Raw genomic sequence first — 126,892 nt, forward strand, 5'->3', positions numbered from 1 at the left:
ACTGCGTCTGTTTGCCTGGATACATACCCTCCCAGCAGCCTCACCAATGTGTGCCACATAAACCACAGCGCCTGGCCGCGGAGAACTAAGGCACCGACAAATGAACTTAGACGGTGTCAAAGCACTTGAGGCGCGAGGGGCTCCGTGCCTAGCGGGAAAGACTTTCATGTCCTACATGGAGAACTGACGCTTTGAATCCCACCAGCTGAATGTCCGATAATTTTTAGAGGTTTGTTGCAGCAATAACACTGCCACCACTGTGTCGGATTTTATGGCCCACCTCTTCAGCTAAGAAGCGCCCAGAGGAGATTAGAGGTCCCCACACTCAGTCTTCCTGCATACCGACTCTACAGGTCACACCACCGCCTGTCCGGGGCTATACATTGTCATGTAGTGGACATAGACCCTTCCTATGTAACAAGGTGAACAAAGGTCTTATTTCTCCACTCCATGCCCCACGCCCTACGCCCCACACCGCTATGAGGTGTCAATCTCGTCGTTCACTTGTGCCTTCTACATCACCTCCAAATGTGGTGCACGAAAAGGCTCTCTGGCTATATTTCCTATCAACACACACATCTATACAGTAGATCCACTTTAAAGCTTCTCATTCTGCAAGCGAGTGTAGCTCATCAATAATACACCATCAAGTGCAGCTGTAATCAGAACTCCCAAGGTCCCTCTGCGTCAGTGTGGCTGCTTGCTACCTTGAGTCTGTTTTAGCAACAATCATGACCTAGCCCACATCTCAACTAACAGACACCAGAAGTCATGCTCTGCTTAATAGTGAATCCAGAACTGCATGAACAAACCCCCTGAGACGGACCTGTAGACAACTAACCTTAGTTTCCCATCAGTAACAACTCTGAGCCTCATTCTAGCTTCACTGAGCCCAGCCTGCAGCACTGAACACAGAGACCTTAGAGTTATTCACAGCTCAATGATTCACTAATAAACCACGCTTCTTTAACACAAACAGATCTCACTAACAACAACTTGAGCCACACTCTGGTAATCCTGAGCCCAGCTCTGCAGGAACGAATACCTCTAGGTATACTTCAATAACTCTGAGGCCAGACATTCCATAAGATATGTGAGCCATGCTCAAGTAACACTGAGGCCAGTTCTGCACCAAACCCACCCTTGTAACCATGAGCCCAGGTCTGCTGTAACAAACCTCCTGAGTCAGGTTCTGGTAGTACTCAGCCCTGCTCTGTAGTAACAGAGACACTAAGAGACCCTTGCATAGCACTGATCCCAACTCTTCAGCAGCAAATAATGCACGCCAGGCTAGATTACCATACTGCCCAGTCATTCAGTATCGTCACCCTGAGCCATGTCTCACTGTCCAGTTACAAAGACCCAGAGCATCACTGTTCAGCAACAATGCCAGAGCCACACTCTCCACCACCACTGTCAGGCTTCTGTTTAACAGTCCACCTGAAGCGGCCTTTCAATCTGATGCCCGGGCTCTGATCTCCACAATAGCTTTATAAAATACATGTAACGTGTCTTTAGATGTAAGGTTGCTTGGATAATTTGGTTAATTCTGTTAAATAAAGAAATTATATTTTATGCCCTGTGGGTCATGCAGTGTTCATTTTTTAGGTCTCGCCTGTGCGGGCTGTGCACATGCGCAGTCTTGCTGATGAGATTTTATGATTTTAGGTAGCTTTCAGTAACAGGCTTTAAGCCCTGCCCCTCTTTCCCATTGGCAGGCGTCACTGTTTATGCTAAACGGTGGGCAGCCATTGGGAAAGAGCGTGACGTATAGTTTCTCTTTTTCTGCCGTCCCACTTGGACGGCCACGTCTGACTTCCTTCTGCTGTGAAAGGCTTCTTATCTTTATGGGGCCAAACACATGGCCCCATAAAGATAAGAAACCTTTTACTTCAGAAGGAAGTCAGACAAGCTGTCCAAGTGGGACTGCAGAAAAAGAGAAAAGTATGCAGGAGCCTCTGTTACACCTCTGTAATCTTCTGTACAAGTCACACTAGCTCCAGGAGGAGTTTGCTGACTCTAATACAAGTGTGTGGCCATTTGTTATATTTCAAGAAGTTTGGTTAGAGCGAAAAATCATAACCCTGAGATGTCAATGGACTGAAGTAAACCGCTCGATGTATTCTAACAAGCAGTGTAAGCTAACACGGAGGTAAAATAAATACTCCTGAAAGGTTAAACAGTGGGTGCAGAATGCGCCTATGATGGCGGTTGCGTGTCTCCATCACTGATAATGGAGGTGGCCCATGTGTACTTTACTTTGCCTCGTCCCGACTGCTCGGATCAGACTGCAGCAGACATGCCGATCCGATGGCTGTTGTGTACTTCCAGTGCCCCAGGACGCCCACCCCATGGGTGTTTCAGAAGGCAGCCCAGACAACAACAGCAGACGCGACCTATTATATTTGAAGAGTTTTATTTGAAGAGTTTTATATAGCGCTGGCTAGACCCGGTGGTATCAGAGCGCTTTACATGAGGACAAGTGAGTTACAAGCTACATGAGGACAATTGCGACACAAGTTACATCAGTTGCATGGTAACACAGTACAGCGACATATAAAAGACATTGTTACGCGTTCAGAGGGATGGGGAGGAAGGGAGACACAGCAGAGAGACATGGAGAACAGTGCCCAATGTCCGGCTGGGTAGGTGACTGCTGACGGGTGAACCTAAGCCGACCTCCTCTATAGCTGTCTATGCAGCTCCACCGGGCATCAGCCATATTGCTCGGGTGAAGGTAGGGGTAGACAAGGGGTGCAACAGAGCGCTTTACTTTAGGACAAGTGAGTTACAAGTTACATGAGGACAAGTGCTATACAAGTTACATCTGTTACAGGGTAACACAGTACAGCGACACATAAAAGACATTGTTATGCGGTCAGAGGGATGGGGAGGAAGGGAGACACAGCAGAGAGACGTGGAGAACAGTGCCCAATGTCCGGCTGGGTAGGTGACAGCTGAGGGGTGAACCTAAGCTGATCTCCTCTATAGCTGTCTATGCAGCTCCACCGGGCATCAGCCAAATTGCTCGGTCTCGGGTGAAGGTAGGGGTAGACAAGGGGTGCATCACCAAGTCCAATAAGAAGAGAGAGGATCGTTGGCTCCAATGGAAGTGGTGAAGGGCACTGGTCACTCTGGTGGCAACAGGCATCATGGGGACAGTCGCAACCGCAACATGGAGGAAAAAGGGAAACTGACTCAATGTGCCCAAAGGCATAGCTATAATGGGGAGGCAGCAGATAGGTCTGGGCATGGGGACAGTCACAACAGCAAAATGGAGGAACCAGGGAAATGGACAACATGGGCCTTAGGCAAAGCTATATGGGTTAGGCAGCAGATAGGTCTGGGAGTAGGTAAGGTTGAAGGTCGCCGATCTGTCCCAGGAAATCCAAGATGGGGGAGGTCAGGGGCCGCATTTAAGTTTGGTCAGTTAGCAACTGAGGCACACGGGTCCGCCAGCACCCAGCAGATTGTTGCACTTTTGTACTTAACGTACATTAGCTCTATACACAAAAGGGCGGAGTTGGACGGGTGCGGGTCGCTCGGTTCTCTCATCCGTAGCCCCACTTTGTTACCCGGTGCTCTCTGCGTTGGTGATTCACATGTGTATAAGCAGGAGCGATGTTGAAACACCAAAAGAATGCATATATTTACTACTTTTATGGAACCCGAGTTTTAGCATATAACTGAAGAAGGACTTTTCAGGGGCAGGTGGTCAGTCTTGGACATGTTCTGTAAACTCAATTGCTTTGGACAGAGAGAAAGTGTGATCTTAACAGCAATACAATATAACGAAGGCTTCATGGTTCAATCGTATAGGTAAGGACTGAAATCGGTATGGCCGTCACATCTATAAACTAGGGTATCCAACCGAACAAATTAGAGCATGTGTCGGGGACAAAATAGGCAAAAAAGCAGAATGAGAAAGCGGTTATTCATAAACGTGGGAGTTCCCCCCACTCCACTTTCATATTCATTTCGAACAAACAGTCAACCGATTCCACGGGCCTGCTTCACACACGTCGGCGTACCTTTCATGACGGGTGTCAATAAAAACATTGATGTACAAACCTCTCAATGGTGCCGCGGTTTCTGAAACTCGAGCGCTCTCCGGTCAACGGCACACAGTCCGCCGAACCGGTCATCTTCGACTAACGAGGCACTGGATGGCAGACAGGCCCGCAGTGGACAGAACGAAGGACCTTTGGTTGCCATATAGTGAATAATAACACTACCCTTATCCTGCTCTGGGGTGGCCAGCCATGGCACGCGGCCCAGTTTAGGAGAACAATGTCAGTGTCCAGAATACAGCCTTGCAGGTGGCACACCCAGCTCTCAATTTGTTTCACATTTCATGGAGAGTTGGGCAGGGGTTTCAAGATTTAGAGCCATGAAATCTATTTCAGAGACTTTCCATATATCTATACCATATAATTGCTCATAAAACCTGCATCACAGCCGAGATATAGTTGGTTTCTCGGTTGGCAGCGACTACAGAGATACCAAAGACTGCGGCCGACCGACACGTCCCCGCAGGGGACACTCATAAGAGGGCGGCCCCTTAGTGCCACAAGATGGCCTCTTTGTCCCCTCACCCTGACGCCGTTTCCCTCACTACCGCTTACCCGGCGTCTCCAGGGTGGGGGGGATATATGTTCTAATCCTTTTTATTTGTCTTGCAGGCGGAGTTACAGGGCAATCCAGAGGCGGAAAGGTGCTCAGGGGTACCCTCTTCAGGAGCACAAAGGGTGCTGAGGCCTAATATCCCCAGGAAGTCTGTGCGGTGGACCCTGGGGTGCGACGGCGCCCCGTCTGTCCTTTGGGCGGTTGGAAACCTGTACAACCGGGGGTCGCTTGAACGCTCCGCCCCTCGTAGGGGGGGCGTGAGCAAGAGGGTGGACCGATGGTTCACCGGAAGTGGGAGTGGCTATCCACTCACCACAACCGCTAAGCACCGATTGGCTAAGGCCACGATGCAAGTTGGCCCATCAGGTGGTAGGCCGCGAGGGGGCCTTTGGATCGTCTGTAAGATAACCCACCTTGTTGGCATATGTGTATGCTAATAAACCTGCAGCGATTTTATCCCAACAAAAAGTTGTCTTGTCTGCTTATTTATGGTACATGCATGTTGCTGCAGGAGGGCTGGTGAGTGGGCAGATATTGGCACTATGAATGGGCATGGAGTTTGAACTTAACTGTTAGGCAAGAGTAATGAGTGGACATAGGCGAGTTAATGGCCCTAGTGGGGAGTGTAAGCACAAGACCTCCCCTCCAAATTCTCCCAGCGCCTAGAAGCGCATCCACTCACAGTCTGCACTTTACCCAAAGTGTTCATTGCTCTATTGCACCGGTTTGTGTGATATAAAGTGGGTGCATTTTTTTTTTCTTTAATAGTTTGCTATACCGTGAACGTATAGTTTGCTATACCGTGAACGTAGTTCCACGGTTTTCGATCGCTTTACATGAGCACCTGAATGTTGTTATTATTTTTTAATGACTCGAGAATATTGAACAGTTTGCCGAGAATCACAGGATGTCGTGGAGATGCTGGATTCGATCCAGATTTCCTAAATTTAAAGTCTACAGCTTTTGATTCAAGGCTATATCTCTTCATCGGCTAAAAACGACGGTTGCTTAAAAATGAACCACGCTGTTGCGGCAAAGCGCCCCAACAGAACTGTTTTGGGATTTCTTTAGAAATGTATGCTGGTGTGAAGCTGGCAGTCCAGCAGCCGAGCCTTTTCAGCGGACACAGCGCGCGCCGAGCTCTTCTCGCATGTGTTTCCTCTTCGGAGCAACGGCTGCCAGGGATCGCCTGCCTCTGCTAATAATTGAATTACCAGCCTGTAAGCTGATATTGCAGCTCTTTGGTGACACAACATTGGTTGCCAGTGGAGAGGGAGAGAGTGTTTGTGTACTTACCATAGACGAAAAGGCCCATGGCGACCGGGGGTTGTTGCCTGGGTTATCTACCAGGCTAGTTCCTTGATACCTCGCTAGTGGTGAGTACGCGCTATATAACTACAAACCCTTTGTTCAACTCAATTTATGCCCCATGCTGGAATGGTCAGGTGAGGATGGGGGGTGCTTGAGATGGTTGTTTCCTGGACAGCCAGCCTCACCGTAATGCCCGCACCTCGTGGGGAGGGCAGGCGGGAAAGGCAGACTCCCGCAGCCCCTGCGGCTCAGCACCCCAATCCTTGGGGGGGAGGGGCACTCCTTCGGGGGGCCCCAATTCAGCTGATGACAATTCATATCTGTGAGATGTGAGGCACTCAGGGGCCGGGGCCCTCATCACATTTTCACATTTTGAATTACTCCACTGGGGGAGGGTATGTTTAAAACCTGTTGACCTAGGAAGCAGTGAGACCTGTTATTTTCAGATATTGCAGAGGGTAGCTATTGGACCAGTGCCCTAGTGCTCGACCCTGGACACGGGGCATCTACACTAGAGTTGGAACAGAAAGGGAAACGCGGCGAGGCCTCTCTTCTGGGGTCAGAGCTCTGATTGAGAAGTGATGCAGGGCCCCTCAGCCATAAGTTAGAGCTGGAATGGGAGGTGGTGCAGGGCCTGTAAGAAATTTAGAGCTGGAACGGAAGAGAGTGCACAGCCTCTTAGCTGGGAATTAGAGCTGGAATGGAAGGGCGCGCAAGGCCTCTCAGCTGTGAGGTGGTGCAGGGCCTCTCAGCTGGGAGTTAGAGATGGAATGGGAGGTTTGCCTGGCCTCTCAGCTGGGTGTTAGAGCTGGACTGGAAGACGGGACAGGGACTGTCAGCTGGGCGACTATCGCCAGTGGGGATGACGTCTCAGTGCCCTGTGCTCTCTTCGCCTGCCCTCTGCAGCGGACGGGCTCTTAGGGCAGAGCCCACTTCTTTCGGGCGACAGCCCCGGCTGCTCACAGCCTTCTCCCGGGCTCAGAGGCAGCCACGGCCCGTGGAGGGAGTTTCGGTGGGGCGGAGAGGCGGGGCGGGGGAGGGGCAGGGTGGGGTGTGCTAAAAACTGGAGTATGGATGATTGAAGATAAGTAAACAATTTAATAAATAAAACGAATTTCGTAGCGTGCCCTGCATCGCAAAATGTGATGCAGGGTGCGCTACGAAATTTGTTTTATTTATTAAATTGTTTACTTACCTTCAATTATCCATACTCCGGTTTTTAGCACCCCCCCCCCCCCACCTTGCCCCTCCCCTGCCTCTCCGCCCTGCCGAAACTCCCTCCACGGGCTGTGGCTGCTCAGAGGGTGCCGCTGCCAGCTGTGGTGGCACTCGGGGCTTGGCGAGGCTCCCAGGCAATGCTACTGCTGCCAAGCAGAGAGTCAAGCCCCTCGGCAGCATGTTGTTGTGGCAAGTTATGAAACAAACTCCCTGCTCTTCTGTTGGGACGGTCCTCTCTCCCGGATCCGGACAGGGATGCGGAGAAAATAAAGTGCGAATAAAGAGCAAACGTTCTTCAACCCTCTGCCCTCTTTCCATCTGATCTTCTCTCCGTTCTGCCTTCCTGTTCAGACTTTATGACTTCATATGTTGTGTTCTTCTATTTTCGGTTCAGACCGTGTCCTGGTCTAAAAGGTCTGTGTGTGGGCAGGATTTTGGGCTGTTTGTGGCCCTGTTATATGATCTGCAAGACCGTTTTTTTTTTTACTGTTGATGTTCCTGGTATTAAAACAAACATTGCCTGCAGCAAGCTCAAATCCATGCAATCTTCCATCCCTTTACACATCGTGTCTTTACAAGTTAAAAACTGCTCCAATTTGCAAAAAAGGGGAACTTTTTTAGGTATGTGATTCAGTAATAGGGCCACTTTTATTGTGGTGCCTGGGCCGCCTCCCTCCCTCACTCTCCTGCTTGCATTTATCATCCGACCTTCCCTCCCTTCATTTCATTTGGTTTTTATTCACATGCGAATGCCTTCTATCCAATATTTTTCATACCTTTGTGTTTCTGTTTCTTCTCTTCTTCCACGATCGAAATACATGGCCCTTTCCAACCTCCTTTCCTTTGCCCATTCTCCCCTTTCCCACCTTTTCTTTCTTACCTTCTTCTCTACACACACTTCCGTTTGTCATTCCCCTGCCTTTGTTCTTCCCTTTCACACTCGTTTTTATTTTACATGATAAAAGGGTAAATATGCCTGAATGCAGCCTTTTCAGTTGCAGTCTCTTCACCTTATTTCTAAATATAGCCGCAGCGGATAAGCTGATGGGGAATACACGTTAAGCTTTATAAACAAACACACACGGTGCGGCCTCCTCTCTCTCCCTCAAAGTGCTCTGCTTTAATGGAGTTGGAGTTCAGAAGGCTCCTGAGGCGAAAAGCCGGGAGAAGTCATTTTGGTGTTTCTTTTTAAAACGTGTGGTGTAATACTGTGTTTTTTAACTATTACCTGCCATTCTCCCATGCTGCTTTCTTCGTGAAGCGGATCTAAGCGCTCACGAGCAATCTATCTTCACTTGCTGCCACTGCGAGGGGTTGATTGCGGCCACGCCCACCACCCTTAGGCCACGCCCCCCAACACCGGCTCTTAAACGCGCTGAATCGCGAACGCGTGCAGAGTTCAGAAGGCTCCTGAGGCGAAAAGCCGGGAGAAGTCATTTTGGTGTTTCTTTTTAAAACGTGTGGTGTAATACTGTGTTTTTTAACTATTACCTGCCATTCTCCCATGCTGCTTTCTTCGTGAAGCGGATCTAAGCGCTCACGAGCAATCTATCTTCACTTGCTGCCACTGCGAGGGGTTGATTGCAGCCACGCCCACCACCCTTAGGCCACGCCCCCCAACACCGGCTCTTAAACGCGCTGAATCGCGAACGCGTGCAGAGTTCAGAAGGCTCCTGAGGCGAAAAGCCGGGAGAAGTCATTTTGGTGTTTCTTTTTAAAACGTGTGGTGTAATACTGTGTTTTTTAACTATTACCTGCCATTCTCCCATGCTGCTTTCTTCGTGAAGCGGATCTAAGCGCTCACGAGCAATCTATCTTCACTTGCTGCCACTGCGAGTGGTTGATTGTGGCCACGCCCACCACCCTTAGGCCACGCCCCCCATCTCTCACAATATAAACATGTGCGTACCCCGAAAGCGCAGCGGGCGCGCCGTTTGCGCGCCGAAGGCGTGCCTAAGGCAAGCCCGTCTGCGCCCGTCCGTGACTGGATTGCGACCGCGGCCGGTCATGCTGCCCGGAAGGTAGGGGGGTGCCGGATTACTTGGCTACCCTCAGACCTGTGGGCGCTTAACACGGTTGTAGGCTGCAAGGATCACATGATGATGCTGGGGTCTAGGTCTTCACCGAAGACTTGTGAGCGATGCGGGTTCTCACTAGGGGCCTATGGCATGGTGGCCGATGAGATACCTGGAAAAACAGCAGTGCTTAGGACAGTGTGTTTTAAAGCAGCCCTTCTAAACTGCAGATCACTGCCTAGGCACGCGGACGACATCTGGTCGCTCCTAGAGGATCATGAGTGGGACGCTCTGTTCCTAACAGAGACCTGGCTTCGGGAGGATAACATGACAGCTATTGCATTAGCTGTCCCTAAGGGGTACAAAATGTGTTTTGCTAATCGAGGGGAGGGCAAGATAGGGGGAGGTGTAGCGGTGATAGTTAAGGCAGCTTTCACGCTTACCTCATCAACCCCTTTCCAGATAGCAGGAGCGGAAGGAATACATTTTGGTATCCAGCTGGGTCCTCAGGTCACACTGGCTGGGCTACTAGTTTATCGCCCTCCGGGAGGCTCCACTGCCAGCTTGGAATCATTACTGGATACGGTTGTGCAGAGCTCACTCTTACACCCCCACTTCCTTCTACTAGGGGACTTTAATGTTCACGTGGATAAGGATAGTTGCCCTCTAGCAGAAACATTACTGTCCACACTGCTGACTGCTAGTCTGACGCTGTGTAATGAGGGCCCCACCCATAGAGCAGGCCACACGCTAGATCTAATCATCAGCAATGGGGACATTGTAAAAGCAAAACCGGCTATGCCACTGACTTGGTCAGATCATTTTCTTGTGCCTTTCTCGGTGGAAATAGATACGCCCAGGCCAGCTAGGTCCAAATGCACTTATATTAAAAGGCATTGGAGTAAGCTAACTCCTTCAGCCATGGGCCCGGTTCTGGACCTGAATAAACCTGTGTTAACTACGGATAGTAATACTAACGCGCAACTATTTAACAACTGGATTAAGAGCATGATGGACTCAGTAGCTCCTGCTAAACGCGTAATTTCACATAGGGAGTCTCCATCGGCCCCCTGGTTCTCGAATGATCTCAGAGCTGAAAAGAAGGCATGCAAAAAACTAGAGAGGTCATGGAGAGTAAGATATGGAGACGTAGAAAGGGATCTGTATAAGGCTGCACTAAAAAATCTGCAGAAGGCAGTGAGAAAGGCCAAGAAAGCCTTCTTCGCGACCAGTATCCGAGAAGCAGAGCACTCAAGCAAGGAAGTCTTTAAAGTGGTGCAGTCTTTTTTTAAACCCACTTGTATAGAAAGAGAGGTTCCCCCATCCATCTCACTGTGTTCCAGCATCTCAGAGTTCTTTGAGTGCAAGATACAAAAAGTTTACGACTCCTTCGGCCTGGAGGTTAGGACGGAGAGATCGGACATTGTAGTAAAAATAGGGCCAGCAGTAGTATTTGAGCAGTTCCATCTGATAGACCTGGATTCAGTCATTAAGGAGCTCCAAAAATGTAAATCGGGGTCTCCTGATGATCCCTGCCCGCCAAAACTCTGGAAATCTATCACTGATTTCGTGGCTCCCACTCTTCAGTCTATTTGGAATGGGTCCATTACCTCGGGATCATTCCCGGACGTATGGAAGCATGCCACTCTCCTTCCACTGAAAAAAAAGCAAATGGAGATCCGCTGGATTTGAGCAACCTGCGGCCAATCTCTCTCCTAGCAGCCCCCGGGAAAATGTTGGAGAAGTTAATACAGCGTCAGCTGAATAAGTTCATAGAAGACAATGATGTCCTACATGAGACTCAATCGGGCTTTAGACCGGGCTTCAGCACGGAGACTGCACTGATTGAAGTAGCAGAATCAGTGAGGTGGTCTATGGATGCCGGGGAATCAGCCATGTTGGTTCTCCTGGATCTATCGGCCGCCTTCGATACGGTGGATCATGTTAGGCTCATACAACGGCTGGCTGAGATAGGGCTAAAAGATCAAGCATTGAGCTGGATTCAGTCGTACCTATCACTGAGAACACAGAAGGTGGCATTAGATCAGATTGTCTCAAAACCCTCCAAGTTGAAATGTGGTGTTCCCCAGGGGTCGGCATTAAGCCTGCTACTATTTAATGTTTATTTGGCTCCTCTGTTCACGCTTATTTCAAACTGGGGGGTCAAAGCAATCTTGTATGCTGATGACACCCAGCTGGTGTTCCCATACTCGGAGGTGTCGGAAGAGGCTTTTGCAACTTTTAAGGGATGCCTCCGAGATGTGGCCAGATGGATGAACGCCAATAAACTTAAATTGAATACTGAGAAGACTGGGGTTATCTTCTTTGGCAAGGGGTTGCCCCCCCCTGCAGAACTATGGTGGCCGGTGGAAATGGGAACACCTCTGTCACCGAACCAGAGCGCAAAAAATTTGGGAGTCCGCTGGGATAGCAGTCTCTCCTTCGCTTCTCATATTCAGCAGGTTGCTGGTTGTTGTCTAACCAAGCTGAGAAACCTACGCAAGATCTTGAGACTTCTGCCAGTAGAGTGCCGCAAAATGGTGGTCCATGCTACAATAACATCGAGGCTGGACTACGCTAACGGACTCTATCTGGGCCTCCCCCGTTATCTAATCCAGCGCCTTCAGACGGTGCAGAATGCGGCTGCGAGACTGCTGAGGTGTATTCCTTTCAAACACTCTGTCTCTCCGCACCTGCGGGCGATGCACTGGCTCCCAGTGGCCAGCCGGGTTAAGTTCAAAACCCTGACGCTGGCCTTTAGGTCCCTGTTTGGCACCTGCCCTAACTATCTGAAAGTCAGACTCCCCAGATATCACCAATCTCGGTCCCTTCGCTCCAACGGGCAGGTGAAGATTGTGGTCCCTCGAGTGCGAAGGGCACGGCTGGGCGGAAGAACGTTCTCGGCCAATGTGGCGGGGCTATGGAACTCTCTCCCTCCCGCTCTCCAACAGGCCCCTTCTGAAGCCTGTTTTAAACGACTGCTAAAAACCTGGCTTTTCACTTCACAACGCTAAGTTCTGCCACACAACTTTTTTGGCTTTTCTGTTCTTACAGCGCCGGGATACCTCCTTGTGAGGCAGCTGTTTCGCGCTCTATAAAACTCTTTATTATTATTATTATTATTAATGAGGCGCCTCCTGCACCAGAGCACACCAGGCGCGCGCAGTCACGAGGGTCTGTGTCACGGGAGATCTTGAGGCTGATCTGGGCCAGGACTGCAAGAGTTCACTGCACAAAGCTTGAGGTAAAGTCTGCCAACATACCTGGCGCGCTGCGCCTCCAGCAAAACGTACACTCTTCAAATTTCAAGATTGCAAACTCCACGCAAAGTGCTCTGCAAACTGGAGAGCGTGGGTTTATTATCCAGAGGCCTGGATACGCTTTCTAAGGGTTAGGTGTCAGAATATCATTAGCAAAAATATTGCCTCATCCAAGTATCCTCTCGTAAATATCCTTTTAAAAAATCTTGTCACATTGGGTGCATGTTTTCTATTATTAACCACAGTCGGGGGTATTTTTGTATGATATTTATGGCACCATGTTTCTGTTAGCTGTTATATGGGTTACAATATCCTGTTGCCATAGTGTCACTAAAAACACGAAAAACTGAATTTTGTGCAAGTTGGTAGACTGCTTGAACATGTAACCTGGCCCTCTGAACCACCCAGTGCTTGAAATGGAAAAACAGAAGTGCTGGGACCCTGTACCAAAATATCTGCTTGCTTCTGAGAAGTGCCAGTACTCTCCAATTAAACGTATTATGTCACTCTTGAGAAGTGCAGGTACTCTCCCTCTCAAAATAAAAAAGTGTACGAAACTCAGTCCATTTAAAGCACTGGAACCACCCCATCACTCCTGGAGAGACACCCAACATACCCTCATTGCTTTGGCGCAGGTGGAATGCCTTACGACACCTAAAATGTCAACCAATCTGCCTCGGAGGTAGGGGTGCATGCAAGTTTCTTTATCACCTTAGCGCAGGCTTATGAAGTTTCTGACTGTTGGTCTACCTGTGGTTTGCAGTTCCTCAGCCTACACCAGGGCCTAATTTGAGCTGGTGGTTGCCAGTGGAGGCACTTATTCTTGGGGAACCCAGACTTATTTTTCCACATCATTTATGTACCTATTACACAGATCAGAAGGATGGCAGAAGACGGCAAAATAGTCACAAAATGAAAATGCAGGAACCTCAAGGAGTGAGATAAAGGGGAGGGAGTGTCTGGTAGTGGATTAAAGAGGTATGAGGTGGCTTTAAAACTACTAGCCTTGGTATTCCTCGCGCCCATGTTTCATTGCACCGGCCGCGGGCTTCTGAGCAGAGTTTCAGGCCCTGACACTCCCGTTCACAAATGAAGCACTGGCCTACACACTCATATATTGCTTGCTCTTATACTTCTTAGAGGATGCTGGTAACCCACAGGTGTTTTGTTTGCAAGTGCATGCCTTGCTTAGCGTTTTATCGTGAGTACTGTGAGACTGTTGCATCAGTAACTTGTGAGTAGATTGAACTTTTGCAGTACCATTCTTAGATCTTTCTAATGAGAACCCTAACAGCGCCAGCAATATACCTGTATTTCATACTCTTGTGTACATCCCTTGCTTAGCTTTTCCTCATGAGTGGCTCAAGACCAATTACACTACCATACAATATGCTTGCAAAAGTCCTGGTTTTCTTGCACCTTTGCTCATTTCATACAAATGCTCAACTTTCCTCTTTACATATTTTGGTAATTTATGCAAAAAATACCACAAGTTAGTGAGAAAGAACTTTGTAACTTATCACACTTCTACTCAGAGGTAACCACGCAAATGGAATACTGTAAGTCTACAGTAGTAAACGCGTTTCCAGCTACTTCCAAGTTTTACCTTTACCTAGAGTAAATCAACTCTTCAAGTGGGGCGGGTCCTGGCAGGTCTCAGGAGCAGCAATAATAAACAAGCATTTGCAATGCAATAGGTCTCGCATTTGCAAGAAATTAGGCTATTGGCATTGTAAATGACAATGCCTTTTATTTATGTTTTAAAAACCAACAGGTAAATAAAAGTCATTGCCATTTACAATGCCAATAGCTCAAACTCTCACAACTGCGAGACCTATTGCATTGCAAATGCTTGTTATCATTGTAGTTTTGCTTTGAACAATGTCCATCTGTGATGTCTGTGTAAACACAGGGATATCTTTGTTTATTTGATTTTTTAAGACTGTACAGAGGGACAGCTATGTTATATGTGGGATGTGCCTGTAGGGACCAAGAAGATAATACACTGCCCTTTTACAGGATGCTTCTTTCAAAATGCTCATGAACCACTCACAACCATCCATTTAAGAATAATAGATAGTCCAGAGCCCACACAATAGTTCCCACTCCTTGCCTTGACTCTTTTCTGTACCTTCCCAGTAAAAAAAGGTGCTGTATAACCTGGTTGCTCATTTTCTTGTTCTGCCTTACTTCGCTGCTGTAAAATTGCCTGTACCGTAGAGCTATAAGGCCCGCGTCCTGATGATACGCACTGGAGCCCAAACTCAGAATGTGTGAGAAAGGTGTTAGGATTGAGCGTAAGATACTTAGTAGAATATGGCAGATTCTGGGTTAATAATGAGCTCCTTCCACAGACAAATATGATTAAGAGCTTTTAGCTTAGATAGATATGAAAATGGAGGATGTCAATGGAATTCTCCATTGTACGAATTCTGAGCGTTTGCATCAGCAACCTACATTTGAAGATTCATTATACCACTAAAACGTATATCAGTAATGCTGTTGGTATAATGGATTTATTGCATGTATTTTCTTCAGTCTATATCCGTATTATTGCTCGCCTCATTCTGTCTGTATTCATTAGCTTTTACTATTTTCCAAGAATTAATAAGTTGTAATTAATATTTTTCCACATTTATTTCAATGAAAAAGGAACAGTTGTACTTTGACACCTTTTTGACCAATATTAAAGTAGTCGCATGCAACGCGACAACGATTTTTATCTCTTTTCTAAAAGAACATTATGATTTTGTTATTGGATTTTTGTAGCATTTAAACAAAAGTGTCCAAGCTATGCGCTTAATAGTGGAAATGTGAAAAGAACTACATTAAGAGCTCTGAAAACTGAAGTCCTTCACAGCAGTGCACGCTCACTCACACTCTTGCCACAATGCAGGGTAACCTTTTTCGCGATTCAGAAGGTGATTATGTTGTTTCTCTGCAAATCTTTTGATCTATCTTAATGCTTCTCAAACCTTTTAGAACCACGACCTAATCTTTAGAACTCATTTTTGCAAACTTCCTAGCTTTGACAAACATGACTCAGGGTAATTTTTTCAATGTAATACTAGAAATTAATTTAAAATGCTATGAATTAGTCTGTCAGTCAGTCAGTCAGAAATCTTTATTCGATAAATCAATATCAAAAAAGGCAGGGTACATGAAATACACACATTATACAATGTTAAAAATAAACATCTTTAAATTTAAAAACCACATATCATAGTTTAATAAAAGACAAAGCAAAAGAATAAAAAAATTTAAGATCATCACTAAATTCATAAAAAGATATGTCATAAAATATTTAAAAATCATCATCATACCGCCATCAACCTAGTTACTGATATATGGTAGTATTTAATTAATAAAGTGCTAGGTGCAAAACTTCACAACAATATTGCCAATCTCTCATTCTCCATAAGTCTTTTCTTGGTGCGCACCGCACACACCAAATAATTGGCTACGCGAAAGACAATGCTGGGATGATTTACCAGCTGCAAATAAAGAAGTGCTGGTCTTACTTGCAGAAACCCTGCCTTTTTTAAGATTGGCACAAGATACTTCCTCCTTTCCACTGTAAAGTGACCACAGAACATGGTGAAATGTATAGTATCTTGGATAGAGAAGCTATCACAAGAACAAGGTGGAAATTCATCAGGTTTACACCAAGTTGTATACTGACCTAATATCAGGTGAATCATATTGAAGCGGAAACGAGTTAATAAAAACCTATGAAAAGGGCGGTTAACCAGGGTAAGATAAAATTCAGGGCCTGGAAAGGTTGCAACCAAAATGTGTGCTCTAATCAAAGGTTTTATCAGCTCCTTTTCCTCTCTTAATAAGGACAGCCTCTTGAGCATATCACTTTTGGTTCTGACAATATCAGTCCGGGATATAGACTCCGGTGAGGAAAAGAGGTTAGGTCGACCCAGAGCGCTAAAGCCATTTTTAACGTAGGTTAACCACTTGATTTTATGGACGTTGTCAAGTAAAAGACGGTCTTTCAAAATGGCCTGATTTAAAGATAGTTCACTATTAAGCCAAATTTTAAGCCACATGATTAAAGGGGCCAGTCGAATTTTGTCTGCTATAAAATCGCCCCCCAATTCAGAATGAACCGAGTAAGATGGTGTGGACTGAGGTAGAGACAAGACTGATCTAAGAAATTTATTTTCAGAAACCTGAAGAAAGTCTATCGATCCATATCCCCATAGTGAACAGCCATAGGTTGCAACAGACACGCACTTGGCGTTATAGATGGTCATAAGGGCTGGGACTGGCCTAGCCCCCAGCCTTCTGCTGAAACTCAGGATGGCAGAAGATGTTCTTACTAGGGCACTATTTCTGTTTCTTATTTGGGGGCACCAACTCCCCTTATCTTCAAACGTGACTCCTAAATACGGGAATGTCGAAACTCTTTGCATTTCTGCTTTGCTACAATAGAAGGTTTTAACTTTCTTGCAGCGTGAGCCTTTACCCACTATCATAATTTGTGTTTTTTTAGCATTTATTTTGAGATCTAATGAGGTCATAAAAAGCCCAAATGCGTCTAGTAACTGCTGAAGTCCCAGTCCTGTGCGGGACAAAAGCACCGCGTCATCCGCGTACAGGAGGACAGGAACACGGGTCTCCCCTATACGCGGTATGTCCGGTGTTGCTGTCTTTAACTCGGATTCAAGGGCATTGATATAAACTGTGAAGAGCAGGGGTGCCAAAATGCACCCCTGTCTCACCCCTCTTTTGGACTTGAAATGACTAGTGCGTCGCCCCCCCGGATCAACCCTAACGGAAGCCTGGAGGTCTGAGTGGAGATCGGCGAGAAGGTTTACAAGTGCTCGATCAAGACCCAGATCTGCAAGAATGTGCCACAATTTATTACGGTTCACGAGATCAAAGGCCGAAGATAAATCCATGAACCCTAAATATAACGACCCATCTTTAGCCCTGGTATATTTATCCACTAACATCTGCAGATTAAAGCACTGGTCCATAGTACCCCGTTTAGTTCTAAAACCGTACTGCAGGTTGGATAAGACCCCACTATCGTCAAGGCATGTCTGGAGTCTAAGTAGGATGACTCCGCCCAACATTTTTACTGATGAATCGATAAGAGATATCGGGCGATAACATGCCGGATCTACCCTACTTCCCTTCTTAAATACGGGAATAATTACAGACAGGATGCCGGGATACTGTATCTAGTTATGGCATTAAAAACACCACACAACACCCTCGACCAAAGCTTTGGGTCCATTTTAAAGAAGTCAGCAGGGACTCCATCCGGCCTGGGGGCTTTGTTTTTTAGGGTCTGATCGATGGCCTTCTCCACCTCAGAGACCTCAAAAACAACGCCCTGCACCTCATGAGAAAGAGGAAGACCGTCTGACAGATCTTCAACTAAATTGCTCAAATATATTGCCTCAAAGTGATCAATCCAGTCACAATCCGGGATATTTAGCTCAAGGGAAGCTTGATCCTTATCTGAAAAGAAGGGCTGATTGACTACCCTCCAGAAGTCAGCACTATTGTTAGCAATCTCAGGATCAGACAGTTGTGACCAGGCAGTTTCCCTAATCTCCTTCTTCCTGTTTTCTAAGGCTTTTTTATATAAAGATCTTAATGTAGTTATTAGTGGACGGTCTTTAGGGACAGCTTTAAGGGCCTTAAGCAGAACAGTATGAGCTCTTGAACAAGCATGATCAAACCATTTTTTCTCCCTAGGCTTAGACTGTTTTTTCTTATTTGTCAGGCTAATGTCAATGGTTTTACAGATGTTACCAAAGGCAGACATAACTTGAGGATTTGATGCCCTTGTATCTAAACATGTCAGCACATCATTTTCAGTGCTATCAAGGACAGCATGAAGAACATCCTCAGGGACAACAGAAGACCACTTCAATCTGCGACCCTGGTCCTTTAACACCACATCTTGACTTCTATTCCCCCCTAACCCACTCTGGTTCAAAAAGGCACTAGACAACATCTCCGCTACTACAGGGTTATGGTCGCTAAATACTGAAACCATAGTACCATAGTGAACCACCCTCTCTAAAATCTGACAAGACATAAATATATAGTCAATTACAGTACCGTTGCCATTACCTTTAAAGGTAGGAGTTCTGCTATCAAATTCCCCACAACTAGATTCATACAGATTCCAAGCATTCAAGTAAGATTCAAGGGTCTCCCCCCTAGTAGAATGCTCAAAGTGTGGTAGTAAAGAGTGCAAAGGCCCCTCTTCTGAGGGATCTGTACATGACTGATTGCAGGGATGAATGTTAAAATCACCTAAAAGAATAACTTCAAACTCTTTTACCTTGGTTCTATAGACTGACAAAAAAGATTCAATGATATCTAAATTCTGCCTAGTGTCATCGTTAGGACAAGAGTTATAGAAATTAATAAACAAAATATTGGAAAAAGAGGGAGAATTAAATTCGACAATCAAACAATTTTGGGAGCCAGAATTGTGTTGTGTTAACACCCCTTTTAAAGACGATTTAAACAGAATTAACAAGCCCCCCCTTGGTCTGCCTGCCCCTCCTCTAGTAGCAGGTACAGAAAAATGTGAATAACCATCCAAAGAGAAACTGTTCGTTAAGTCCCAAGTTTCCTGGAATGCAAGAATATCAAAGGTCTTCAGTAGTTTAGTCCATTCATCAATCCCTACCTTGGCCCTAATACCGGCAATGTTCCAGGTCATTATCCGACAATATTCATTTGAGGGACCCTCATTGGTAGATGATAGAGGGGCAAACCGGTTAAACAAGGCTATGAATTATAAACATAACATATTCTTTAATATTTTTTGAGTTCCTTTCTAATAGCAATTGTATGTGAATGTCACAACCTTGACCATCCCCTTTGGCATGTCTTCATCGGGCTATGGCCAAGATATTGATTTGCCCATGTAAGTGGCAGATGGTGAACAGCACCTGAACTGGAACACTTTTCAGTGTGATCTGCTGGACTGTGGAATCTTTTCACTAAAATCACAAGGTTTCTGAAAAATCATGGTGCCGATACCAGTGATTTTAGCCCAAAAAAATTCTACGGAAGAGAATAGGATATGGATTTATCTCCATTTCTGAGTTACAACGAGGCCCAGTGGAGCAGTTTACTTGAGCACCATAAGGTCAAATTAATGTTATTTTAAACACAGGAGATTACGTGATTTGCCCACAGCCAACACTGGGACTCAAACCTGGTTACCAGAGCCAAAGTAGGCGGCTTTAACTGTTAGGCCACATCCATGTTTTTTAGTTTGTATATGAAAGTTGTACATAGATGGGGTAATTGTGCATGATCATGTATAGTGAGCAGTCGCGGCAGGCAGGCTTTAATCATGGGTGGGGGGTGTGGTGTCACGCAGGGAGGGGGAATATAAAAAAATTCAAAAACGTACCTGTCCACCAGCCAGGTCCCGCATTTTATCTGTGCCAGCCCTGCTCGTCGCCTGCTCCTGGTCTCCTGCCTCCGGCAGGAACAGGAAGCATGCAGCCTCCCTCCCTTCCCTTAAGCCAATCACAACGCTGCAATGGCAGCGTTCTGATTGGTGGGGACACCGCCAAGCCAGGGGCTTACAGGGAGGCAATTTTCTCGATGTAGGCGGCATTGCAGCCTGCTTGGAGAAAGGGCAGAGTGCGCATGACTAGTTTGGGCGGCACCAGAGGGCCGACCAAACAGTCATTGCCCCCTCAGGATTGGGCACACCACTCCTCCCCTGCTCACAGAGCAGACCCGCCCACCTGCAACCAAACTTTTCTGTTCTGCTTTTCCGCAGTGCGAGAAGCCGAAACATAAAATGGTAGTTATAACCATTTTATGTGTCAACGAGAAAGCAGTGGGGAAATGCTCCTCCGCCCTAGTAGAGAAGCTGCCCCTGATAGTGAGCACATTCTTTATTGGAATTGTTTGCAGAAGAAAGAAAAAAACACAGCCATACATACTGGAAGATTCACCCAGAATCTTGCTTGGGAATGCTTGCAATGGTTTGTTTTAGCACCTTTGCACCAGTGGTGTTGGAATAGTTTTAACATAGGGGGTGATTACGTCACAGAAGTCATAAAGATTGTGAAAAATCCTACCTTCACACAGTGTCACAAATGTATTCAGTAGGAGAGTGATAGAGGTGTAGTATGCAGCTGGTGTGGCATTTTTAGATCATACTTTCACAAATATATTACTAATGCATTGTGCGGTAGCATACGGTCATGTTCAGACTGCACATTTTCCATTGAAATGCCACAAAATGTGTACAAATATACAGTTTTACTGCATAGAACATCCATATAATGTGAGGAAATCGGGTTTCAGTGAATATTTATCTCTTGCAGATCACCAGCTAAAAGGGTCTTGATTCGTTTTGATCCTAATAAAATCTGTTTCCTTCACATTTCAGAATTACAAAAAGAAATTGCTTCATTTTTACTTTCCTATCTATTGATATATTCTGAAATCTATGTTCAGTTCAATTACAGGCATTTAAATTTTGGTGTGTTACAAAAAATGACATGCTACAGCTTTCCTTTCACACTTCCTGTACCCCAGCAACAGTGTCACATAATCCTCTTTAAAAATTCCTTTCACTTTGCAGTCAGAGAAAGAAAAGTAAACATCAATCCCCATGTTGAAAGAATAAGCAGCAATTTGTCAGGAGACATAGTCTGTCATTTGACGCCTGTCTTTGAAGCACAGCAAATGTGACAAGATAAATGCAAAATGTAACTGTAACTTCATGTATTGTTCTTTTGCAGCCCACAGTTTGTAAAACACTAATCTATACAGTCCCTGACAGGATCACAAGCAAGAGCAACCTGAAAGAGCATTTATTGTAGTTAAACTAATAGTTTGGGCTCCATCGTCAAGCATCCTGTTTATTGAAATCGAAGGGCGTTATAAATCTGGTTGAGAGGCTAAACGTACAAGGGGTGGGAATAACAGCACGGCAAGTTTACATGCAGAGGCTTCCCATTTTTAGGTTTACCTTTACTGCACACATTTCTACATAACCTATTGTTGCAAATTCTCTAAAATATAATAAGAGTGGTCTGACAGGGCCAAATGGTCATGGTCAAAAGTTCAAGGGCATGGTTCAGCTCTGCCTTGGGTCCATCCTGCCTGGGATGTGATATTAGGGCTCCTACTTAGCTGTCACTTCTGCGGGATGATGTTGATGCTCTTCTTACCATGCCTTCTGACGCGAATCCGAGCTTGTCCACTTGATTCTGTCAGTGCCTGCAAAAGTCTTCTCAAAAATAATTCCAGTTTGGAAGGTACATGTCTCCTCAGAAAATGACATGTTTCAAACCATGTATGGACTGCCATAAGCAGATGTTGGTGAAGGCCCCTCATGAGGTCGGACTCTAGTGGCTGGGCTCCTAGCACAATTCATCGTTTTGCAACAGGAGTGAGAAGATGAACTCAAATCTCATCTAAGACTACGAAACCAAGTTGTACGTTGCAGAACACTATCAGAAATCAGAGACGTCTCGGTCAAAGTCGAGGGTCGTGGACGTGCTCTCACTTTTGCTCCCAAGGCCAATCTCGCGACCAATCATCTTCAAGGTCAAAATCTTCAGATAGGTTCAAGAAAAAGAAACACAAGAAGTTGAAGCCTAGCTCCCCTTCGGCCCCACCACAAGGAGTCACGTGGCATCACAGGTACTTCCAGATCGAGAACTCAGGCTCCATCTTCGGAGCTCAGGGAGTTCAAAGAGGCCATGGATGGGATCTACGGCACTAAGGATCCGAGGACGCCTCCAGTAGGTTTAATGTGGATTGATATGTCCCGAACACAGACTGTGCCACTCTACCTCACCCAGAGGTCTGCCTCACCTCTAGGCATGGCGCAGATTCCCTTTAGCCACCATGAGTGATGCCGTAACTCCAAGTGTCAATGCTGCTGAGGCTGGACGGAAAGTCAATTGTCATTTTGAACTCTGAGATACATTTAGTGGGACTTCTATTGATGTTGCACCCCACTGACCCTCTGACTCTGATACAGTTCTACAACAATATGATTTTCCTGACCCTGATGGTGATAATGAAAGCCAACTATCTGATGATGAAAACTTTTTTTTCCCCTGCAGGACACCAGTGGACTCAACACATTCCCTAACACTCAAGTCAAGTCAAGTCACAATTTATATAGCGCACTACATACCCAGAGGGTCTCAAGGCGCTTGAGGAGGGGGGGGGGGGGGTTACTAATCGAATATCCAGGTTTTAAGCTGTTTTCTGAAGGCTAGGTGGTTTTGAGTGAGGCCGAGGTGGCTGGGGAGGGAATTCCAGGTTTTGGCTGCTAAGTAGGAGAAGGATCTTCCCCCCATGGTGGCTTTGTGGATGCGCGGGACGGCGGCGAGGGCTTGGTTGGACGAACGCAGCTGGCGGGTGGGGGTGTAGAAGGAAAGGCGCGTGTTGAGGCAATCCGGTCCGAGTTCGTAGAGGGCTTTGTGTGCGTGGGTGAGGAGACGGAAAGTTATCCTTTTGTTGACGGGGAGCCAGTGCAGGTCTTTCAGGTGACCGGAGATGTGGTCTTTGCGGGGGATGTCTAGTATGAGTCTGGCTGAAGCATTTTGGATGCGTTGGAGTTTTTTCTGCAGTTTTGCGGTGGTACCGGCGTAAAGGGTGTTTCCGTAGTCTAGACGGCTAGTAATCAGAGCGTGGGTGACCGTTTTTCTTGTTTCGGTGGGGATCCATCGAAATGTTTTTTTGAGCATGCGTAGGATATTGAAGCATGATGATGAGACGGCGTTGACTTGTCTGGTCATCGAGAGTGAGGAGTCCAGGATGAAGCCCAGGTTCCGTGCGTGGTCCGTCGGTATGGGGGCTGTTCCTAGGGCCGTTGGCCACCAAGAGTCGTCCCATGCGGAAGGGGAAGTACCTAGGATGAGGACTTCCGTTTTGTCCGAGTTCAGTTTCAGACTGCTGTGCTTCATCCACTCGGCTACTTCTTTCATCCCTTCATGTAGGTTGGTTTTGGCGGTGGTTGGGTCTTTGGTGAGTGAGAGGATCAGCTGAGTGTCATCAGCGTAGGAGATGATGTTGAGGTTGTGTTTCCGTGCGATGGTTGCGAGGGGGCTCATGTAGACGTTGAAGAGGGTGGGGCTGAGTGATGATCCTTGCGGGACGCCGCAGATGACTTCGGAGGCCTTTGACTTGAAAGGGGGGAGGCGGACTCTCTGAGTTCTTCCAGCGAGGAACGAGATGATCCAGTCCAATGCTTTTCCTTGAATTCCGATGTTTCTAAGGCGTTGTATCAGGGTGCTATGGCAGACTGTGTCGAAGGCTGCAGAGAGGTCAAGGAGGATGAGGGCGACTGTGTCTCCGTTGTCCAGAAGTGTTCGAATGTCATCTGTTGCTGCGATGAGGGCGGTTTCGGTGCTGTGTTTGGCTCGGAAGCCAGACTGTGAGGAGTCGAGTGATGTGTTGGTTTCGAGGAAGGCGGCGAGTTGATTGTTGACGGCTTTCTCAATGACTTTGGCAGGAAATGGGAGGAGCGAGATGGGGCGGTAGTTTTTGAGTTCGGAGGGGTCAGCTTTAGGTTTCTTCAGAAGGGCGCTGAGTTCGGCGTGTTTCTAGCTTTCTGGGAATGTGGCGGAGTTGAAGGAGCAGTTGATGACGTCTCGGAGATGGGGTGCGATAACGGAGTTTGCTTTGTTGAAGATGTGATGGGGGCATGGGTCTGTCGGGGATCCTGAGTGGATGGAGTTCATCAGGTGAATGGTGTCTTCTGTGGTGATTAGGTTCCAGTCGAGAAGGTAGTTCGGAGGAGGTAAAAGTTCGGAGGTGAGTGAGGTGAACTGGTTTACAGGTTGGTTGTCAAAGCTGTTGTGAATGTCGGCGATTTTGTCATGGAAGAATGAGGCGAGGGAGTCGCAGAGGACTTGAGATGGGGTGATGTCGTTTGAGCTGGCGGTGGGGTTGGAGAATTCTTTGATGATGTTGAAAAGTTCCTTGCTGTTGCGAGTGTTGTTGTCTAGTCGGTCTTTGAGTGCTGATTTCTTGGCTGTTCGGATTAGTTGGTGGTGCTTGCGGGTGGCGTTTTTGAAGGCGGTTTGGGTGATATTGTTTGGGTCTTTTTTCCAAGTTTTTTCAAGGGAGCGACATAGCTTCTTAGATTTCTTGAGGTCATCGTTGAACCAGGGGGCGTTCTTGCTTCCTTGCTTGATTTGATGTTTTTTCAGGGGTGCTAGTTTATCGGCGGTTTGGGTTAGCCATTGTGTGAGGTTGATAGCGGCTTGGTTAGGGTTCGTTGAATAGGCAGGTGGTTTTTGAAGAAGCGATGAGGAGATCTGGTCGATGGTGATTTTGTTCCAATTTCTTCGCAAAGTTGGTTGAGGGTGGTTGTGGATCGTGGTCTTGTTGTAGGTGAAGTGGACGCAACTGTGGTCCGTCCAGTGGAGGGGTGTGGTGTGAGTGAAGGAGATGTGCTTGCTGGAAGTGAAGATAGGGTCGAGTGTGTGTCCTGCGCGATGAGTGGGGATGTTGACAAGTTGTTTGAGTCCGAGATTGGCGAGATTGTCCAGAAGGGTGGCAGTGTTGCTGTCGTTGCTCTTTTCCAGATGGAAATTGAGGTCTCCCAGTAGAATGTATTCTTCCGAGGGGAGGGCGTGTGGGGTGATGAAGTCAGTGATGATGTCGCTGAATTTTGTACGGGGTCCTGGTGGCCTGTAGAGGAGGGTGCCTCTGAGTGTGGTCTTGGGGTCGGTGTGGATTTGGAAGTGAAGGTGTTCGGCGATCGCGAGGTTGTCTTCTGAGCTAATTGAGACGCGTATGGTGTTCTTGTGGACGATGGCGATGCCTCCTCCTGTTTGGATGGGGCGGTCCTTACGGATGATCTTGTAGCCGTCCGGGATGGCTATGGTGATGTCTGGAGCAGAAGAGGCATTCATCCAGGTTTCTGTTAGGAAGGCGATGTCCGGAGAAGAGGTGTCTAGTAGATTCCAAAGGTCGATGGCGTGTTTGTGAACCGACCGTGTGTTGAGAAGGATGCATTTAAGGTGGTTGGTGTCGGGTCTCTGTTTGGTGTTCGTGGGTTTGGTGTAGGACTTGATGCAGGTGAATTTACAGGGGTGGCAGGTGAAGGGTCCATGGGTGTGTCCAGGTGCTGCTTGGGCGCAGTTAGGGAGTCGGCCGGGGTTAAGTGCTAAGAGGGTGGAGGCGTCATATGTAAAGCGGGAGGGGTGGGTGATGCGGGGACCAGGGGGTTTGGCACTGGGCGCAGTCCAGGCGCGGACGGGCGTAGATGGGCTTACCTTAGGCGCACCTTCAGCGTGGCCGTAGCGCGTGGACGCTGCGCGTTGGTACATCTGTCATAAATGGAGAGTGGAGGGGGGCGGAGCGTGGGAGGGTCGGCAGGGAGGCGGGAGCGGGGAGGAGACACGGGCCACAAGTAAACACCACAACCAAATGGCCGAAATCGAAACCGGGGCACAGCCGGAGTGCGAGCAGAGGTAAAGTTGCACAGAATACACAGAAACACTTTTAGGCTGTTTTAAAAATCACCGCTATGCAAGGCCAATGATTAATAATTAATATGAGATCCTAACGATACCAGGCGCTATGTGCAGTTCAGGCGCTGTATCAGGGCAGGCAGCGCTGTGTCTGGGCAGGCAGCGCTGTATCAGGGCAGGCAGCGCTGTATCAGGGCAGGCAGGCGATGAGGTCAGCAAGGCTCAAGGCGTAGGTAGGTTAGGCAGAGAGCGAGGGAGCGACCTCTATGGAGCAGGTCCAGACGGTCACCCTGACCTCCACTGATCCACACCGGCTACAGCTACTGAGCAATCTGCCTCCTTTGTACATTAATAAAGAGGGCATTAGAGATTCTGGTTCTTGTATTACCAACCACTGAGGTCAAGACCTGCTTCCTCATGGAAGTCCTGCATCCAGGACAGACGTCTCAAGAGGCTCTTGTTCCTTTAAATGAGACTGTCAATGACACACTGCTGGGCACCTGGGGCAAGTCAGGATTTTGTCACCCAGTTAATAGGGAGATTGCAAAGTGGCATAGGCCCGTAACTGGGGGACTCTGCCTTCCTACTACAACATACTACACCAGAGAGCCTGGTAGTACAGGCCTTCACAGGCAGACTTAATCAAAATGCAATCCCAATCACCCTGCTAGAAAGAGTCTAAATGCATGGAGGCGTTCACAAAACGTATGTTCTCCTCAACCAGCTTTGCCCTCTCATCAGTGAACGCCAACTGCCTCCTGGGGAGATGCTGGCAAGCACTATGGGACAGGGTGGCAGACAATTTGTCAACAGCCCCCGAAGATATTCGGCCACCCTCACATGCCTCAATCAGGATGGCCAGAACTCTGTAAAAACTCCACCTGCTTGGGTCTGAACACAGCAGACTGTCTGGGCAGTTGCAACTGCTGTGGTGCATTGGTACCATGCTTGGATTCACTCAGCAGGCTTTTTGAGTGATGTCGAATAGTCCCTTATGGACATGTCATTTGATGGCACACATGTCTTTGGAGACAAGGTAGACTCAGTTACAGCTGCTGTGGTGCATTGGTACCATGCTTGGATTCGCTTAGAAGGCTTTTTGAGTGATGTTCAATAGTCCCTTATGGAAATGCCATTTGATGACACACATCTCTTTGGAGACAAGGTGGACTCAGCCCTGGAATGCTTTAAGTAAAGCAAGACAACAACACAATCCCTTGGATTGGCACTGCCTGTACAGCAACATCCCCAACTATTATGCCACTTTAGAGGCTTCGGATGGGAATTCTTGCAACAGCAGTATCAGATCTTGCCTCCACAGCAGCAGGCCTCTCAAGCCTTTCGAGGCAGAGGTCAGGGTTCTGGCAGTCAGCATCCAGGCCTCCAGGGGTAACATGCTACCCAATCCCCACCTACCCACCCCCACTTCTGCAGCCACCATAAAACTGCTTTAAGATACCCTCGGTGGTGCATGATCGCCCAGTGGACAGTCATCACATTTTACCTCCCCATGTTGAGGAGCATTACTTTGGACCAGTGGGTACTCCAAATTGTTGAGGATGTTACTCACTCGCTTTTTTGTCCAACCTTCCCAACATGCCTCCTACACCACAACCCCTCCTGGCTGAACCACTTGTCAATAATTCAATGACATTTTCAGAATCTCTTGGCCAAGGGAGCCATAGAGATAGTGCAAGCATCAGAAGTCGGGACTGGTTGCTATTCCTATCACATTTTGGTTCCAAAGAAGGATGGAGGCCTCCTGCCTATCCTTGATATTCCCCTCTAAACGTTTTCCTCCAGAAGGACAGGTTCAAGACGCTCACCCTGGCCCAAGTATTGTCTGCCCTGGATTGAGGAGAATGAATGATGGCATTGGATCTGCAGGATGCCTATTACCACATTCCTGCCCTGCAGTCACACAGGTGCGACACCTCCAGTTTAAGATAGGCCACGAGCACTTTCAGTTCCCAGTGTTCCCATTCGGCCTAAACAGTGCATCTCGGGTGCTCACAAAAGTGATGGTGGTGGCCCCTGCCCACCTTTGGTGAATGGGAATACCAGTCTTCCCATCCTTCAGCGACTGGCTGCTGAAGGTGGGCTCACCTCAAACAGTTGTAAACCATCTCCAGATAACGGGCAACCTGTTGACATAGTTGGGTTTTCCTTCAATGCACCAAAGTCACACTTGACTCCAGGAGCCATCCTGGACACTTTTGCTCTTCCAGGCATTCCCTCTGCCTCAACAAATCCAGGACATTTGAGCTATGATCCAGATGTTTCTACTTTTGAACTACATTTCAGTGAGAGAGGCTTAGGGATTCTTGGCCTCTTGCATCCTGCTTGTTTACAACACCAGGTGAAACATGCAGGCTCTGCAGTGGGATCTGAAGTCTTAGTGAGCTCAGCGCCAATTGAACCTTTCGAATACTATCCAGGTGTCAGAGGAGACTGTGAAAGATCTGTAGTGGCTGCTAGACCGCAAATGGACTGGTGGCAGACCTCATCCCCTCCCCTACCTAGAGTTAATGGTCATGACTGATACATCATTGGCAAGGTCATCTGGGAGAGGTAAAAATCAGAGGACTTTGGTATCTATCAGAAGTTTGTTTCTACAGCTACTTGTTAAATTTGCAAGCAGTTCTCGTGGCACTAAAAGCGTTCCTCTCATCCATCAAGGGGGAACAGGTGTAGGTGATCACAGATAATACTACCACCATGTAGTACTGCAACAAACACTACAGAGTGGAGTCGTATGTCCTATGCCAAGAGGCTCTACTCCTCTGGAAGTAGTTGAATCATCAAGGCATCACCCTAATTGTGCAGTACCTGGCAGGATCTTTAAATGACTGGGCAGACAAACTCGGTGGACTTTTCCCAGCAGATCATGAATGGTGGCTGCACACACAGGTGCTACAGGGCATATTCCAGCAATGAGGAGAAACCTGGCTCAATCTTGATGCCATTTCAGCATACGCAGTGTGCAAGCTTTTGCACATTGGAGTTCCCATGGCAGCTCTTGCTTGAAGACACCTTCCCTTTGGATTGGACTCTTGTATGCCTTCCAGCCTCTGCCTCACCTGCCCAAAGTTCTGAAGATCAGGAGCAACATGGCCCAAGTCATCCTAGCGCTGGCAATGAGCCTGAGGTACCCGGAGCTTCTGGCCATGAGCGTCTGTCCTTCGATCTGGCTTCCCCATCAGGATGATCTTCTGCTGTGGCAGCATGGATAACAAAGGCAGACGAGGGGAGCATCTGCAGGATTTTCAGATCTGAGCCATTTCACAGCCCCACCGCATGAGGAAGAACTGCTTTGTTATCAATTCACAAGGTGTGGAATCTGAGATAGAAGTATCCATCACAAGAAGAAGTTACTTACCTTTGGTAATGCTCTTTCTGGTGGATACTCTATCTAATTTCAGATTCCTCACTGACCTACCTTCCTCCGCGGCCTGTGGAATGGGCTCTTGTAGTCCATACTAACAAGATGCTAATCGAGAGTTCTGCACACGGAGGAGGTTGCAATGTAGGACCCCCCACGTCACATCCATTGCGGTACAAACCTGATGCGGAGCAGCTCGCACCACCTACCACAGCTGAGGAATTGCTGAGAAAATTCTCCGAATCCAGTCTGGTGCCTGGGCGTATTCACAAGATGAAAAATCTGCTGGTAGAGCATCCGTCAGAAAGAACGTTACCATGTTTTTTCTGTGTGTATTTTACATGGAAATAAAAAAAGTCCGCCTTGATTGAAAACTGGAGATAGTAATCATAAGCACAGCCACCCATTTGTTTATTAATACAATGGATCCTATGGCTCTCCCTTAAACAAAAAATGGACAACACCTTTCGAAGAAGGGTAGGAAAATAACAAAACACACTGTCAACTCGGAAAAACAGGTGCGAGGTCCACCTCAATATCCTTTGACTCCATCCTGAACCTTGCACCTGTTTTACAGCACGTTACTCAGGGTTTATGGCTGTTGTAAAGCGCATTTATCATTGTTGTAATGTGCACCTTACTTATTTGTATCGTGTTGCAACATTTATATAGCGCTTACTATCCCTATGTGCGGTAATGAAGCGCTTTTGGTCTATGTCTCTTGTGTAAATGCTCCAATATCTGTGAGTAATTGGCATGGGCACTAGGTGGCGCCCTTGTGCTGCTGGCTTACCTTCGCCCTATAGAATAACTAGAAAAAGTTATCTAAATGTCATCCAGTCCGAGATGAAACACCAACTCCATGTCATGATGTTGTAGAATCCGTCTTGTAGCCCGTTGCTGTCAACAGAGACGACAGCGTAGGAACCATTACACTACGAAGATGTCAACAGCAATGCAAGAAGCAGTGCCCGCTAGTCTAGTGAGACCTTGTATACAGTCAGGGGCGCAACTAGTCTAGACCCGAACTTCGGAGGGGTGGGTGGCAGCCAGCCGTTACGATAGTCTTTTTTTGGCGCTCTCCTTCCCCATAACCTCCTTCTCCGCCATTATGTTTCTCACTCCCACTCTCAAACAGTGCACCTCGTCTCTCCGTAGCCTCTAGCTGAGGTAAATTTCAATTTTTATAGGGCTACTCATAGTTCACTCACATTCAGATCTGCATGGTACACGTTCTTTGCAGTAGAGGTGCGCGTTCTTTGCAGTAGGCACATTAACCCTTCGTGCTACTTTATGAGGAGTCAAAACTGCCACTAGACAAAATTCTGAACGCTCACCAGTAGCGACGTTAATCACCAGGGTTAGCTTGACATATTATTTATATATATATATATATATATATATATATATATATATATAGCAAAATCACCTAAAGCCGGTATTTTTAGCACTTATCTGTACATACCTCAAACTGCAAAGATAAAAAAAAAATGCTCTTTTAAATGTGTTCCTGGGCGCTGCATTAATGACCCATGATTAATAATTAAAGGAAACAAAGACAGAAAAGTCATGTTGCATATGAATACATACCATTTTAGCAACCCTATTTAGTGTCAAAGCGAGGCTTTTGCAGACTCTTTAAACAACAAATGGTGGTATTTTTTTTGGGGGGGGGGGGGATTCCCTACTCCCCGAGATGCCTTTTCACTAAATGCATTCCCACTGTGGCAGTAATACATATGTAAGGAATAGGCAGAGTGGGGACCCAGGGGGTACTGGACCCAATGAAAAAACACAAAGCCAGTTCACAAAAGGCATGTAAATGGTCTGTTAAAGACCTGTGAAACACTTGGGTGTGGCTGAGATAAGAATGCAGACTGCGTCGATGCCACAGCAGCGCACGCTGCAGCAGCCTGGGCTGAGAGGCACGGCGGAGGGGGGGGAGGTGCTATGAGTTCAGAATGGGTGGGGGAGGGGGCGGGCCTGTATCCAAGTACTTGGTCTGTTCATCCTCCATACCAACTAATTCCATCACAAACACCGTGCCCCTCAAATGTGTACCTAAGAGAAGTGTGCCCACTGTCCTCATAGCGCTACTCTCTGTGCTCTACCCTTTTTAGGTTTTGCCTAGCGAAAGCTGCGCTCTGCGCAGCTTTTCGCGCAGGCGAAATCCTGTTGAGAACTGTAGTGTGGCTTTGGTTCGGCCCTCGTCATTGATTGGCTGGCTCCGTAAACGGAGCCTTGCCATTGGACGAGGGGCCTGTCCGTCAATGCCGGACCAGACACGGGGGCGTTCCCAACATTCTTTTCCTTTTGCCGACGTCACGCGACGCCGGGAACGCCCCCGAGTCTGGTCCGGCATTGCCGGCACTACTGCGTGTCTTCTCCCCCGTTTCCCGCCCCGTGACTGGCCGGCCGGCCAATCCTAGCGCGGCCGGCCGGAAGTGCCCGCCCCCCGCAGCCCGGGGGAAGAAGGAAGACGGCAAGCAGTATGGCGGCGCCCGCGGGGCTCCCGTGGCCTGGAGGGAACCGCCGCCGTCGACGTTGCCGGTCTCCCATGCCGAAGAGGGAGACCGGAGAAGTGCCGCCGTCGCAAGGTGCTTTCCCGCCCCCTGTGTCCTCTCCCGCCGTCCGTTCCTCTCCCGCCCCCCACTGTCCTCGTAGGTGCTTGTTACGTGGAGTGCAGGCCGCCCGACACGGAGCCGCAGGTGACCCTCATTCAATAGCTGAACCCTGGTGCGCGTCTGTTTCCTCCTTCATTGTTCCTATTGCGGGGCGGGTTGTGGGGGGCATTAGGTTGAGGGATTCTTGTGCGCGTCTGTACAATTATTGTGCCTATTGCGGGGCGGGTTGGGGGGAGCTTTCGGTTGCTGTATCATTGTGCGCGTCTGTATAATTAATTGTGCCTATTGCGGGGCAGGTTGGGGGGAGCTTTCCGTTGCTTAATACTTGTGCGAGTCTGTATAATTATTTGTGCCTATTGCGGGGCGGGTTTGTGGGGAACATTAAACGGTGGAACCCTTGCCGCGAGGTCCGGAGGGCCAGGGTACTTCCAGAGCGCTTGGCCCTTCCCGGGCTTGGAATTCCCCCGGAATTTGGGAGCGGGGGGTGTGGGGGCGGCGGGCAGTATGCCTGACCTGACTCTCGGGGTCAGGGAATGTGCCGCTTTTGATGTACCCTCTCTGCGGGTCTTTGGCTGTTGCATGTTGTGTGGGACCCGGTGGCGCGAGTGTTGGCGCGCGGGTTGGTGTCAGAGGCACGGTCGGGTAGGGAGGATACATGCGGTGAGGTTGGTCACTACCACCTCCCGCCCCGCCGTTGTAAATAAGACTGCTCCCTCGATCAGGACATGCGGCCCACCTGAGCGGGGGGCGCCACACTGCTCATTCGGCTTCCCGGTCGCGGGCTATGGGGAGCATCGTTATAGCTCAGTGGGTTGGGACGCTGCCTCCGCTTACGGAGGTACTAGAGGTGATGGTACACGCCGTTAGGCCTGGGGTACTAGATGTGATGGTACACGCCGTTAGGCCTGGCAACTGGCGCCAGGTCCCCACGCGTCGGGCTGTGGCCTTCCTGTGGGGCCGCCATTGTTGATCTGGGGGGTCATTGACCCCTGCGGCCATTTTGGGTGTGGTCTCGGCCTGGGGGAAGGGGGGGGGCGGCCATATTGGTAGCCTTCGCTGCGCCTCCTTGTTTGTGCAGTGGCCAGCCGTTTTCAATGCGATTGGCTTGGCAAAACCCAGCACTCCCCCCCGCCCCCCCCCCCTTGCGGAGCAATAGTGTCCGCATTTGGTGTGCAGTTTTGGTTACACTTGGGCGAAGTGGGATTCGCGTTTCAGTTCTGCGGGCACGCCGGGCATGGGGCCCAGCAGATCCCGCCACTGCGCCACATGCTATGTGCGCGCGGATTGCTGCAGCGCAGTTTTTTCCCTCGCCTTTCCTCACTCGTCAAGACTCCGGTGCCTTTTGGCCTGCCGGGGGGCTGGCCCCTGCAGGCGGGTTTCTCCTATGTCCTGCCCGGTTTTCCCCTGCCTCCTTGAAGCACGAACTAGTGCTAAGGGCCCGGGGGGCGCTAGGGGCATGGGGCAGCTGCTTTGGCCATACGGCGGCTGGACCAGCGGGCCTTTTCATGCTCTGGTCCCTCCGGCCTAAATAATCCGCCCCGCCCCGCCCCATCAGTTGTGAGCATACCAGTGGCTCGGGGAGAACCTCGCGTGTTCCGGAACTCAGGGACGGGACGTGAAAGAATGGCATTTTACGGGAATGGGGTCAGTTGTATACATGCGCGGGTCGCGAGTACTTGCTGGGCATGTAATTCGTTTTGTTTTACTGTGATAGGGGCTGCCGGTCAGGCATGTGCACAGCGGTCAGCAGTCGATGGGGGGGACAGAGTGGGGGCTTCTCTCGTCAGCCTCGGCCTTGGAATCTTTCACTCGGTGCACAGGCTTCCCCCGAATCTCTCAACAATTTAGTACCTATTGGGGGTATGTAGCGTGGCATGGATACAAAGGAAGTTAATGAGAAGGTGAAAAGTGGTAATTAAGGTGGCACTAATATCCATATTTTGCAGGATTGAACGTATGCGGCCAGTGAAGCCTGGAGGCACAGGAACATGAATGCAGCCGCAAGGCGCCTGCAGGTGGAAGGATCACGGCAGACAAAAGGGACATTAAAAGGAATGTGGAGGAACGTTGTAACTGTGTTCTTTGTTTTACAGATTGCTAAAGAAATAACAGCGGCGGACGACCAGTGAGGCGTGCCAGGTTGCCTTTAGGTGTACAGAGACAGGTATACTGGGTGAAGAAACAGCTTGGGGTTGCCCTCGTAGTAGTGCCGGCCTTTTATCACTAGGACGGCTGTTTCTGCGCCGCTTTCTGCTACTTCGCGTCGCTGGCCTCGGGGCTTGGGAATTATGTTGTACATTAGTCAGCGCACGTGATTAATGGCATCGGCCATTTTCATGGTCTGTATGCGTTACTATTTTCGGCACACGTTGGTTATGGCGGCCAGTTGCATGGGAAACGTTTTGCGAGATGTCCGGCGCATGTGGGGATTGGCGCCGGTTTCAGCCATCTGCTTCAGTTCCTAGTTATTTGGGGGGAATACGCCTGTCGGCATTCTAATTGGTATTTGGGTGCTCCTTTTCAGGCTGCTGACTTGCGGTTTCGCTCCTTGCCACATTTTAGGTATGATATAGGCCAGTTACTTAGCGGGCGGCCCCCCTCGAGGACAATGCACACTGAGCTAGGAGGGCACGGACCCGCTTTGTGTGGGCGTCTGGCTCTGTGTGGGCGTCTGGCTCTGTGTGGGCGTCTGGCTCTGTGTGGGCGTCTGGCTCTGTGTGGGCGTCTGGCTCTGTGTGGGCGTCTGGCTGTGTGTGTGTGTCTGGCTCTGTGTGTGTGTGTCTGGCTCTGTGTGTGTGTGTCTGGCTCTGTGTGTGTGTGCCTGGCTCTGTGTGTGTGTGCCTGGCTCTGTGTGTGTGTGCCTGGCTCTGTGTGTGTGTGTCTGGCTGTGTGTGTGTGTGTCTGGCTGTGTGTGTGTGTGTCTGGCTGTGTGTGTGTGTGTCTGGCTCTGTGTGTGTGTGTCTGGCTCTGTGTGTGTGTGTCTGGCTCTGTGTGTGTGTGTCCGACTGCGTGTGTGTGTGTATTTGTGTGTGGGGCTCTGTGTGTGGGCAATGCCAATAGCTCTAACTTTTCCAAAGGCGAAACCATTGCATTGTAAATGCTTGTTGTAACATTCAGTTACGCTGCATAATCCTTCCGGTGCTTTAACTACCACCGGACAGTGCTCTCAAGTACTGCTAGGTTCCCTCCCAGACGTGAAAGGGTCAGAGGTCGGCTCCAAGCTTTCCAGATACAAGGCACGTGCTGGTTTTCTTTTGGAAATTTAGATATTTAAAAAAATACTACTGGTATTGGAAGTATCAAGAGGCCCCCTGATGCGGAGGTATGCTGGGAATAAAGATTATAGGCAAAATACAAACAAAAAGAAAGTAATCGCATTTATGTGATGCACACAATGCTAAGAACACCTTTTTTCTGCATTGTTCCTTAAACATCACAGGCATGTGACATGTATTTTGGACAAAGTCATCCTCGCTCCTAAATATTATTTTTCTTGCGGCTTTTTAATTTTGGAACATAGCCATTGTTTTCCACGTAAACCATGTGTTTATGGTATGTAATGCAGTTATTGTACTAGACTTACATATGTAGTACTGGCCTTTCCTGGTGTTGAAGGCAGACGGGGTTTTGTGTAGCCGGAACACTTAACCTTATTTTGCTAACGGGTGACTGACTGTTTTGGTGGACCTACTTTACTGAGTGTGAATACATTTATATATCCAGATTTATATAGCCTGAGGCAGGACTCAGTTAATTTGTTTTTTTTTGTTCTGTGTCTTGTAGCCAAAGGGAAAAGTAAGATTACAAGTACCAGACAACGACTCCATGAGCGCAGGGGTTGTAATGTTCATACCTGACCTGGAACAGCTGGTGAGCTCTGTAAAGTAATCTTGGGCAGTTATTCACAAACCTGTCCACATCCCCTTCCCTCTTGCTCAGCTAGCAGATATTTCTCAGAAGTGGATTGGAAGAAACCATCATCAAAACGTAGTGCAGTTTAGAGGAAATGTTGACTCCAAAAGTAACCAGTTTTTTTATGACGAGCTAGTGAATTTCTACAATTTGTATATCTACACGCTTTTCACCCTCGCATGGGTTCAGGTCTACAAATAGTTTGTGAATCGAGCCCATTCTGTTTAAAAAGAAGTTCAGTGGTAACTGAGAATTCCGATTAGGATGACACTGCTATTGCGGTATGCCACTGAATGTATTCTCACCCTGTTAACTTGTGGCGCTGCCCACCCTTCTAGGATAGGAGTTCCGACAGTATATGTACAACGACATCGCCGACCGTGACCTTGGGGAGGAGGGTGGGGGTGGGGGTGGCGGTGGGGGGGATATATTCAGAGAGATAGTTTTATCTCATTTTGGTTTTTGTTCTTTAATTGAGATTAAATTTCCTTTTCCTTTCATTATAGTAATATTGCAGATACACTATGCATGGTGCGGACCTGCACAATTTCCCTGCCCGATATTGACGTTCATGTCGGTTTGTAACAGATGTAACTATTATTGTGCCTACAGGGACGTCTAGACACTATACTTCTGTACCATGTTTTACCCACTGCATTGTTAATGATTATGGGGATGTATCAGGATTTCATTCTACTGTAATGTTTTGTATTCGATATGAAACTAATAAAACATGTTTCAAAAAAAAAAAAAAGGATGACACTGCTATTAGCATGGTGTGCCACACTACACAGTTTCTTAGCTTCTGCGGGCTCATGGGGGGTGGGTGGGGGGGGGGGGGGGGGAGTGTTTGTATGGGGTTTGTTATGTTAACTTACATATGTGCCATTTAAACGAGCGTTGTGTACTCGTAGCATTCCAACTTTTTCTTGAATTTTGAAAACCAAATAAAGAGATTTGAACCATAAAATACCGAAATAAATCAAAGTGATTTGTGCAACAGGCACCAGGTGAATATAACTCATCACATTTATTGTAAACACAAATCATAGCTTACACAGGTTCTGTTGTAAGTACTTCACAAAAAAACTATATATGCTGATTAAAATACAGAAATAAAGGAAGGCCTCCTGTCCTTTGATCAACCCCACGCGCACTATGCGATACTCAAAACAAAGATGTTGCACTTCCTCCAAATCTGACACTGGCTGGCACAACCAACAGTCCGCCCTGGGGGGCAACGCTCTCTCACCGCTTTTGAAAAGTGGTTGGTAACAAGGATGTTGGATAGATGCCTGGGAACTGAACTGTATGGCCTCGTACGCCGGTCTCCCGCGCAGGTTCAATCGGCAGATCAAAAGCACTGGGAACTAGAACTTGGGCCACAGCAGGATTGGGCCTGGGAGTACTGCCTCACAAGATAAACTGCCAGCAGTACGGCCAGCATTGAAACTGCCACCAAAATCCTCACCCATTGGTATCTTACGCTGGGTATGCCTGCATAAAGGTAATCCCACGCACAGCGCTGACCTCAGGTAGAGCTGCAGATCACCTGGGACCCTACTACACTGTGGGACTACTGGAAACTTATCGCTTATTGGACAACAAGTCTTGAGGACATTGACACAAATTTACGCACACAGTAGCCTCCCGTTCTGGGACTAGAAACCTCAAAACCTGGCTTTTTGACAGACCCCCCCTCCCCCGTGGACTGGATTCTGCTAACCCCCGCAGCTCCTGGAGACCCTTACGGGTGAGTAGTTGCGCTTAACAAATGCCTGATTGATTGACTACCCAACATGCTCACCTTCCCACTCAAATCCCATCAGGGACGACAGATTGGACTAGCCTAGGGTGCAGCTCTACAGAATATCTCGACACATTGGGGCACAGATCTTGTTCCCACACATCAGGGATGGCTGCACCGCCTCTGGTACATACTGGGGATGGAGAAGCTTACCCTGACCCTCATTGCACAAGGAGATTCATACCGGGAGCTCTGGCATTCATATATCGCCTTACTATCCACAGAGTTCCGGGAACTCAACTGCCCCAAATACCTTGGTTTACTTAGTCTCACAGATGCTCCCACCCACACCCACTCTGAGAATTCCAATTAGGACGACACTGCTCTTAGCATGGTGTGCCACACTACACAGTTTCTCAGCTTCTAAGGGCTCAGGGGGAGGGAAGTTTTTGTATGGGGTTTGTTATGTTAACTTACATATGTGCCATTGAAAAAGAGTGTTCTGCTCTTGTAGCATTCATGATTTTTCTTGTATTTTGAAAACCAAATAAGAGATTTGAACCATAAAATACAGAAATAAATCAAAGTGAGGATGCTCTAGATTACGGAAGTCTCGGAGTCAAGGTGATGGGCACTTAAGTTTATGAAATGCAGCTGCTGTTTTGTGAAGTCGTGCTGCATAAGCAGACCTTAATGAGAACATTACAAAACAGAGGAGTAGTAATTTTTCATTTAAAAGAAGGCGTAGTGAATTTCAGTAGTCTAAGGGATGTAAATTGTTTATTCGTGACGTGAACTTGCTCACAGAATTAATAAGACAATATGAAAAAGACCATGACTTGGGAGAGTTCAGTACACATTGGACTTCCAGTGCACTCCATACTACAATGAAGCTAAAGGTCTGAATTGGAACTTAGAATGGCATAGTGTATTGTTCACTAAGGGAACATTTTGAGGCATAATCTTCCCTGTGAGGAAGTGGGGTTTTAATATATGGTGTGGCTGTGTGACCTCACTGTATAATACACTACCAACCTCTTTAGGACAAGTTTAGTTTAATTTGTTAAACCAGCGTCACGACCGACACCAACTCCTCTGCCATTGAATTCCACCGCTGGATCTGCCTCGCCGATAAGCTCGCACCCCTCCGCAACCCTGCCAAACAACTCCCTCTGAAGGCCTCCTGGTTCACCACAGAACTTCAAGTAGCCAGTCCCTCCTGCAGACGCCAAGAGAAGACCTGGCGAAATCAGAAAACCTCGGAAGCGTGGAACAACCACAGGAGCGCCCTGAAGGAATACCACCAGCGCTTAAAAGACACCCGACAGACCTTCATAGGAGACAAAGTCCAGACCAACGCAACCAACGCCAAGGAGCTGTCCAACGTCATATAGCAGTTCGCAAAACCCACCAGTGAAGCCACGGATGTCACACCATCCCAGGAACTCTGCGATAAGCTCAGCTCCTACTTCCATCTGAAGATCAAGGTCCTTTACGATAACTTCAGTGAACCAGCGCCGGACACCACCCCCTCCCCACCACCACCAAGCCGACCATCACGACCTGGGATCCCACTACCATCGAACTCATCACCACGACCATGAAGAATTCCCACACAGGAGCCCCAACGGACCCCTGCCCTCCGCACATACTCCACAGGGCCACCGCCGCCATCGCACCGGAGCTAGGTCAGACCATCAACGCCTCTCTCAGATCCGGCATCTGCCCAGACGACTGGAAACAGGTAGAGGTGAAACCCCTCCTCAAGAAACCAACGGCTGACCCATTGGACCTGAAAAACTACCGGCACATCTCTCTCTTCCTCTTTGTGGCCAAAGTCACTGAGAGACTCGTAAATACCCAGCTGACCGCCTTCATCTAAGAGAACTCCATCCTAGATGCCTCCCAGTCTGGATTCCGCAGCAAACACAGCACAGAGACCGCCCTCCTCGCCACCACTTCCGACATCTGCATACCTCTCGACCAGGAACATACTACGGCCCTCATCCCTCTGGACCTCTCCGCAGCCTTTGACATGTCTCACATCGCACGCTCGCAGCCAGACTTCACGACGCAGGGATACAAGAAGCCACCCTTGACTGGATTCAATCCATCCTCTCCGGCAGAACCCAGAGAATTTGACTCACTCTCAAACTTGTTACCATTTACGCCCTTAGAGCTCTCTAACAGGTTTGAGGCCTTTAGCGGCCTGGAGGATTGTGACTGATGTTTAAGGAGTGCAGAAGCCATGGGGGGTGGGGAAAGAGCTTCATGCCCCACAAGGTCACCTGTGAAGCTGGGGTGTCGTTGCAGTGAAAAAGATATATACACTGCTTCAACAATTGTTGTCAAAAATAGTAGTTCCCCTAAAGTACCCCCCACAGTGTTCTTTGGGGAAATTGAGGTGCCTCCAACACTACTGCATGATGCAAGGCCAGCAAACGGTGACACTGAAAGTGGCGCCAACAAGACAGAAAGTACAGCAGGTAACCACGAAAACCACCCCAGCACACTATTGCTAATAAGGGATTCTCCATCCAAAACCGAGAACTCTCATATCCAGTATGGGGCATTTGTCCCTATATCTGAGCATAGGGAGTCAATTGCAATGAGCACCACGGGTTTGGCGATAGCTGGCGTAGTGTTGCCTACCCCAACATCTACCCCATTTACTAGAGAGCCTGTCATTTGCCCTGCACCCGAAGACTGCGTAAATTTAATTTCATGGAATATTGCAGGCTTGGCAAATAAGTTACGAGACCCAGTATGGCTAACATTCATTAGAAAATTTAGCATTGTGTGCCTTCAAGAAACTTGGATAGAGAATAAAAACGTCCACATCGAGGGTTTTCTAAGCTTTATCAACCCAGCGGTTGCCTCGACTAGGGGCAGAGCCAAGGGTGGCTTGGCCATTTTCATTAACCAAGGTCTGCGCTGCAATATAAGCAACTGCCACAATGTTAATTTGAATATACAGAAGATTGATATAAAAAATGGTAAGAATGTGCTGACACTGGTTAACTTTTATAATGCAAATAGTAGTAATGAAGTTTGTAACATTGCCTCCCTATTTGATATATTGAGCAAAAATGTTTACACTGTTTCACGGTACTTGTTGATAGCAGGCGATTTTAATGTCCAACCATGTGGTAACCCAGCTAGTACGCCAATGGGGTCCTTAGGGTGTAATATTGAGGAAGGTTTTCACTTCTCTCATAGTAGGGGCGGTAAGAATTTAAACGACTTAGTGAATGAACACAATCTGACTGTAGCCATGTCGTTGGTCCCCGATACAAAAATCTTTGACACCCCAACCGTTAAAGGACACGGGCAGGGAACCTTTATTGATCATATACTAATGTCTCCAGATGTTGCTTATTGGGTCTCGTATTTTACTATCCTCACTAGTGTTTACAGTGATCATAATCCCCTTCTTTTAAACTTGGGTGGACCATTATTAGCAAAACGACAGCCACGCACCGACTATGGCACGCTAAGGTGCGCAAATGGCAGGCGTCGCATTAGATGGTCAATGATAAACCAAGATACCCTGTACACTAAAATAACCAGCGCATGTGAAGAGGAGCTGTCTGTTTGCTTATCGTCTGAATCAAGTCCCGCGAACATTTTGTCCAGGTTCGAGGGGCTGGTCACTAAAATCGGCTCCATGCTCACAGCGCCTACAAAGGGACATAGTGAGAATAATTCCAAATGGTTTGATTATAACTGCTCAAAGGCAAGTAGGGATTTGAAACACGCACTAAAAACCAAACCCAGAGATTGTGATTTGATAAAAAATCTTCGTATGGCCTATAGGAAAGCCATAGCTATCAGAAAAAAGGAAATCAAGGCTAACGTTATTGAATCCCTTTTAGACCCTTCAGTGTTGGGGAACAGCAGCAAGTTTTGGCAAATAATTAACAAACCTTTGTTTGTCAACCCAAACGACACAGCCCTTGGAACAAACATCCCAGAGGGGGAGTGGGTGTCCCATTTCAGCACAATTTTTAAGAGCAACGAGCATCGGGTAGACTATGATGTTTTATCTTCAACTGTGACTCCATTGTGTTTCACAGTACAAGAGACTGTTAGGGGAATACAGGGTCTAACCATCAACAAGGCCCCAGGTCCGGATGGATTGCCGCCGGACCTGTTTAAGTCCAGCATCCCTTTCTGGGCTCCGGTTCTTACGGCTGTAATAAATGCAGCAGCGACAACTGGATGCCCTAGAATTTGGGGTCTCTCGACTATAGTCCCCATTTTTAAGAAGGGCGATCGCAGCAGCCCGTTATGTTACAGGCCAATCTCTTTAATAAATTCAGTAGTTAAAGTGGTGGGGGGTGTAATTCTCAACAGGTTATCTACTTGGGCTAAAGATAATAACATCCTTTCACCCATACAATATGGGTTCAGACCAGGTCACTCGACCATCACGCAGTGCCTGAACCTATACCTTATCCTAAGCAAGTATACACTGGCGAGACAAGGCACTGTCTACATGGCATTTATGGACTTGTCGTCCGCATTTGACTGTGTAGACAGAAGCCTACTATGGGCTGCTTTGTTGAGAATGGGTGTAGAGAGTAACCTTGTCTACTTCCTCGCTGATCTGCATACAGATACCAGAGCGAACGTCCGTTACTCCCAAGACCTCAATGTAACGGACGAATTTAAAATAAATCGAGGTGTCCGACAAGGCTGCATCTTGGCCCCATTTTTATTTAACCTGTACATTAATGAACTGGAGGAATTTCTTCTTAACGTAGAAGCAGATTACCCCTTAGTCGAGCGCAAAGGGGTACCTGTACTACTCTACGCAGACGATGCTGTTCTTATTTCTAGGACAGCAATCGGTCTCCAGAAACTATTAAACTCCTTCCATAAATTCATGGAGTCACGTGGTTTAAGCATAAATAATACCAAGTCCTACGTCATGAAAGTAGGTAAGGGTGTCTTGAAAACTGACCACTTCAGTATAAATGGTGAGAAAATTCCATCAACCAACTCCTTTTCTTACCTCGGGGTCCTGCTAGATCACAAATTATCATGGGGCCCAGCAGTCTCCAAGAAGAAGGGAGAAACAATAAGGGTCAATGCGGCCATTCTTGGCTTCGCAAAAAAAAAAAAAAAATCGGCAATTGCCCGATGGTCGCATCGCTTAAACTGTACCAGGCAAAAAGCGTGGCTGTTGCCTGCTATGGGAGTGAGCTCTGGGGCTATCGTAAGATTAAAGACCTAGAGGTCACAGAAAATAACTTCCTAAAAAAGATTCTGAGACTCCCCAGGGGCATTGGGAACTACTCGGTTCACGAGGAGCTGGGGATCCCCCACTTAGGTGACAGAATAGCAGTAAGCCCTGTTATATGTTGGTTGAATTGCTGGCTGAACAACGACATCCCATTAACACATGCTATACTGAAAGAAGCCTTACAGCTAGATGGGAGGTTTAAAGTACCGTGGGTGAAGTACATAAAGGACAGCCTAACGGCAATCGATCGACAGGATTTGTTCTATGCCCCAAATTTAATTACAAAATCTGATGTGAGCTTGGTTAAGAATGCTATACTACTGTTAAGAGGTACTGACAGAGAAGAGGTTGAGATACAGAAGGTCAGTGTTAGGAAACACCTATTATTAAAAACTTGCTTGCAAATGGAACCTTACCTGACATGGCCTATGTCTAGCTATGAACGATTTTTGTTAACAAGGTTCCGCTTTGACCTCTACCATCTTCTACTGGCAGTCCCAAGTGGGGTTCAACGGGGCGAAGTGTTGCCAGCTTGTGGCTGCGACGGAAAGTCTCCTCAAGACCTGGCACACTTCCTTTTTATCTGCCCCTATTACTCTACCCCACGGAAATTATACCTCAAACCGTGCCTTAAAAAGTTGAGTTTTACACAAATTAAACCTGCACTTTATCACTTACAACTACTGAATAGCGATTGCACTTTATTTGTATGTAACTTTCTTAAAAAAGCCATCTGCTTTAGGAAAAGCATGGATGGCTAACCACGCTGCAAAAATTTTAGGTGATTTTTAAGATTACAGCTATTTATATTTTTAATTATACATTGCCCATGCTCATACTGTCTGATATATTGTACTGTATACTGTGTCTTTATCTGCCATTTGAATTGAATTGTTTGTAACGTTATTTTTTTTTTTTTATTGTGTGTTTATAAATTGTACTTTTATGATTGTAAAACCTACAATCGAATAAAGATTCTGAATACTGACTCACTCTCTTCCTCTCCAAACCCTCGGATATCAACTGCGGAGTACTCCAGGGGTCTTCACTCAGCCTCACGCTCTTCAACATCTACATGGCTCCCCTCGCCACCATCGTCAGACAGCATGGGCTCAGCATTGTATCCTACGCTGACGACACTTGGCTCATACCCTCACTCACAAAGAATCCAGATGACACCAGACTCTGCTTCCAGGAAGGAATGCAGAATGTGGCAGCATGGTTGAAAGACAGCTGCTTGAAGCTCAACTCAGAGAAGACAGAGGTCCTCATCCTCGGACCCTGCACCTTCGCCTGGGACACCTGGTGGCCTCCCGCCCACAGGAACCCTCCCACCCCCACAGATCACGCTTGGAACCTCGGCATCATCCTGGACTCCTCGCTCTCCATGAACCACCAGGTCAACGCCGTCACTTCGACTAGTTTCAATTGCCTTCGCATCCTCCGTAAGACCTTCAAATCGATTCCCCCCCCCCCCCCCGGACTGCAGAAGGTCCGTCACCCACGCTCTCATAACCAGCAGACTGGACTACGGAAACGCCCTTTACTCTGGAATCAACAGAACTGTCCTACACAAACTACAAACCATCCAGAACGCCACAGCCAGACTCGTCCTTGGGACACCGCGTCACAAACAGATGACCTAACACCTTCGAGACCTCCACTGGCTCCCCATCAAGAAGAAGGTCACCTTCAAACTACTCACCCACACCTACAAATCTCTCAACATCAGACCCAAATACCTCAACAAGAGAGTATCCTTCCACGTACCCAAGAGGAACCTCCGCTCCGCCGACCTCGCCCTGGCAGAGGTCCCTGGCATCCACAGAAACAGAACTGGCAGGAGAGCCTTCTCCTAAATAGCAGCCAAGACCTGGAACGAGCTCCCCGTGAACATCGGATGCTCCCTGACCCTGCACACGTTCAGGAGGGACCTAAAGACTTGGCTCTTCGACTGATCCAGAGCCCCCCACCGCCTTGAGACCCTCACAGGTGAGTAGCATGCTATATAAACCCCCTGATTAAACCTTGGCTCTGGGTTGCCGTGGCTCTGTGCAGTCAGGCTTACACAAAGGTACAAGTGTAAAGCATGTAAACAGCACCACTACAACAGAAGAATGAAAATGGACCCTCAAGAAGTCCAACACCAATTTATACAAAAAAGAGTTTATTTTCATGAATTTATGGACATCAAAACTAAAAAGATCTACCAGAGGTTTCAGGAGAAATACATTTTGCAAGAAACTATAAATCAAGACTTTTTACTCGATTGCGAACAAGCACTGGCAAAGTCAACCAATCTGACACTTGAAAAGTTTTTCAAGTAAAACTTTGTCAGAGTGTAACACCTCTTCCAATGGAGGGCTTCTTTTGTTTAGAGGGAAACGGAAGACTGTACCCTTGCGATTTGTCAACATTAGTACAAAATGAATATCAAACGTTCCTTGATGGTGTTTCATATGTGGTCTTTATTGTTCCATACACGAAAAGGACAGCCGGCATGCGTTTCGCCCTAGTAGTCTATTGGCCGTGGGCTTTTTGCAAGGCAGAATTCGGTTATGTAGACAGGTAAAGTTTGTGATTCTCGAAAAGGAAGGTATTCAGTCTCTGCAGTCCAGGACCGCAGAGACTGAGTACCTTCCTTTTGAGAATCACAAACTTTACCTGTATACATAAACGAATTCTGCCTTGAAAAAGCCCATGGCTAATACACCACTAGGGCGAAACACGTGTCGCCTGTCCTTTTCGTGTATGGAACAATAAAGACCACGTATGAAACACCATCAAGGATTATTTGATATTCATTTTCTACTAACGTTGACAAATCGAGAGGGCACAGTCTTCCATTTCCCTCTATACTTACCCCAATAATGGCTCTTGGGTGAAGCCCTTTGCAAGGAATGTGCCACAACATAATTGGGCCCTGACAATTGTAGCACCAAAGCCCAGAAACTTCCACCCAAACAGTTACCTATACCTTCTATTGTTAACTGTCCTTTGAGCCATTACACATCTCCCCAGGTGGGCAGAAGTCTGTCTCATTGCCAGATTCAGTAAATGACCACTGGATAGGTTGGACAACCGAGACGCAAGTTTCTAAAAGTTGCATGTAGCAATAAGTTACATTCATTTCGACTTCGGCATCAAGCCGGGCTTAATGTAACGAGCTGTTTGATACCTTGAAGTACAAGCTTTGGTAGACCCATTCATAAGTTGGCACGCTGAGATGTCGGTGTGTAACTGTACTTGCCAGCAGGGCTGCCAATTTTTCTCTGCAGCAAAAAGACAATTTTGTGTTTTTGCGACTAGAACATCCTAAACATATGTTTTACTCTTTTATTATGTTGCGCCCTGCCTTAGGACTCAATAGGCATGCTGTGGGGCTCACTTACACACAATAAAAAGGGAGTTTGGGCTTTGCCAATGCTTAAAATCACAAAGTTGTGTTAGTAATTATAAACTGCCCTTCTAGGCTGCAGTGGTAGACCGGGAGCCATGTTTTACCTGGCTCTCGTAACTTCTGGTACCATATACCAGGGACTCAGAAGTAAGATAGTGTATGCCAATTGGGTGTCAGGCAATCAAACATACACATTCGAGAGTTTGGCACAGAGTTCTGGTTAGCAGGCCTGTAGTAAAGTCCTACTTTTGACATGGTTACCCCCATTTGTTGCCTAGTATCTAATGCAGCGTTGACTGAAAGTGCACTGGGTTCCTGCTAATAAGGTCCTCGGTACCAGTGTTCATTCCCTAAGCTGCACCATTGTTACACAATTAGCACCTCTTTAGGCTCTATGTAAGTCTTTAGTAAGTGGTACACCTGGCACCTAGGGTCTTGGAACTAAAGAGGGTCCCCATGGGCTGCAGCACAAATTGTGCCACCCTAAGTAACCCCTCACTAAGGTCATGCAAACTGCCATTGCAGCCTGTGTGTCTTGGTGCAGAGAAAAACAAAGAGTCAACATGGCATCCATCACTGAGTGCCATGCCTGCAAGGCACTTCATGAGGTATAGGTATGTTTCTACAGCCGGCCTTACCTCCCTACGCAGGGTACACTATACCCCATGTGTGGGCATATCTGCGGGAGTAGTTTTGTCCGTGTGATATCCAAGGCCATTCTTAAATACGACAAGTGCACATGGAAGCCATGACCAGTACATGGGCTGGACACTCGTGATTACGAGTTCCCCCAACTCCATGATGGCTTCACTGTACCCACAGATGTTTGGTACCAAACGTCTTGTCTTAATAAACCCACACTGATGCCAGTGTTGTATTTATTAGTAAACCCACCCAAAGGGCACCTTAGAGGTGCCCCCTGAAAATATATGGACTGCTAGTGTGTTGACTGATGGTCTCGACCAGAAAGTCACCATAGACAAGTTTCTGACCTCCTGAGGTGATAGCCTTCGATCTCAGAAGCCAGGAACAAAGCCTGCTCTGGGCAAAGGTATTCAACACCTCCTCCACGCAGGTTATGCCTTCCAGGGCGGGAAGCTTCAAAGGCCCTGACACCTTTGTTATGCGACCCAGGCTTCTCCAGATAGTAGAGATGCCCACCCCCCTGTCCTGCTCTCCCTCTTGGCAGCAAGACAGGCAGAAAAATGTGTAAGATTTATTGGTGTGCCCTCATCAAGTCAGCACCACCCCTAAGGTAGACTAGATGATGTAGACCCCACTTTCCAGATTCCTCCATGGGGTTTTGGACGGACTAGCATTCTAGGGTCAGGGTTATATCCACTTCCAACAGGAAATGGTCACATAGAGGGTGTAGACACCCCAAAGTTAGTCACCTCAGTGGCTAATACCTGCCACTCCCCTTAACACCCCTAAATTGAGTATTTGGGTGTCACCCCTGAACCCAAGAACTCATATTACACAGTTCAAGAGAAGAAGGACAAAGAAGAGTTACTGCCTGGCGAGAACAGCAGACGAATTGTGGACTTTTTGGTGTAAAACCCTGCCTGACCGCAACTTTCTCGACAATCGTGACAGAGTGACTCGTCCTGCAAGCTGGAGGCCTACCAATTGGCTACAGTCTCCATTGGAGTAGAGGAGCGACTCCCCTGCTGTCCGCAGGCACCGAAAAGCAAAGTCAGATCCACCTCCTTGCAGCTTCTCGGCCCGACCGATGCTGTAGATGACCAAGAGAAGGTACTCGTGCTCTGGAAAGCTAGATCGGTCTCCCCACAGAGCGTGAAGACACCAGGACCAACTGGAGCCGTGCAGCACCCATCCACGTAGTACCAGATGCCGTGCACCAAACAGCGGGAGTCCCATCCAGATTCCCACTGGACCACAGCCGGGAAGCCATCGATGGATGTCAGCATCACGGAGACCCACTTCGTGAGTGGCCCAGCTGTCCTTTTCTGCCCCTGCCAGCTGTATGTCTCTAGCCGTGAGAAGTACTTTTGCACACACAGCCCAGTCAACCTAATCACTCTGCACCCGAGCCACCCGGCCTGTGTACCGACAAACTGGCTGTGCTCTTGCTCCAAAGGCCCTTACAAACTAAGCCCCCATGTGGGAGCTTTCAGACTGGTCCACAATTCCCCTTGTGCAGCCTGTTTTTAGGTGACCCCCCTTCTTCATAGCGCACCAGCTATCAACCTCATCAGCACCCTGCTCCAGTCAGAAACCGGGCAGTTCCAGAAGAATTGCAGGTAGTACTTTGGACCTCGGACCACTACTGACTGAAACCCAGAAGGTGTACCCCTGAATCAGATTATAACTACCTTGTATGCATGTATGACTTTTCCTTCCATAGGATTGCATTGTGCATAAAGACGCACAACTTTGAAATATTTATTTACCTTTAAAAATTTATATAAAAAACAGTACTTAGTTTTGAACAAAGCTCTTGGTTTTATATATATATATATATATATATATATATATATATATATATATATATGAAAAATCAGCTCCTTGCCATAACGCTTTTGCACAGCCACATCAGCACGCCAGCAACGAAGGAGACGGACCAGCCAGGTACAGCAAGATGGTAAATTTATTTTTCACAGAGAGACAGCTACGCGTTTCGGGCCAACTTGCCCTTGTTCACAATATATATATATATATATATATATATATATATATATATATATATATATATATATATATATATATTCGGCATACAAACGTCTCCAGCAGTCATGCAGGTTACATAGACGAGACGAACCAAGGTACTGGTGCTGATTATTTTATTTTGCTCTCCACCACACCACCATTACGCGTTTCGGGCCAAACAAGCCCTTGATCACATGACAACGTGCAGGGGCATATGTGCTTTTTTTAAAGTGCTAGTGCATCAAGCCTATTATTGCTTTCATAGAAATAGAAGACATATTGCCAAGATCAATTACTGCATGAATGCAGATATGCACATAATTAACATTGTATAATATACATCGTGTTATTGTGACTCCTCATAAAATATACACAAAAAGATGGAAGTATATCTGTCTGAAATATAAATACATAAATGTATAAATATATAAAAAAAATGTTATAAATACAGATATAAATATAGCAGCAAAATACTCAATCTCTCTATATATATATATATATATATATATATATATATATATATATATATATATATATATATATATATATATATATATATATCCAGCAAAGGCGGTTCCTTTACCTCGGCATCAGGCGCTGCAATGACAGGTGCGTTGCCCTCGCGGTCGAACCTCACCGCAATTCAATGTACCCATAACCTCCACAGCGGAAGTAACAGGGCCGCACACCAGCAGAGTTTGTATCACGATGATTTTATTTTCCAAATTTCATTTTCATAGTTGAACACAGCATAAACCAAATCCCACGCGTTCCGGTATATCTTAATACCTTGTTCACGGCCGTGACAATTTGTACATTTTGCTCTAGACAGGCAAGCTGTCATGGGTGTCCATATCATGGGTACACCAAGTGTTCAGACCTGGGGTCAGAAAGAACAATCCAGCAAACATTTAGCAACTGATAGCATTGCCTTTGTTGCTCGTTTGAAAGAGTGGAGGACAGAACAACTCCTTTCACTACACCGTCTTGGGCATTTGGTAACAGTAGGTCAGGGAGAGTTTAGCTCCTCTCTTCCTCCCCTCCAAATGCCCTTGGAGGTTTGCCCTGTCATGGGGCAGGTTGACCCTGTTCACATGGATGACCATATGAGGGATCCTCGGGGTTTCCAGGTCCATCAGCTAGGTGACTTCCCTTTTCTTCTCCAAGATAGATTGCCCAGTCCAATTTCCCTCAAATGCTCTGGGTGATGCAGTCTCCAAGACTCACATCAACTGTCCTGGCTAGCACTCCAACATTGAGGACTTTTGGTCATACAAGTGCTTCTTAAGCTCCTGGCTGCCCTCCAAATTTTTCTTTGCCTTTTTCATGTACTCGGCAATCATGGAACAAAGGCCAAGTACATAGTCTACTATGTCTTGTTTGGGCTGTTGAGGAGTCTCTCCCAACACTCTCTTTTCAAACTTAGGGAACCCCTTTCAGGGTGTCAAAAGAGTAGCTCAAATGGACTAAAGCCAACTCCTTTCTGAGGAACCCCACTGTAGGCAAGCAGCAGGCATGGGGGAAGAATGTCCCATCTTATCCTGAGATTTTCAAGCGAACCCATGATCGTGCCATTTATGGCCTCGTTGAATCTTTCAGACAGGCCATTTCCATGGAGATGGTAGGGGGTGGTGAATTTGTAACACCACACTCATCCCACATTGCTTTCAGATAGGTGGCCATAAAATTAGTCCCTTTATCTGGGATTATCTCTTTAATGGATCCGAACCTGGTGAAGATTCCAAAAAGGGCTCTAGCTACTGCAGGAGCAGTGGCTGTGCTAAGTGGAATAACCTCTGGACATCTAGTGGCATGGTCCACTACCACCAAGAGAAATCTATCCCCGGAGGCTGTTGGTAGGTATATGTGACCAACAATTTCAATCTCCCACCCTCTCAAAGGAGGTATCAGGGGAACCTTTGGCTTGTCTCTTGCCACTGGCTTGGGAGATGACACCGGAGTGGCAAAACTTTCACCTTCGTAGCCATCTGGAGCCAGCAAAAGTGATTGACCAGCCTGTCCCTGGTCTTAGTTTCCCTCAGGGATCCAGGTAAGGGGATGTCATGGGCCAGGTTAAAGAAGAACTCCCCTGTATTGCTGCAGTATCAGGATAACCAGTTTTGGGTCCCTTGCACCTCACAGTATACTTTATGGGTACCAGTGGCATCCCCTTTTCCCTGTTTGACAGCAAACTGTCACAAGAGTGGGGCATGTCCTTTGTCCTTGCTCAAGTCCTCTATGGTGCATACTCCTACTCACTGGAGCTCTGCCAGGTCTGGCAAGCTTCCTAGGGTCGCAGCCTCCTCTTCTGGCACCAGGCCCTTATTCTTAAGGTTAGGCTTCTTCTAGGCCTATGGACTCTTGGAAGGTGGGTACCAAGCCTCCCTGTCCCTTCTCTAGGCCCTAGGGACCTGGTCCATTGTTTCAAGCTCCAGGATCCCTGGACCTTCCCTCAGGCTTATTGCGCTCTTGTACAGTGCCCTCAGATCATCTCTTTTGATGATGGACTGGTTGGCTAGGTCAAGCACCATTTTTGATTTGCTCAAAAAGTTATTTCCTGAAAAACTAAGAACTTTTGAAACTATTAATCAAACTTTTGAACTCTTGGAAACTTTGTCACAACTTGTAAAACTTTAAAAAGTTCGCAACTCCTTAAACTGTCTCTCTGAAAATTTTGGAACTGGACTGCTGATTGGAAAACACAAGGGTAAAACTAGACCGTTTTCAAGGAGTTGCTAACTTTTTTTGTCTGCAAACTTTGGGACTTGACTACTGATTGGAAAACACAAGGATTACTTAGTAAATTTGTTCTGGGAGGATTCAGATTAGTTTAAATCTACATCAACTGGATGGCACTGGTAAAGACAAGTTCTGGATTCCACCACTAGATATCAAAGTGGAGAAATTGGATGTAATATATGGTGTGGCTATGTGACCTTACCATGTAATACACTACCAACCCCTTTAGGACAAGTTCGGTTTTGTTTGTTTAACCTTCGCTCAACCCTGGCTAGCTGTGGCTCTGGGCAGTCAGGTTTACACAAAGGAACAAGTGTAAAGCATTTAAACAGCACCAAAACAACCGAAAGAGAAAGAAGCTTGACCCTCAAGAAAACCAACATCCATACTAATATAATAAAGAGAGAGCCCAAACCTTTGAGGCGGGTAATCTCAGGAACCACAGCACCAATCACAACACCCAATACAGCGTTGGAAAGGGCAGTTGCAGCAGAAGGACATAGGCTATGCAGACGCCCACCATATACATTTAAAAAGGTAAAAGAACCGTGCCAGCAAAGTAGTCCCTTGTGGGCGTGTCTGCGTTGTGCTGTGGGCGTGACAAACGCTGGGGGCGTGTGGTACGTTCCGCCTTTCATGCCATGTCTCATATCGTGTGCTGGGGGCGTGTGCGGGGCATGGGATTACGGGAAAAAAAAGCGAGCGTTGTGCCCAATATTTCATTTTTTTCTTCCCAGGTTCTGTACATTCCAGCTCCGGGTGTCCACCCTGCTCCCTTTAAATACCCCTGCACCCCATAATCATAACCCACCCTTACTCCTTAAAATAACCCAACACCCTTAAACACTAACCCATCTTAACCCTATAAATTACCCTGTACCCCAAAACCCAAACCTAGCCCTGAACCCTATAAATACCCCTGTACCTTAAAACCCAAACCTAGCCCTGAACCCTAAAAATACCCCTGTACCCCAAAACCCAAACCTAGCCCTGAACCCTAAATATACCCCTGTACCCCCAAACCTACCCCTGAACCCAAATACCCATGTACCCTAAAAATACCCCTGTACCCAAAAAACAAAACCTAGCCCTGAACCATAAAAATAAACCTGTACTCCAAAACCCAAACCTAGCCCTGAACCCTAAAATACCCCTGTACCCTCAAACCTAGCCCTGAACCCTAAAAATAACCCTGTACCCCAAAACCCAAACCTAGCCCTGAACCCTTAAAATACCCCTGTACCCAAAAACCCAAACCTACCCCGGAACCCTAAAAATACCCCTATACCCCCAAACCTAGCCCTGAACCCTAAAACCACCCCTGTACCCCATTACCCAAAACTATATCTGAACCCTTAAAAAAACCAAACACCCCAAAACATATACCTCAGGACCCCAAAACATATATCCCTATACCCATACTTACCTTATCCAAACATTAAAAAAAAAAAAAAACATGCTTTTACCATTCATGCATTTACAACGAATTTTGTTGTAAATGTATGCATGGTAAAAGCATATAAAATGTAATGCCTTGCGTTAGAATGGCATTGCAGAGTCATGGTACTTTCGTAATGAAAGTATGCGGCCCACATCTCCAGCAACATACTCCTATTTTTTCACCACCGATTTGAAAAATGCACAGGTCTTCTCATTGATGGCCAGCACCGCATACACTTTTAGACACACCTCCCGCCACAAGTTCTAGAATTGCGAACTTTAGAGCTGGGGAGCTACGTTCGAATCTCGGCATCAGCTCAACATCCTGTGATTCCAGGCAAATCGCTTTGTCTCCCCATGCCTACCACAAATGAATGTGTTCTTCTGTAATATAAATTGTGCTCATGCCATGTTGTCGAGTTCGCGCTATATAATATTGCAAGGAAAAATAAAGTAGGGAAACTCGAGTTCACACACTACTGAACGCGCACTCTTAAGTGCATCAGCAATGCACTGTGAATCGGAGCGTTTCACAGGCCTGTCACAGGTAAGAAATGCTATCAAAACGAAATTCTACAAAACAATATACTACTGGCCGGCAGCAATTCATACCCGGACAACGTCGGGACGGGCTGCTAGTCAATTTATAAAAAAAGAGTACATTTTAATGAATTTCTGGACACCAAAACAAAAAAGACCCACAGGAGGGTTTCAGAGATCTAGATTTTGCAACAACAATAAATCAAAATCTTTCCCTCAACTGCAAACAAGCATTTTTCAAAATCAACAAACTTCACACAGAAACCTTTTCAGAGTGGAATGCGTTACTTTAGGCAACCAACTCAGACAGGGAGCCAGTCAAGGGGACTACCAAGGTCCAACAGAACAGCTACCTTCTGAATAAAGCAAACACAAAGAGATGATGGACGGAGCGCTGACATTTTTCAGACACTCACTCCCAGTCACAGATCTGGGTTGAATCCATCATCATTCTTTAGCTCATTTCGCCACCCCAGTTCTGCACTGTTCCCATGAGAGACAGGCTCAAGATTGATTTGCACATGGCTGGGTCTGAACTGGGGTGGCGAAGTGAGCTAAAAAAGGATGATGAATTAAACCCAGATCGGTGACTGGGGTTGAGGATCTGAAAAGCTTCAGCGCTCTGACAATCATCTCTTTGGGTTTACTTGGTTCGCCCTAAGTTGGTAGGGTATGCCCAGACGTGGGTCCCTTGCTCACTTTGCCACTAGATTCAAGCTAGCCTGGCTGATGAGGGGTGTTACCCTGAAACCGGTCCCAGGATGCTTTTTCCGGTCCAGGGAAGACCTGGCTTGGCAGTTCGGTCTGGACTGTAACAAAGAGGCACAGGGTCAAGACTGATTTGCATATGGCTGGGTCTGCACTGGGGTGGAGAAATGAGCTAAAGAATGATGATGGATTAAACCCAGATCGGTTACTGGGGGTGAGTGTCTGAAACGTTTCAGCGCTCCGTCCATCATATCCGTGAGTTTAAATTCTGAATAAAAGCAGTCTTCATTCCAGTTCCAGTGGTTCCTTGCCATAGAGGTCTATGGAGTGGCCGGGATGCAAAAGATGCTGTGCAGTCAATGTAGGTCTTCCTTGGGCTACTCATCGGTTCACGGTCCGGGTGAGGAGATTCTGGCCACAGGGGTCAACGCCCCACTACATCTTCTCCAGGTCAGCAGATGGCCATCCCCAGTGGGGACAGCGGCTTCCTTCTTTTGGCAGTATCTCTCCTCCTGGGTGACCAAGCTGCATTCAGACGACTCTCCTAGCAGAGCATCAAGTCCTGGTCTCTTGGGCAAGACACACAGATGATGGACGGAATGCAGAGCAAATCAAACATTCACCCCCAGTCAAGCGATCTGGGTTAAATCCATCGTTCTTTTGCTCACCATACGACCCCAGTCAATTGTTCTTCATGCATTTGTCACCCGAGTGGGACAGGTATGCCCAGACATGCCACTAGAGTCAAGCTAGCCTGGCTGATGAGGGGTAAAACCCCAAACCGGTCCTAGGATGCTTGTTTCCAGTCCGAGGAAAACCTGGCCTGGCAGTTTGGGCTGGACTATTCTCATGGGGAACAGGGCCAAGACTGATTTGCATAGGACTGGGTTTAAACTGGAATGGCATGGGGAGCAAAAAAAACAATGGATTTAGGCCCAGATCTCTGTAATGGGGTGAATCTTTGACACTAATCAGCATTCTGTCCGTCAATTGTTCTTTTTGCACTGGTCTCTTAGGCTGCAGGTTAGCAAGGAGCGGTGATCTGAGCTACCAATTCACCCAAGCGGGCTTCATCAGTTGTTGTGGCCCTGTGCTGCAAACATGAAGTCAGCCAACTGACTCTTGGGAGTCTCTTCTTCAGGCTGGGCTCGAGGGGCCAAAAATCTCCACAAACAGGACACAGCAAGCACAGTCCTTTCCTTCGCTAGCCCAAAGAACAGCAGTGGAAGTCCCACTTTGGTGCAGCTTCTTCTTTCCTGATTCCAGGGTCAGCAGCGCAGACTTCCTTTGGTCCTCTTCTTCCAGTTAAGCGAGATCAGAGTTCTGGGTGCCCTTTTTATTCCCAGTAAGTGACCACAGGGGAGGTCATGGTCACAGTCACTAGCCGTTGGGCTACCAGGTTCCCTCCTGCCTGATGACAACTTCCTGTGAAGTGTGGCATCCAGCTATCTCAGAAGGCTCTATTCTGCCCACTCCCAAGATGGCAAACCCTCCCTCTCATCCTCGAGAGCTCAGTAGGCTTCCCCAGCAGTGTGGCTATCTGTGGGCTACACAGCCATGGGAAAACCGATTTGGTCTATGTTTCCCTCTCACTGTCCCAGATGCGAACCAGTTTACCCAAACAAATGAGTATCCCCTCAACTGTGGTTACTGTTTGCCCTTCAAAGGAAGCTTCTCCATGAGGCTTCATCCAGGAGGAGGTAACACCTCCTCCAACTGCAGGCCTCTATTGTTACCGGTCCTGGGAGCCATTTACATGTCTCCGCAAGCAGGCAGAATGCGGTCTCCTGGCCAGCCTCAGTAAATGACCATTGGAGAACTTCGGCAACAGAGTAGCAACTTTCTAAAAGCTGAAGGTAGCAACAAGTTTCATTAATTTCGACTTGGGCATCAAGTTGGGCTTAATGTAATGGGTTGGTTGATACCTTGAAGTCCCAACCTTGGTAGTTTCTTCAGACGTTAGCACAGCTGAGATGTCAGCGTTTAACTCTACTTGCCAATGGGGCTACCAATATCATGCTCTGCAAAAATGACAATTTGTTTTTTTTTTTGCCACTAGACCATCTTAAAAACATGTTCTACTCTTAATATGTAGCACTTTGCCTTAGGAGCCAATAGACGTGCTTTGGGGGTGACTTACACACATTAAAAAGGGAGATTGGGCTTTGCCATTGCTTAAAATGTCAAAGCCAAGTTAGCAATTATAAATTGCCCTTCCAGTCTCCAGTGGCAAACTGGAAGCCATGTTTTACCTTGTGCCCCTCAGAGTGGCACCACAAGTGCTTACAGGCTCTGGGAACTTCCGGTACAATATACTAGCGACTTAGAAGTAAGTTAGCATATGCCAATTGGGTGTAGGCCAAGCAAACGAAGGTTTAAGGATCAGGGTCCTGGCATGGAGGTCTGGTTACCTGAAAAACTAGCAACATCTGTCCAATACTTTGGGGGTGACCATACAAAAAGTCATTTTCTTACACTCCCACAATTAAAGTTTTAGCAGTGACAGCCTCCTGCACAAACTCTCTGCAGGAAACCTTTTCACGAGTGAAAGCCACACACTTTGCAACTTCAGGAAGCTGTGAACTTTACACGAATCTGCAGGCAAAATTTACAGCAGAAATTAATTTTCACAAACCCCGAAAAATGGGCCACATCTGAGAGATTTTAGAGTGATCTGGCAGCAGAAGGGAGAGGGAAGCAAGAGGGTATTTAAACCAAAATTGCAAAGAGGGAAGAGGGACCGGAGAAAGGGTGCTGATAAAAAGGAGGGGCAAAGTAACAGAGGTATAGGGGAAATGTTTAAAGTACAGCTTAGAAGTGCAAGGGATAGGAAAAGGGGTCAGACGAAGAAAATAATAGAAAGGGGAGACCAGGACTCGAAATCATGCAGAGTGAAAGAAGTGTGGTGTTGGGAGTGAAATGAAAACACAGGAAAATGGGACAGAGACCGGTTCTTCCAGCTCCCTTTAGAACATTTAGCTGCAGAGTCCAGAGTTGAAAGAGTGGGAGGGAGTAATGGAGAACCAGGGGACTCCTTGATCAACATCCCTGATACACCCTGGGTGCTTAAAGCTGGAGGGAGAAAAAAGATATCAGAGTTTGAGAACAAGCATCCTGCCGGGATGGTTAGGGGCAGGCCTGGGCTCTGTCCCCCCAGATGAGATCCTCGCCTAGGGTTCCACAGATTTAGGCCGAACACGAGACTTCCTGGTCACAGGCTACCAAAGAGAGCCCAGTGACTTAGGACTCAAATGGGCTGTGGTAATGAGTCTGGGAGTGTGTTCGGTATATGCAGGAAAACAGATGTAGGGCTCAGAACTCTACTAGTTTCACATCAAGATTTTTGGATAAAAAAAACGAGGATGGCAGAAGGACAGTAACGGACTATAATGCTAATCGTCAGCCAAAAATAAAAGACACCCCTTGGACTTCTTTCAAAAACTTTATTTATTTAAAGTGTAAAGAGTTAGAAAACATTATCACATCTGTTAAGGCACATGGATCATTGGCCACTTAGATATTTTCTTTAAAACGTTCGAGAAAAACAAAAAAGAAATCAGTTTGTGTACGTTGCTTGTCATGCAAGACCAGATTTGTGTTTGTTTGCTGGAAATGATTTACAAATGAAACAATCCGATTACACAAGAGTCAGCAGGAGGCTTCTTATCCTCTGGGTAGCCAGTCTCCCCGGCTTCATCCGAAAGGTTTGAAAACCTCCACCGGATAATACCATGCATAAATTGGAATTACCCCCCTGCCCTTCCCATTCTATCCACATAAGCAATAAGGAGGTGCATAAACGGTGTAGCTTCTTTCAGGGAGAACAAGATAAAAGGACCATTAGTGAGCACTGAAGACAACATATAGATCCCCAGGTACACATGGGACTTGAATGAATTGCAGTACAAACAACGAAGTAGGCTGGAACCTACTTAGTGCAAGACTCTTGCCTAGATCTAGCACAACTAAGGGTACCAGGGTAGGTCCAAGCACATGTAAGGAACATGTCTGGATCTTTGCAAGAGCAGCGAGCATGCTGGAGGCCAATGCACACATGAGTCTAGCTCTTAGCAAACGTAAGCAGCCTGTCTGGATTCCAACACAAGCAAGAACCAGTCTAGGTCCTAGCGAATGCAAGGAGCAAGGCTGACAAAAGCTAAAATAAGGAATCTCTGGATCTTAGCACATGCAGTAACCGGGATGGCTGGTCATGTAAGAGGTCATGGAGTCACTCAGATATGTATAGTGAGCCACCAGGACAATTCATGTAGTCATCTATGCAGGTCCCTGATTAACAGGAAGCATTCTGAATATATAGACACAGGGATTGACCATTGATGTGTCTATGCATTCCAGTCCAGAGAAGCCCAAATGGTTATCCCCCATGGCTGTCCATACCGATCCCGCTTCGGAGTAGTCAAGTTGGCGCTCATTGGCTACCCACGTGGATCCCACACCAGGGCAGTGAGGGTGGTGTCTTGTAGCAGATCATTACAGACCCTTCTCCCTTGCATTCAGGATGTCGCCCTGTGGCTTTCAAAGCAAATCGCATTCCGGGACTGTAAAAGCTCCACACTAGGTGCCCCAGTGAATACCACTAAAAAGCAATCAGGGTGGCTCCCCATCACTATATATCTGGATCCTGCTCCATAATGTTGACAATGGTTCTGCATTGGCTTCCCCAGTGGATCACGCTGCAGGACAGCTTTTCACTAGCTGCCTCAGCTGATCGCATTCTACAGCAGTAAAAAACTCACATTTCTTCCTCGAGATCCTACTCCAAAATAGTCATAGTAAATCGTGACCACCACCTACAGAAGCTTTTCAAACTGCAGCCAGAATGTCTCCCCATTGCCTGTATTCCTGGATCTTAGTACAAATGTCCTAGGATGGCCCCTATGGTTTTCCATCTTAGTCATGCTCCACAGCAATTACTGTGGTATCTCTGTTGACCCTTATGGACAACTGCCCACTGTAGGCAGTATAGCTCCCATGCATACTAAAAGCCTTGAAACCTTTGGCTACCCCTTAGAACTGGTCCATAGATAAGTGAGCAAGGTTCCACACCACTGCCCCCTGCATGGCTCTCTCCAGACTGATGAAAATAAAAATAATGATAACATAATGAATTTGTTCCTTCTCTTTAAAAGCTGAATTTGTCCTTGTTCCAGTTGGCTCCCTTGCTGCTTGCAGTGCACTGTGTTCAGAGGATTTGGAATTTTAGAAATATGCTATTTAAAATCATGTCTTATCCGCCCACCCACACCCTGCATCTGTACAGTCCATCATCTGCAGGACCTGCGCAGTCCGCCAGGGTCCCTAGTCTGTGATCACAACAGGAATTTGCCAGCAGAATAGGTCTTTGTTGTTGTCATCTCGGAGCTCCCACTCGACCACCAGCTTCATCTGTAAAGGCAAACAGAGAACTTAGTAAGGAATATGCTACTTACCAGTATGCATCTGTTCTTGGCATAGAGGGCTGCAGAGTGGTACATTTATGAATAGATCGCCATCTGGTGTTGGGCTCGGATGATTGCACTTTGTTTTTCTTCTGGAGAAGTCTTTGTCGTCATAGGTGACTCCTCCTCTCGGTGTTAGTGCGCATGGGCATCGGCTCCATCCTTAGATTGTTTTGCCATAGTAGGGTTAGATGGAGTAGTGTAGTGTAGTACATAAAGATATGCCCATGTAAATGTATCTAAATAAGATAATGTTGGGACAGACAGGTTTCCGGGGAGGCAGGGAGGGCATGTACCACTCTGCAGCCCTCTATGCCAAGAACAGATGCATACTGGTAAGTAGCATATTCCGTTCGAGGCATATGGGCTGCAGATGGTACATTTATGAATAGATTGTACAGCAGTTACCTCCCTAGCGGTGGTCACCAGTGTCTGTCGCAACTGTCTGAAATAGAGTTTTTAATACAGCTTGGCCCACTCTGGCTTGTTGTGCAGCCTGTACATCAACACAGTAGTGCTTTGTGAATGTATGTGGTGTAGACCAAGTTGCTGCTCTACATATGTCATCTAGGGGAATGTTCCCTAAGAATGCCATAGATGCTCCTAGTTTTCTTGTGGAATGAGCTCTAGGAGGAACAGTTAATGTTCTCTTTGCTTTAATGTAACATATTTGTATACATCTTACAATCCATCTTGCGATGCCTGCTTTAGAGATAGGATTGCCCTTATGTGTTGGGGAAAATGCTACAAATAGTTGTTTAGTTTTCCTGAAGTCTTGTGTTCTTTCTATGTAGTATGAAATGGCTCTTTTAACATCTAGTGTATGTAGAGCCCTTTCTGCCACCGTCTGTGGCTTTGGAAAGAAGACTGGTAATTCCACTGGCTGATTGATGTGGAATGCTGAAATTACTTTAGGCAAGAACTTTGGGTTTGTTCTAAGAACCACTTTATTCTGGTGTATCTGTAGGAATGGTTCTTGTATTGTTAATGCCTGTAACTCGCTTACTCTTCTGAGTGAGGTAATGGCTATAAGGAATGCCACCTTCCATGTAAGGAATTGTATTTCGCACCTATGCATAGGTTCGAAGGGTGGCCCCATTAGTCTGGTGAGTACTACGTTGAGGTTCCAGACTGGGGAAGGTGGTAATCTTGGTGGAATGACTCTTTTAAGACCTTCCATGAATGCTTTTATCGCTGGTACTCTGAACAGTGATATGCGCTGCCTGTTTTGTAGGTATGCTGCTATAGCTGCTAGATGTACTCTGATAGATGTGTACGCTAGATTACATTGCTGTAAGTGTAACAAGTAGCAAATAATCTCCCTTGTTGATACGTCTAGAGGGTTGATATTGTTATTAGTGCAGTGTATAGCAAACCTCTTCCACTTAGCTGCATAGCATGCTCTGGTGGTTGGACGTCTCGCTTGTTTAATTATTTCCATGCAATTTGGGGGGGAGATCTAAGTACCCAAATTCTAGGATTTCAGGAGCCAGATCGCTAAGTTCAATTGAGTTGGATCTGGGTGCATTATCTCTCCATGGTTCTGTGTAAGGTGCATGGGTAGAATTCGTAGCTTTTGATGTGGCACTTGTGAGAGTTGCAGGAGCGTGGTGAACCACGGCTGTCTTGCCCACGTGGGTGCTACTAGTATCATGGTCATTGAATGTTGTTGCAGTTTCCTGACCACTAATGGGATTAGTGGGAGAGGGGGAAAAGCGTATGCAAATTTGTTGGACCAATTTATCCATAACGCATTGCCCTGCGACAGGTGATGTGGGTACCTGGACGCGAAGCTTTGGCATTTTGCGTTCTGATGAGTGGCAAATAGGTCTATCTCTGGTTGTCCCCATCTTTGGAAGAATGGCTGCAGTATTTGTTGGTGCAGTTCCCATTCGTGTATTTGTTCCGACTGTCTGCTTAAGATGTCTGCTATCTGGTTTTGAACTCCTGGTAGGTGTTCGGCTAACAGATAGATGTTTTGAGGAATGGCCCATCTCCAAATCTCCTGTGCTAGTCTGGATAATTGGAGAGAGTGCGTCCCCCCCTGTTTTTGAATATAATACATTGCTGTCATGTTGTCTGTTCTGATCAGGACTGCTTTGTGGATAACATGTATCTGAAAGGCTTTCAATGCTAGAAACACTGCCAGTAGTTCTAGATAGTTGATGTGCAGTGTTTTTTCCTGCACACTCCACCTTCCTTGTACTGTGTATTTGTCCATATGTGCTCCCCATCCGGTGAGCGATGCGTCTGCTGTTATTGTCACCTGTGGAATTGGCTCTAGGAACGACCGCCCCTTGGTAATGTTTGTTCTGTTCCACCACTTCAGAGAGCGGTGTGTGCGGTCGTCTACCAACACCAGATCCGTAATCTGTCCTTGAGCCTGATTCCACTGTGTCGCTAAGCATTCTTGTAGCGGACGCATTTGTAGTTTTGCATATGGTATTAGCAGTATGCAGGATGACATCATGCCTAGTAGCTGCATGAACACTCTTGCTGTTAGTGAGTGTTGTGGCTGAAATCTCTGAATGATTGTAAGCATTGCTTGGACTCTTATTGGGTTGGGGTACACTTTGGCTTTTTCTGTGTCTATGGTAGCCCCCAGATATTGTTGAACTTTGTTTGGTTGTAGGTGTGACTGTGTAGTTCACCGTGAACCCTAGCTGGTGTAGTAGCTGAATTGTCTTTTGTGTGTGTTGCAGACACTCCTCTTGCGACCTGGCTTTTATTAGCCAGTCGTCCAAGTATGGGAAGACATGAATTTGTTGTCTTCTTAGGTGAGCTGCTACCACTGCCAGGCATTTTGTGAACACCCTTGGTGCCGTCGTGACACCAAATGGGAGGACTTTGAACTGATAATGTTGTCCTTCTACCACAAACCTGAGGTATTTCCTGTGGGCTTTGTGAATAGGGATATGAAAGTAAGCGTCTTTTAGATCCAGTGTAGAAAGAAAGTCCCCTTTCTTCAGTAAAGGAAGTACTTGTTGGAGCGTGACCATGTGGAAATGTTCCGAATTTATGTATGCGTTGAGAGGTCTTAGGTCCAGTATTGGCCTTAGAGACCCGTCCTTTTTGGGGATTAGGAAGTATAGGGAGTATACTCCTGTTCCCTGTTGGTGCTGTGGAACCTTCTCTATGGCATGCTTTTCTAGCAGTGATATTACTTCCTGTTTTAACAGTGTCAGGTGATCTTGTTTCATTGGACGCTGTTTGGGGGGGATGTTTGGTGGGGTAGCTGTGAGTTCTAGGCAATAACCATGTTGGATAATTTGTCTTACCCACTTGTCTGATGTGATGTTTTCCCAGACAGGTAGGAACTGTGATAGGCGTCCCCCTACCGGTGTTATATGGTCTGGGGGAAGCTCTATGAAGTCACTGTTTTGGGGTTGGAGAGTTGCGGTTGTTGTTGTTTCCGCGACCTCTACCCTTGTTGTTGTTACCCCTGTATCCACCTCTAGAATTACCTCTGGGTGATGTAGGTGTAAAAGAGGTTTGCTGTTGGTTTGTACCTGTACTTTTGGATCCTCCTCTATAGGTGGATCTACGAAAGGAACCTCTTTGTGTCGGCTGCTGCAATGCTCCCATTGATTTAGCCGTTTCTGTATCCTTTTTCATTTTTTCTAGGGCCTCATCTGTCCCTGTGCCAAAAAGTGTTTTCCCATCAAAAGGTTGATTAAGTAACGAGGTTTGTACCTCTTGTTTGAATCCTGACACTCTGAGCCATGCATGTCTCCTTAGCATGATGCTTGTATTTGTCGACCTTGCCGCAGTTTCTGCCGCGTCTAGGGCGCACTTTATTGAAGTGTTAGTAATTAACTTCCCTTCTTGTATAAGTTGATCAGCTCTCTTTTGATGTTCTTTAGGGAGATGTTTGATGAGTGTTTCTAACTCATCATAATGCGCTCTGTCATACCTTGCAAGTAGTGCTTGCGTATTAGCTATGCGCCAACTGTTTGCCGCTTGAGATGCTACTCTCTTGCCAGAGGCATCTATTAGTTTAGACTCTTTGTCAGGAGGTGGCGCTTCTCCCGTAGATAAAGAGTTTGCTCTCTTGCGAGCGTTTGTGACCACTAGTGAGTCTAGAGGAATTTGTCCCTTAATGTATATTGGGTCTTTTGGAGCTGCCCTATATAATCAATTCTTGGGTTCAATACCCTAGCCCTCACTGGGTCTTTGAATATCTCTGATGTATGACTGAGAAGGCCTTTTAGCATTGGTAGTGTTCCTGATGTTCTTTGTGCAGTAGGTAGTGTCTCTAATAAGAAGTCCTGTACTAGAGGTTCTGTATGTAGGTCTACCTTATGAAATGTTGCTGCTCTAGTAATGAGTTGTGCAAACCCAGTATTGTCATCAGGAGGTGAAGGTTTTGAGGGATATGACTCAAGGTCGGTATCATTACCTGATCCCACATTATACTCCTCCCATGGGTCTGCCTCCTCTGGGATTGTGTCCTCATCATCCCCAGGGTGTCCCCCCTCCCCTGTGTCACTTTCTCCATCTGTTGTAGGTGTAGATGGACGTGTGGGAGGAATATCTGGCCTATTGTGAGGAATAGGCGAAGATGGTGTGTGAGGTTTGGGAGAAGGGGGAGGAGTTTTATTCGTCCCCATTGTTCTCTTCTTTGGATGAGCCTTGTCGTCCAAATGTTCATGTTTCCTCTTTTTAGGTAGCTCTGTGACTACCTTGCCAGTCTTTGGGTCAATAAACAAAGTCTTTTGTTTAGGATCCGTTCCGTGTTCCTGTGTCGGTACCGCAGTTTTCGGTTCCGAAAGGTGTCTTTTCTTTGAAATGTCCATTTGTATTCTCGGTGCCGAAGTTTTGTTCGGATCCGACTTCTTCGGTATCGAAGATGTCCCCGGTGTCGAGGGTGTTTTCGGCGCCGAAGCGTGCTTCGGTGTCGACATGGACTGCTTCGACTTCGAGCTTTCCTTGACCTGGTGCTTCGGTGTCGATGTGGTTGGTTTATCGGAACCGGAACCACTATGATGGGGGACCGAGTGTTTCGGTTTCTGTTTCGTTGCCGGGCTCGAAGGCGGGGCGTTGGAAACTTTTTTCGGTTGTCTGACCGGGCTCGAGGGCGGGGTCGACACCGTGCGGGGTCTGTTTTTCGGTAAAGGGACGTCGTCACTCACGGTTTGTTGGACGTCGATTTCCTCGACGTCGGACTCGTCCGCTTCTGACCCCGCCTCGTCGGCCTCTTCTTCCTCCTCTTCTGGTTGCTGGTCCTCGAACAGCTCCGGGATTGCTTGTGACTGCATTCTCGATACCTCGTGTCTTCGGGCTCGACTGTTTCTAATCGTCGACTTTGACGAGAACGCTGCACAGGCCTCACAGTCCCTGGATTCGTGTTCAGGGGACAAGCAGAGGTTGCACACTTCGTGTAGGTCCTTGTGTGGGAACTTAGCACCACACGTTGGACATTTTTTGAATGGAGTCCTTTCCATGGACCCCGGGCTGGACTACGTCGAGTTTCTCGTAGTCGTCGTCCTTCGAATCGCGTCGGTATGGAGTGAAGTCGCGTTCGATAACGATACCGTCGATTTGGAAAGGAATACGCGCCGGTTATAACCTTCTTTGTTGAAGTCGGTCCGGAGCGCTTCGATCCTCATCCGAACCCGATGGCGGAAAAAAACAATCTAAGGATGGAGCCGATGCCCATGCGCACTAACACCGAGAGGAGGAGTCACCTATGACGACAAAGACTTCTCCAGAAGAAAAACAAAGTGCAATCATCCGAGCCCAACACCAGATGGCGATCTATTCATAAATGTACCATCTGCAGCCCATATGCCTCGAACCCATGGTTACAGAGATGGCCTCAGAACCCAAGATGCCACTTTAATCTCTCCTACCACTGGCAACCCCTCGCCCACGAACAGGATGTTAACGGCATCCACACAGAGCACCCAGATTCTAGTCATTGAAAGAGCTCGGAGGAGATAAGGAGGTAAACGACCACTGCAGACAGCTCTGCAACCCTCTCAGTCTTGTTAGGAGGCAGAGGACCCCAGACATACCTCGTGCTGGAATAATTCAGGGTGGGGATGCTGCAGTCAATGTTACAGCACTAAAATCATAAGGATTTTAAAGAATCCAAGCATTATACAAAAATCAAGGGTAACAAATGAGCTATGTCTATTGGGTATGAGAGTGGTAAGGTCGTGGTATGTAACTGGTGGGGCATTTTAGAGGACACTGTAGCAAAATAATTGCTGAAGCATGGTGTGGTAGCTCACGGTCATTTACAGACAGCACATTTTCCATTGACCACTGAATTTGCAGACATGCAGTTTTACTGATAAAACTATACAGTGCACAAAGGAGAATTTGTGGAAATCAATTTTCAGCGAGTTTCTAACATTTGTGCATCACCAGGCAAAGTATCTTGCCTAGTTTTGATCCCATTAAAATCTCTGTATCCATCACACTTCAGATTTACAAAAGAAAGTGCTTCATTCAAGGCTCCTTTTTTAACTGCTGATATTTTAAAATATGTATACGGTTCATTTACTGATATTTAAGTTTTGTTGGAAAAAAATTGACCTCGTACACTCTTTCCTTAGACACTTTCTGTACCCAAGTAAGATGGCCACATAATTCACTTTCCAAAACCCTCTCACTCTGCACTCACGAAAAGTAAACATCATTCTTCGTGTTAAAAGAATAAGCAGCAATTTTCCAGAAGATATTTCCTGACATTTGACCATTGCAACGACTATAAAAAAGAAAAAAAATTCTTGCCCTTTCATCTTCTGAACTTTATCATGGTTGTTCTGGATAGATGCAGCACCCCTTCTTCCAGTGCCTGTGCTGTATCCAACCCTACATGGCATTAGAGACCAAGTTAAAGACCCAAAACGAAAGCCCTGCGGTGACCACAGTGCAGAAATGGAGGTAAAAAAGAAAATCCAAAAAGCATTCCTACAGGACCTTGGGGGCCCAAGTAAAGCTCTGAAACAGCACTGCAGTGAACGCAGCCCAGCGAGAGAGGTAAATAAAGAGGAAGAGAAGATGGTAAAAGGAAGTTCTATGCAGCTTTCCAAGGCACTAGAGATAGTGGTAAATAATTTCCATATACTGGTTTACAAGTGGCCTGAACTCAGAGGTGGAGATGATGGGCCCTCATTAAACAGCACCTACCTTTCTCACAGATGTTACGTGTCAAAAGAATTACGTCGAATGACGTACATGCCAAACAACGTCTGAATGAAATGGGCCAAAGATTCATTGATAGAGGATACCCTAGCACGCTCATTGAACAGGCCAAAACACGAGTTGCACTGTTACCTAGAGAAAAATTGCTCACAAGAACTAGTAGACCTATGGACACTAAAATGGTGCTAGTTTCGAAATTCTCTACCCTGAGCACAAACTACAGAAAGATTATCCTTAAATATTGGCCCATTTTAAGCATGGAACCTGACTTTGGAAGTGCATTCAAAAACTCTCCAATATTTGCATACACCCGCAATGCAAACTTAAAGGAAATTCTGTCTAAAGAAACACCACAAGGAGAATCTAAAGGAACCAGACCGTTTGAATTGCAGCAATTGCAATAATGTTATTCGTGGAAACACCGTCACCCACCCCATGAAGGGGTTTGACATCAAATTACATGCTGATGCTACATGTGACACTACTAATGTGATTTACCTGGTAAAATGCCCATGCGGCAAGATTTATATAGGCAAGACTGAAAGGAAAGTAAAAGTTCGTATGAATGAACACAAATCTAACATCAGAACCCAAAACACCAAATCCAACATTGCCGTGCATTTTAATGAAGCGCGACATAATATCTCCCAACTCAAATTCATGGTTATTGAAACCGTCAACAAAAGCGAGGGCAGAGACAACAACAGACACCGCTTGCAGCGAGAAATTGCTTGGATATATAGACTGCAATCCATGAAGCCCTTTCGGTTGAATGACCGATTAGAATTTTCATGTTTCATTTAACATGCCTTGTCAGGCATGTATGTTTAATGCCCAATCCTGTTTAGTGCTGCTGTCTATTTATCACGTTCTCACTCTATTTTCATTTGTTCACATTGTTTGCCTTCACTTTCCCGCTTTTAACTACCTACAAGATGGCCGCAGTTTCTTTGTCGTCTTTCAGTCCGTTTTTTGGCTCACTTATCACAGTACGCCACTCAAGTTTCCCATCACCCACTTATCGCGAGATCACGAGATTACGATTAAACCTCCCGAGACACCAGAACTTGCTTTCTGAAATCTCGTCATACTAACCACTCGGTTCACTATCCACCGAAGCTATTTGCATGACAAGGAGTCTTCCTACTTATCAGAGTAAGTCGGTGTCATATCGGGCATGACTTTGTTCTCTTTTTGCTATCCTTTTTCGATCGCACACTATGTATACCACTTTGAGTTTCTTTTACTACACGCCCTGCTAACGCTTCACCTGTCACTTTTTCTAAATACACCTACCCGTTTTTTCCGTGCTTTTTTTCATTTTTCACTAACTATACACCCGGGGCTACCTGGCACCTTTTCCGTGGTCTCACCTATGATTACGGTCTTTCACTTAACGCGATGTCACGTCACGGTCTTTCACTTAACGCGATGTTATGTTTTGATACTTTCATTATGAGAACAACTGTTTATTGCTATATCTTTATTTTTTTAGAGCTCCCGGATGAAGGGCTATTCAGCCCGAAATGCATTGGATTGTTTCATGAATATATATACGTCATGCTACTGTGACTGATCATTGTGGAATGAACCTTAATTCCAACATTCTTATATGATGAACTTGTGAAAATCATAAATAAAACTCAAAAGAACATTTCATTACTCTAAGGAGTCTTCCTTTTGAAGAACCAAAGGTGTGCCCTACTGAGGGATGCACCCACTTTCCAGTGGCTGCACTTCTTTATGGTTCAATATTTTGGCGTGCCTGGACGGACACGTTACCTCTAGGAGCACCCTAATTATCGAAACCTCGAGCAGTTTGCTTTGTCGCAACAACCTTTACCCATATACTAAGTGGCTGTGCACCCACCATCCCTACAATAAAAAAAATCTCATATGCAGTCCTACAGGGATCCAGAGGCGGATGTAGAAGACCATATAACATATTCAGTCCGATAGTGATATCAACACAGATATGGCTTTAAAGGATCCAATTATAAAGCTTGTAGGTCCGACACTGTGCTAAATACATAAAAAGCCCCATAGGCTCCCAGCACAGAGATGGAGGTCAAGATATCTTTAAGTCTCAGGAGATTGTTGAAACCACCACCCACCTCCGCTATGGCGGGGAACTAGACTTCCGCATGTAGCGTCTATGCATGATTTCTCTGCATGGGACAGCATAGGTATCTCAACCCTGTGGGACACGATACTTAGCGGGAAGCTGAAGTCCTTCCTGGACCTGCAAGCAGAATACGACATGCATCGTACACATTTCTTTCATTCCATGCAGCTTTGCCATGCACTTCTTACCAGCCATCCCAACAGTGAAGACTTTATCCAAATTCTCCCCAAAGGAAGCCAAAGTCCTTCTCATGGACATTAAGGAACATAAGCTCCATAAAATACTTCTGCATAATTTGCCAGATCCGTTGGTGGCTGTGAGGAGGGCATGGAAGGGGGAGTTGGGTCAGATGAATGATCATGATTGGAGGGAGGTAGTGGAGGCCCCCCAGAGAGGAGGCAATAGCATCTCAGTTTCAACACCTACAACTAAAGCTGCTTCATCGCATTTACCGCACCAGAGCCCAGCTGCACTGCATGGGCCCGATAGTGACCGGGAATTGACTTAAGTGCGATGACTCACAAGCAGACATACCTCATACTTTTTGATAGTGTCCTGCACTCTCTCTCGGATCAGATTCCTGGGACTCCTGGGACACTTTGGAAGGGGTGCTGCTTTGGAATATCCCCTGGGAAACCAAGCTTATCCTTCTGCATATCACAGATGACCTGGGAGGAACTCAACCCCATTGAGTGCTACTCTGGATGGATATGATCATTGCCAACCGATACATTACCAGAGCCTGGAAAGATATGGCTGCACCTTCAGTTGAGACATGGACATAGGGCATGGATTATTGTATGGGGTCGGAGTGCCCAATATACAGAAACATTAGAAGATTCTAGGGTCAAGTTTGCGTTATATAAAACGTTATAAAGAAATACATTTGGAAGGACTGGGCGGACCTCAGAGGCATACAGCTTGAACCATGCACAGACAGGTCTTGGTCCAGTGTTGGAGGTACATGCTCACGCAGCATCAATTCACTCAGTACACATGTGAATGGAGGGCCTCAGACCGCGTTGTATGACTAAAAGTTGATATGCCATGTTATTCTGGGTTGCTGCACTAATGCTCCACCATAGTGTTGTACACAAACCTGTGTCCTATGTATGTGTCACTTAAGACGAACCACTGCCTGCCTTCTTTATTAAATCAATAACAAGTTTTTAAAACACCCCCCCCTACGTTCCTCCTTATGCTGCCCTATATGATCCCAACCCAGCGATGGAGGTGAAAGGCAACCTTACTAAAGTCTGGGATCCTCTCTAGTAGGGTGAGGAGTCATGAACAGTAATAGTGACCCCCGACCCCAAACCATGGAAAGCCCAGAAATGATCAAACAGCATTGGTGGAACAACTTACACTAGGATACATGCTCTTAATGGGCAGTGAAGTAATGTAGTTGTAGCTGGTTCCATGCATAATTGGGCAGGCAATTCCAGACTTGCATCCATCGGCCTCAGGGATGGGGAAAGGGATGTGAACGCCTGCCAAAATACCGTGAACAAGGGCCGTGGTGTTCTGGGTATCCACAGCTGAGGAGAAACAAGACACAGCAAGGCATTAATAGATTACCAGGTGAAACATAGGACACGCATTCAAAAAGAGCCTCTCTAGTCACTTATATAATTTGCACTGTGGAGACAGTGGACTCCGGTCATCAGAACTTAGAAGAAGAAGTAGGCAAAGACTGCGCCACTCTAAAGCAACTTCTACACATATGCACTACTTAATTTGAGCCAGTGGATGCAGGTGGGGTCCATCAGCACTTATTTTTTCTCAACAAAGTGTGATCCAGAGCAAGAGTGAAAAAAGAGGAAAGCAGGAAAGGGGGGAAAGGGAGAAAGAAAATAGGAAAACAGTGACAAAGGGAGAAAGCAGGGATGACAAAGAACCTGAATGAAAGAGTGAGATAAAGAGGCAGCACATGTCTGGTAGTGGTTTAAAGAGGCCTGTGGTGGAATCAAGAGACAACCCAGCCTTGGACCAACCACCACTACCCATCTGCTAAGTGCTTCAGCACCTAAGCGCAGTATATGCACATAGGAATTACAGTAACAACGGTTTTACTCACGTTTTGCATATATCGAAACATCTGGTTAGAGTGGGAAAGTGCACTTTTTTTTAATGAAACTTATCTTTTCTGAAGGATACGCCCAACAGCAGATTCCACACCTTGTGAGTATTCCCCAGATGTGAGAATGTATCCGAAAAAAATCTTTGAAGCAGTGCTCAATGCGGCTCCACAAACTTTGTTACACTCCAGAAATGACAAATGGAGCCACATACATTGGCCACCAATGCAAGGTGACGTCAGTTATTTTCTTTGTGGCATCTGATGCAAATCCGGAGCTTCATCTTTTTTCCCCTCAATCTTTTACCTGTGTGCAAGGGAAATGTCCTCTCCCCCTTCCATAATGAGAACCCGAAGGATATTTAGGATTGCAAAGTAGAGCTCTATTTTATAAAATACCACAAAATCTGCACTGGGACTGGTTGGCGTCAAATTGGCCTCTCAGCGTTATTCCTGATCGGCAGAGAAGGTGAAAGACTGTCAACCTGCTATCCAGTTTTTCTCCCAAACTCTTGGGGAGCTGATTCAGAGTTTGGGCCCAATGAACCGGAGTTTCTGGGTCCATTAGCAACATTGCAGCAAGCCAATGCGCATTATCAGCACACCTGTTTTCCTTAAGACTAATCTTCAGGCCCCAGTGATCTGCAGGGACCTCTAGTTAGACTCCAACCAGTTGGTTTGTCTTCGGCATCATCTGTACCTTTCAAACACACCTCGAGTTTTGCACCAGCTTCAGTGTGGACTTCGGCCCGTTACGTTGAGTCAGTAAGCATCACCGGTTTTTAATGGTGAGAATTATACTTGTATATTCTCACAGGGGTCCAATGGGCACTTGTAAAGACATTACGCACTGACAGTTTATTTACACTTGGGTTTTACGGTCTTTATTTACTTCACTGGGTTTGAGATTTTTTCAAGAGAATACACACTTTCTTTTACTGTATGAGAGAAAGTAACCTATGATGAGAAGTGGGTATGCCAGCGAGTACCAGCCAGCAACCTCCTTGGTGTTACTACCGTCAGGTGCTTTCTCTCCATCCTCACACTTTTTCTGGTTACTTTTGGGTGGGATTTGCTTTATGATGGTCTGATGATATTTTAAATTTGATACACCACGACACTGAGTAGTGATAGGGAATACACTCTCGAGGGAATTGTAAAGTATTGGAAACCCTTCAAGTGTCGCACCTTCAGTATCAGGTGTACTGTAGGTCAGGCTAGTTGTTGTTTATACGGTGTGACCACCTCCCAGACACGCTTCAGTGTATTGGGGCTGGGTGCGTGCACTCCAAGAGTGCTTTGATGTCTGTACTTGGGGGCACATTTGGTGTCCCTGTGCATAGTCCAGTTCAAACCGGTTGCAGGGGCTACCAGCCCCTGCTCCGGCGCGAAACTGGACAAAGGACATGGGTGTAGCTGCCCCTCTATCCTGACATTCCCGTAGGTGGGTGTCCAGAGTTTGTCCCACCCCTTCCTTGGGTATAAAGTAGGAACCCCCGACTACAGGACTTTAGATTTTACCTGGACTAAACTCTGCTACAGAAACCACTACTATGACGATCTGCAGGACGCTGGATAACTGAAGAATCTCTCTTGGAGTAAAGGAGTTACTCCCCTGCAAGGCAGGCACCTAAACGCATCTGACCGGTTTGCATCTACGCAGCTCCCGATGGACTTTGCAACACAGGAGGTGGGTTCCTAAGCTTCCCAAAGGCCGACCAGTGCTCTCAGCAAACTTGAAACCCGCAGCCCTCGTGGGGACCTTGCAACCCGAACCCTGGACACAGTGAACATTTTCAGCAGCCAGGCCCGGACTGGCCGTTGCGGGCACCGGGCAATCCCCCGGTGCGCCGTAAGGGTGGGGGCCGGTTTTGGGCCCTGGGGGCAGTTTTTGTTACAGGGCCGTTTTTGCTTAGCTGCAAAATCGGCCCTTTAACAAAATCGGCCGAAAACTGGCCCTGGCAAAGAGCTCGGTCGCACCCCCAGGGGGCCGGACAAGCTCTTTGTCAGGGCCGGTTTTGGTTCTCAGTCCGGCCCTGTCAGCAGCTTATGCTTTTTGGCAATACCGGAGGCTGTGCTTTGGGCTACTTGTAGTCCAAGCTCCGAGCAGCATTTCCACTGAAGATCACCAGCCTACACTCCAGGAGTGTTCCGTGGGCTGGTGTTTTGCGATTCCTCTTGAGGCCCCTACGCGATCCCTGGTCCGTCGACCTGTGGGTCCCTGAGAATGGAACCTGAACTTTCAGTGGACTTTCCTGGTTGCTCCAGACATGCCCTGACTCTCCATAGCTTGGGGAGTCGCAAGGACCTTGCTGGTCCTCACCGAAGCATCTTTTCTCTGATTGCGTGGGTTGCCGTTGCCAAGGCTTGTTGGTCTCCAATTCGGACGCCGACCCCCCAGCACTGGACATCCTTCGTGGGACAGCTCGACTGCAGACTTTGGTCGCCGTCTCCTGGTCCCAGTGGCTGCAGAGTCAAGCTTCACCTCTTTGCACCAGACATCGGTGGGCATTCGTCTACCGAGCCCCCTGGTCACTGGCAAGTGACCCAGACTCTGTCCCCTCTGCTTTCAGGTTCTTCTCATCTCCGATGCAGGCTTGGATCACAGCAGACACTTTCCTCCTTCACGGCAGCAGCACTTTGAAGCATCTCGCCATTGAAAACGACGACAGTTCCCGACACTGTTTGACACCTATGCACCTGGCTTCCCTGGTTGAGGTAACACGAGTACTCCAGTGCTCACATGGGTCCTGGCCTTAGAACCTTCTAAATCTAAAAGGGTTTGCTCAAAGTCCTCTTCTAAGTGTCCTTAAACTGTAAAATTCCAACAGCGACTTTCTCATAGGATTGTACGGAGCTCGCGGCTGTGTTCTCACACTGCACGCGTCCCCCGTGGGTACCCTGTGTCACTACCTTGGGTGGTTCCTTAGGGTCCCAGCGATTCTACATGCCCTAGGCACTGTGTCTAGAGAAGTCGGGATTGTTATACCACTTTCTTAATATATGGTTTCATCTCCCCCTGGGGCCCACTGTGTATTGTGCCATTTACTGTCACTCTAGTGTTTTGATATTGTGCACCTGGCTCTATAATCTCATAAAGAAGTTAGTAGAGAGGGTTTAGTAATAAATGTATATAATTTATATATACACCTTGTGAGGTTCTCCTTTCATTTGGTCATTTAGGAGGTTATAATCTGGTAAACCAAGCTGCTTTACATTGGTTCGAGACTCCTCACACTTGGTTTCTGGTAAGAATATCCAGCCTGTTGGGGTGCGTCTTATGGAGGCTGATTACCAGCTCAAAGAATGTTGAGTACCAAGACTGTCCGGGCCACGTGGGTGCTACTACGATCGGTGTTTGGGATATTTGACACATCTTCCGCACCGCATGTGGAATGAGCGGGAGAGGCAAAAAAGCATGAGTAAAGAAGCTTGAACAATTCATCCACGGTGCATTGCCCATGGACTGTGGGTATGAGTACCTGCAGGTAGAGTTTTGGCATTTGTGAACCTCATAGGCTTTGCCTGTGAATGAACTGAGTAGTGGCCCTAATACGGATGATTTGGAGGGGGTGCAGGGAGATGGTAGCCTGGGTCTAGGCTAGGCATTGAGGCTTGCCTGTGCTATTGATTATCCAATATTCGGGGTAGGGGAAATCATAGATGCCCCTCCTCTTTAACACCTTCCATGCTCATGACGGGCTCAGCTCGTCATGCAGCACACTGCTCCTGTGCTGATGACGAGCTGACCTTGTCATGAACAATGGTAAATCTGACTTGTCAGCACCCAGCGGGAATTGCTGTAGCAGTCAAGGTGTTAAGTGGGTGTCTACCACCACTATGCAGTTTGTGAACACCCTTGGAGCCAAAGTGATCCCAAAGGGAAGTACTCTGAATTGATGATAATGGCCAATTACCACGAAGCAGAGGTTTCGCCAGTGTCCATGATGGATGGGGATATGAAAGTAGGCGTCTATGAGGGCTAATACTCATGTATTCGCCTTGCTGGAGCAGAGGGATGACCTTCTTGAGGGTTAACAATTTGAAATATTCAGACAGGATTTATCAATTGAGAGGCCTGAAATCCAAGATCAGCCTAAAAGGAGCTATTATTCTTGGGAGATGAAGTAAACACAGTAAACTCTTTTGCGTCTATGTTGGGGGTCACTAATTCTATGGCTGCTTGTTGAAGGATCGCTTATACATCTTTCTGCAGATGGCTGAGATATTCCCTGCTGAGCGTTAGCTTCCGGGGGTGGGGAGGGGGAATGTTGGGAAGAGGTGTGCAGTTCCAGGCAGAAGCCTTTGAAAACCATTGTTAACACTCACTGTGATTTCATTCCCGCGAGGAAAGAAATGCTGCAGTCCCTCCGAAAAGGTGTTGAATGATCTTGGGGGTGGGGTGGGGGGGGGGGGTCATCGCAAGTCAATGGTTGGATGCCTCCTTATTGGAACCACCTCTACCCTTGCCCTTATTGTTGTTGCCGCAGAAGGCTCCCCTGATATATCCTTTTGCAGTATCTTGGAAGAAAGAGTTGATGCTTCTGCTATGAGGGGGTGGAATATGGGGCAGCGGCCTTGGAGCCTCCTCCAGTCTGTTGTCTCTGAAAGGAGCCCCTGTTGGATGGGGTCCAAAGGGCACACATAGATTTGGCACTGTAGGTGTCCTTTTCGAGTTACTCCAGCATCTCGTCAACTTACTCCCCGAATAGATGTTTTCCATCGAAGGGCAGGTTGAGGAGATGCTGTTGAACCTCTAGTTTGAAGATGAAGCCTGAAAAACAGAACCAGGCATGGCGTCTAATAAGTATGCCGATATAGATTCCCCCCCCCCCCCTTAACCCAGAAGCTGTGATCCCCGGGGTCAAAGGTGCAGTGGATAGATAGCAGCACCAGACACAATCTTACTCTTTGAGATGATCTCCTCCCCACTCTTCCTGAATTCTCCTGGAGAAACTGAAGTATTCACAATGAGGCCCGTCATACCTGGAGAGAAGGCCCACGGAGTTGATTATCCTCCAATTGGTGATGCCCTTGTTGAGCACGGGTGCATCGTCCGTGGCCTGAGAGGAAGCCCTCTGGCGTACTGTGTGGACAACTAGGGATTTAGGTGGTATGTGTCCCCTGATGTATACTGGGTCGGTGGGCAATTATTTTTTTTTTTTTTACTTTACCCAAAGATTTACCACCCTTCCACTGACTAGCTCTTTAAAGGGTGCCAGAAGCAGTTTTAAGCAAGCCCTTTAACATGGGCAGGAAGTGGACCGTTCTTTCTGATTTGGATAATGTATCTACCAGGAAATCCTTTTCCTCATGGAGGACATGCAAGGTGGCGGCCCAAAGGATCACCTTGTGGGAAGCCATGGTATCCTCAGGGAGAGATTTCCTCATGGGTAATTATACCAATCTGCGTCTCCTAATTGGGGAGGAGGAAGTCTCTGAATGTTTCGGCTGAGGTAGCTTTGTTGCTATCATTGCCATAGGGAGATGGATGAATAGTCTTTTCTGCCTTGTAGCCAGTTCCTTTGGGAGCCTTTGTAGGATAGGTTGATCCGAGTGGTCATAGCCAGCCGTCAACAGATTTTTCCGTGCAGATGGCGGCTTCACAGGCTGGAGGCTTGCGAATCTTTGAGCTTGATAACTGTGGAGGGGTACTGCCTACAGACAGAGGCTTCGACATGCTCTGAGGCCTTTGGCTGATGACAAACAGAGCCCAAAAGCAGCATAGGCCCAGAGGGCTGCAGAGCTTTGGATATGAAGCTCGACACCCGAACCCCATTGCGGCGGTGCTCCGCCTCGGGCTTCTTCAGAGGTTTAGTGTGAGCGTTGTTGTGGACCATATTGGAGGTGCTCAGAGGTCTTAGTTTGCAGACATGCGGGCATCAAGGACAAAATAGCCTCCACCTTTTTCCTCCTGGTGGGACTCGGAGTAGAAAACTGCCTTTGGACTAGGCGATGGTTGGTGTGGCAGAATAGCCAAAGGGCTGGCGTCTTCGCCTTCCTCAACATTGAGCGTGGCAGGTTCTCTAAAGAGGTCATGGACGCTGTTGAGGATTGCCGGTGTATCTTTTGATGCGGCCAATAAACCAACTGTTTTGGACGGTCTTTTTCTAACAATAGGCGAGGCAGGCCTCACATGCGGTGTGATTGTGGTCGGGGGAGAAGCAGAGGAACATTGCGTGGCACTGGTGACCGTTCTGGAAAGGCGTCAGTTTCATCACTCAGTGCGCATTATCTAAAGAGGAGTCAAAGACAAGGGGCACACAGCCAGAGGCCATAGCGGTTGGGAGTCGATAGGCTATGGTTGGTCTCTTAAGTACGTCATTGAAGATAGTGTGGACGAAAAAAGCTTTTCCCAAATATACGCATCACATTCACAATGTGGGCCTAAAGGAATGCAAAGAACACATCGGCTCTTGGAGCCCCATCAGTACATATCCAAACTCGATAGCGGGGAAAAAACTATTTTGCATGGAGCCTGTGCCCATGACCATTGCCAACTAAGGGTCGAGTCACAGTGCACCCCGTGACTCAAAAGACTTTCTTGGAAGAAAAACAACTTGCAACTATCTGAACACTAGATGACAGGAGTATGCAGAAAGTGTATATCCACAGCAACAAATGCTACAAACATTATACATGTAACACACACACTCATCCACAGACACACACTTTGTATCACCCCTCTTCACCATTTGGCCTATTCTTGTCACTCAAATTAGCTTCCGACAGCTTGGTGTGGACGAATCATGTGACCTTTCTGGTCTCTCTTTCTCTCTTGCCTTTAGCCATAAATTATCTTAGAGCAATATACTGCCCATTTGTTCAGGTTTTGAGAATATGTAAGGGTACTCAATTAAGAACTTATGTGAATCCCGCAATAGTCTTTGTTTTAACATGGCAGTCGTGCCTCTGCTTAATAAATAATCATTTAGGACTCGTTTATACAGCTCTATATATATTTGCAGTGATTCTGCTCTTGTATCTACAATTTTAAGTTTATATTTTAAAGGTTAAAAAATGCTGCCGATCAATGATCCTTTATTACTTCATACCTGACTGGCTTGTTGAAATGTAATGACATTTTTTTGTTTAAAATGCAAATAAAGAACATTATTAAAATAATAAATGCTGCCGTTCAAGAATTTTCCGAAAAGGTTTGTCTTGCTTACATGTAGCTTTAGCTATTTGGCGAGAGCTTGCATCACACACACACTACAGACCACATAACAAACATTTTACAGGAAGATATGCAGAAAGGGGCTTTTGGACAGCCCATTGGCTACTGTGGTAAGTTACATTTAAGCACCGGCTAAGAGGGCTGATCATCAGCCTTAGGTTCAGCCTAAGGCATTTCCCACATGCGAACACTTAAAATAAAAAAATAAAAAATTGCGTCTCTCCTTATTTGGCAAATGTACACACACACACACACACACAGGTCGTCCGGCCACTCCCTTACTCCCACGCTTGCCCATTGCGTCTCTCCTTATTTGGCAAATGTACACACACACACACACAGGTCGTCCTGCCACTCCCTTACTCCCACGCTTGCCCACTGCACAAGTGGCGCATGTGTGGCTTTTCTTACCATTCCAAGATGGCCGCTGTAATCAGACATGCATTGTAATGCATGAGCATGCTTACTTTGGGGACGGCAGTACCAATGCAAACAAGCACTGGCAAAGTCAGCAGGCCAGTCTCCCAAAGGTGATGCATAAATGTGTTGTCATTACTTGTTTAACAAGCCTTTACATAAAAATAATCCTGCCGTTTTGGAAAAATACTAGTCCGGTGGGAATGTACCTCTAAGTAGAAACGATCATCCTCAGAAAGTGCTGGGGTTGTTTGAGCCAGGACAGGAACACGTTTTGTCTCCCTAGAATATAAGTGCATTCTATTCGCTTAAGAAGTAGGTGTGAGAGTACTGCTAACACTCCTATTCTTAGAACGAGGCATTCAGATGTATTCTGTGATGCCTGAAATTCAGTTAAGGATGAGGCAGCAATCAGGAGTTGATGGTTTATCTCTTGCCAACAATGAAGAGCTATCGGATGTTGCTGTATTTTGTAGCCTGTCTGGACCAAAGTCAGAAGACCTGATGTGCCCTTTGGCACACTTGAACTTGCTGATATACACACACACACACACACACACACACAAGTCTACAAAACAAAACTCCCAGACACTCGCGAAGTAAGTAAAAAGTGCAGTATAACAGATACCTACCACTGGAGAACGTGATGTTGATGTTGTACAGTCCCCCTTTTTTGAGTGGACACGGTTGAGTGGGGCAGGGACTCACATCCACAATAACAATCTTGCCATCGGGGCTGCCTGCAAAGAAAAAGGAAATGAGAAACCAATTGTGCTGGTTTTGTGGAGTGGAAATATGTTCCAAACTTTAATAAGACGCACAGCACAGGTATCACAAGGGCAGAGGCAACGCAAGCGTCCCCCTCATACAGAACAGCGACAGCTGCGTCAAACTGCTTCACTCACACAGCCAGGACTGAGTTGGACCAGTGGTTCAGCTCACTGGGGAGGGACACCTCAATATCTGCTGAGGGCGCAAGGGCAAAGAAGGTAAAGGGGTGCACGAGCTACAATATACACAGGGGTACACGGAAAGGAACACAAAGAAGCCATGGGCAAGGCAGCCAGAAGGTACAGTTCGAGGACAAAGGCAACGAGGCATAGAAGGCAAGCAAGCCCGGGGGGTGCAGAGCTGCGGGGGAGGCAGATGCCACAGGCACAAAGACAATGGTGGAAGGGTGGAATACCACCATAGATGGATATGAAGGGTGGCAGGGACACTGGGTGCAAGAGATGCACAGACAGTTAGAGTGTCAGAACATGCTCAATGGTAATGCGTCCACATGACGATTTCTCTTCCATTCTTCCGGTTGTGCCTTTAACTCAGCGGGTTGAACACTTCTGCTGAAAACTGTGTGATTTGCAGGTCTCGGAGTCGCGGGTTGAACACTTCTGCTGAAAACTGTGTGTGATTTGCAGGTCTCGGGGCCGAAGCCCAATCAGAAGGTATTTTAACACACATGAACATGCGTGCATACGGTCTCCGCTTTCGCTAGTAAAAGAGGATTTAATAAAAACTGAATTTAATAAAACTGAAACTGGCATAAACTTCCTGTGCCTTTTTTCTAAACTCGGGTCCTGATCCCAGGAGGGTTCATGTCTTATCTAGTCCTAAGGTTGCTGAAACTTGGCTCTAAACCCTACAAAACGTCACCGACTTTCATGTCATTTTTGGGAAAATGACTTTATTTTCACATGCCGAAGGCTAAAACCGTCAATATGTTAAATGAAATGTAATTGTAAATCTGTGTTGTGTAATTAGCAAGTCAAATGTCTAAAACTCGCTTAATGCATCGTCTAAAACCAGCCCCACCCCGTTAAAGTACGGTGCTCCACTTTGCTTGAGAAAAGTGTGCACTATCTAAATGTCAACAAATACTTTCTTCTAAAAACAATATTCTTTTTTATTTTCTTAAAGTTTCGACTGGTTGCGGAAGTAAACAAGACGTTTTTCCGAGCTCAGCCGCTAGATGGCAGGATGATGGCGATGTGAAACATTTGAACATATACAATTGTTAGGAAAGTGCTTTAGATAGCCGCAATGTATAAACTATGCTTATTTGTCTCTCCTGGAACACAAGACAGTTTCCCTTCTTGTTTTGTAACCAGGTTAGAAAGCAACCCCCGAGATTCAACTGAAATGGACCTAATGACAAATCCTTATAACAAGGATTGGCACAGCCAATAGATCTCGCCTATGCAAGAGCTATAGACTTTGCCAAGGTTTTTTATCCAGGTTATATACCAGCGTGGCTGCTCTTCAGTAGGCTAAAAAGGGAATGGCGTAGAGAAGAGGAGAGTGCAGTAGAGTGGAATGGAGAAGACTGGAGGAAGGTGTCGTGTATTGAAGTGGCACAGAGGCGAGTCGTGTGGCATACAGTGGAGTGGCGTAGAGTGAACTGGTGCAGAGTGCATTGGCGTAGAGCGCTGCAGAGTAAAGTGGCATAGAGTGCAGCAACTGAATTCAGCAGTATACAACGCAGCATTATAGAATAGTGTCGTAGAGTGTTTCATAATAGTGCAGTGGTGTAGAGTGCAGTGGTGCAGAGTAGAGACGTAGAGTACATTGGTGTACAGTGCAGTGGGGTAGAGTGCAGTGTTATACAGTGTAGTGGTGTCAAGTAGAGACTTCTACATTGGAGTAGTTAGTGGTGTCGAGTAGAGTGGTGCAGACTAGAGTGACAGAGTATAGTGCCATGGCCTACAGTGCAGGGGCGTAGAGTATGGCAGATTGAAGTGGCGAGAGTGAAGTGATGCAGAGTAGAGAGGTGTAGAGTGCAATGGCACAGAGTGGGTTACAGGGGAGTGGCGTAGAGTGGACTGGTGTAGAGTGTAGTGGCGTAGAATGCAGCGGCATACAATGCAGTGTCGTAGAATCAAGTGGTGCATAGCACTGTGCTGTGGCGTAGAGTGCAGCAGTGCAGGGTAGAGTGGCGTAGTGTGGCATAGAGTCAAGTGGCATATAGCGGTGCAGAGTAGAGTGGCATAGAGTGCAGTTGCGTACAGTGGGTAGAGCAGAGTATAGGGGCGTATAGTGAATTGCTGCAGAGTGCAGTAGTGCAGAGTAGAGTGGCGTAGAGTTCAGTGGCACAGAGTGCAGTGCTGCAGAGCAGAGTGCAACAGAGTGTTGTGGTGTAGAGTTGTAGAGTGCAGTGGCATAGAGAGCAGTGGTAGAGTGTAGTGGCTTTGAGTGCCGTGGAATAGAGTAGCTTGTTTCAGAGTAGAGTGAAGTGGCATGGATTGCAGTGATGCAGGGTAGTATTCAGTGGTGTAGAGTAACAGCATAAAGTGGTGAAGAGTGCAGAGGCACAGTGCAGTTGTGCATAGTAGATTAAAGTAGTGTACAGTGGATTGGCATAGAGTGCAGTGGTGCAGAGCAGAGTGCAACAGAGTGTTGTGGTGTAGAGTTGTAGAGTGCAGTGGCATAGAGAGCAGTGGTAGAGAGTAGAGTGTAGTGGCTTTGAGTGCCGTGGAATACAGTAGCTTGTTTCAGAGTAGAGTGAAGTGGCATGGATTGCAGTGATGCAGGGTAGTATTCAGTGGTGTAGAGTAACAGCATAAAGTGGTGAAGAGTGCAGAGGCACAGTGCAGTTGTGCATAGTAGATTAAAGTAGTGTACAGTGGATTGGCATAGAGTGGAGTGGTACAGAGTAGAGTGCATTGTCTTAGACTTCACTGGCATAGATTGAAGTGTTGCGGAGTGACGTGGAGTGGATTTGTGCAGAGTAGAGTGGAGTGGCCTAGACTGGAGTGATGTAGAGTGCAATGGCGAAGACTGCAGTGGTGTAGAGTGCAATAGCATAGAGTGGAGCAGAGGAATAGAAGGAAGTGGCACAGTGCAGTGGCATAGACTGGAGTAGTGCAGAGTAGAGTAAAGTGGCACAGAGTGCAATGGCCTGGTGGAACATGGAGTGGTGGAGAGTACAGCCCAATGGCGTGGAGTGGTGCAGAGTGGAGTTGGGTAAAGTGGAGTATGCATCGTATGGAAATGCACTTCCATTACAGACAACACATCTTCAATTGAAATCACCATTACAGTTGCACACATACAGTTTTACTGATAAAAGTATACAAGCACAGTGCAGTTGTGCATAGCAGATTAGAGTGGTGTACAGTGGATTGGCATGGAGTGCTACAGAGTAGAGTGCATTGTCTTAGACTTTACTGGCATAGATTGAAGTGTTGCAGAGTGGAGTGACGTGGAGTGGATTTGGGCAGATTGGAGTGGCCTAGACTGGAGTGGTGTACAGTGCAGAGGCGAAGACTGCAGTGGTGTAGAGTGCAATAGCATAGAGTGGAGCAGAGGCATAGAAGGAAGTGGCACAGTGCAGTGGCGTAGACTGGAGTAGAGTAAAGTGGCACAGAGTGCAATGGCCTGGTGTAACATGGAGTGGTGCAGAGTAGAGCGCAATGGCGTGGAGCAGAGTAGAGTTGGGTAAAGTGGAGTATGCATGGTATGGTAATGCACTTCCATTACAGACAACACAACTTCAATTGAAATCATCATTACAGTTGCACACATACAGTTTTACTGATTAAAGTAAACAGCGCACAAACGATAGTGTGGAATTTTCTTCCCCTAGTGAATTGATTTGTTTTGATCGTGATAAATATTTGTTGGCACCATGCTTCGGAATTTCCCACAAATGTGCTTTAATTTGCGTTTTCTAATTCTGAAATCGCCGCGCAGTTTATTTACAGACATTTGAATTTGGTTGTTTGAGAGGAAAAAAAATAAAGTAGTACAGCCTTCCTCAAGCACTCCCTGGAGCTGGCATGATTGTCACTTAAATCCTCTCACTTTGAAGTCAGAGAAAGAAGAATAAACATCAAGCTCCCTGGAAGACAGAGCCTGACATTTGACCTCTGTCTTTGAATGCACAGGAAATGAGACAAGATAAGAACAAGATTTAAAGGTCTGTTTACAGAAATCCAGCACTGGTGGATGAATACAGTAAATAGGGTTTGGGCAAGGAATCGGCGAACTCGAGCTGGACAGCCTACAACAAATAAAGCCAGCATATCGAAAGCAAGCAAAATTTGAGTAACAAACCACAAAGCCAATGGTAAGCAACAAGGGGAATGCATTCCAAGGGAAGCTTTCTGAATGTCCCCAAGATGTCTTCAGCAAACCAGATAGATACGCTGTCTGGTAAGTTTCAACAAAAAAATGTAGAACAGCCATAATCACGGTGCAAAATATACATGTGTAGAATGTGTGCACCATCACCGTCCCCATTTGCCAACCAGGCCCATCAGCCTGCCCACTCCCAGCCACTTCCTCATACAGACTGTGGGGTCCCAGCCCAGCCCTTCCTTCCTTCCTTTCTCAGTGCCGTCGCACCACATGGTCAGTCCCATGCCCACCCTGCACATCCCCAGCCTGGTTTCCACACCTAATGTGGTCTCTTCAGCCTTGCCCCCCCCCCCCTCTTGAATAACTCTTGCACCTCAGTGTGTGCCCCACGCCCCTGCTCTTAAAATCTGTCCCTGTCCCCAGTTTTACATTTCCTCTGGGGTTGCTACTCATGTCCACTCATTTTGGACATTCCCTACCTGCTCATAAAACCTTACATGCTCTTTTGTGAATAGTAGCTTTGCTTTTCTGTTCTAGACACAACCACTGTTCATACAATACAAGGGACGTGTTTTTTCCTCGCCAGTCTTGATGGATGTATGGAACACATCCTACAGAAATTTCTGCTTAGACGGTGTTGGTTCATCTAGTCACAGTTTCAATTTTGGGCAATTGTGTCCTTTGCCAGACTTTTTATACATTAGAACACATTACTTACTGCCCTAGCCAGGAGGGAAATAAGTAAATGTTGAGAGGAGCTGTCTAGTCCATTACAGAGCTGCTGGAGAGGTTTCACCTTCATTTTACTAATCTCAGTTGAGAAGAAAGCTAATGGACTACCATCTGCAGTAACTCCGGATTATAGGCTGGGCTGGAATGGCTATTCGGACTCTGGCTTTTCCCTGGCAGGCTGCACTCAAGACTGCTTTCGGAGAAGGATGGACTGCCATGACCCGAGCATGCTACCCAGCACCAGTCTATTTGCATTCTCATGCAGTGGGGGGCTCGTTTGAACATTTTGCCAGGGCCGATTTGGGTTTCTAGTACTCCCTGACTATAGGTGCTCTTTTTCGCCCACAAGCCATTTCTCAAAAAGTCCCAGCAACACTCTTGTATTGCCAGTATACCTTTTGTCCTAGAGACTCTTATGGCTAGGCCAAAACACAGCGAGTGGATGAAAGGGGAACAAGGCAGATGGGACCAGGCAAACGAGTACAATGCGTGGGGTTAGAAAGGTGACCGGAAATGAAATGAAATTAAAAGAAATGGAAGACAAAAATTATAAAACAAACTAATGCCCAAGAGTGTCTTGGTGCTACTGCACCAAAAGTTGGGCAAGAGCCAGGCACCAAGAAGGAAAAGTAGAATCAGCCAGAATAGCTAGTAAAGAGCTCGTTTTTTTAAGCTTTAAGGAAATGATTATGACCAACCAACGGCTTAAATCTGAAAAGGTATAGAATTACAAATGTCCGTGGCAAAGGAAAGCGATCTACCACATCAGCAGTCCCTTGCCACTCTGGACACTGTAATTAGGGCTCCCAGTTTTCCTTTCTTACGCATTCTTACAGATAAATACAGTGCAAAAATACAGAAATAGGTCTTCTTTTGGATGATTCTCAATTCTGTCAGTCACGAGGGCTAGATCTGTAGCTGTGCACCTGTGCACACTGTCAGGGAAGTTGGAAAAAAATGTACTGATGAAACAAGGAACTGCAGCTGTATAGTTGTTGAAATTATTCCACAATGCAAATGTCTTCATAAGACTATTGCATTGAAAATGGCATAAACCCAATCGACATTCAAATTGGAATATACATTTACAGGTTAAGTAAATATGCAAATACACAGATTGTAGCTTCAATTTTTACACTAAACATAAAATGAGGGCAAATACAGATGAAATGCTCAATAAATAAGGATAAATACAGATGGGAATGTCAAAAAACATAAATAACAAAACTTGGAGCGCTAACTATAATGTGCTTCCCCTCAGCAGAGCGAAGAGACCTCTTGGGTGTACCAATGACATTTATTTCTTAGGAAACCTGAGCTTTCTGAGCCATGCACAGAACCTTAAAGGTATCAGTTTCTCTATAGGAAGCCAGTTAGGTTAATACTCAACATGTCAAACTACAGGACGAAGGAGAGAGGCTCAAGAGAGTTGGGCAAAAAAGGAAAGGGAAGTAGGAAGGGCATCACAAGAAAGGAATGAGGGTGGGATGAGAGAAGATGGGGTGAAAGATCGAGAAAGAAGAGACTGGTCCAAAGAGAACAGATGGAATAAAAGAAGCTGGAGCAGAAAAAGAGATGAGATAGAAATGGGCATGGAGAAAGAAACAGAAAGGGACAGAAAAAGGCACTTCAGTAAGACAGACCCGTTGGAGAGGCAGGAGCCGATGATGGGTGCATTGCGCTTAGGGTATTCTAACAGGGAACTACAATACCGTATTTTATTGACGGAGCAAAAATATGAAGGCAGAGAGTAAAATTCCCCTTTCCGGACAAAGGTCTTTATGTTGGAAAAACAGCTTCACATCCGCCTTCTCCCCGTGCCAAAGCACGTGGGCCCTGCGACTGTCCCCTCCCTGTGTGAATCAGTGACCGCGCTGTCACATGCTGCCTCGACACTGTGTGCCAACCCTCCCATCTGTCCGGATCCATCTGGACTGCGGCCAGAGCGGCGTGAGGCCCAGTTCCGGCCCCAATACACTCTCCTCTGACAAACTAGGAAACTTGACGAGGAGCCTGCTTGCTCCAGCTTTTCAGATCAGCCACCCTTTGCCGAGGATGGTGGGCGTGAGTTTGTCCTCCAATAAGAGGACGCCATTTGTGTATCCACATACAAGAGGCCAGTAGACTGGACACTTCCCTGCCCTGACACCGGACTGGCCTCACTCCCTGGCCCTTTCATGAAGGAATCTGCTTTGTTCCCCATATTTATCTCACCAGCGACAGTTTTGGATCGACAGTTAAATACCGTCGAGGCAAAAATCAACATCCTCAACTATCCTCCCGTCTTAGACTGATCCAACTGAATAATATGCACTCGAAGTACCTTACAACCGTCCCCTCCCCCCGCCCCCTCTGCTTGCTGGGCTGGTACTCTCATGCCTCATGGGAATTGGTGCAAACCATTCCAGATGGCCATGATGTGGCCAAGTAAGTCATCTGGTCAGGCCAGGGCCCAGCAGAATTCTTGGGCAGAGCAGTTGGTACTAGTGTGGTGTTCAAGCTCTACACATGGATGAGATCCTCTGGCTTCTTGGGTGACGTTCAGGTGTCAATCATGGATAGGGCTTTTAATAGCTCTCGCCGCCTCTTTGGTAAAAAAAACAACTCAACTCCGCCCTCAAGCACTTTAAAGAAGTTAGAGCTACTGCACTCTCTCCCAGTCTTTCCACACCTGCAAGGCCGTATTCACAGCAGTCTCGCCATTTTTGAGGTATCACTAGGGGATTTGCCCTCAGACAGCATAAATGTCCACCAAACCAACAACATGTATCACATTCCTTTCAGGGTCAGGGTAGGAGATCCAGCACACAACGCCCGATGCCCGCAGGGACAACAAACATCCCAGCCCTCCCAGCAGCAGCCCCCAAGCCTTTAATTTACCCTTAGGGACAAACAACCTCTCTCTGGGAGGCAGAGCAAACATTTTCTCCTTAGGTGGCAAACAGTGATATCGGACAGGTGAGTCCTCCTGATAGTTCAACTAGGTCAGTCTGCCATTCCTTTCCATCATGCTGCAACATCTACTCTGAGTGACTTTCAGAAGAAAATGTGTTCATTTTGCTACTGGAAGTTTAGGCTCTTTTAGACAAAGAAACCATAGAAAGGGTCTCAGACATCGGTCAGGTTGCGACGTAGGTGCAAGTGCACAAGGTCACGATGCACTACTGACCTGACAGCCAGGTGGGGGGGGGGGCTTGGGGGGCATTTGGACTGTTGGGTCCTGAAGGTTTAAAGAATCTGTGGTTTAAAGTATCCATCAGAAGAACAAGTTCCTTCCCTTTGTTAACACTCTTTCTGGTGGATGCTCTAACCACAGATTCATCACCACCCTCCCACCTCCATATTCTGTGGAATGAACTCTCCTTCTAAACAGATCATATACTAGAGATCTGCATAATGGCATGGACAATTAGTCTATGAGCTGAGGGCGTGGACGGTGTCCAGCGAGAAATGGCCAGCAGCGCACTTAAGTGGCGCCTATATACATTTCCAGCTGTCACCTAAAGGGAGGAGCAGAGTTAGTGCGGAGCCGCACAGCACCACATACCACTGCCCAGGGGCTAAGCTTGAAAATCTTCTGGATCCAAGCACCTGGAGATATTCTAAAGCTGGGTCAGAGGTGTGCTGTGCTACAGGTAACGGTCTAAAGCATCTGCAATAACCAACATGTTTGGTTCTTTTTTTGATCTGTTTCTTAATACAAATTCTTGTTGAGCCATGGTAGGTGTTCCTCCAGCATCTGGCACCTTTCTGTCCTTTGAGATGTGCCAGAGTCTTTTAAAGTCTCTCTTAGTTGCCTGAAATGTCCCAGTTGGCATCTTAGGTCTTCGCAGCCTAGGGAGAGACTGCTAACCTTGTGGCCAACACATCACGGCCATTGTTGTATGGATGACTCCATCTACAGCACTCTGCTGTATTTTGTTCTGTCTCAAACAGGCGCGCAGAATAGCGCCATTTCAGTTATTTAGTTTTGTGTGCGTCTGAATGCTACATATGTATGCGTAGCAGCGGGAAGGGGCCCACCACCAATCACAGGAGCACATCCACTTTGCATGTGCTGTGCATCCTTGCTTTCGATCCAATCTGCCTGAGATCCATCTCAGGTTGTCGCTGTCCACTCCAATGTCTGAGCTTAGCTAGAACAATTTCGGTGCATCTTTTGAGGAAGTGAGACTGTGGCTGGCATGCTGGTCTCACTTCCGTTCCTGTACAAGGTGGTTTAGCCACGCATGGGTCATTTCTATTTTCCAGTTCTCTTTTGCATGCGAGGGGACTGTTCACTTCTGCTCTAAGGCTAGTGGGACCGGCTTCAGCATCAGTGACTCTTCTCACAGATGACCTTTTGCCTTCTCCACCAAGCTATATATTTAAAAGCTGAAACTACCCGTTTTGTTTGAACCTGCTTTAACCTTGTATCCTAGCCGTCCATCCACTTAAAACACTCTGAAAACTGGAAAATCTTTCTCAAAGATAGACTAGACCACTGAACACTGGTGGTGGGGCCACCATCATTTACAATGAGTAAGCCCATCAGACACAAATATTCGCATTGTTCAAATGTTTTACTAATGACATTACCATAATCCCCCCCCAAAAAAAAAATGCTTAACAATTACCACCCACCACGAAGCAATAACACTTTAATTGGAGAGTAGATCAAGTATATCAGGCAAGACCCTTTCCTCCCATTTAGACTTCTTCATAGGAGACATTAACACTTACTAGACAAAAACAATACTGGCACACTTCGGTTCAGTGAGGCATGGGCATAGTTCAGGCTGGCAGCGCCAGATAAGAAAACCGAGTTAGGACCGGATTTGGAACAGGCACCACTGCAGTTGGGGTCAGCGCTAGCCTAATTAGGGCTGAAGTGGCCTGCAGAGATAGAGTGCAAGCATTGGCTGGCGCCAGCTAGAAGCTGGGAGATGGCCCAACACCACAAGAAGGCCAACAACAAAATTGCAAATTGAGGCTCCTGTGTCTCTATAGAGCCAGAAGGAGCCGGAATTGCTTTGAAAATCTGATCCATGGCCTAGTTGAAGTCCTCTATCTGTTGTGGGGTCCATAATAGGGCAGGAAACTTGGGGCATGCCAGGATTATCCTTAGAATTGTGTCAGAGTCATATCGCCTGTAGAGTCATACTGGTGGAATCTCAGCTGTGTAGCTTGTCCCCTTCATCGAAGTGGCAAGAGAGTAATCCCACATTTTGCGCATGACTTGGATTTTAACAATGTGGAACGAGATCCGGACTTGTCCCGGCAGCAGCCTTGCAACTTGGAGCAGGAGTGGAAGCTGCTGTTTCAAGCATGACAGTTTCTTGTGTTTTGTGACTGAGGATTTTGCATTCTACTCCCTGGTCGCCTTTGGGGCATCAGGAAGCATTTGTCCCTCAACTTCAAGCCATGGCCAGTACCTATGCATCACGGGCAAATATACTGCGGATCCATGACTAACATATGCTTCCTGCATTCACAGCAATGTCTAAAGCTTGAGGTCTTCCATTGGCACACAGTTAAATTCTGGAATTTTGAGTCAGTACAATCAACAGTCCAGTTAACAAAAAAATATGTAGTGGTACCCAAAAAGGCACCATCTATGCTCCAAGCTCTCCTCCCACAAAATGTTGTTCAGTTTTTCTTGTGATGTTTAGGTGACCTTGTGTCCACAATCTGATTTGCTCAGGTGCCATGTGTACTTGCCTCCGGCTGGAGGTTTACTCTTGCTCCCTTTGTTAACCGAGATGGTCACAATACACGCAAACGGGAGATGTGGGACTCTAAAACATACATTGGAGCAAATGGAGTGGGTTGTACAATACTCGTACTCTTTCAGGCCCTCCAAATCTACACGAACTCTGTACAAATATTCATCACTTCCAATTGCTAACCCGAACCTCTCCTCTAAACCATATGCAACATTATTTCCAATTGTCTTTAACTATGCTATGAATTTCATCTGCAGTGTTACATACAACGACCGAATATTCCCTCTCAGCATCTTAATTACCTTCTTCACTCGGTTTTATTCACCATCTGTCTCATCTCACCCATTCTATTGTATTTAATTACCTTGTGTGCTATCGTGCGCTGAAACAACACACAGAACTTGTGCTCCAAATCCGGTGGGTGCACTCCCACGTCTTGCTTCTATGTCAAAGCCAGTGGGTCAAGTCGCAAGTTTGCTGAAGGGCGGGTGGAGCAAGTCCAAAGTGTTTTGTTTTAAATTTAAGGGCCAAGGACCAGCCACACATGGGACCTCTTTAGATCCAGCCACACACAGGTCACTTCTCCAGGACCAGTAGGTTCAATAAACATATGGACGACTATGAGACAAAGTTGTGAGCTTTTGGATATATTGTGACTTTTTCCCACTGATCATGAGGTTAACAGTTTCTAACATTTATCATGAGGCCTCTGCGACACTGGTTCTTGGGCCCCTGAAGCCCTTACTCGTTTGTATCCAGCGCGGGCACTGTACTTTATTACTGGTGTCCCTCCAACGCCGATGCTAGTGCACTAGAATTATTATGGGCACTCGCCTCTCCAGAGGTGGCAAAGTCGGGCAATCAAGGCTTTCTCGGATTGGTGGTGGGGGTTGGAATCTCTGATGTAATAGTCAAACTCTATTTCCAGTCAGTAGAAGTCTGAGATTTTACCTTAAAATGTACAAATAGTAGTTAACACCGATAAACAGGGAAACTATACGTATCATCTTCTGGGGCAAGATACAAATTACACATTTATGTATTTAAGTGCTAGATTTTCACTAACATTGCACCTTATTGTAGTGGTTTCTAATAGAGCAGGGTTCCCCACTCAGTAAACACAGTAGAGTCAATTTGGCAGAGGTGTCAGACAAAGGGCTACAACATAGCAAGCTTGCTGTGATATGCTCAGATCTTTGATTCTATGGTCTCTAATGCTGGACAGTTCAGTGGGTTTAAGCACCAGCTGCTAATTTTCCACTCAAAATATGGTCCTACAACGAACTGTAACTGGTAATTTTAGTGTGCCGAGAAGCTTGTTGTCCAGTTCCAGGTGACTTCTGGGGGGTCAGCAGTATATGTACAGTTGGGACACAGTTTAATTGAGCCCAGTACCCAGCTGGTCTTACAGTCTAACTGTTCGCTCTGTCTTTAAATAAGGTACTCTGATTGGTTGACTGATGAGGAGTAATAAGGTTCAACTTACCAGAACAACGAAGCCCAAGGGTGGATGAAACTTTCATGAAGAATAAAGAGAAAGGGTGCAGATTTAGTCGTGGGCCAGTATGCACTGGGACGTCCACCAGGGACACCAAACCTAGGAACTTGTATCTCAGATACGTCTGCCTGAAATTAAGACGGACCAAGAGGGACAGCCACTGAACAACCTGCCTTAACCAGGACCGGGACCTGGACCTTATTGTACTGCTCTAAGCGTGGGTTAAAACTACAACAACTTTGGGGCACCATTAGGACACCAGACAGGCCAGGAGTAGCGCAGACTACACATGAAACAGGAGAACTGCACAACCTTTTGTATGTATCCAGACCGGATGGCTGCATGGATCAAGTGCCTCCTGGGTGACGATCTATAGAGAGGTCATCCTTATGGATTCATCAGTCAGCTGGACATTGTGTACGTTTTCCAGGGAGGTAGGGATCAGCTCCATTGCTTGCAGGGCAGTCCATTGCCCCTGTTACAGTCTGGTCACAGTAGCAAAATGCCTCATGAATCCATGCTAGGCCGCTGCCTAAGGAAAAATTGCAACAATCAAAGGCTCTATGCCAGGGAAGCATCTTCCGTGATGCAAGGGTTCTCTGCAGAATACAACCAATGTAAAAGGGCTTGACTCACGTGGGCAGTATATATCCAAGTTTGAAGGGACAAACCAGAAGCCTAGATGAACCAAAGGTCTGCCTTGTTCAAATTTAAAAAAAACGTGCTCTCATCAGAAGAAGGAATCCTCTACCTTTTTTGACCTCTGGTGATAGCCAAAGGTCAGAGCAGTGAGGGTTACTCGATTGTAGCCAGCTAGCAATTCAGGAAGAGGCAGGCGAGGGGGAGGGGGTGAGGGGGGGGATGAATTTCACTGAGATTGAGAACCTACTTTTACTTTAGAAAATCGAAGGAATTGAGAAATCTCCCACATTTCAACAGGAAACTCGAGTTTCAAGGAGACAGGCTTGTGCAAAACGGGGGCATCCAGGCGGGTATGACTAATACTGACCAAGGGGAGACTGGAGGGAAACCCACCATCTGGTGCAGCCATGCACATGGTGTCCCTAGGGATGCGATCTTGAAAACAGTAATGAAAATTGCTGCATACAATGGAGCACAGTTATGGGAGGCTGGATGGACATGTAGCAGGTGGAGTCTGTAGGTAGTCTGCCCACAGTGGTGCAGGCGTAAAGTCTTGTACACCTGGACAACAATTAGGTTGCCACTGGCACCGCTCATCGCACTGCCTTGAGGTGGCAGTAGCCAAGCTGACTTGGCTTGGGGTCTCTTTGGGTGTACCGCCTTTCAACAGAGGTAAAATGGTAGCTCGCCAATGGCCTTGTAAGTAGGTGAGTCTGGTGCTATTTATACATGGAATTGATCAGAACAGAATGAAAAAATAAGGCATCACAGCCTTAATAAGCCATTCAAAGGCTTTGATTCCGCCAGCAGCCACAGACATATGCTGGCCATAGGAACATCGAGGACTGGGGTCTGGGGCAAGTACCCCTCACTTTCCTGCTACACATGATATCCGCTTGATGGGAGAGATGCATATTTTTTGAGGTACGATATTGACTCTTCAAGGTCAGGGAGAGGTCTACCATCTGCTCAACTAAAACACAGGTGGGACCTCAGCAGATAGTTCTTGTTCCACCATGAAGAATGCTCTGGTGAAATGTTTAAGCCTGAAACCCTTCCGCCGGTACATTTTGTATGTCTTCACTGAAGTATGTGTTGTTTTTAAGATTGCAATTAAATCATTTCGAAAAGGACGGAGCTTTACCTACAATTAGTGCTGTATAGGTTATTCTATGCAATAGGTGGAACTGCACTATTTCACTTGGAGGCAATGGATAATCAGGAGTCAGGCGAATATGTGAGTGCACCTACAGTCTCTTACATGTGTGTGCAATGTTTGAAGAATAGCCCTTATTTCTCTCTCTCAACTATCAAAATGTGTTAAAACACAAGGGAAGACATCCCTTAACCGCTACCGTGCTAGCGGGTTTTCCCGCTGTGCGCTGATTTTTGAAAAACGCGCGGTTTGTGACAAAGCAAGCTCGTCATCCGCGTAGCGCAGGTAACGCCCATGACGAGCTGGCTTTGTCATCAGTGCGGAAGGGGTTAAGGATAAGACCCCTCACTCACCCGAAGGTGACATGCTTCATCATATGGGTCCTCCTTACCAGTGGGGAAAACCTAGTCACCACTGGGAGCTACTACTTCAAGACTTAAGGAAGGAGCTCAGAGATGTTTTGAATTTTCTAAGGAGTAGGATGATAATCCCATATGTGAGATGTTGGGTTATAGTGAGGTATATTGCAGCGCTATGTGAAGGAAAGGTGAGAGTTAAAACTGCCTAGATAGAATCACCAATTCACTTTATTATTGTGTTCTACCTGACAGGATTAAAATGTAACAGCACAGTGGTATGGATATAAACCACTGTTAGTGATAGGTCGACATGTTTCAGCCTGTTGATCAATTACAGTATCAGCGGCTTTCTTCAGGACCAGATTTTTTCCAATGCTGCTGCAAATAGTGTGAAAATAATAATTGAAATACATTTTAATACACCACCAGTATTCCTGCTCAATTCTATTGCTTGTGTCAGGCCATACTCTGGATATCTGTGGAAAAAGCAGATGCAGAGGTGGTTTTTTTTTTAGAAGTGAAAGAAAGAAAAAGAGATTGAAAGAAGGGCATTTTAAACCATTGTTAAGTTTGATCACGTTAATCTGTACATTGTGCTCTGTCACTGTCACAATTAAGTATTGCCTTATCTCAGTTTATAAGCATTATAGACTTACCCACAATTGTTGGATAACCCAGCCTCACCTCTACCTGTCAGGCTGCTCAGGAAGGAGGCCCCGCTCTGAGGGATGAAAGAAGGCACTGTAGTAAATACTAACCACACTGTCTTATCTGAAAATATAAGAATCTTAATTCTCTATTGTACAGACGGATATTAACGCAATAAGGCCATGAAAAAGAGAGGTCAGTGTATACATTCAGGGCAGGGAGTGTTCTTAATTACTAGACTAGACTTCCAACTTTCTAGAGTTTGGAAAGAATTAACTTGATTCCTGTCTTATAGCAATAAAACTGGGATAAGCTCCTATTGAGTAAAGCTACTATTAACCCTGATCTAATGGCAATATAGCAACACTCAACTTCATTAAAGTAGTACTTCTGTTAAGCCCATGTTTATCTAACAAGTACTCCAGGTAACCCCACTTGACTAAGCGACTTACCTGTCCATCGGTACCTCTTCGTAGAGCAGAGCTAACCCCGGGAAGTACCGAACGGCAGGTCTGCTCATGTTTTTATAGTTTGTTCCTCAATTACGTACCGCTGTGCTCGGAAACGGGTCCTTTCAATAGCGGTTGTCTATTCTTATGCCTGCGCGATATTTCATTACTGCGCATGTGCAAGTATACAACACTACTTACTAGCGCATGGACGAATCCGGTTATTTTCGTCTGTTCTGTTAAATGCGCGATACTTCATAGATGCGCATGTGCGGTAAAAACTGCACTGTTTTCTCGCGCATGCGCTATCTAGTGCGTGGTTTAACACTACTTCCCTCGCTTCCACGCTAAAAGGGTTTCATTGTCCTGCACAATCGAATACTAAGGCTGACTACATTACGGATTGACATAGTCCACTTACTTTTAATTGCTCAACCACTGTGGAGGGAGAGGAGGATGTTATAGAAATTACTAGGTCTAAGTATAGGCATATTTCCTCCTTACAACCAGATGATGCCACAACAGCCTTTTTTAGGGTATGGCCCCACCAATCAAAGGGGAAGAAGAAGAGCGCCAAAGACAAGAGTGAGTTGGAACTCACCAGTGGCCACAACATTGACATCTCAACCATCGGGGACTGCGACAACGAGCGGCACAAACAAATAATAGTTAATCTTAGCTCCTATTTCCTAATGAATCTGAGCTCAAAGTCTTGGAAAAAGGACTTGGATATGTGCCAACCTTCAAAGGTGATGCTTTTCAAACACGTCAGGAATTGGCAGCCTTTTTTTAGAAAGATCTGCCCTAATGCATTCTTCAAAGATAAAGAACTCGGAGAGATGACTCCTACTAACACAGGGCTATGTCCAAAATCGACTTTTAATCCTCCTACGCATTTGGTTCCAGCACGTATCATTGCTTTTGAAGAAGCGGTCCTCTACGATTTTGAACACATCATGAGCGATTGCCCGAGTCAATTCCAAAATCTGACTAGAATTGAGAAAACATCATTAAAAAGCCTGGCGGATAATTCTGAGATTATAATCAAACCCGCTGACAAAGGGGGAGCGGTAGTACTCAGATACAGAGACATATCGAGAAGAATGCCTGCGCCAATTGAATGACCCTAAATCATATAAAAGGCTATTACAAGAACCTAAAAAACGTCTGAAGGCAGAAATCAGCAGAAAGGTAGAAGAAGCCAAGGAAAGGAAATGGATCACGGAGCCCAATATCTGGTAGCAACTACACCTATAACACCCTATTTTTATGTGCTACCCAAAATACATAAACCCACTAGACCACCACCGGGAAGACCGATCATTTCAGGGATCGGTTCCTTACTAGAGCCTCTATCTAGTTTTGTGGATGTCTTTCTACGACCTTTGGTGTCCAAAATGCCCACATTTATCCAAGACACAAAGCACCTCCTGACGGATATTCAACATCTTCCGTTTGACACAGAAAAGGATTGGCTGGTATCTTTCGATGTGGAATCACTTCATACGTGTATTCCACAAGAGGAGACATTAACCACCATAAGAAGGATGCTTGAAAATATAACATGGGAGAGTATCACACCCATTGACTTTGTGATGTTCTGTGCAAGAATGGTACTCAAGAGAACTTTTTCAGATTTGAGGACCAATTGTAACTGCAAATATCAGGCACTTGTATGGGCAGTATTTGTGCTCCTAGTTTGGCCAATTTGTATGTTCATAAGGTAGAACAGGAGATAATATTGACACCAGGTAATCCGCTCTTCAGTCATCTATGTACCTGGAAAAGGTACATAGATGACATTTTTGTCATATGGCGAGGAGAAGAAGAAACCCTAAACATGTTCCATGAATGGCTTAACAATCAAAATGATTTTACACTTTACTCTGGAATCCTCTAAAACCAAGCTTCCATTTCTAGATCTATTGATTCGACCTATGAACGGAGAATTGATAACGGAGTTATATCGTAAACCTACATCATGTAACTCGTTATTACCCTTTCAGAGTTACCACCCACGAGCTCTGCGTGAGAACTTACCGTTTGGCCAGTTCTTACGCATAAGACGTAACTGTACAAATTTGGAGCTCTACGAGGAACATGCGAAGAGACTTACAAAAGATTTTAAAGTGAAGAAATATCCAAATCACGTCATTCGGAACTCTAAGAAAAGAGCCGCTAATAACAACAGAGAATCGCTATTAGAGCCAAAGACACAAAGAACCTAATCAAAGAATGACTTTTGTAAATACTTTATACTTTTCTTAACAGAGTTAGAAAAACTGGAGAAACAAACACTGGCCTGTTCTGAGCTTAGCAAATAATGAACTCCCACGACCTTTATTTGCATACAAACGCAGTGCCAACCTGAGGGACAAATTAGTCCATACTCGCCCACAAAAAGACAGTAAAATTAATACACAGACGACTTTGTGGAACTTACCCCCAGTGGTAGGCCATTTTCCATGTGGTACGTGTGCAGTCTGCCCACAGACAGAAAAAACTTTAGAGCTAGACATCGGAATGTCACGTCCGTGGAGAATTGAGAAACATACCAACTGCAATAGCGAATGTTTAATTTATCTGATCTGGTGTCCTTGTCAACTTCGCTATGTTGGTATGACCACCAGAAAAGTCAAAATACGTATTCAAGAACACAAGAGTACTATTAGATGTGGCAAACGGTCTACAAAATTGACAAATCACTTTTTGGACAAAGGCCATACTGATACTGACTTAAAAACAGTGGATTCCATCACACGTGACGGACCCCTCCAAATTGTTGTTCCGCAAAGAACAACAATGGGTATATAAATTGAGAACAGACACCAAAGGTCTAAATGATGAAATACCTTGGACTTTAATTTGAAAGTACGACATGGTACAAAGAAAGAATAGACACTACTGTAGGCTGGGACAAGTATAGTTTAACCCTAGTGGAAGAGGATAGCAAATGAGGAGAAAGCCTGCATGAACTCTTTCATAAGAATCATAAGACTGGGAAATATTGGGTTAATACTGTCCTTTATTCACAAACACTGTTTTAGAACTCAGAAATCCGTTCTATTACTAACATACCCGGTGATGAACTTATAATGTACACACAGAAATAATCTATGACCCATAATAGAAATATGCCTATACTTAGACATAGTAATTTCTATAACCTCCTCCTATCCCTCCACAGTGGTTGAGCAATTAAAAGTAAATGGACTATGTCAATCCGTAATGTAGTCAGCCTTAGTATTCGATTGTGCAGGACAATGAAACCCTTTTAGCGTGGAAGCGAGGGAAGTAGTGTTAAACCACGCACTAGATAGCACATGCGCGAGAAAACAGTGCCGTTTTTACCGCACGTGCGCATCTATGAAGTATCGCGCATTTAACAGAACAGACGAACATAACAGGATTCGTCCATGCGCTAGTAAGTAGTGTTGTATACCTGCACATGCGCAGTAATGAAATATCGCGCAGCCATAAGAATAGGCAACCGCTATTGAAAGGACCCGTTTCCGAGCACAGTGGTACGTAATTGAGGAACAGACTATAAAAACATGAGCAGACCTGCCGTTCGGTACCTCCTGGGGTTAGCTCTGCTCTACGAAGAGGTACCGACGGACAGGTAAGTCGCTTAGTCAAGTGGGGTCTGTTTCCTGGAGTACTTGTTGTTAGATAAACATGGGCTTAACAGAAGTACTACTTTAATGAAGTTGAGTGTTGCTATATTGCCATTAGATCAGGCTTAATAGTAGCTTTACTCAATAGGAGCTTATCCCAGTTTTATTGCTATAAGACAGGGATCAAGTTAATTCTTTCCAAACTCTAGAAAGTTGGAAGTCTAGTAATTAAGAACACTCCCTGCCCTGAATGTATACACTGACCTCTCTTTTTCATGGCCTTATTGTGTTAATATCCATCTGTACAATAGAATATTAAGATTCTTAGATTTTCAGAAGATAAGACAGTGTGGTTAGTATTTACTACAGTGCCTTCTTTCATCCCGCAGAGCAGGGCCTCCTTCCTGAGCAACCTAATAGGTAGAGGTGAGGCTGGGTTATCCAACAATTGTTGGTAAGTCTATAATGCTTATAAACTGAGATAAGGCAATACTTAATTGGGACATAGTGACAGAGCACAATGTACAGATTAACATGTGATCAAACTTAACAATGGTTTGAAATGCCCTTCTTTCAATCTCTTTCTTTTTTTCACTTCTAAAAAACCACCTCTGCATCTGCTTTTTCCACAGATATCCAGAGTATGGCCTGACACAAGCAATAGAATTGAGCAGGAATACTGGTGGTGTATTAAAATTTATTTCAATTATTATTTTTCACACTATTTGCAGCAGCATTGGAAAGAATCTGGTCCTGAAGAAAGCCGCTGATACTGTAATTGATCAACAGGCTGAAACATGTCGACCTATCACTAAGAGTGGTTTATATCCATACCACTGTGCTGTTACATTTTAATCCTGTCAGGTAGAACACAATAATAAAGTGAATTGGTGATTCTATCTAGGCAGTTTTAACTCACACCTTTCCTTCAAATAGCGCTGCAATATACCTCACTATAACCCAACATCCCACATATGGGATTATCATCCTACTCCTTAGAAAACTCAAAACATCTCTGAGCTCCTTCCTTAAGTCTTGAAGTAGTAGCTCCCAGTGGTGACTAGGTTTTCCCCACTGGTAAGGAGGACCCATATGATGAAGCATGTCACCTTCGGGTGAGTGAGGGGTCTTATCCTTAAGGGATGTCTTCCCTTGTGTTTTAACACATTTTCAATCCAATCAATCAATCAATCATACCATTTGTATAGCGCACTACTCACCCGGGAGGGTCTCAAGGCGCTTGGGGAAGGGCTATGCTACTGCTCGAACAGCCAGGTCTTGAGTTGTCTCCTGAAGGCGAGACGGTCCTGGGTCAGCCGAAGGTGGATGGGGAGGGAGTTCCATGTCTTGGCAGCCAGGTAAGAGAAGGATCTTCCTCCGGCGGTGGCTCTTCGGATGCGTGGTACGGCTGCGAGGGCGAGGCTGGTGGACCGTAGCTGGCGGGTGGGCGTGTAGAAGGTCATGCGGTCGTTGAGGTACTTGGGGCCCAGGTCGTGGAGAGACTTGTGTGCGTGGGTGAGGAGCCGGAGCGTGATCCTCTTGTCGACGGGGAGCCAGTGCAGGTTCCTCAGGTGGCTGGAGATGTGGCTGCGTCGGGGGACATCCAGGATGAGTCGGGTGGAGGCGTTTTGGATGCGCTGGAGTCTTTTCTGTAGCTTGGCTGTGGTTCCGGCGTAGAGGGCGTTTCCGTAGTCCAGACGGCTGGTGACGAGTGCCTGGGTGACTGTCTTCCTGGTCTCGGTCGGGATCCAGTGGAAGATCTTGCGAAGCATACGCAGGGTGTTGAAGCACGATGAGGAGACGGCGTTGACTTGTCTGGTCATCGAGAGGGAGGAGTCCAGGATGAAGCCCAGGTTGCGTGCGTGGTCGGTTGGCTTGGGTGCGGTGCCCAGGGCTGGGGGCCACCAGGAGTCGTCCCAGGCGGAGGGCGAAGATCCCAGGATGAGGACTTCAGTCTTGTCCGAGTTCAGTTTGAGGCGGCTGTCCTTCATCCACTCGGCGACGTCTTTCATCCCTTCGTGTAGGCAGGTTCTGGCAGTGTCGGGGTCTCTGGTGAGGGAGAGGATCAGCTGGGTGTCGTCGGCGTAGGAGATGATGTTGAGGTTGTGCTGGCGTGCGATGGCTGCAAGAGGTCTCATGTAGACGTTGAACAGGGTGGTGCTGAGTGAAGATCTTTGCGGGACGCCGCAGATGACTTCGGTGGCCTTGGAGCGAAATGGGGGGAGGCGGACTCTTTGTGTTCTTCCGGCGAGGAACGAGATGATCCACTCCAGTGCCTTCTCTTGATAGTTGAGAGAGAAATAAGGGCTATTCTTCAAACATTGCACACACATGTAAGAGACTGTAGGTGTAGCACGCTATGGCATATGGGGATGCCGTTCAGCTTCATAGACTGGGTCAGACTATTATATCATCAGCCAACTGCTACAGTGCTGCTCAATGGGGCGAGATCTACCCCTTTCACTGTCCAGAGGGGCACTCGGCAGGGCTGCCCCCTTTCCCCTATACTTTTCGCTATTGTGATAGAGCCTCTTGCTGCGAAGCTCCGTCAGAAACACAACCATCGTTCCCTCATCTACCCTGCCCGGCAATTGCTTGTCTCGCTCTACGCGGACGACATTACCCTTTACATTGAAAAGCCCCAAGACAATTTAAACCCGGTGTTAAGAGAGATTACCAAATTCGGGGGCATAGCCGGAGTACAAATCAACTGGGCCAAGTCTGCCATTTTCCCATTGACTGATAGCACCCGCCAGCACCAGCTGGACTTTCCTTTAGTTTGGGAACACGATGAATTGAAATACCTGGGCATAATTATCTCTAGACAGAAGGAAGCCATGATGCGGTCCAATTACGGAACTGTAATCGATAAAATCACTGACAGCGTCACTAAATGGATACACCTTCCACTGTCCATGGCTGGGAGGATCGCTCTTACTAAAATGGTATTGCTGCCGAAACTCCTATATCTCTTTGTCAACATTCCATACAACCCAGGGAATTTTTTCTTTAGCTCCCTGAGGTCCCAAATTACGAGACTGATATGGGGTGGGAAGCAGGCACGCCACGGGCTCGACACGCTCATGCTCCCCTTTCACCTAGGTGGGTTCGAGGTTCCTAACTTCGAAAGATACTATGATTGCGCTCAAGCGCACTTTGCTGTGTATTGGTATCACCCCCCGCCATATATGGCACACCTTGCGGTTGAGGACGGCTACATGGCCCCAACGGTCAGTACTGGATATATCCACACTAAGGTTGGGCCCAGGGAACGAGATCCCTCTACTGTCGACTGTACTGTGACTGCATGGAACCGTATAACACAAACCCTGGACTGTGCCTTTTTATATTCACCCAAATTTCCCTTAGATAACGTTCCTAGACTTCCGATCTCCTGTGAAGCCATCGGTCGCAAACTGCTCAGAGAACTGGGATACTCCCTATGGGGTGATCTATATGTAAATGGGAACTTTCGGACTAGTGAGCAATTTTTTAAAGAGAGGTCGCCCTCTATTATGGACACCTTTTTGTTCGCCCGACTACGTCAGAACATCCGAGCTATTACTCCCTCATTTCCCACTGAACCGGAGACCTTTGCACCATTGCACGTATTAGTTCATACAACTGCACCACGCCATATAGTTTCACAACTGTACAAACATGTGCAGGACGCGCCACGATCCACCGTACCCCGAGCCCGGCGGGAATGGGATGAGGACCTCAATGAGTCATTGACAGATGAACAGTGGGACCTTAGCTGTACACAGACGAAAGCGATCACTGGTAACAATAGGTTAAGACTACTACATTATAAGTTCTTGCACAGACTTTACCATACCCCTGTTCGGCTGCACAGATTCCGCTTGCGTGACTGACTGCTGCCTTCGTTGTGGTGCGGCTGGAGCTGACTTCATACATCTGGCCTGGTGGTGCCCTCAAGTTGCCTCCTACTGGAACCAGGTGTTCGAGGGGCTCTCCTCCATGCTGGGTATTGCAATTCCCCCCTGTCCGCTGAAGGCATTATTGGGCTTGACACAATCGGTGGAGACCGTACATAGAAAATTCCTAGTGCTGAGTCTCCTTTTGGCTAAACGCCTTGTGGCATGTAGGTGGGGCTGGGGCCTCGCTCCTAAATTCAAATGTTGGGTCCGCACCATGTCCACGTGGCAGGAGCGTTTGCATGATTATGCGGACCTACGGCCTTTAAAATCCAGACCTAAAGACATCTGGGCCCCCTTTGTGTCCTTCCTCCTTCAGCAGCAAGCTGATGAGGGAGATGAGCCAGAGGATACACCTACTGTACACTCCAATGCAACGCAAGGTTTGGGTTGAGGATTGCACATTGCACTGGTCGCCTCTTGCCTGCACAATTATTGGGAGTATGCCCCTCAGAGCGCACATACAGATGCCCATCATGCGCAGGGTTCACACGAGTTGTTTTGGATGTTGGTCATATCATGTTTAACTGCTGAAACTGCCAGAGGACCTCACGACAACAGTCACACCCATGTTCCAGTCGCTTCTTCATTTGAGACTTGGATGTGTCATTGAATACAGAAATGCTAAGTTTTATATTTGTTGGGGTTGGTTGTGGGATGCGGGAGGGTGTAGTGTGAATGTCACTTTTCTGTTGAAGCAATACTTGCTCCTATACCGCTATAAACATGGGAAGATGCTCACATGTAGTACCATATGGAATACACTTGCTCGATGTCCTTGCATTGATGTACCTTGCTTTTTTCAATCAAATAAAGGTTTTATAAATAAAAAAAAATAAAAAAAAGAGACTGTAGGTGTATATAGTATTTTTTTTAGAGTATTAACGAGGGAACATACACCCACATGTCTATAAACATTCCCTTTAGACCCCCAATCCACGGTAGTGTTATTAGAATATGTGAGTGCACCATACACTGATCTCTTTACCTTTTCGCCTCTGAAGTGCTGCAGCTCCTACAATGATATCTTTCAGTTCCAGACTGCAGCAAGACAGACCAGGAAATGCTAATCTATGTTAGGGTGCAGTAGAACATTGCTGACATTCTACCCATTGGAGGCATTAGGGCAGAAGTCCTAAGCATGGTTTGGAAAAGCTATGCAAACCTGCTCCGTTTGTTGATTTTCCTGTTGGGGAATGTAGTCCAAAAAAACTATCTAAATTCCACTGGAGGTGCTGCACCTTTTAACACATGTTAATCCGAAGTGCTTACGGTGTGCTGAAAGATGGAACACCACAAGTGAATACCCACCCCTTGATGAGGGTGGGTATGGTCACAGGCTAGAAGCCTTTTCACTTGTACCACTATTGAAAAGGCTGCTTACAGGCCACTCACAGTAATGTCTGATAAATTCCCCAAACAAGGGTTCTGTCTATTGTAGAAGTGACACCCTAGCTGTACATTGTTCTAGCATCCACCCCGTGACAGTGTTTGGGTGGTTGAAATGATAATGGACATTGGTGCCTTGTAAAATCCGGTTCCCCAGATGCACTTACCGTGACTGGAGGAAGAATTCAAATTTCAAAGTAAAATAAACACTGGACCAGAAACTTCGTACTTCACGTGATGTTTAGACACCCGTGTTTATCCGTGCTATAGGGCATTTACCAGGACCACTGAGGGTGCCTCTCTTTCTTGAGGGCTGGGAACAAGCCAAGGACTCTGGGAAAATACTTGCAATCACAACCTGACAAGGAGGAGGTTAGTTGCCCAACGAGGAGAGGAGCTGGTCCTTGGTTGAAAGGAAGGCTGCAGAAGGGCTAGTTGACATCAGTTAAGAGTGAAATCGCCTCAATGTAATCCGTGTCTTAACAGGAGGTTGCACCTTGTTTTGTCAAGATATTTACTTCCCAACAGCTTTACTGCCCGGTACTTTCAAGGGCTAGAATCACCACTCAATAACCAAAAACGACCATGCAACCTCAGTGAGGAGTTGCAGAGACACTTTCTGCTGGACACAGACAGTCCTGTGCAATTCTGTACTTACCAGAAGCACAAATTCCGGACTATTCAGAGTGTCAGATCTGAGATTTCGGGATAAAGCAGTATTAACACATGTATCCCCTGTTCCGAAGTGAACAAACTATGAATGTGCAGTGGTGGTCTGTATGATTTGTCCTAGTATTTATATAGTGAAAATCGAGCCGGCAAAGACATGCAGGCAGTAATTACAGTAAAACTCAGAATCATGGTTCAGGTGCCAACAGGAGTTTGCAGCCAAACTGGGGTTCAGAATGAGCCGCCGCATATGCTGCGGTGCGTGTCTGAGCTCCCTTCAGGGTCTCCATCGCATTAAAGTTGTTGAGATTTGCAACCACAAACAAAATGATTATATCTCCTTGATTCACACATCTCCATCATATCCAACTGGACACTTTGCATCTCTCCGTCTCACACATCTCTGCAATGACTGTGCATTTGAAGTGTTCCGTACTATTTCATACTCTTTCAGTTTCTAACCCCTACCTTCCAGAGTAAGCGCTACTCCCCGGAGAACCAAGGGCCAAAACAGAGAAATGTTACTATCCAATTACAATGAAATAGCAACGACGGCCTTGGGACACCAGTGGTAAACCACAGTTCCCTCTCTGACTAAGGACATAAACTGCTAAGGAGTATTTTCCTTACGCACCATGGGACAGCAGGACACATCAGAATATCTATATGTAGGCCTGTGGGCCACAGCACATAACTGGATCTCTCGAATTGTGCCAGAAGGCAGCCTGAAAAAACAATAACATCTCTTTGCGTGCCAAGAGCCAATCACGAGGTTACTGTGCAATGTAATATGCTAAAAATGTAATACAATGTTGCTACACTGGCATGACTAAGAGTTGCAAGTGCTGCTCAGGCTTTATAGGCAAACGGGTGTTGCAACAGTTTTCCATAAAAATGTACACGTTTATGATGGCGTTATAAGCGGACCAGTGCTCTGCTGCGCTTGCTGGCAGCTCCACAGAATGATGACCATGTACCCATCCTCAAGCTTTGCAAGGTCAGCAGTCCTGAAGGTCAATGCTTCATAGAAGAAGGTCTGTGTTTTCGCACATCTCAGCAGTGTATGGGGAAGCGCGTCTTACTGCTGTTCTCAAGGCTCTGGTCACGTTGTATCTCATCCAGTCTACTTCTGCTTTCAGGGTCTCTCTGCGTCACCCTCGAACAACCCACAGCCTGCAATCGTTAATCACGTGTTTGGTTATCAGCTGCTCGCGTTTGGGGCTTCAAGGCGACTAAACATCCTACGAGAGCGTTGCTCCTTTGTATCATCCGGCATCATTCCATTTTGCTTTGTGCTTCCAATTCAGCACAATTTGGAAGCACAATTCAGCTCATTTTTCCCCTTTTGAGTATTTATCCGTTCTATTCAGTGGTAGATTGCATATCGTTATTTGCAATCTAACTGGCCATTCGTATGGGATTGCAAAGTTTTTGGTAGTATAAAGATGAGTTTCCTATTACCCCTTTAAGCTTTTTTTTTTTTAATAGCAGATTTAGATGATGCAATTGTGAGTTTACCTTATTTGCGAGAGAGGGCGAGAGAGGGCCTAGCCTTTGAAACAACTTTAGCTATCTCATCAAGCTACTGGTTTAAAAAAAAAAAATCATACATAATACATGCAGAGGGGCTTGTTTTGTCAGCAGTCTACATCCACTGGTCTGTTAAATTGTCATTCACATTTTGCTTCTACCTTCCACAGCGTACAGTTAACCATTGTCTACCTATACTTTGAGTGACTGTATAAACCCTGTACGCATTGTTCACATCCACTTAAAGTAGTTCATGTCTCTTTAATTAAAAATCTGGGTACAAGTGTTTAATTTAATATCTTTAAAATACTGGCGATATTTTTGCCTGCACTTCTAGTGCCAACTTAGTACTTTTTCTGTTATAAAGTGTGTATTATTCGCACATTAGAGCTGCCTGCAATTTGACTACTTGGTTAGGTGGTGATTTATTCTAGTCCCCTTCAAAAATAGTAAAAATAATAAAAATGCATGGCACACCTGAAAGACTTATTTTCAAAAATAGCACTAGTAAAGCGGCTACATCATCGGTAAATGTTTTTTAATTTAAATTTTATTGCAAGGCTATGGCAGCCACATTTAGGTTATTGCATGTTTTCTTTCATTTTGTGGTATATACGTGCAATGAAAAAAAAGAATTAACCATCCCAAAAACTTGCAAAGTCCAGCCCTTCTGGCTTTGCCAATGCTTGTTTGGTATACAATACGTGATGCCCCGTCCATCATGCTTTGTGGAGTTAAAGACGGAATAATACACCATCTTGAGCTAAGTGCAAGGGTGCTGCACTTGACCATTTCCCTACGAATTGTGTCTGCTGTACGGAATCCAGAAGAAGAAGTGAAACTTTAGCAGGAACCACACAGTTTTGTACTTTCCTTTGGAAACAAGAGAGCGCCTGTCACCCACCTATTTTAAAAACACACTTAAAATCCATCTGCCCAGAAAAGGAACAGAAAGGGATAATTATTTGTGATACCAGAGAGAGGCGAGGCTGGTTCCCCATCCACCAGGAGGAAGTTCTCTTCTGCAGCACTTGTTTATTACAGAAACAAATCTTGTGAAGGAGAATATCAGAAAACCACCAGGTCCACTCAGCCCGACCTGTCCCTCCCCATATGCAGACATTTGATGTTCTGCGGTTTCACACGTAACTCATCCGCCACTCCACAGTTCTCCAAAGGTCTTTGCCCCGAGGCTCCATTTGAAGGCTATTCTAGTCACCACCCTTTCTGCTATGAATAAGGTGCTTTCTGCTCCAAGACACACACAAGTAATAAGGCAGAATCACGAGGTTGTAACTTGGCTTTTGTAGTGCACAGGTCTAATGGGATTTATGAGGAGTCACATATTTTTACCATGGCTTTATAGTGCACAGGTCCCATGGACTTATGAGGAGTAACATGGTTCTAACGTGGCCTTTGAAGTGGACAGGTTCCATGGGATTTATGTGATAACCATACTCAGTTGAATTTGTAGGGGCACATCATCGAATTTGGCGGGGGCAGTTTTGTTGTTGACAAGTACAATGGAATTTTTGGTGGGCAGAGGATGAAACCTTTCACCAGCGAGGCAGTGGCGTAACGGTGAGATAATCCAAAATTCTACTAAGAAACGCCCCTTACCAAGGACCAAAATCTGGCAGCCAATGTGGAAATCAACTTCCCAGTGGACGTGTACCCCCTGCGTATAACTAAAAACGAGCTCCCTCCATCAAGGACTACTTCTGCTAGGGATGTCGGTCTTCGACCCCACCACAGATCTCTATGCAACACATGCTGCCACAGGCTACCAACCTCATTATCCACCAGAGATATCTACATACACCCCATTTTTCACTTATTCTTATAATTCTTTTGCAGACTCGAAGAATGGTCCATTTACTGGACCCCCTAAACAGACTTGAATAATCCCCGTTTCCCAACTGCCGTATATTCTTGAACGGTTCAATCCGTAACCCCAGATTTCTAGTTTTGTGTCTGCATATGAGGTCCAAGGTAGAGGGGCTTTTAGTACATACACCTCCTCACCTGCCGATGCGCTTACTACGCGCTCTTATTAGCTCAAGGATTCCCCGTCCTGCTTCAACCTTATGTACATTTTCCAATATCAACTCCCTTTCATTCAGGGTATAACAATCAAATATACCACAAAGAAAAGTGAACATAATGCCTGTCTTGATAAAGATGGAATAACCAGATAGCCATCGAAACGAGTTGACGCATTTCTATATATTATCCCGAGGAGAAGTTGGACCTGTAGATACAAAATAGAGATTATGTATTCAGGCTGACCTTGCTAAAATTATTTCCAGGGAATTGATCAGTTAAAAGACAAAGCATACTATCTATCATGGTTCGTCCTCCCTATTTTTTAGTGTTCTCTGTGGAAAAAAGTGTCATAAGAGGTTATGTTTTGTCCTGATTTGATTAATTGTATTGTTTTTAATTATGCTGAAAGTATGCATTGTGTTTTATTATAGCTGTTTTTATAATTTGTGTTTTAATAATATTCACATGCACTTAAATACATTGACTTGTTTGCACTGCATGTTATAGTAGTATCATTGTTTGAGTGTTTCAGGGACTCGGAGTGAGATCTTTTTTAAGTTTATCTATGTGTTTTATATGAATTAAGAATTCCACTATTGATCGGGGGTTCTTGTTGCTTGAGTGAATCAAGGGATAATGTGTTTTTTATTACCAAGAACTTACACATAAGTAAAAGACATGGCCATTTACAATGGCAATAGCTCTAACTCAAACTAACGCGAGACCTATTGCATTTCCAGTGCTTGTTTTTCTAGCATACAACATTTAAATGTCTCTAAATGAACTGTGCAGATATTTTAGAATATATCGGAAACAGTAAAGCACAAATGAAGCACATTTTCTGTTAATTCTGAAGTTTGGTGAAAACATATTTTAACGCAATCAAAACAAATCAATACACTAGGTGGAGACATTTCCACATATTGACGTTTGTGCGCTGTATGCTTTTATCAGTAAAACTGCATGTCTGTGCAAATGTAATGGTCATTTCAATTGATTGTGGTCAGTAATAACAGTGCGCTACCACACCAGGCATACTTAAATTTCCCACTCCACACTGCGCCACTCCACACCACTCTATGCCAATGAATTCCGCCCCACACTACTCTAATATGTGCCACTGCACTCCTAGCCACTCCATTCCATGCAACTTTACTCTGTACCACTCCACACCAGTGCACTCTACTATGCACCACTCCAGTCTGAAACAACCTACTCTACTCCACTGCACTCTGTGCCACTCCACTACATCACTGTACTCTACACCAATTTACTCGACAAAATGCACTCTACGCCAAAATATTCTGCACAAATAGACTACTATACTCTTCTCTGCCACACTTTACACCACTGCACTCTACGTCACTGGACTCTGAGCAACTCTAATCTACTCTTCACAACTCTACTCTGCACCAATCTACGCCACAGCACTCTCCTCTAAGCCACGCTACGCCACTACACTCTACCCTGCACAACGCGACAGCATCTCGCCACTCAACTCTCAAAACTGAACTCTACGCCACTCTGGTCTGCAGCACTGCACTATGCCCTAAACTCTACGCTAATGTACTGTATGCCATTACACTCTTCATTGCTCTACACTACGCCAATTCACTCTACAATACTACACTCTACTCTGAAAGAATATACTCAACATCACTCAATTTCACTCTATTCCACTTCACTCTTTGTCACTGCAATCTACCCTGTGCCACTCCATTCTCTGCTGCTGCACTCTACACCACTTTACTCAAAACAAATATATTCTATGCCAATCTACTCTGCATCACTGCACTGTATGCCACTAAACTCTGCAACACTTTACACTATGTCACTGCATACTATGCCACTCTACTCCACTCTGTGCAACTGGACTCTACACCATTCGAAGCCACTGTGCTCTATGTCACTACTCTACACCACTGCACTCTACCCTGCACCACTCCATGCCCCTGCACTCTGAAACAATCTACTCAATGCCACTGCACTCTATGCCACTATACTCTACTCTGCAACACTACGCCACTGCACTCTATTCTACTCTACACCTTTATACTCTACTCTGCACCACTTCATTCCACACTCTGCGCCACTGCACTCTACACCTCTGCATGCTACCCTGCACCACTCCCCTCTATCCTGAACACCCAACGGGACTTCACTCTACTCAGAAATAAATCTATTGTTCGGCACAGCACTCTAAGCCAATGCACTCTACACCAATCTACTCTGCACCCCTGTACTCTACACCACTTCACTCTAGGCCACTCTTCTCCATTAAACTCTACTCCACTATGCCAGTCCATTCTACAACTCTGTACTCCATTCTACAAACCCCCTCTATGCCAATCCATACCACTTTACTCCACTCTATTCTACAACACACTGCTCCACTGTATGCCATTCCACTCTCCTACACTACTTCACTCAATGCCACTCTACTCTACAACAATCTACTACGCTCTACAACACTCAACGCAACACCGTATACACCACTCCATGACACTTTGCCACTCAATCCTACTCCATTCTACTCTACTCCCTCCATGACCCACAACAACACTCCACGACTCTCCACACCACTTTCCTAGATTACATTTTTAGCCATGCTGAACAGCAGCCACGCTGGTATACAACATGGTTAAAACAGATTGGCAAAACCTATAGCTCTTTCATAGGCGAGATAAGATTAAACTTATTTCACTGGTATTGGTGAAACACGACCCAGATGTGAATATGGATTCTGCAGTTTGCTTGTCTTTTTCTTATTTTTATGGGGCAGTGCTCGCCCCACATTTGTGCTCCTTGCCTCTGGTCCTCGCCATTTCCCGCCTGCAACTGCTGCATGGATTCTTGTCGCAGTGCAGGAGGCTAAATGTCCAGCGCAACAGAGTATGCAGCACGGACTCTATATATCGATACTCAGACCCATGGGATAACTTGAGGGAAGGCTCTAAAGCCAAGATACTGAGAGCTAAAACAAGAGAAATTCAACTCCCAAAAATCACTACTTACAACACTCTACTCTCAGCTATTGCAAGTGCGCTACGGACCACATCAGGCGCTTAAGCACAAGAGAACATGCTAGGGCTGCGAGGTCCAAGGCACAGGAGGAGAGATCTCCTTAGCAAAGGAAAGTGACTACATATTTTCACCCTATAGTTTCACGAGCACAGAAGGCAGTTGGTCTTTCTCAAAGGTGTACCCAAGCAGACGACTGGAGTCTCTTGGCCAGGAGTAGTTCTTGCACCATTTAACCTGGATAGGGTGTACTGTAGGGGCAAATATACACCTGCATGGCTTTAGGAAACTGTGATGAGGAGTAAAGATCAGATTTTCCACCCTTAGTGCAAAACAACTAACTTCCAGGGATGGGGCATCCACCTAAATTAGTTAGTCTGAATCCGCAACAGCCTCACTAAATATGCAGGGCTGCTAGCAACCGGCTCTTTTCGTGGTGCAGGCAGGGTCCCCAAAGCAAATTCTAGGGGTTTCAGACCCAATATGTGTTACTTTATGTGCAGGGTAGGCAAAGGATCATGGGACAAAATCCTTTACAATAGATCCAACCTGATATCTGCCTAGGTTCTGCTAGAGAGGCGGTGTCATAAGAGGTTCCACTTTTGGACACTCTTGGTAGGCTACATAATACCAAGTCTGATCCGCCTACATCCCACGAATAGGGCTGCTCCCGCTAACAATCACATTCTTGACAGGCTTTCTCTAGATCACATCAGCAAGGTGGCTGCATGCTATTCCACACCCAGAGGCCCAGTGTGGAGAGAGAATGCTAACCATGCAGAGGTTAGAGACTGCTGGCCCAGTTGTCATCACTCATTGGTGTGAAGAGATCATTGATTGATCAATTACTGGCTGAGGCATCTAGTCCTTATCCCTCCCTGGTGGGCAAGACTTTCATGTGAACCCTTTCAGGCCGACACCGTCTCACATGGGTGTCTGTGTAAATGAGTGTGTTTGGAGTTTAAAACACAGAAATATAGTATAATCGACAGCTGAGTGTCTTCATGCTCAAAACTCCAAACACGCTCATGGATTTTGGCGTGAGGAAGGTACCGGGCAATAGGAGGTACTAATGACTGGCAAATAATCCCTGCTTCCATACTCACGGATTGAATAAGTCTTAAGGATATAAGGAATAGACATAATCCACTTTAAGGAGGAGGAGGAGTATTAGCTCTACATTTATATACATACTGACTAATCAATGTCAACCCTGGAAACACTTATTATATTTGACATAAATGAGCCCTGAAGAAGTTAAAGTTGGATACTTTGAACGAAACATGTTGGCTGGATGTTTTTTGTGTATGCATGGATTTCATATGAGGAATCAACTCTGAAAATAAAAGAAAAAAACAAAATAAAAAGGAATATCTATAAAGACTGTTTAAATGTTCATTTGGATAAGAGGGCCTTCCCAGTGCACCATTCCATTTCAAGTATTATCGTTCTGCCGAGCAGCAGAACCAAACAAAGGCGGGTACAGCAATTGTAGTGTACAGGACTTTTTTTAATTGAAGAACCCAGATGTGAGGTGCAGAATGTATAGTCCGCCGTTGTGGTCTTTAACCTCTTCAGCGCGGAGCGAATTTTCGCGCTGTGCTGAAGGTCCTATTGAGCGGGCGGGGCCATGACGGAGTGGTTCCGTCATTAGCACAGCTCAACCGGTGCTCATGACGGAACCACTCCGTCATGAGCACCGAAGGGGTTAAGGTTATGATTTTTAGGTCTCGCCTAGGCAGCGCTTATGTGCTGCTCTAGGTGATGACCTTTTGAAATCGGTCTGCTTCTTTTCAAGCACACACGTGCTTGTGCTGGCATCCACCTTGCGGGAGCGAGCAGCGGCACGTGTGGTAATTGAAAATATATGGCTCACGCGCTGCTGTTCACTCGTATATGCCAGCAGAAGCAGGAGTGCTTCGCCGGGCCTTTTTTAAAATTCCTTTTAGCGCACACACCACTCCCGTGTTTGACAAGGTTAGCATTTAGACGTGCCAAAGCCATATTGTTTCTTTCTACCAGTGCTGCAGCTCGTAAAGATTTCAACACACCACATCCATTCTCCAGGACCCCCTTTGCACCTACGTATTAAAATGAAATGAGCTGCAGTTCTAAAAATTCACAGGTTTTTATGCAAGGTTTGTTTTTGGCAGAATGCCCGTTTGCTGGTTCTGCATCAAGGCAGCCCACAAGCGCATCGACCCTGGTGGAATTAATGAGATTCGAGGGGGAACAGGGTTTTAGTAGCAACTCATGCTAGGTAGCCTTTGAATGAGTGACTTCCTAAATTCAGCCACCCTTGCCTTTCAGTTTTATTGTTTTTCACATAGACCGCTGCTATGGAGGACACAGACCAAGGACGCATGGTTTTTTTTGTTGCAGTTTTTTTACAGCGGGACATTGGTCCAAAGGTATTGGAGGACTTTACGTGAGCACCAGTTACATTACACAAGGACACATTCACAAATTAAAAGCCTCGCCCAGAATCAAAGTGCGTTGAGCTGGCGCCTAGACTCGAACCTGGTTCCCACGCTCCAAAATGGGCTGCTCTGGCAGTTACGCCACGCCATCTCTTCTATATTGGTGCAAGCCTTTTTCTCTCTCCGTTTCATGGTACCTGTGTGCAAGACATTTCTCGTAGCACTGTGCACCCTTCTGGGCTGTTTAAACTTAGCTCCAAGTAACGTCTTTCGGCCTGCTCAGAGTTCGCCGTCTGACCCTTACGTCCTGTAATGAGAACCCTAAGAGGATTTTATCTCTGGCAAAACTACTGCAAAAAGAGCTGTCACTGTCAAATGGCTGGTCACGCGAAGTAGGTTATGCAGACCAGGATGGCCAGGCTTGCTGACGTCATACTTAGAAGCTCTCCTTTGGTGATAAATTTGACAATTCCAGCTGGCAGTTTTTTAGGCACAATATGGTACTTTAGTTACGTGTTTACTGACCAGTTCAAACAGGAAGTGACTTGTGTTTTTGTGATGTAACTTTTTATTACCGAATAATCAGATACATGTTGGCATATATCCGAATTCAAATTTCAATCTTTATTTCGGCCGATATGACCATCAAAGATATACAAAAGACATATATGAAACAATGTAAAAACCATCGAAGTAGGGCGGCAGCACATAATATACAATGTACAATCATTCCACCCTGCAAGAAAAAACCATACATTTAAAATTTTTAGTGTTAAAATTAAGTGGAAAACTGGGACTTTAAAATACGGGTGCCAGTATGCCAAACATTTGTAAGAAATTTAGCCAATGCGAACACCGTTGGTCCCGCGACATCGGTTTTTAAAATTCTGTACATCGGGAGATACTCCCTACAACCCAAGTTTCTGATGAGTGGTAGGAGCCAATGTTTCCTGGCGGTCTTGTATGTTGGACAAAACAAGACCACATGTAGATCACTTTCCTCATCACAAGTACAAGCCGGGCAATGCTTGGTAGAGGGCGGTGTAGACCAGGAACTAGTGTAAGACCGCAGAGGCAGTGTGCCATATCTCCATTGGAGAAATAGCTTCCTGGCCAGCACGGGAGTCATGCCATCCAGAACCCTCTCCAGCCTGTATGAGTCCTTGCTTTGCGTGAATACAGATGTTAATGACCCTTCACCCTGGGAATCTAAGACCATAGCTAGTTTCTGCTCGTGATACGCGTTGGCCAAGGCTCTTCGTGGGACCCTTAATGAAGCATTAGCTGGATCAGACCATAGGTCGGGGAGTCCCAGTCTCGCACAGGCCTTTTTTATATATTTTATCCAGGGGATCTGTAAAGCTTTGGGGTGGGTTAAGAACTCCCTCAGTTCCGCCCTGTAGGTACAAAGTTCTTCCCTGCTCCATAGCCTTCTCCAGAAGGCTATGGGTCTGAGACCCAGTTCATCTGCTATTGGTCTAAGTCCCAGGTCCATCCTCAGGGGGAGGAGTGGTGTACTAGACGGGAGTGCAACTATCTGTCTAATAAAGTTGTTCTCAGTTATAGACAGACTCTGGGAAGATGTATGGCCCCATAATTCCGCCCCATACATGACAGCGCCCCTGGCCTGTGGCTTATAGATCTGGATGACCGGCCCCAATGGTCGATATGTGGAGCTTTTCATCATCCGGGCGATGCCGCCAGTGGTCTGCACTAATTTGAGGTTAGCCCTAGTCTGGTGCGTTCCCCACGACATGGTTTCATTCAACGTTACACCTAGATATTCAAAGGTGGAGACTCTCTCTAAACGTGCTGATCCCAGTAAGGGGTTCGGGCGTGATCTTTGGGTTGGGTTCAAGACCATAAACTTAGTTTTTGAGGCATTGATCTCCAATCCCCTTTCCATGCAAAAAGCCACAAAAGAATCAAGGATCCTTTGTATCCCCATAGGGGTTTTGGACAGCAGCAGGGTGTCATCTGCAAACATGATTGCAGGCACCCTGCTGCCATTCAGCTTTGGAGCATCAGTGTGTTCAATGCCATTGAGATGGGCGATTACCCCGTTGACAAAGAGGCAAAACAGGGTCGGTGCCAATACGCAACCCTGCCTAACCCCCCTGTCAACGGGGAATCTGTCCGTCAATTCCCCAAGCTTCCCGCACCTGACCCTGGCGTAGTTGTTAAAATGCAGTCTCTGTAGAATTATCAGTATGTCCGGAGGCACCCCCATCTCGGCCAGGACACTCCAAAGTTTCCCTCTGGGCACCAGGTCGAAGGCAGCCCTCAGATCCACAAATATAGTGTATAGGCTGCCGCCTTCGAATACCGCTGTCCTCCAATAGATAATATTTAAACGAAAGACCTGGTCCACTGTTGAAACTCCCTTCCTGAAGCCCGCCTGATATGGGCTGAGGGCACCCGTCTCCTCCGCCCAGTCCTGGAGGTGATTCAACAGTATCCTACCTAACAGCTTCTGGGGCACGTCGATTAAGCTGATTGGTCTGTAATTGGCTGGGAGCAGGGGCGAGCCCTTCTTGAATATGGGGACCACCTCTGCCCCCAGCCAAGTGCTCGGGACTTCCATACCATGCAGGACTGCATTAAACACAGTAGCCAGGTAGGGGGACCATACATCGGGCTCCTGCTTAAACAGGTCCCCAGGGAGACCGTCCAATCCTGGCGCCTTTCCAGAGGTCAATCCTGCAATTGCTGCCTTAACCTCTCCCACTGTTATCAATTCCCCTTCATACTTTCACAATCCATTACCGATGGCAATCGCAGTTTCTCCCAGCTCAGAACTATAGAGAGACTGGAAGTGTTCCTTCCACACCCCTGCTGCAATGTTTGGCTCTATTGCCGAGTGGAGGCTCCCAGACCCGCCATTAACTACTCGCCAAAACATTCGGTAGTCTCTTGTTTCGAGAGAGCTAGTAAGCTCCTCCCATTGGTTCTCCTCCCATTCAATTTTAGCATGGGCAACTAATTTTTTGTATATCCGTCTACTTTCTCGTAGCTTCTCTCCGCCTGTTCCCTCCTTGATGCTTCTGAGGAGTTCTCCCTTTGCCTTCCTGCAGGCTGCATTATACCATGGGGCTTTATGGTGCTGCCCCCTGCTCGTATTCATTACCTTACCAAAAAGCTCTGAGGCCGCTCTTTTTATAAGGTCCTCATGTGCCTGAAATAATGTATTATGGGAATCTTTATTGCCCACATCATTAGCTAGATCTCCCACTTCTTCCAAAATTGGAATTAGTCCTGCGTAGAGCCTCGGGAGTTTCGCTTGGCTCGCTACTAATTTTTCCCACCTGATTCTTCTCCTGTTGTTGCCCAGTAAAAGTTCGGGCTTGTTATCCTCCTTGTTTAAAATAGAGGGTTCTGAACCAGGGTGGATGAGATCTAGTTCTAGGGCATTGTGGTCACTATCTAGTCTTTCAGTAACCCTGAAGTCCAAGATAGATGACCAATTCTCTATCTGTACAAGGGCGTAGTCCAGGCGGGACTCTCTTCCCACTTTATTGTAGGTGGGTCTGCTTGGTATATCAGACTTAACACACCCATTGCAAGCTCTGATTCCATACTTTAGGGTTAGGGCTGTGACCTGCAGTGCTACAGGTGTCCATGCCTTCGGGGTAGGCGCTACTACAGGAGGTACTGCCCACCTGGACTCTTCTTCCGAGGGAAAACCCTCTAGAAGGCCAGCCAGTGGCTCAAAATGAGAATTTAAATCACCTCCCACTACATAGGGTATGTCCCTTGGGATTTCAGATAGATAAGCTGAAAGCTCATCAATGGTGGGGGATTCTTGAGAAACTCCCACTGGTCTAGAGTAGATATTTATCAAGGCAAGTTTCGCTAGGTTCGGCCAGGCCAGTAAAACCACTAACATATCGTCCGATGGAACCGGTAACCGTGAAGCCTGGCACCCTAGGTGGGATGCCACCCAAGTTGTAAGTCCGCCTGAAGGGCAGCCCTTGCCCTCCCACCTAGCCGGGATAGAAAATGACAGATAGCCCTGTTGGCTATATTCTTCCCTTGCCCAGGTCTCCTGGAACATACAGACATCCCCAGTCTTAATATAAGTTACCCAATCATATGAGTCCAGCTTATTGGCTAGGCCGGCCAAGTTCCACCAAATTAGTCTCAGGTGCGCCGGGACAGCTACAGGGGGGATTATAAAAATAGAAATAGGAGGGGAACCGGTGCCCGATATTACACCAGATGTTACATCAGGACCATTGTCAGTAGTAGGTTTATTTGGATCAGGTGATTCACTAAAACCGTTGCCTGGAGTCACAGGGATTAGGTCAGGATTTGAGGACAGTCAATCGACCCCATCCAGTCCATTCAGGCAATTAAATCGGTTATAGTCAATAAAGGGTGTATCTGGAGGTCGATAGACAGGTCGTACATCATACCCCCTGTGTCTGGATCTCCGTTCAACCTTTGTCCAGTTAACTTGTGACCATTCATGCTGCATACGAATAGGGGGGAAGAAAAAAAGAGACTGGTAAAGTCTGTATGGTGGAATCTGGTGATCTATTTGACCCAGCACATATGTGTAATACTGTCCCAGGGTCTCGGAAAGTCACCATAATACAATCCCCTACTATTGATTTTCTTGTTCTCCCCAGCCAAGGTACCCTTCGCACCATAATGATTTCGTTGTTAAAGTGGGCGGGGAGAGGTCTGTTCCAGTTCAGCCATTTGATAGTTTTCCTTTTGAGTGAGTGGAAGTTCTCACTTTCACCCATTTCAAGAGGGGGAGCACCCGCCAAAACCACCGTAAGGCTGTTAGCCTCAGGCGGCAAGTCGGGTCTCCGAGGTCTGGGAACAGGCCTATCAGGGAATAAGGGAGTAATACTGGCATTAGATAGATTCCCAGAAGTTATAACGAGAGCTGTGCCGCGGGAAACTAGGCCTGCTGGTTGTAGAGGTAGGGGTTTGAAATTGGTGGATGGTGTTGGGACTAGGTTGGCCATGAGTGGCTGCAAAAGGTGAGTGGCAGCAATACCCGAGGGAGGTCCCACGTTTTTAGAGGGATTTTGAGTGTTAAGGGAAGTTTTAATTGGCGGATTAGACTCGGGGTTTCTATTCTCTTTGCTGGCCAAGGTTTTCAGGCTGGTTATAGCTGCCTCCAAGATCGTGAGTCTGATCTCCACTTTCTTCAAACTCTCGCTAATGGGCAGCAGGAGTGATCTAAATAGGAATTCTAAGTTCCCCAGAGAAGTAGCAGGGGGTAGTGTATCTGATAGATTGTTCCCCTGATCACTAGTGAAAGCAGTGTTATTAGTATTAGTGCCCCTGACATTCGATGTAAGCCTATCAGAGGTAGAAACGGACTTCTGTGCTTTTCCAAAGTCAGAATGGGGGATCTTAGACTAACCGAATTGAATACGACCCTTAGGCTCTACAACCCAAACACAGCAATACTCGTGTACATAAACACGAAGGCACCTGACTCAAGCAGTCGCCTATAGCATTGCAAATGCTTGTCTTACTTTAATATCCGCTCACAGAATCCTCGAAATGAGGCGCTCTTCCTCCATTCCGATGCCTATGGTTTCAGAGTATGTTGGTTTGATAAATATCACACTATTTTCCTGGTTCACTATGATCGGAGTTTAGCTGGTAGCTAGACAAGCATTGGGAAAGCAATTTTTTTGTGCGTGTTAGTGCACGTCAATATGTAGCAACGAGTCTGTTGGCTTCGCTACTGCTTGTTTGTCCGGCAGCATAGGTGTTCCATAATGTTTCTCTCCCACTTACCATGTAAACGAGCCCCTACTTACTGCATCAATACCGTCAATGTGAATCCGTGCGCCTGCTCACAAGCTCATCTACCTGTTCCCTACCCTCCCCGAGTAAAGCACCTGAGCGCACTGCCCCTGTCCTCTCCTACCCTCGCTGCATCACTAACCCCTTATAAGGTCCCAAAGGCGAGACCTATTGGCTACGCCAATGCTGGTTACACGAAGAAATGAACGCGAGCAGTTGTGGAAAGAACACGAATTGGGGGAAGCAACATACAAGGCGTATTTACATGGGGCTGGGAAGTAACAGGCGGGAGGTGGAAAGCAACACAGGGTACGAGGGAGGAGCAATATGCAGTTAAAGGGGAGCAAGGTGGAGGGTGCCGGGAGAGAAGCAAATGGAGACGGAGGTAGGCAAATGGAGAGAGAAATGTGGAGGTGGAAGCAAAAGAACAAGAGCAAAGTTGCGAAAAGCCCACTGGAAAGTGGTTTGAAGCGCAAGTGAAAGCATGCAAAAGAGCAGCTTTAGGGCAACGCTTTATAAAAAATACATTTGAATGATGTTATGAAAAGAATAGTGATGGGAGAAGTGAGAAAACACAGAGGATGAGAGTAGCACATGGAGTACTTTTAGAAAAAGAATACAAATTTACAAAAAGAACACACTTGTGGAAGAGTAAAAAGAACCAGTCAGAGAGCTACGCTTCACAGGAGGGGCAAAGACTAGATGGACAGGCTAAAACGATTTAACAAAAAGCAAGAAACGAAGATGGACATAAAAAAAATACGGAGAGCAATGGGTAGAGTTGCTTTCTAAATCAGCTATGGATGTGTCCCCAATAAGCCTTTCGCGGACACCTGCACTGTCTGGCAGGCCTCGACCTAAGAGTGGGTTAAGCCCATCCTTCCCCAAAAGCAGTCAGGAATTCCCGTGTTCTAGGATGTGGTGTAGACAACGTTTTATTGATAGGAACCAGGGAGAAACAGAGCTCTAGATTGCGTACACCCTACTGAGGCCCCGTCCAACGTGCAAAAAGTTTTCGATGCAGCGTAACTCCTTCAGATACCCATTTGCCTCTAGCTTGGTACTCCGGGGTGAGCCTGCATCCATAAGTTAGGTGACCAGGAGTCCCGGATTTGCCGGGATTTCCCTGTAGATTTTCACTAATTTAGCTAATGTACCGGATTGTTTAAAAATAACTGACTTGAAGTCGGGGGGAGGGGTTGCAGATTTTTAGGTGCTTTAAGGCGAGTTAGCTGCTGTTTTCTGATCACAGGTAAGGTTTAAAAGTTGCTTTTAATGTGGTTCTTCAGTACCTTCTTGTCTAGGTTTCTAAGTTGATGCGCGCTGTCATTTGAGTCATTTTGTGCCCCTCGACTGATGTAAGCGTGTATTTCTTCTATATTTGCTATATAGAAGTTATATATAGATTGTTTCTGTTTTCTATTTAAAATCTGGGCACCTTATCTATAAGGAGACGTGGGAGGCAGTGTCGACTTCACTGGGCGGGCAAAGTTCAGATTGCTTTGCAATCACGTCCGCCGCAGCCATACGTAGCTAGTTACCAAGGCTCAGACAAACTCACAGGCGGCTCGGAGGACTAGACGAGGCTCACGGCAGGGGGCCGGAGTGCAACGCGGGGCTGTACGGAGGAAGCTGGCGGTGCACAAGCACTCGGGGGTGGGCAGGTGGGCGCCACGAACAAGCACCGAGCTAGAGGCAGTGGGCACACACGCGGGAGGCGGAGGCAGGCAAGAGAAGCGCATAAACAACTTACCACAGTCATAAAACTTCAGGGGCTCCGCTAGCGAGAGAGGCCACAAGGCGAGCAGACACAGGCTTACTGCCAGGACAGACATCTTCAGCATAGGAGAGGCACACTGCACGACGGCGCTGGGGCTGCGGAAGTGGAGCACGGCAGGAGGAAGGGTCATGTGACAGGCACGGCATGGTCTGATGGAGAGGGAGGGGAGGAGCGCAGTCATGTGACAGAGGGGACGGGCTGCCTCGGCTGAGTCACCGCTGGTCACGAAACATTACACACCGAACAATGTGTGCCATTTTGTTTTTACCGGAGGTTCAAAGGTGACGAATGTGCTTCAGGTTAAGGAGCAGGTGTCTGGTGCCCTGGACTACGGTCTGACGTCTGAGTCCTACCTCAGCTACATACAGAGAGGAGCGGCCCAGCTGCACAGCCCATAGACTGGAGGGCAGTGCGCTTCTGCAGGGTCATGGCCGCGCCCTGCTGCCCCCTCACGCGGGAGGTTGAGTCAGTGCCAGTCACAGCACTTTTTACACGTTGTGCAATGCACAGCTCTACTGAGGAAAGGGGGGGGGGGTCGGGAGAGAGAGAGAAGTGACCATCATGGCAGCGAAGTACACGTATACAGACTGAGAGGCTAGAATACAGGCCATGGTGTCTCGCTCCACTTCTTGGAGCCTTGGGTAGAATATCTCATCACTTATTAGAAGTATTTATTTTATTGTATGCAGTTTTATTATAGCGCGAACTTTACCCAAAGGTGTCAGAGCGCTTTACAAAAGAACCAGGTAAGTTACATAAGTGTTGTGTAATATGTAATACACCTTTAACTTTGCACATTCCACATTCTTTGGAACTTAGTGTACTGTGTTCTACTTATGTCTTATGTGTTCTGCATTTATTCAGTTGACGCTGACTGACTACCTGTCAGGTTGTGTACCTGCTCGTTTATGGATTAAACTCATTTTAACCTACTTTGAAGTCTCAATCTTCAATATAACAAGTGCCGACGATCGGGATCTCTACACGTCCACGCTGACTGACTACCTGTCAGGTTGTGTACCTGCTCGTTTATGGATTAAACTCATTTTAACCTACTTTGAAGTCTCGATCTTCAATATAACAATAAGGTACACAAGATACACTAAACACGTTAACAAGTTACATATATACAGGTACAGAGGTACACAAGAACGACAGCACACTAACAAGTTACATATATGCAGTTCCAACTATTTGCATATTTATATTGTAAAAAATAAAAAGGTCAGTGTTAGGTTAAAAGCAGGAGTAAAATACTTATTTACTAAGTTGACCTCATGTGAGTCATAGATGACCGTAAGGGTCAAGAAATTGGTTGAATTATTCCAGGAAGTGCCTTTGGAGGAGGAGAGTTTTAAGATCAGTTTTGAAGGTCCGGATAGAGGTGGTGGTTCGGAGGGATGGAGGAAGTGAGTTCCAGATTCTGGTGGCATTACCAGAGAAGGATTGAGCCATACATCTTTCCCTTTTGAAGGTAGGTTTGAGCAGTAAGTTTTCCGCATTGTGTGAAGGTCTAGAGCCGCCATAGATTTTGAATTTATTAGCCAGACAGCGTGGGGTGGAGGTGTGCAAGACGTTTTGGGTGATACAGGCAGTCTTGTAAATTGACCTTGCTTCGATAGGAAGCCAACGAAGAGGCAACAGTAAGGGTGTATTGTGAACATTTCTTTTAGCCCCATATACAGGCCCGGACTGGCCGTTGGGGGCACCGGGCAATTCCCCGGTGCGTCGCAAGGGTGGGAACTGGTTTTGGGCCCGTTTTTGTTACAGGGCCGTTTTTGCGGCATAGCTGCAAAATCGGCCCTGTAACAAAATCTGCCGAAAACCGGCCCCGGCAAAGAGCTTGGTCGCACCCCCAACCTCCCTCCCCCCCCCCCCCCAGGGGGCCAGCCGAGCACTTTGCCAGGGCCAGTTTTGGTTCTCATCCTGGCCCTGCCCATATATGAAGCAAGCGGCTGAGTGGAGGATGGATTTTAGAGGGAAAAGATAGGATTTGGGGAGGCCAGCAAGGAGAGAGTTGCAGTAGTCCAATCTGGAAAGTACCAACGATTGGACCAAGTAGTGACTGACTAGGAGGCGCCTCTACAGAGAACCCAGGGAGAGTTTCTTAGTAACTCAGACAGGCCTCCCAGCCATGGTATGGGTATCTACCACCACTTATCAGAGACAACAGGGCCGTCTTCACAGCGTTATAGGTCCCGGGCAAAGCAGTGCACTGGGCCCTGTCTACATTTGTTCAACAGAAAATGAGTGTTAAATTCTGGTCTGCATGAGGCCCCTATGTTTGTGGGCCCCACAGGCAACTGCCCAGCGTGCCCATGTCTTAAAATGGAACTGGTGCCAGGCTTTCTGTGCTGAAACTCTGGGCAGTGCAAGGTATCCCCAACTCATTTCTCAGGGTAGTGTCAGGTAATTAGCCTGCTCTCTTGGGAGTGGTTTCAGTAATCCTGCCTTTGTGTCATCTGAATGATTTTGGGGGGCCCATGCAAGACTTATTTTAGGGCGCCACATTCAGAACACATTGGATTTTATTACCTATTATCTGATCATTCATGCATGTATGTCGCCAAACAATACTACACTTGAACTTTCACACAAAACAGCTGAAACATTTCTTGCATGGCGTACAATTTTTTTAAAACAAGAGTGTTCAGAGAGAGAGAGGGACAGAGTGAGAGCAGGAGAGAAAGGAGTTCTGATAGAGACTTAGTCAGGGTGAGAGAAAACGAGGACATTTCTTTTGAATGATAAAGGCATGCAATTCCAAAGAGCAGTTAATGCAGCTTTTAGATTCTCCAAAAGTCTATGCCACAAACCACCTCGGTAAATGCTTGGTATCTTTAAAATCAAATGTGTGTCTGTTGCAACATTTGGCACAGGTTTATGGGGATATATTAGTGGCAAATCTCTACGAATTGTGGAGAACAAGTTTACAAAAAGACTACTGGCAGTTTCACAATCTACCTCTACAATCATCCATTACGCATATTAAAGAGTGATACTATTTGTAGACTTCATTCTGCTGCTGGACTTTGAATGTTTCCTATGATAGGTTAATAGTTCAGTTAATATCTCCCTCTTTTTAATGATCATACCCAGGAACTCTGAGATTCTCATTTAGTGGTATGTAGCACTTTACAAAAAGTCAACAAAAAATAATAATAAACTAATAGGACACACCATTTAAATACTAATATCTGACAATTGCAGTGTACATTAAAGGCATCACTGTGAAAAGGGCCCTGATGGCTCTTTCGTCATAAAGATATAATAACAGGGGGTGGTCTATTACTGCCTTATTGCGGTCTATAATATAAATGGTTTCTGCATAGGTCTTCTGGGGATACTGCAACGCTTTGACACATATCATAACACACCTTATCAAGTAGTTGGGCCTCATGACCTCAAGAAAGGAATAGAGTTTTGTCTACTAAAATACCAAATGTAGATATCCTTTGCCATTTTTGCACTATCACTGTGTTGCCAGTCATAGTCAAACTTCTCAGAAACACAGTTGCAACATAAAACCGCCATTGATGATTTGTGTTTGCCCTTCTCCTTATAGAGAACGTTTTAGCCCAGATTTTGCACAGACTTTGATCTATCAGTATTTTGGGATGATGCCTTGGGTATCATCGATTGGGAAATCTCTATGCAGTGTTTGCAAATGCAGCCTAATACAACATTTATTAGTCTTGGTCTTCATGTAGTCTTCTTAATTTGGAAGTTCCCAGCAAGCCGTTATTCACATGTGAATTACATGCACCCTTAAGTAACAAGGCCCAACCAAGCTATCAAGTCACTTCAAGCTTTCCTGTGAGCTGAGAAAGCATAGATGGAAACATTAACACAGTCTTAAAAGCAGCTGTGGCCCATGCAGGTAAAAGCGGTGGAGCTGGTTTGGGAGGAATTCGACAGACGACCACGAGTGAAAATTAAATAAATAAATAGTTTTCCCTCATCATCTGTCAAAATCCCCCCTCCCACCCGGACCAACCACCCCACCCCTCTTACCTGCACAGGCTGTGGCTGCTTAAAAGAAAAGTTCCTTTTAACAAATGTTACTTCCTACTGTTTGATTTCAACCTTCCTCTAGCAAAAGAAATGACACAGTTAGTTATCATCTGTGTCCCAGATAAGAACATCCTTACCATCAAGTTAGCATATGCTTCTATCAACAATGCAAACTTATCTAAAGAAAACCCTCCCTTTCCTGACTTCTGAGCACAGGACACACATTAACAGCATAGTAAAAGGCCCTTTATTCATGTCTTTCCAGAATTCTTTTTTGCAAGTTAAATGTAGCTCAAAACGGCATACATCTAGTTAATCGACTGAGAAAAAGGAATCATCTGTCAAAAGCCTGTAGGCCATTGCCTGACTCTCTAAAAGAGAGAGAGAGGATTAAATATTTTCAAGCATTCACACTAAGAATTTTAAATTCTGTTAAGGAAATGGAGTAAAGGATTATGCTTCTCTACCTTTACTGCTAAAATTACAGTAGCCAATAAACACGCAGTAAAACAAAAACTACATTTCCAAGAATGAAAAAAAGGGGATTGAGGGAGCGACCACGTTCAAGTAAAATTACAAGGTTCACAAATGTGAATTCCAACAAATGTTCTTTATTCAGTCTTTGTTCAACAGAGATGATAATGTTCAATCAATGGTACATCTTCATTCGATCATGAATCAATACATAGTCAGTACAGCCGACGCGTTTCGTCCAAAGGTGGACATCATCAGGGCTGTAATTATCAAGAAAATAAAATGAAAAAGAATTAATAACTGGTACTATTTAGTAAATAGTCCTACATGTATTACAACCATCAAATTATCCTCAATTTCACATTTTCAAGACACCTGCCTATTTGACAATCTACACAAAATCAAAGGATATCAATGTAAAAACATTTCTGTTATATTAACAAAACGTTATATACACGCTCCCATGAACTCGACAACTACAAGAATTTGACAAATAAAAAAGAAAGTGAGAGGCCTACCTCCTGTGAAAATGTACATAAGGTCCTGATTCTGAATTCAACAATTATGTTTCCAACTGTGGTTATTTCCTAATAACAAAATAAATAGCATTGGGATACAACTCTAATCTTTGAGTTTCAATACATTAATACCAGAATTCACATAAATTCCTAATGTAGCGGTCCATATTTGGACATCACTAAAAAGTGAAATACACTCCTGTAAACTTCAAAATAATTCATATATGAATATTACTTTATCTATAAAACTGTATATAAACCCCAACCAAGTGTTTCCTGATTGGTTTTACAAAAATACCAAGAAAACATAAAGCACCAGAACCCAAATTAACTAAGAAACCTACATTTTTGAAGTGTTTATTCAGAAATGAATTCCTTACCTTAAGAAAATTAATCTACTGGCCCAATCTTAGCCTGAAACTTCCCTTCTTTTTCTTTCCCAGATAATAACGCTTAGTCTTTGTAATCACTGTGAAATTAAAGGGAGGCATTTTGAAAAGGACTGGTAAGTTAGCTGAAGGAAGCCTAACACTGAACTTATAAATACTCTAAGTTATTAAACTAAAAAATCAAAAAATGGGTATTGTTGGAAGAGAAGGCTAAGCAGTTATCAAGATTAATATACAAGACATCTATCCGTTTTGGTAAATACCAGCGCAATAACCCAACTATAACACATTAAGACTGCACCTCACCTTATATCAAAGTATTCCACAAGTGCCGTCC

At 46.3% G+C, this 126,892-nt stretch overlaps 2 protein-coding genes across 3 annotated transcripts in view; one reads left to right on the plus strand and one right to left on the minus strand.

Moving 5' to 3' along the window:
* The window catches only part of LTBP2 (latent transforming growth factor beta binding protein 2), a 1,439,407-nt gene extending 1,437,832 nt beyond the window's left edge, over positions 1–1,575 (plus strand). For both annotated transcript variants that reach the window (XM_078659886.1, XM_078659885.1), the window contains one exon: positions 1–1,575. This exon is cut by the window's left edge and continues 81 nt beyond it. In XM_078659886.1, the coding sequence (XP_078516012.1) occupies positions 1–89 (89 nt within the window). In that variant the 3' untranslated portion in view covers positions 90–1,575.
* A 56,151-nt stretch (positions 1,576–57,726) lies between these two features.
* Positions 57,727–121,569, minus strand: NPC2 (NPC intracellular cholesterol transporter 2). The gene is made up of 4 exons (XM_078659887.1): positions 121,134–121,569; positions 79,343–79,450; positions 70,402–70,574; positions 57,727–59,703 (listed from the first exon to the last, which is right to left on the minus strand). The coding sequence occupies exons 1-4, from the start codon at positions 121,339–121,341 to the stop codon at positions 59,617–59,619; spliced, it is 576 nt and encodes a 191-aa protein (XP_078516013.1). The 5' UTR covers positions 121,342–121,569; the 3' UTR covers positions 57,727–59,616.
* Between the last annotated feature and the right edge of the window lie 5,323 nt (positions 121,570–126,892).

The sequence above is a fragment of the Lissotriton helveticus genome, chromosome 9 (genome assembly GCF_964261635.1).
Source record: "Lissotriton helveticus chromosome 9, aLisHel1.1, whole genome shotgun sequence".
Taxonomy (NCBI): domain Eukaryota; kingdom Metazoa; phylum Chordata; class Amphibia; order Caudata; family Salamandridae; genus Lissotriton; species Lissotriton helveticus.

Coding starts and splice junctions, on each gene's coding strand:
- NPC2 (XM_078659887.1), bottom strand. CDS start 121,341: ATGACTGCGCTCCTCCCCTCCCTCTCCATCAGACCATGCCGTGCCTGT. Junction 79,451..121,133: donor CCTGAAGTTTTATGACTGTG/GTAAGTTGTTTA, acceptor TTTTCTTTGCAG/GCAGCCCCGATGGCAAGATT. Junction 59,704..70,401: donor TTAAGAGCATGTATCCTAGT/GTAAGTTGTTCC, acceptor TTGCCTTTACAG/ATGAAGCTGGTGGTCGAGTG.